The sequence below is a fragment of the Myiozetetes cayanensis genome, unplaced genomic scaffold, assembly GCF_022539395.1.
Source record: "Myiozetetes cayanensis isolate MyiCay16 unplaced genomic scaffold, myiCay2020 scf2-11, whole genome shotgun sequence".
Taxonomy (NCBI): Eukaryota; Metazoa; Chordata; class Aves; order Passeriformes; family Tyrannidae; genus Myiozetetes; species Myiozetetes cayanensis.
In genome coordinates, this window is record NW_026087411.1 from 6,001,903 (window position 1) to 6,146,081 (window position 144,179).

General features: G+C 43.9%; 2 protein-coding genes across 4 annotated transcripts; one reads left to right on the top strand and one right to left on the bottom strand.

Annotated features, from left to right (window-relative positions):
- The first annotated feature begins 11,486 nt into the window (after positions 1-11,486).
- ACTR2 (actin related protein 2) lies at positions 11,487-35,782 on the top strand. 3 transcript variants are annotated; one of them, XM_050315060.1, is made up of 10 exons: positions 11,495-11,657; positions 18,307-18,417; positions 21,308-21,322; positions 23,358-23,573; positions 27,156-27,228; positions 29,097-29,233; positions 30,013-30,162; positions 30,853-30,998; positions 31,363-31,495; positions 32,681-35,782. In XM_050315060.1, the coding sequence occupies exons 1-10, from the start codon at positions 11,610-11,612 to the stop codon at positions 32,849-32,851; spliced, it is 1,200 nt and encodes a 399-aa protein (XP_050171017.1). In that variant the 5' UTR covers positions 11,495-11,609; the 3' UTR covers positions 32,852-35,782. The 3 variants fall into 3 exon arrangements, with proteins under 3 accessions (XP_050171018.1, XP_050171017.1, XP_050171019.1); XM_050315061.1 differs by lacking the exon at positions 21,308-21,322 and having other exon boundaries at positions 11,487-11,657; XM_050315062.1 differs by lacking the exon at positions 11,495-11,657 and having other exon boundaries at positions 21,305-21,322.
- Positions 35,783-56,929: 21,147 nt separating this feature from the next.
- SPRED2 (sprouty related EVH1 domain containing 2) lies at positions 56,930-117,481 on the bottom strand. The gene is made up of 6 exons (XM_050315137.1): positions 117,319-117,481; positions 84,063-84,240; positions 82,512-82,680; positions 79,712-79,776; positions 60,885-61,034; positions 56,930-60,447 (listed from the first exon to the last, which is right to left on the bottom strand). Exons 1-6 carry the CDS (start codon positions 117,363-117,365, stop codon positions 59,797-59,799), a joined length of 1,260 nt encoding a protein of 419 aa, XP_050171094.1. The 5' UTR covers positions 117,366-117,481; the 3' UTR covers positions 56,930-59,796.
- Between the last annotated feature and the right edge of the window lie 26,698 nt (positions 117,482-144,179).

A 144,179-nucleotide genomic window follows, 5' to 3' on the forward strand; every position in this document is an offset into this window, starting at 1 on the left:
CTTCCTCAGATTTAAAAAGAACTTATCCCTGGATAAGAGCTGTGCTGCTGGACAACACTTCCTAGGATCTAGCCTACATATAGTTCTTGTAGAAGCTTTATTACTTTCTAGATGCACAAGTTACAGTTTGTTTAACTGAAATATTATTTTGTTACAAGCCCTACTGAATGGTGCATTCTTTCACTGAGGCAAAGAAGTCTTTTTATCACACCTATCTATACGGATTCTTCCACCCTAGTTCTCTCAACAGTTATTTTGTATTTGGTGGAAAAACGTTTGCACTTGCATAAGCACCTAGATAAAGCACTTTGTTTTGTGCAGTCAAGATGTATATTTTTTTACATGCAATGACATAATCTACATGAAACCAACCTTTCTTTCTCAATAAGTCTGACACAAGGTGTACACTGTGTATAGTCTTTCTATAGAATACATTTTTAGCTGGTGCTAATAAACACGAGGTAGTTTATTTAAACTTATGCCTGGAGCTAAATGAAGTTTTCGGAGGCAGAGGGGACAAGTGCACAGCTGTTTATTCCGAACAGTACTTCTGATAGTTTTCCTCTTTCACTTTCCATTTAAGTGTTGTTTTTTTTTTTTTCCCTAGGCCACTACCAGATATTTCAGCTACAGGTTCTCAAATAGTCAAAGAAAGATTATTTTTCAAGTCAACCAAAGCATTAGCAAAACAATAGAGTTCTGACCTACTGAGGTGAAGATCAAAGATGAAGATGTTGATATCAGCTACAGAAAATTGCTCTGGTTCACAAAATGTACCTATTAAACTTGATCTACATGTTCAGGTAGGTTGCTCTGTGCATCTGTTACTGGATTTTGTTTTCTCATTCATCCCCACTGCAGCTCCCATCTAGAAAAATGTACATAATTTTGGAATGACTAAGCAAAATTAATCATATCAGTAACACTGGTGTAAGAAATAGCTTTAAAAAAGTCATCCACATGCAGATTTAGACCGAGACTTGAAAATTCTAACTCTGCATATTTTCACCTAATAAATAACCAAGTTTCAAATAAATGCCAACAAACCCACCACAGGAGTACAACGTTGTAAATCTATAGCTCAGCTCTCTATGGAACAGGTCTGCAACATGAAAGCAGGTTTTAATGCTGCTCCCATTTACCCTTTCTTTGCCCCAGTCTGAGGTGATCTTGCCAGTGCTGTAAATCACGAAATCTGAAAGAAGTGCTTTCTCCAACTGTTCTGATTTCCTCAGGAAAAAAAGGCCTTTCTCATCATATTTAGTGTATGAGTGCCTATTCTGCTGTCTTCACTTCCTCTTCCAGTAACTTTTGAATCCAGCGTCTGATTTTCAACTGAATTTGGAAGTGAATCACAGGTTTCAAGACACAAAATTTTCCCAGATTTAGTGGAAGCAGTCAACCAACTGGGAAGAAGAGGAGATCCAGATGGTGCCTCCAGCCATGAAAAAGGATATAGCAAAAGCCCCATTCTTACCAGACATCTGACTATCCATAGAGGACAGGGACCATACAGGCCAGGGGAAAAAACTTGCCAGAGGCACAAATCCATTGGAAACCAGGCTTCACCGATTCCATTGCTCATGGACTTTTTGCTCATTTCTCTTAGGCTTTCCTACCACACACAGGGCTAGGGTTCCCTAAATATCTTCTCATGCCATTCACAGTCCAAGCTGTATTTCCAGTACATTTTCTTCTTAAAATCTCCAGTGTATATTTAATGAGGACTTTTTTCCACGCTCAGAATAGATCTCCTTAGTGCCCCAAACCACTACGCAGTTCTTCAAACACCGTTTCCATCTCTCCACAATTTTTCTCAGCATAAGAAACAATTTTCACTTGTGGCCTTATTTAAAATGGGATTCTGCTCACTGGCATTAGTCTGCAAAAGCACATGAGTCAGTCTTTTTCTTTCTGTTTGTTGAGCTTAGATATTCAAGCCCCCAGCTGGTATTCATTTACCTTTTGTGTAGGCAGAAGTCTTGCCCGTGATGCCACATGCTTGTGAATTGTCAGAAGGCCTTCAGGCTATGTGGAGGTGATTCCTGCTACGTTTAGCAGTGGCAGTGGACAGGATTAAGTGCTGCAGAAGTTCCTCACCACTCTTCAGATGTGCTAAACAGAAGAGTTTATGGGAGAACTGCTAGCTCAGGTGAGGCAAAGTCAGCTGCCACATCTCAGATCAGGATTTTAAACTGCTTAGGGTAATGCACCTAATTGTGGTTGATATGAATTAGGGAGCACTCATAAAAACTTCTCGGTGACAGGTCAGTTTGTAGGAGCGAGAAGGACCCATGTGGCTGTGGAAGGAACATCTCCTTCCTCTGCACATCTGGATCTGAAACAAAACATCTGTCCATGCCCTGACAAGCCTGACAAGGCTGCAGCTACTGTTGTCACAAGAAAACCAACAATCGGAAACAGAGTCTTTAAGATTCCAAAAATGTATTTTTAAAAAATGGAAACCCATATTTTCCCAGTAATTGTAAGGCCCAAGTTTATTGCACTTCTTTGTAGAGCAAAATACTTTTTGGCACATTCTCGAATCCCATGAGAAGGAGTGAAAATTGAACTAATGCACAGGACAACTGTTGAGACTCAGCCTTCAGTCTAAAAGAACTGAACATTACTGATCATCTGTATGAAGCAAGTTTTGCACATTCTTCCACAGTTTCAGTGGCCTTACTTAAAAAACACACACACACATGCAAAAAGTGAATTGCTCATCTGGACTCTGAATAAATTTAAAATGTTTTGATATTTTGATATTTGAAACTTAGCATGTATCTTCTAAATTAGCAAATGCCTTGATAGTAGAAGGTAGTAGTAGGCTTTCTTTCCTCCCCTCAGTCATCCATTTTCATAAAATTGCTAGGAAGCTGAAGGACTGGAGTCCTCTGTCTCTCTTCCACATGAAGTGAAATGGCCAGTGGGGTTCCATGTTATTAGTGCTGAATGTTGGAATAGGCTGAGTATGATCACACAAGCCTTGTTTCTTTAGGGGGTTGGGCTCAAAGAATCACCCCCCAGACATTTTTTGCACTAAAAAGGCATCTATGAACTCCCTGATCTCCACAGAACAAAGGAAGTGAAGAAACAAAGCAAGTAGGCAATAATGTTAACTGAGGAATAAATTTCTCTTTGGTAGTCAGAAGAGAAGGATGAAGAAATTTAATCACCACACCCTGCTGGTTATTAAAGGACTGTGTGGAAGCCACAGCTGAGAGACTGCTTATGCAAACTTAGGGAAATGTTTGCTTAATAACAAGATTAAACAGAAGGTTCCCTGACAATGTCTGCTGTGTCTGACAGGATGGGACTGTTACAGAGCACCTGACCTTGCATTCAGATCCATCCAGGTAGACTGTTGTGTCTGCGTGGAGCAGAGAGAGTTGTGCATGCACAGGTTAACTGGAGCATTCAAACCACAGGGAAAAAAAAAAAAAAAAAAGAAGAAGAAAATTCTACTTTTTGCCTACAGACTGAGACAAAAAACAAACTCAGAAAATTAGTTCTGTTATGGACTGAGACTTTGAATGCATGCATCCTTTCCAGGCAGAGCAGAGTTGCAACTTGTTCTATTTGAAGGATTAGCAAACTTTTAAAGGAAGACTTTTCATGTGCATCCGAATGGAAAAAAAAAAGGTAAATTGAGATTTGGCCCAAAATACATATTTTTAAAACGTGGAGCTATAGGGAAAACCAGTCAATAGATATACAAAATTTACAATAACATTTACAAGTAAAATTCCCACTATGAATACCCAGCAGAAATGAACAACGCTGCAGAACTCTCTTGGTTACATTTTTTATCACTGAATGGTTCACGCTCTTCAAAAAGATTAGAAGTGGGAGGTTGCATGGAGCTACTCTGATTCATTTAATCTTTTTTTGTCTTCTTCCAACTAAGCATTTTCACAGGGGAAAAACAATGATGCCATCAAGTTCCCCTCTCTGCTGAGACTGTGTAGTTGCAAAGTTTTGTGCTGATTTTGTTGATTAGAAAATTGCAATTGCTGATATTATTAATAAAAGTAGGTTATCTTGCCACTACTTTGTGGTAGTTCATGAAGGAGGTGGAAGTACCTCATGACTTGCTGGAGACCACAGTCAGGGGATGAAGGATCACCCAACTTTCCAGGATACCAAAAAGGAGACCGGAACTAGGCACACCTCTTATTTGAACAAAACAATTCCATATTTCATTAGGAGTTATTCTTGTTTGCAACACGACTTTCCTAGTTAGAAGAAACAAACCCAGGTGAGAATGAGACAGATTAAATTCTGGCTCTGCAATTTGCTCCAGCCTGTCCTCCTACAAATATTGATCCAAATATAAAAAAAAAAAATCTAAGAAAACTCACGCAATTCCACATTAAAATTATCAAATAACTTCATTTTTAATTGTCAGGCAGAAAGGACAAATCTAGTTGTTGCCATCTTCGATATGCTTGTTGTTGTGATGTTTAAGAAAAAGGGCTGAGATCCTGAGTTATTTGTGCCCAGCTCTGACTCCATTTGGAGCTGAGCTTAACTAAGCAGAGGCAGCAGTGAGTTACTACTCAAGACTGCCACCTCCTGTCTTAAATCCCCACTCACTGTTTCCTCAAAAATAATCAGAAAAGAATATTTACATAAATTACAGAAAGTAGAGCAACGGTGAAATGTGTTGTATCCATCTTACGAGCAGCTATTGATTTCCATGGATATCCAAAGCTATTAGACCTAATGAAAATAATAATAATAAGGTTATTTCCTTCTCAAGCAGCACTGTGCTGTGTCTCACTGTTCTGTGTCTCAGCAGACAGGCCTATCCATCTTGTTATGCACATTAATCAATTGCCAGACAAAAATACATTACTGGCATCTGAAATGTGCCATTGCATTTATAAACTGTTGATTAAAGGGAGAAAGATTAAAGGGAGAAAGTGTACATTTTTTTCCCCCCAACGATTAATATTAACTTAAAGTACAAGTGGCATCAAAACTGCCAAAATTGAGAAATTAGGGCCAGTCTTATACTTTGCACACTTCAGATGTCTGACAGTTCTTTGCTTTTAACAAATTAGGCAACAACCTCACAGTCTTTTATTCACATCTGAGACTTTCCCTTCATCAGCCTGGCTACTGGAATCCAAGTAAATGCACATTCCTCTATTACTATCGAGTCTGAGATATCAATATCTCCCTTGTCAGGAAGCATAAAAATTCTCACACAAAAGTTTTGGCTGCATCCAATGTTCACCTGCAATTTACAAAAAAAAACCCCAAAACACCTGTATTTCCTTTACTTTACTTCTTGTTTGTCTTATTCAATTTGAAATTCAGGGCAAATAATCTCTGCAAAATTGCTAATTGAAAGTTTGTGATACTTTTCAGTGTATCAAGGGAAGAGAGGTTTTCCTTGCTTTAAGGTAGTGTTGCAGCCACCTGTTTATTTCCCCATTTTCATTCTCAATCTTAGTAATTTTTTGGACTTTGTTAAAAACACAAGGCTTTAAAAACACCCAGTCTTAGGAAAAAAAAGGTGGAAGGTGCAATTCAAATTCCCAGCAATATCAGATATTGATAATTTGTATACCTTCTGGAAAAGCTACTTAATGAAAGACTTAATTCAGAATTGTCTCTTATTTAATCAAACCTCCCTGGCCTTCAAAGTATTATACTGAGCTCTCCAAGCACCTCAGGAGCCTGAGCAGGAAAGCTCAGGGAGGAGAGCATCAGAAACCCTGCAGAACAGCAGCACAGTGGCTTTCCTGCATCCCACAGACCAGGAAATCAACAAAAAGATGTTTTCATCTTCTGCAGTATTTTTCAGCACCTATACACCTATACAGTCATGTAAAATATTTGTTAAAAACTGAATGTGAAAGTGCAGAAAACAGATAAAGAATGGTAAAAAAAAAAAAAAAATTAAATCCATTAAGCAATTTGTTAAAAGTAACACTCACTTGGATGGGGTTCAACCTCACTGCAGGAAAGAATGAATTTATTTGAAACCCCTTTCTTTGAAAATGTTGAGGTGCAAATTGACTTCAGCTACCAGAATTCAGCCAATTACACCAAAACACTATTTTGCATATGCTGTGGATGAGTTTTGAAAACTGCATTTATTTTTTTTAACAACTCAGTATTCAAGCTCACAGTATTAAAAAATCAGGGTTGTGTTTAATGCACAGGACTGGACATCAGAAGGTTTAGATTCCAATCTTGGCCCTGTCTCAGACTTCCCCTATGAGATCATCACTTACAATTTATCTTTTCAGAATTGGCATCTAATTTTGGACAACCCAGCTTTGCCTGCCAGACTTTAATATCTGGAACCCAATTTTGCAGAAAATGGTTTCATTCACTTCAGCTCGTATAAAAGGAGCTCAAAAATCTCTGGAAATCAGGTTCCTGAATCCCTGAAATTCCATTGGTTGCCATTTATATCTCTGCAAAGTGTCCTCAAAATGTTACCGGTGACGTAAGTGGAGAATTCAGATTTATTAATACTTTGCATCCCCTGCACACGCCTAAACAACTGCAAAATATTCAGGGCAGTGGAGAGCAAGGTCCAGACAGAGAGCATCCAGAAGCTTGCCATGAGCCCAGTGTCCATCTGCATATTTCAGTGCTTCCACTGAGGTTGTCAGGAATTCAGCTGTTTCAAGTAAGAAGCCACAGCTGTAAAGGCAGATTTTTCTTTGCCACAAAAGTATTTGTGGCCCCAAACTTCCAGTGAAATCCACACAAGTACATGGCCTGCAGGGATCTGGGCCTTTGTGACAAAGCATCATCACAGCTACAGTGGTCAAAAATTCACGGTGATTTGCAGTGTGTGAACTCTAGAAGATAACTTTGTTTGAAGTTGTGTTTTAAAAGTTTCGGATGGCAGATGGGACACATGCTAGGGACACTGCACGGAACGGAACTCCTGTTGAATTTAAGGCACAAAGTGACCTTTACAATGTGTTCTTATGCTTATCTGGAAATGAGTCAACAAAAATAAAAGTTCCTACTGTCCAACCCTGTGCCTCTAAAAAGGAAAAACATGTTAGTGAAAAATACCCGACAATAGAAACCTGTCCTCATAATACTTTAATTAAACAGCCAAATATCTCACTCAAGAACACTCGTGGAAGCTACACAGGATCATACCATCTGTGTGAAGATGTTTTGCAATTATGCCAGTACTTCCAGCTCAGATGACTCAGAATGGGTGGTGTTTATAGGGAGGAGAATCCAGACCTTTTTGTCCTTCACAGAAATCCAGGCCTGCTGAGCACTCTTGTTAGTTTAACAACCGAGTTGTCTTTTCCTACCAGGGAAATTAATCCTGCATAGGCTCTCACCACCACACTGCCTCTGGCACCTGAGCAAGGTTGGTTTTGATAACCAGGAAAGTTAGACAACCAGGATTTGCTGAAGGTCAGAGTCCCTTAATGCTAACGAGGTAGTCAGACAATGTTGGGAGTGTATCTGTTGAGGGCTTATTTGCCCTTTAAACCATGATTTATTCAGAAGTACTCAGACTTCCTAAATGTTTACCCACAGTTTCATAAATCCAGAAAATGATACCCGGTGCTTAGTCAGGGGACAATTTCCATGAATATTTCTAGTCTGCTATTTTTGGTAAAGCAATGACATAATTCTGAGACAAAGGTAAAATGCCTCAATAAGAAGCAAAACAGATCATGGGAGAGAAAAAAATTAATGCCCATTCTTAGATAGATGTCTTTCTCCTGCCCTGCCAGTACACCATGGTAACCAGCCTCATCAGCACAGGAACTGGCCTTAGTTTCTCCAGCCAGCACAGAGTTTGTAGGTGCAAATCCCATACCCCTACACTGAGAGGGAGGGCTCTGTGGGAAGTGGAAGTGGGACTGAGGAACACACTGTTTGCTTTGCTTTGTGTGAGATATCATCAGTTCCTTCCAGACCCTCCTTTCTCTGCCATACTGAGCAGAGCTGAGGGACAGCTGTCCCAATAAGTCATTTTCCCTTTCTGTTCTGAGTATTTCCTGCCTCTGTTTGTATGGGTTCCCTATGCCTGTGCTTTAGGATAAGCACAGAGCACTTAACTGGCAAGTTCATTAAAGTCTATTAAACTCAGTTTAAGCTAGGGGTAGTGCCTTATCTGATAAGCTTCAGCACTCTGCTTAGTCATCATACTTTTATTACCTTCTATCACAAAGTCTTGCTCACTCACAAAAGTCCCAGCAAGTTGCCACACCCTCTCCTGGTGCACAGGAAAATGTGGGTAGTTCTCTCCACGGCTTTTACAAGGAGCAGCAGCAAGCAGACACTAGCTTTTTGGAAAACAAATCTATTTACACAATATTATGCACAGGTTACTTTTCATCTCCCTGCAAAACCCCCAAGTTATGAAGTATATAAACAAAATTACTCTGAAGATAGGAAATGTTTTTTTTCTCTTCTTTGCTTATTTCTTTACAGCCTTCTAAGCAAGCTGCACTAACTGGAACATACACAGAATGGAATATGTGCAGTATATACAGAAAAAAGATAATCCATATGTATATGGTACCCATCAATTCATTGATTGTTAAGCTTTTCCTCCTCTTTGCATCATATGACTGACCTACGAGAGAAATACCAATTCCTGTGTACTTTGGGTGTAGTTAAACTAAATCTCATTCTGTGCTACCCTGCTCACAGCAAATGAAGTTGACAAGTACAGATCATGCCAAAACTTCCTTTCCTGGTTCTGAAAAGGTTGTTACCATGCTCTGCAACTTTCTTCCTACAGACACTCCTTTGTTTTTTCTTTAGAACAAGAAGTAATATCTCAGTTCAACTTAACGAGTAAACTAAGTTTTAAAACAGATGTCTGTTCAAACCACACTGTATTTCCTCTCCTGCGTTGTACATGACCTTTAGCAAAATCCAAAAATCTTTTAAGGCTGTCCAACAGCTAATAGAACAGTTGGCAGCAAGAGGAGTGATGAATTTATTGAATATACCATGTCGTATGTAAATTCTGGTACTTCTGGTGCAGAACTTGCATCCCTTTGATATGTAATCTTATAGGCTGTGCTGTGAGCAGCAAATTAACCATATTTATATTTGACAGACCTCAATATCACTATTTCTCGAGCGACTTTAATTGCACTGCTATTTCTGTTGGCAGTTCTCAAAATAACCTTTCGTCATACAGCGTTTTCTTTAACTAATACTGTAAATCCCTGTTAGGAAAATGCTCGTGTGATAAAAGCTACAAAACGTTATTTAAAAGTTACATGTTATAAAAATTAAAATCTTAAACATATATAAGGATCTAGTGAGTATCTAACCTCAGAAAAGTTAGTGAAGTCAGTTTGCTCTTTTTTACTTCAGGTCTGCCAAATGGAAATGTAGTTTGCCTCAGAGCAGAGTAAATTTTGCCATCACTGCACATAAGGAGGCATAGCTGAATCATTCTGTCTGACAAACCAACAGATGATTTCAACCCAAAATGAAGCATTTCACATTCAGAGACTGCAGATGCTTAATTCACAAGAATTAGTATGATGTGCCACGGTACCACATTGGAACTAAGCTTATTGGAACTAAGATATAGGTGGGCTCAGTGCTGTGTCCAGAATTACCCAGCAAGCCCAACAGCAGAGCAGCAAACAGGGTGTAGTTTCCCTGACCGAGCCCTCTGTGCTGGGTTCAACAAGCCAAGTGATTTCAGATATACAGATTAACTGATTTTTCTGGATAGAGAGCAGGCTTTTAAGGCAATTGCTTCACACATCTGCCTTCAACCAGCAACGTAAACCCTTTGGTTGTACAAATATCAAAACATCGTTCCCTGAAAAGTTGATTAAAATATGAATCACATCTATATTAGAAAGCAATCCATACTCAGGTAAAGCTGCTGCAGAGTGACCAGGATGTCCTTCCATCACATCTGCATGACACTGGATTAGTCTGTGTTTGTTTCCACAGCCTCTTTGTCCTACTAGGTAGTGCCCTGTTGTAGCCTTATTCTCAATATCTGGAAGTGATTAAAGCAAAAACAAATGTCAAATATTATGCTATAGTCCGGTATTTTAAAAATTTCTGATTGTTCCCATTGTTCTGTAAAATTAAAGGTAGAAAAAAACCCAATATAACCATATGCATATATAATAATATACGTCTATACATATGTAACTCTCATAACTATGCAAAAAACCCTGTGCTTACATTATTTCTGTAACAGGCTGCTGTTGGTAGTGGGCTGATATAGCTCATGGCACAGGAGAAAGTTAGTGCCATGGTCTAGTTGACAAGGTGGTGCTTGGTCACAGCTTGGACTCAGTGATCTTGGAGGTCTTTTCCAACATAATTGATTGTGTAATTCTGTGTGGAAAAGAGTGGTGGTGGTGGTGATTTGTTTCTGACTTCTTGTGGAAGTCAGTGGAATTTTGGGCAACACGTGAAACAAATACTGGGCTGCTGAGGAGGAGCCGGGAGATCACACTTAACCTCTCCTTCATTCTGGGCCCATCACACAAACACAAACTGGTTTGCCAGACCTGGGTAAAACCTGGGAGGAGTAAAAGCTCTTCCGGGATGTTGATCTGTGAAAACAACACAATATTCATTACAAGTAGTTCTTTTGGCAGCTGCCCCGTTTCCCTCAGAGCGGGCAGACAGACCCCTGCGTGGAGGGGATGGCGTGAGGGGCGAGGGCGGGCAGCCCCTCAGAGTGGGTCTGTCCCTGCGTGGGCATAGGTAGGAGACAAAAACAAACAGCCCATCTGGTGAATTGGGGTGACTGAGGTCACAGAATCACAGAATCAACTAGGTTGGAAAAGACCTCCGAGATCATCGAGTCCAACCTTTAACCCAACAGCACCTTGTCTGCTAGACCATGGCACTGAGTGCCATGTCCAGTCTCTGATCAAAGACCTCCAGGGATGGTGAACCCAACACCTCCCTGGGCAGCCCATTCCAATGTCTGGCCACTCTCTCTGCAAAGAATTTCTTCCTAATGTCTAACCTAAACCTCCTCTGGTGTAGCTTAAGACTGGTCCCCCTTGTCCTGTTGCTGGTTGCCTGGGAGAACAGACTGACTTCCCCGCTGGCTACAGCCTCCTGTCAGGGGCTTGTAGAGAGTGATGAGGTCTCCCCTGAGCCTCTTTTTTTCCAGGCTGAACAAGCCCCAGCTCCCTCAGCCGCTCCTCACAGGACTTGTCGCCCTTCCTTGGACACGCTCCAGCACCTCCATATCCTTCCTAAACTGAGCGGCCCAGAACTGGACACAGCACTCGAGGCGCGGCCTAACCGGTGCCGAGTTACAGGGGCAAAGAAGCCCTTCCCCGGCCCCGGTCTCTGTCCAGCCCTGTTCCCGACACGGAGCGAGTGACTCGGTGTGCCCCGCGGGCTCTGTGTCTGGGCGGGGGCGGCTTTGCCGCCATGGCAACGGCCCGGCCGGGGCGGGGCGGGGCGGGGCGGGCGGCGCGCGCTGACGGCTTCCGGCGTGCGCGCGCGCGTCGTGCGGCGCGCGCGCGGGGGCCCGGCGGAGGTCGGGGCGGGGCCGCTGCCGGTGTCGCTGTCGCGATCGGTGTCGCTGTCGCGGGCGGTGTCGCGATCGGTGCCGGTGCGGAGCCCCCGCGGGCGGCGTCGCGGCGATGGACACGCTGGGCAGGAAGGTGGTGGTGTGCGACAACGGCACCGGGGTGAGTCTCTCTCTCTGTCTGTCTCTCTCTGTCTCGCTCGCTCTCCCGGGACCCGCCCTGCGGCCCGGCCGGAGGGGGAAGGGGGAAAAGCCGGGAGACTCCCCCGCCTCCCCCGCTCCCGGAGCCGGCCCGGCTTCCTGCCGGCACCGCCCCGCCCGGCCGTGCCGCAGCCGCCATCCCGGGCCCGGGAATGAATGGGCGGGGGGAGCGCCGGGCCCGGCCCCGCCGATCCCGTGATCCCAGCGCAGCGGGGACCACCGGGCGGGATGCGGGGCCGGGGCTGCCCTGCCCGCCCGCGGACCCTCGGCCTCCCGCCCTGCTGCCCTCCGTGTCCTGCTTTCCCTCTGCGTGACCCGAGCGAGGCTCTGTAGCCACGCCGGTTTAGCCAAAAATACCGATTTTTCAAAAATTTCTGAATGAGCACATTATGCGTCGGGCGACCAGGTTGTGTCCTCGGTGCGCAGGATTATTAGTTCGGGGAGATGTTTTGGTGGGGTTGTTGGGGTTTTTTTGTGGGTTTTTGTTTGTTTGTTTTTTCTTTTTTTTTTTTTTAGCATCTTTTCATTAATACCTTTCTGATCCGCAACGTAACCTCAAAATTTGTCATTTATTTTTAAAATGCCTTTCTGATCCACAACGTACTCTCAAAACTGGCATTTTTTTTTTTAAATTTCCCCATCTTTTTCACCTTTTCCTGCCTCCTCGAGCCTGCAGGCACCCAGTGGAAATCTATCCTTTTGTCAGGCTGCGAGGCACCTCGACAGGAAGTGAAAAAGATACCATTTTAGAAAAAAAAAAAAAGAAATAAGATGCTGTTTCCCCATGGTAATTTTTTTTTTTTTTTTTAGCAATCTAGGGCTTCCCCTCGTAAAGCAATATCATTTTTATTATGGGGAGTTAACATAACTGGTGGTACATTGAAGATCTTTTGAATGTCAAAAAAAGAGGAAGTTTTATTTTATATAGATACTTGGAGTAAAAAAGAATTTTTTTTTCTTTTATAAGCCTAGGAAGAGAACAGCTGAGACAAAGGATGCTGCTGTTAGACATTCAGCATCCTGAATTAGAGGGTTTTCCAATTAGCATCTGGAATTATTAGAATGGTTCAGGAAGAGGAACATCATATTTGACAGGTCTGAGGTTTGACAGTTTTGATGTTTTTTTTTCGTTTTTCCTCCTATAGCAAAAATTATCGTTATTAAGGCTGGGGTTTAGGACATTTGGCACTTTTTACACTATCATTTAGGAAAAGGAAAGGAAAAAAATATAACATTTAGCACTTTTTTCTTACAACGGGATACAGAAGCTGCTTTGCTTGTTTGTTGTTGTTTGTGGGGTTTTTTTAATAATAATATCTTTATTATTTAATATCTCTATTATCAGGCCCAAAACAGAAAAAAAAAAAAGAAATAAGATGCTGTTTCCCCATGGTAATTTTTTTTTTTTTTTTTAGCAATCTAGGGCTTCCCCTCGTAAAGCAATATCATTTTTATTATGGGGAGTTAACATAACTGGTGGTACATGAAGATCTTTTGAATGTCAAAAAAAGAGGAAGTTTTATTTTATATAGATACTTGGAGTAAAAAAGAATTTTTTTTTCTTTTATAAGCCTAGGAAGAGAACAGCTGAGACAAAGGATGCTGCTGTTAGACATTCAGCATCCTGAATTAGAGGGTTTTCCAATTAGCATCTGGAATTATTAGAATGGTTCAGGAAGAGGAACATCATATTTGACAGGTCTGAGGTTTGACAGTTTTGATGTTTTTTTTTCGTTTTTCCTCCTATAGCAAAAATTATCGTTATTAAGGCTGGGGTTTAGGACATTTGGCACTTTTTACACTATCATTTAGGAAAAGGAAAGGAAAAAAATATAACATTTAGCACTTTTTTCTTACAACGGGATACAGAAGCTGCTTTGCTTGTTTGTTGTTGTTTGTGGGGTTTTTTTAATAATAATATCTTTATTATTTAATATCTCTATTGTCAGGCCCAAAACAGAAAAAAAAAAAAGAAAGAGAGCTTCATCCTTCACTACGGTCCTTTATATGGCAGTAACCACTGAGTTGTGAAATGTTTGGTGTATTGGTAGTGACAGCAGTGTTGTGCCTTGGCTGGTCTCAGGTGTGGGACGTGGATAAAGGCTTTTGTCCTTATCAAATTTCCCAAGCTGGGTGTGCAACACAGATTTCTTTACAACATTACATATCTCTTTGCGTGCTTTTGATTCCAGGGACATCTTGGATTGATGCTTTTTTTTTCCCCCTTTCTGTGAGTTGTACCAGCAGGAGATGAAAAAACTCAGTGGAAGGCAGTGGAAGGTGCCTTTATGGTGCGAGAGGAAGGGCCTGTGTCACTCGTGCTTGGCCTCTGAGCAGAACAGCGTGTGTCTGGAAGTACCCTGGCCACAGAGCTCCTTGGGTGGGAGGGCAGAGTGTCGAGAAACAATGGTTAAATCAGTAAAACTCAAAATATTTAGATTGTGTTGGGGTAATTGAACTAATATTGCAGTAACAAAGCTGGAAGAAAATTCCATTCGGTGAATCTTTTGAGGCTCAGCTGCATTTGAAGACTATCAAGTAGCTCTATGCTGTCAGCCAATATTTTGATGATAATATTTTTCCTGTATGACAAGACATGTTTTATGTCAGAGTGATTTCTGATATGTCATACTTAAAACCGTGATTGAAATTAAATCTCCTGCCAGGCATCAGAAATATTAGATAAAAAAAGGGAGAATATCCTTGGAAAAATCAGATGTGAGTTTTAACTTTAGACTTGTCTTTGAAATCTACTCATCTTGGTAGGCTGCACAAGGACTTTTAGTGTGTCAGGCTGCAGCCAGTCTTTGAGGAAGAGGTGACTAGAAGGAAGTTCTTGCAACATGTAGTGTAGGAGGGAGGGAGGCGATGGCACCTCAAAGGTCTAAACCATTAAAGGTGGATGTTCTTATTGTTACAGGACAAATGGTAAGTTACTTAGTGGCCTGTAAAATTGCTGTAGCTCTATTTAGGGTTTTTGTTTGGGAGTTGCATCAGTGGAAAGAATCAAACACTGAGATCTGATAAGAATATTAGCATTCATTTTAAATCTTGCCACGTGACCTGTTCGTGAGCTTCCTCATTCTTCTGGTTTGAAAGAATACTTATACATGCGAGTTCTTGGTGTTTGATGACTCAGTAGGAAGTGAAAGAGTCAGTGTAAACCACCGTGAAATGGAGAAGAAACTATATATGGTAAAAGCTCTTACATACATGGCCTTGCACACGGGCAGGCTAGGTAGCTGTTCTTAAAACGTTCTGAACGTGTGTGCAAAAAATAAACGGTGACGAAGTCCCTGCAGAAATGGGTAAATTCATCAAGTGTTCGTGTTACTGTTCGAAACATGAGCGTTGTGCTGATAATTGTCGTGAGAGGTGGGCACAGTAAGACCTGGAAGAGAAACAAGTACACTGTACTTAAACTGGAGAGTTTCAAATTGAGAGCAGCAGGAACAGTGAGTGTTTCATGCTGGGCACTAGAAAAGAGAAGCTGATTCTGTTCCAGGTTACTGCAGTTCATAACGTTCACTTGAAGATTTTGGAGGATTTCCAGTAATGGACAGGAGGAGGGAGAAGTATCTTATGTTTCTTGTACCCCTTCAAAATATCAAAAACTGTCCAGCATCTATTATTATACAGAGCTGTGTTTTTAAGGTGCATTTACCTACTGGTAGTTTTAATGAGTCTGACTCTTCAGCCAGTGTTGGATCATCACAAACCTACTGAACCACCTGAATATTCAGGATTATGTCGGGGAGAGTACTACAGCAGGGATGCTCCCATTGATGGGCAAGCTGATATACAAGGCTCACTTGCTCTCATGTTCACCAAATTTTTATGTAGACTGGAGAGGGCAATTTCAAATTTGAAGAGGAGTTAAAATTGTATCTGTGTACAGCTAAATCTGTAGAACGTTGTAAAATGTAATTTTTACGGCTCTCTGTTCTGGTCTGAGAGAGGTGGGGAATGGACTTGGGAGTGTCCAAGCTTAATCTCACTCACTGCAGTTCCCACAGATTAAACCTGGGTTTGAATGTGTTTTAGCCTGGTTGGAGAAATGGCGATCTGTTTTTAAAACCTGGGATTTGTTCACTACCAACATAGTTAATTTCCCAGGAAGGTATGTCAAGGTTTTAATGCAGAAAAGGTCTGGAAGTTACTATTGAGATCAAATAGTAAGAATAGTGTTTTTGTAGGTCAGCAGTTTCTAGGTCAACGTAGTTGTTTGTGATTTTGAGAGGTATTTTTAAGGTTGGCCGAGGGGCACTTGCTGATTTTTGTGCAGTAGCTTTTTTGGCTGCATATCTCAGTGGTTGCTTGATGAACCTGGGGATTCCAGCAGGGTTTAAAAGTGTGGGTAGTGAAGCTTTTTGAGGGGTGCTCCAGGAGCTTGAGGTGTAAAGATTTATTTAGATGTTATTTGTCCTGTTGCTTCTGTTGACCAACATGGTTGGTGATGACTGGTAGGGAAGTTGCTTCATGCTGGGGTTGGGGCAGAAAAGGAGGAAAAGCTGTAGGCAAATACATGGGTGCAAAGATGGGTGTGGGGTACATGGATGGTGCTTATGGGTTGTACTTGGAACAATTCAGGAAACCCCAAGCTGGAGGAGGGGATTGTATGGGATATTTCATAGAACTTTCTTCTTGCTTGACCAGGCCCTGCACAGTGGAATTTATAACAAGCATTCCTCCATATTGTAAAAGCAACAAAAATTGTGTGCTTGCCCTTTGTGCAGCAATTTGCTAAGCCTGAAAGGGAGCTTTTTTTTTTTTTTAAATTTGGACACCATTATTTGGGCTCAGCTCAGCCCTTCAAAATGTCTCATATGTTTCCTCGAGTTTAAAACTTCTGGTAAAGTCTTCTGGTGCATTCAGGTAGTGTGATCCAGAAATGCTTGAGGCTGTTCTTTGCTTTCCGATAGCAGCACTGCATTCTTGAATACACAGATAAGATCTATATAACTCCTAGGTACTTCTGGCTTTAACACAAGCAAAAGAATTGATAAGTGCTTGCCTTTTCGGTTTTAAGCAGAATGGGTGAAATGGGCTGTGTACACAGTTGTCATTCTTCAGGTATTCCAGACAGCTCTGTCCTCGGAGACAGCAAGCACTGAATGAGTGAAAGAGATCAGGGTCACAGAAAAGCAAAAAAAAAAAAAAAATCCTTTCTCCCTCTGTTACCCCAAATTTTATTAAAATATCTCTTGGCTCTTTCTGTAACTGGCTTGATAAATTTCTTTCCAAAACAGGTGCTCTTTTTTACTGCAGTAAGGTGAATAATTACAAGCAACAGCAAGTGACTTTTCATGTTCCCGTTAGTGTAATGACAGAATTCCTCTCACTGCAATTAGCTGTACTCTTTGCTGGGATAATTGTTCCGGTGGCAGCCTTCAGACCTTGCTCCAGAAAACCTGGTGAATGCTTTGAAAAATGCTAGCAGATGGCTTTTAATACAACCTCAAGTGGCTAATTTAAGTTTTGGGACGGGGTCCCAAGGAGGCTGTGAATTGCCTCTCCTTGGAGGCTTCCAGCACCCAACTGGTCCAAGCCCTGAGCAACCTGCTCTGAGATCAGGGGTGTCTGGTTTGAGCACAGGGCTGGACCAGACAGCTCCCAAGGTTCCTTCTGGCCCGAGTGATCCCGTGGTGCTGGGATACCACGGCTACACCTCAGTGGTTGAGTAATTCCGCAGGTGAAAACGTGTTTTGTTCTGGCGTGTTAATACAGTGCAAGATGCAAAGTGTGTGTATGATACACGCATGTGGGATAACTGAAGAACACAACTCGCTGATCCCTGTGAACTAAAATTGTAACTTTTTGCTGACACAATTAAAGTTCATGATTAACAACTGAGCTTCCTCTAGTGGCTGTATTTTTTTTTTTTTTTTTTAATGTTCAGTAAGTTGTCGTTTTCTTAGTGTATATACTATCTCGGGGCCCGGTGAAATAAAGCTTCCTTTTGTATATATTTGGGTAAAAAACACTTTCAGAGGATCCTGTTTGGTGTGAACTACCATCATCTGAGGTTTTGGTTGTGCTGTTGGTTTTAGAAGTGCACCCTGAAAATTATGGAACTTTGAGAAATCTACCTGAGTTAGTCCACATAGACTTATCTGCTAGTTCACAGTTCAGCACTTTTTATAAGAGCATAAAACTTGACTTCACAAGGTTTTGGGTTCTTTTTCATTGTGTAATTCATTATGCTACTGTGTGCTTTAATTGGAGAGGTGATTTAATTAGGTCTCCTTGGGTTCTCATAAGGTGATCTGTTATAAAATTACGGATTTCAGGTGGCTGGAGGACGTTTTTACGGAGTGGCCAAATCCAAATTCAGACACCAGACTCTTTTACACCTCACAATGTACTTAGTTGTTTTAATACCCTTTCTTAAAAATCTGGCAGTCTTGATTCAGAAAACATTCTGGAAAATATTCTAATATTTTAATGCATCATTTGAAATGTGTAAAATTGATTTGAAAGTATAAATCCAATTGGTTTTCAGTGGGACACATGCTCTTGAATTTGGACTTCTAGTTTTTTATCCCAAACCAGCTTTCTATTGGTAAACAAAAGCAATGCATATTCTAATAAAATATTCTCTTCCTTTTCAGTTTGTGAAATGTGGCTATGCAGGCTCAAATTTTCCAGAGCACATTTTTCCAGCTTTGGTTGGAAGACCCATTATAAGATCAACTGCTAAAGTAGGAAACATTGAAATCAAGGTAAATTTTTTTGATTATTATTTCCTTCTGATAGATGAAGATACATAGGCAGCTTTTGTTTGGAAATGCTTTCTCCTTAACTCCCCTTTATGCTGTTTCAGTATTTCTTGATTCATTTCTGTGCTGGATTTTAGCCTGTCACAAACTACAAGGTTATGAAGAGGGTAATCTAAAGCACTGGAGGCCTTCAGATAGTACACCTGAGGAGGCAGCAGGTAGGGCTCAAGTGGTTCTGGGCAAAAAGGGGCTTCAAATGCCAATATGTAAATGATGTCAAGATTAGAAGGCAGAATTTGGACAGAAGGGATTGTCGCCAAGCTGTCCTGTGGGATTCTGAGACAGTGTTGAAGAACTGCTGGAGCTTCCAGGTCTTTCTATATGGTTTTCTTTCTACTCACAGTTGATCATCTGTGATCTTGTATGAGATGTTTAACCTTGGCTGTGTTTGCATTTCATTGTTTCTATTGTTTTTGTTTTCCTTTTGCTGTTGATGGACGTGGGTATTCCACACCAGTTGGAGAGGCTCTGTCCAGGCTGCTTTGTCTTGGGACATTATTCCAAGACACGGAGGGAAAACCATTGTTTGAGAATCTTTTTCTGATGTCCAGGCAGCTGTCATTTCTCACTTATTTTATAATTACAGAGTAATGCTTCAAATGTTAATAGCTGCTTCTGCAATACAGGCTTCAGTAAATGTCTCAGCCCTGCTGTGGTCACATCCTCCCTTCTTGCTTTTAGCCACACAATTCTCACCTTGTGCTGGCCATGCTGCTTGTGCAGGCATGTGGTGAGCCACTTTAGTGAGCTGATCCAGCTGAAAAAGAGGGATTTCTTTGTCAGGTAAAGTTTTGAATGCCTTACCATACAGCTGTGCAAACTCCAGTTGGAGAGTGAGGGAGAAGCAGGAGGCAATGCAGAATTCTAGAAGTCCTCACTTAGGCCAGTGAAGGTCAAGTAGGACCACATATACCACAGGCTTTCAATTTTGCTTTGCTTATTGCTTCTGAGCAGCAGCTTGGGAAGGGGAAAAGAAAAACTTGGCCCAGTCTTGTTCTTTATTTTCAGAACCTTGTAGTCGACAAGGAGAACTTGAGTTATCTGACTTCTGCTGCTGCCTCTAAAATAGTTGTAGTATCAGCAGAAGGCCACACAAGGAAGTCAAGAGGTTGAAAGACATCAAACCTTCCCAAAATGCATTCCTAGGGTTTTGTTGGGTTTTTTTTTGTGTTGCTAATATTGCAATACTGCTTTACTTTGTATCAGCCAGGACAATATGGTTGAGAGGACGGAGATCTTTCCCTTTCACAATAGAGAGAAATTTTTTGTAAGGAGAGGGAAAACATCTTCCTTTCTCTTGCAAGACTTGGGGACAGGTGGTTCTTGGGGTATCTACTTGAACTTAATGTGAGGAGCCTCCTTAAAGGAGATCCTGGTAAAGTTTTATGAAAGTTATGCAGTGATTTACGAGTCTGAAGTCCAGAAAAAATTTTCTTGCATGAAATCTCGCTGTTGAAGTTGTGTTTTCTTCTGAGCTGGTCTGATGCAGCCTGTCCTGCCAGTTTTGATATCCTCTGATTACCTGATAACTTGGTTTAATATCGTTACAGATAACAGTGTTAAATTGAAAGGATAGGAGGTAGAGGTGGGTAATTACTGTGAGATCAGTGCAAAAGAACCGGTAAACTATAATTTCACACGCACTGCTGGTCTTCTGCTTGAGCGTGGATCACGTGGGTGCACTGTAGGGTAGTACAAACTGTGTCTAGATTCTTCCTACGAGTTTTGTAGCATCTGCCTATAACAGCTTGTCACCTTTCTTAAGGAAGCAGTGTGTCAAGAGAAGAAATCCCTGCCACAGCTACTTTGGGTATCCCAGTAGGATAATACAGTAGGAAGACTTGTTAAGCGTGAGTGATGTTTTTCTTTGTGAGATTCCTAAAAGCAGATTTCCTAAAAGAAATACATTTTAGCAGATGAGCTCCATGCCAAAATTTAATTCTGGGCATTCACTGTGAGTTCTTACAGGATAAGTTTGAAACCGAGTAAAGGAAGCTGGCAAGAGTTTAACTTTTCAGAACTATTCAGGAAAGCTGTCATTCCTGAGAAATTCGGAAACTCTGTGAAAAGAGCCTGGAAGCTGATCAAAACAGTGATTATCATCCATCGAGTTACCAGTTTCAAGTTGCTCTGCCCATATTTTCTGTATGGATTTTCCTTTTGGCTAGAAGCAGGGATATAGCTTTTCTCCTACTCAGAGTCCCCAGTTCAGGACATAAATACAAGAGTTCAGTTATTAGTGGGATTATTTTGCTTAAAATTGCAGCCTTAAAACTCTGAACCCAGAAGAATAGATGCTGCTCTTAGCTTTTACTGACTTACTAGTCTTTGCAGCAGGTTTGGGGGTACTAGTAGGTCACTACTGATAGGTAGTTTTCAGTTCTTGGATATTTTAAATGAAATTTTTAAAACAAAATATAAATTTAGGATTTGTCAGAGCTAGTTATGGTCAATTGCCTTGTGCAGAGTCTCGTCTGCTTCAGGTAAACACCTTGCCCAGGATAAAGCTCCTTTGTTACAGAATATTTATACACAGAATCCTATTTATGAGAGATAGGCAGATATACTGATCCTGTTTGCAGCCTAGGATGCATAAACATGACATGCCACTGACATGTAGCAGTAGCTTCCTTTAAAGAGACAATTTAATTTGATACCCTGAGAATGTTAGTTTGGCCCTAACTAAACTAACTCAGATCATTTCCTGCTGTACATGCATCTCTTTTCAGCCTAATTCTACTGTGTACTTAAAGTAATTTGAGAATTTCATTTAGGCCTTTTCTGACTTTCTTGCTTCTACCTTTTCTTCACCTTTCTTGACCTGTTGAAGTAGAATAACAAAATGATGGTAAGTGAGGTGCCCCTGTGCTTTTTGTTTGCCATTTTTGCTTGATGAGACCTAGTAGCTGTTATGTTATTTTTTAATGCTGTTCATTGTTTTGTCTTGTCTTACATTTTACATTTGAATACATACTTATTTTGGACATTCTTCATTGCTTTGGTTTACTGGCAAAACTAATTAATGAGAATATTGTATGTATTGCTTCTAAGTGCTACATAACCTGTAGTTTTGCAAGATGCAAGAATAACACTGGAAGATCAACATGAACTCAGCAACTTTAACGGTAGAAAGTGCTCAATTTAACATTAAGAACCGAGAGTTTGAAGAACTATTCAGATTTCAGTTAGACAAACATTCCTGAGTAACCAAGTGGTGGAAATATTGGATGTCACGATACTGATTCCTCTCTGCAAACTCAGTTGTGTCGTCCTCCTTCCTCTTCACCTGCCAAGTGTGCCTGTTTGTTAGTGTGTTAGCACTAATGTTCTCAAGAGAGAACAATTGTTCTGCCCTTTATCTTTGTTTCAAACAGAGGACGTGAAAGTTTCGTGCAACTTTCACATTGCACCTTTGAATAGCAGCTTTTCCTGGGCTGTGTCCTGTCTGGCAGCAGAGAGCCTCAGAGAACAATGCACAAAAAGGCTTCCAGGTCTTCTGACTGGTGGAGTTTCTGTCGTCTTAAATTCTCACGAGTAGTGTGTGGCTGTGTGGTGGAGTTCCAATAGTACGGTTTCAACAGAGTCCCTTTGGTTCAAAACATGGGAGTCCTGACTTTTGTGTTCTGTGCAGTCAAGAGCTAAGTGTGATCTACTGTGCAAGGAGAACAAACAAAACACCTCGTCAGTGAGAGGGGGTGGAAGAAGAATGGTTTGACTTAAACTAAACTTGGTTTTATATAGTAACTATTTAGGTTACTGTTAAGGGCACTGTAAACCAGACACCAGATTTTTTCGCTGTGCATCTTTTTTTCCCCCTGGCATTGAGTAGTAGGTCGAGTAATCCTCAATTCCAAGTTTGCTGTGCCACAGCAACTGCAAACTGCAGGGGCATATATTTGGATGAAGCAGCTGGCCTTTTTTTTTTTTTTTTTTTTTTTCCCAATTAATATTAGTATGGACACAGGGCTGTTGGTATCTAGAATTATGTCCTTATAGGCTAAGTACAAGTGAGTCAGTCCAGGCTTCTTTATCCCAGACAAGTGTGGGATATAATAGGGAGCAAAGATAAGATGTTATTGTACATACTTCCTCTGGGAAATACGTGGGAAAGGAGAAGATGTGATGCTACTAATTTGAATGTGCAGTGTTTGCATAACTAACTTTAATAAACAGATTGCTTAATCAGTGTGAAATGACTATACAAACTGCATTAGCTGGTTGTGTTTGTGCAAGAATGCATTACTTGGGTTCTTGGCTTGGGACTTTTGGCAAGGAACAGACGAGGTTCTATTTTATATTTAGATGTGTCTCTTCGCACCCTACTGACACAGGCAATATGTAAACCATTGTTTCTTTTGATGTCTGGTGTGGAACTTACAATCTCTTATTTGCTTTTGCTACTGTTCGGTATGCTTATTCACCACTCATTATTCCTTTTTTGGTATTGTGCACAGAAATTTGCAACATGCATGGAAAAATACTCTGCCAATCCCACCTACTATCCTTGTGTGCTGTTTCGCATCTCAGCTCTCAGAAATTAGTATTTGATAAAATAATTTCGGAGGTGTCAGTGGAGAAACATCTGTACCTACAGAGGTGTTCGTAGTCTCTAACAGGGTTTATTGGTTTGTTTAAGGTTAATTGAAATTGAATTAATTGAAATAATAATATTTATTTTGGAAAAGGTTTGGGATGGGTAACAGCCAAATTTAAATACTACATGAAATATATTCTACTTCTCTCCTAAGTACCTGAAAATGGTTCAAAAATGTGGGCGCTGTTTAAGAGCACAGCTGGACACAGGCTGAAGCAGTTCACTGAGGAGTCTGGTGTTCAGGAAACTTTGCGAGCACTGACGTGTCTCTGTATTGAAATTTTCGCAGGATCTCATGGTTGGTGATGAAGCCAGTGAACTGCGATCGATGCTGGAGGTGAATTACCCGATGGAGAATGGCATAGTTCGAAACTGGGATGACATGAAGCACCTTTGGGATTACACGTTTGGACCAGAAAAACTTAATATTGACACAAAAAATTGTAAAATCCTACTCACAGAACCTCCCATGAATCCAACTAAAAACAGGGAGAAGATTGTGGAGGTATGTCATGTCTAGTAGAAGCTGATACAGACTGTCCTTGAAATACTGCTGAGAGGTTTCTTGTTCCATCAACACACAGTGACTGTCTGAGGCAAAGCAGTTCTGTTTTCTAACCAGAACTCATCCTCAGCCATAGTCATGAATGCTACTGAGCTTAAATTCAAACAGGCTGATCTCATTCCAAAGCTCTAGCAGGCTTCTTGTCTCAAGCCATACCAGCATTAAAACACAGAATTGGGAATGCACATCTGTCCACACATATCCAAGATTCGTTGATTACGAGCTGTTGGATGAATGTTAATTACTTTAAATGACTTGGACTTCTGTAAGCCAGTAATGCTGCAGAGGAGATGGGAGCTGGATGATGCTCACCAGATGGAGCGGTGTTGTTGGAGGTGGCTGAGACAAAGGTGTGATGACAACCCGTGCACTAATCTTTAATTAGTGCTAGGGATTATCAATGAAAGCCTTCTAAGAAGGAAAGCCTGGTTCTTGGATCCTTGATCTCAGAGGGCTGCCCTGGGTGATCTAAGCTCCACCTGAGCCTTGTGTTCATGTAGGTTGTCAAATGTTGTTTAGCTCCAGTACTATGTGGCAAAGATTCAGTTTTGAAGACCAAAAATGTTTGATGAGAACAAAAAGTTTAGTTTCCCGTTTTGTTTGGTTTTTGTTTTCTTTTTTTCCTCTCAAGCATCACAGGTATTTTCAATTAATACAAGTAGTCAGTGTAACTAAAATGTAATTAAAAAAAATTGCTGTTAGAATAACTGATAGGATGGGAAAAATGGATTCCAAGCCTGTAACCCTATCCATTTATCAGAACTTTGAATATCAAAGCTTGTATATGTATTTTTCCCCCCAAATACATTGCTTATTCTAATAACAGTTTACCTGTATTGTTACCTGCTGACCTCTCCCTTAAAATCCTTTTGTTGTCACAGGTACAATAGGGCTTTTTTTTTTTTCTTTCAACATGGCAGTGAATATATTTATGCTAATCCTTTCTTTCAGTGACTTGGGAGCAAATGAATTCTAGCAAAGTTTAAACTTAAGTGAAAAAAGTCAAACCATGCAATCTAAATTCAGCATTTTTTAGCAACTGTGGACTTCAGGGACCTGTCACCCAAGTATTGTGTAGTGCAACACTGGTAATACCATGTACTGCACATCAGTCAGCTGTGGTGTGATAGGCATAGCAGATTATTCTGGGTGGCCTCCACGTAGCAGGAATGGCTGCATTTCCTGCCCAGGCTTCTTTGCTTTTCAGCTGTCTACAATAGTGTTCTTGTTTCTGTTTTCCTGCCGAACACAAAAGGGCTGGATTTTAGTTATTCTGGTACCAAGCGATTTTAAGCCATACATTGAAAACAGTATGGCCTCTGAACTCTGATAAAATATTTGCATTGCTCCATCTGCTATTTTTACACCACTCCAGAGATTGTAGATGCTTAATCGTGAACTAGAGGATTAGTGAGAACTAGGATCCGTTTCTGTAAATTTAAATTTGAGTTACACAGAAGCTCACTGTTTCTATTAATATTTGTAATGGAACACAATGTTATGAGGACTTGCAATATTTATTTTAACCACAATGTATTTATACTCCTTCCGTTTTTGACATGGCCTCCTCCCTGCCAGGGAGGGTGGCCCAGTATGAAGCAGAGGACTGAATGAAGATATTTCCTAAAGCCTGCAGTAAATATAATAATGTCTGTGCAATTTGTGATACAGTGCAGTAGCATTCTGAAAGGAAAGCTTAGTCATCTGGACCATATCAAGAGGATAGATAATTACATATGCTGTCCTTCACTCTCTTCCCAGTAATTCTCGTTCCTTACCTCATCTCTTCATCAAACTCAGCTGCAGGGTAAGGCAGCAGGTGTTCACATGGCAGCTATATTGTAAAAAACATATTTAAAAAGTGCCTTTTCTTTCACAGCATGTGCAGGACACTGGTTGCTCCTCAGCTTAACTGAGTGTTTGCTGTTTGTCTGTCTCTCTGCTGCGTTCTCATTCTGTAACGCCCTCAGAAGCAGCCAGACTGCAATGGCATATCAAGTAGCTGTAGAGATACTCGAGCACAGTCACTTCTCCTAATCCCAGACTAGAATTCCTTACCATTCTTCCCAATTTTTAATTCTTCCTTTCTAGTTAGAAGATCACTTTGTAGGCAATCCAAAATATGCCGTCAAGGGAGGAAGAGTCTTTTCATAGAACATCCTGCTCAGTGTTTACATCTTAACATATATGTCCCGTGTGAAGGCATTTTTAGTGTCAAATATGTCTTGAAGGAAAGAATAACAACCCCCAAAAGGCCTGCATACAGGTTATAAAAGGGTTTTACAGTGACTTCTGGGGTTTTGGCACAACCTGTGAAGGCAGTAACTAATGCCATTTGAGTATTCATTTTGTTGTATGAAGTTGATAATTTAGGTTTTCCTTATATTATTTTTTCATTCAATAAGCAGTCACGTTGTTTGAGAGTCTCATCTGTTTGGAACAGTGTTGGTTTTAGACAATGACTACTCGTATGGAATCTCTTTGAGCTGCTGCCCTTTCAGCTGTTCCCTTTCTGTTCCTTTTCACATTATTCTAACAGAGGAGGTTCCTTAAATAGCTCAGAATTCTAAAATTGTCAGGCATCAGCTTTTTTTCTCCAACAATATTTGGATATCTTTTACTTGAGCTGTGGGAGTACTTAGGATTTAATCAGTTTCTAATCCTAGAAGTTGCAGAAGGGCTCAGGAGGCTGCAGAGTAGCAAAAGCAAAACTTCTGTATGTGTTGAAATAATCAGAGTTCATCCGTTTTTCCTGGTAAAGCATTTTGAGGGGAAAATTACTGTACAGTATGATTTGTTTACTTGGCCTTTTTTGTGTTTATAAAGAAGACAAGATCCTATAAACCCTACATCCTTTAATCTTGGCCTGATTCTTCACTGAAACTAGTTTAGTGGTTAGGGGAACCTCGTGTGCAAGACAAGCAGTTACTTCTCATGTCTCAGTATGAGTTCTGCAAACCTGCAGTTTTCTGTCTGTGGTGGAGTTTGCACTAATTTTAGAAGTTTGTCAGTGGTTGTGCTTTAAAGAAAGGAAAAAGGTGGCCCAGATGCACAGGAGTCTGGTTTTACTCAACAGAGTCTGCAGTTGTACAAAGTCTATAAGGCTTGATATGCAGAATAATAAAACCCTGAACTTCGCTTTAGAGGATACACCTTTAACAAACATTTTGTTCCCAAGTCACACTTCAGTAATGAAGTGCTTGTCTGGTCTGCAAGTACTGCCTCCCACTCATTAAGCACTTTGCAAAAGGGCTCAGTAAAGCTGCACAAGTCAGTGTGTGGGTTTTCTTGTGAGTATTTGCTCCTTGTAAGGGTTTTTTTGGTAAGCATTCTGCTAAACGGACGTGGAATATTTCATCTGGCTTATCTGGTGTGAACGGGTGAGGTATGGAACTGAATGTACTACTGTGTTTTTGATTAGTAAAAATACAAAATTCTAGAAGTACAGTTTTCAAACACCTATGAAATTTCTTCTAGTGTTTGGCCTGCTTTTGGGAGCTAATTTTTGCCTTCATCTTACAGGTCATGTTTGAGACGTACCAGTTTTCTGGGGTATACGTAGCCATCCAGGCTGTTCTTACTCTGTATGCTCAAGGTAGGCAAAAATAACCTAAAATCTCTTTAGTTTATAAATGTGTTGCTGAGGCAAAGTACTAATATGGCATCACTGGGTCTTGGGCTTAATTCAACACTGTTCTCTGAGTAAGCTCAGCTCTAACTGACAGGCTTGCTTTTTGTTTTGGGGAATTATTGACAGGTATCACTGTCAGTGTTATTTTCATGGATTACAAGCATGTGGGGACATGCTTGTAAATGCAAAATCCCAGATTATCAAAACTGTTACTGTGTCAGGGTGTAATTGTTTTGCCTTTGGCGCCAAGTCTTAATGACTGACTTTTGATTTTCTGATAGTGGGTGAATTTCAAGATGATGATCATATGACTCTTGCAATATTTTCAGGGGGAAAAATAAGTAGGAAGTTGAGTCTTCTGCTGTGGATAAAGTAGGTTAAAAGATCCTCACCCTGAGCAGAAAATTACGGATTGACTGAATCCAGTGGAAATTCTGCCACTGACTGCAGCCCATGTAGGATTTTAAGGAGTGACTCAAGCACATCAGTTCTAATACAGTGACTCCTTGCATCTGTTTATTAGTGGCTTGGTGTATTTAGGACAGGACATAAATATCCTTGTCCCTTAAACACATCATTGCAGTTTCTATGTCCAGGAGCCAAAGTGAGGGGGTACTGGAAAGGTGGTTCTGTTATGCAAGTCATTAAAATGAGTTGAACCAAACCCACTTTTGCACACCTGAATATTAATTTTGTTTGCTGCAATCTGTGCTATTACATTTTTTCCCCTTGCTTTTTGCTTTTTCTTTGGTTTGCTTCCTTTAAGTATTTAATTGACTAACATCTACAGTCTTAAAATCTGCTGTAATTGTACATGTACGTTACTGTGTGGTGCTCAATTATTTTGTGAATAACAAAGTGGTGTTACAACTTAGAGCAGCCTGCAGTGTTTCTACATACCATCACCTAAAACAAAGTTGAAGACCTTCTAAGGTGTAACAATCAAGGGGTCCATAAGTAAAACATTTGCTTTTGAAAATTAAAAAAGCCCTTTAAAACATCCTACTTATTTATATTACATTAAAGGTTAAAGCTGTGGCTAAAATTACATAGAGGTGTGCCTCAGTGCATTTTTAAAGTCTCCCCTTAAAATATGCTTGCTTTAGGCAGCTTGTGAAAAACTATAAAACCATTTTCTGATCAACTTTCACCATTGATTTGTGCCTCTTAACTACTGAAACTTCTGTTTCTACATGCTTATGATATCTCAGTTAGAAGTTAATGGTTTTGTGATAAACTTTTTTCATGAGATTTGACTTTTTTTGGTCCATGAAAGTGGATCTGATTCAACCTAATGCTACTTCTGTGTGGAAAAAATGAGGCATGTGCTGTGTAGTCCAAATATCCTTTACCTTATGAAATCACTACTTTGTTTTTTTTTGAATACCAGTCAAAATCAACAAGTCCTCAGAGTTGTTACAAGATAAACTCGTGGCCTGAATATCTCTAGGTTTCTTCATGTTTGAGAAATTAATACAAGGTTGCACATACACAGCTGAATCTGTGGAGGAATTTGTGCCCCAAGAAGCATTTAATGAGCATAGATATTCTCTTTAATTAGAGTGCAATTTAAGATGTCAAAACACCAGGTAAAACTGCAAACGGTAGAGTTCTAAGCATCTAGGTAAAAGTAGAGGTAATACTTAAAAAAAAATAATATGAAAGCATTTGTTACCATAAAAACATTACGTTTAAAATCCAGTGATGACTGAGGGAACAGAGGTTGTGTTAAGATTACAATGAAAAAATCTTAAACTCGCTACTATTCTGCTCTATTTATGAAAGTCCTAATAAAAGCTGTGCGTCTTTTTTTTTCCTCCCCATTCTTTTAGGTTTGTTGACTGGTGTTGTTGTGGACTCTGGAGATGGTGTAACCCACATTTGCCCAGTTTATGAAGGTTTCTCCCTCCCTCATCTCACGAGACGGTTAGATATCGCTGGGAGGGATATCACCAGGTACCTCATTAAGGTAAGCTGGGAAGACTTCTTAAAGCTTGAGGCTGGTACCTGTGGTACTTTGGTTCAGGTTAAAATCCCTTGATGGCAAGAAACCAATATACAGTTTCCCTTCATTATTCATATGTTAATTTAGATTAAGAACTGTCTCTGTATTGCTTCAGTCTATTCTTATGTTTCCTCATGTAAATCACACCTGATGTTATTGATGTTATTCAGAGACATCCCATTTTCTTAGTGGCAGTCTTGTAGAAAGGGAATTTATTCCTTATTTGGGAAGGAAAACCTCCAAAGTTGGCTTTCTCAACACATAAAATGAAAGCTAAATTGTATTCTCTCAGTTCTACTCATTTATTTTCAGATAGACTTTCTTACAGTGTGGAAAATAGTGTAGTGATTCTTCCCTGATTATTAAATAAGACACCATGTTTGAAAGACAGTTTGTTTGTTTGGGTGCTTTAAGTATAAGCAACATTCTGGAATGACAAATCTTATGGTTAAACTGGAGTACTGGAGTGTTCTGGAGTGAAGTCCTAAAGATAGGAATTATTTTGGTTATCTTTAACTTGTCTTCGTGATGGTTATGCTGAAAGTTGTAATGACGAAAAGAATTTCCCCCTTGGGGGTCACGCTGCTGCTATTCCGCTTTTCTGGTCATGACGGATATACTGGGATGGATTTGTCTCAGTACTGAATTTGTAGTTAAAAAAGGGGAGATGAGCTTTTAAAGATACCTGTTTAAATGTACTCCTCTGCTGAGAGATCTGGACTAACCTGCTGTGTCCCCTCCAGCTCCTCCTGCTGCGAGGTTACGCTTTCAACCATTCTGCCGACTTTGAGACCGTTCGCATGATCAAGGAAAAGCTCTGTTATGTGGGGTACAACATTGAACAGGAGCAGAAACTGGCACTAGAGACCACAGTATTAGTTGAATCCTACACGGTAAGTGCCTTGGAGACGGTTTTTCTCCTAGGTTTAAATTCATTTAGCTTTGATTCCTTTGCAGTTTTTCTTGGCAGTGGCTCGTTTCCCAGCCATAGGAATCTGTTAGAATCAGATTACTTCGTTCTGGGAAAAGCTTCTAAAAGCTGTTTTTTCAGATTTTCCATAAGACTTTCCACTCATTTTTGCCATTGTAGATCCTTGAAATTTGAATATTACAGTGCAGGAACTTGTAGAGAAAGTGGCCTTACTCCAGCATATCAAATCCTTACAGCTTCATCCATATAGCAGTGAGACATATGAGACTGATACCTGCTGTCAGGAGTGGTAAACTTGCTCCTGGTGGAAACTTCCTGTGATCACACATGGGAGAAAGTAACTTGCAGAAAAGCATAACTCTTGCTATAAGATCATCTTTTAAATTGATAATGGGAGTTGGTATTGTAAGGAAATGTTTGGTATGGATGTGTCTGGTCCCTGATGTCTCAGAGTGAGTTGCAGTGATTAAAGAATTTGCGTATTCTTTCAGTAGTATTGAATGACTTCTTGCAGTGCTGACAAGTATCAACAATTTCCTGTTTTAAAACATTAGGGAGCAATGTAGGTCATTTCCTCTTGGTTTTTTTTTTTTTTTTTTGAGTATTCAAGTGGCTAAAAGTAGTCTTCTCAATGGTGTTTTTACTTCCCTAGCTCCCAGATGGCAGGATTATCAAAGTCGGTGGAGAACGGTTCGAGGCACCGGAGGCTCTTTTCCAGCCTCACTTAATAAACGTAGAAGGGGTTGGTGTGGCTGAGTTGCTGTTTAACACCATCCAGGCCGCTGACATTGATACCAGGTAAGAGCACAGTGTTTAAAATCCTCTGTCGAGGTGCAGGGGTGATGTGAGAACTGCATTCAGAGTAACATCTTTTGCTTTAGACACCAATGCGTGTTGCTAGGGGGAGGGTGTATGCTGGGAGAGGGGCTCAGGCTGAGGTCTTGGAGCTCAGCAGGTTGTCTGGAAACTATTTTGGTGTGAATGAGCAGATAAAAATCTTGAAAGCACAGTGTTTTTTTACTGCTGCTTTCTGGTAAAGCGTGAGCAAGTCTGTCTTTGTGCAGTGACCGTTTTTTAGACTTGTATTCACTCCCCTGTCCGTGCAGGTACCTACCCCTCACACAGAGTACAACACTAGAAAGACTCTTTCTCTTTGGGTCAGGTCTGAATTCTACAAGCACATCGTGCTGTCTGGAGGGTCCACCATGTACCCCGGGCTGCCTTCGCGGCTGGAGCGGGAACTGAAGCAGCTCTACCTGGAACGGGTTCTGAAAGGAGATGTGGAAAAACTCTCGGTGGGTATCGAGTGGCTGCTTCATTTGGAGGGGACACGGAGTCTTATCCTGAGTCCCCACTAGAGGGAACCAAGTAGTCAGAAATGACAGAGGCTGCGGGTGGCCCTCTGTGTGACTTGCAAAATCGCTGCCTCTCAGTTCTTCACACCCCTGCGTTTCCTTTGCAATAGTCACCTTTTAGTCCATGCTAAAAGCAAGGAATTCCTGAAGTCCTGGGTTAGTTTGAATGTAAAAGGGAGTAGGACACAACTTGTAACGTAGGTTAAGCAAAGCTGAGGAGGGTTTTTTGTGCCTTAAAGTCATTATTGGGAAAAATAATAATTTTTTTTTAATCTGTGAAAGTTCTAATTCATACTACAAATGAAATGCTCAAAAGTGAGAGGCTGGAGTTCCAGTGGAATAGGTTTTCCTTTTTCATTGGTTACTGTGATAAGGAGGCAGCAGCCACACACACATTACAGATGTAGTGCTGTCTGCTTTTCAGTGAGGAGATATTTGCAGAGAAAACTCCTTTGAGCGGAGTTTCCAGTGTTGAACTACATTGAACTTCCCTGGTTCTTAATACAGTGTCCTCTAAAGATCTTTTGTGGCAATATGGAATGACTCAATTGTACAGAATGTTTTACAACTGAGACAATATTGCACACGAATGACTGTACTCATTATTGCTCTTAGAGTTAGAGCTTTAGCACTGAAGAATTTTAGGGAACATTAATTTGTTAAGCTGGTCTGGGTTGTGTAAATTTAAAATCTGTTTCATCTACCCTTTTAAAACTGGGTATAATTTTAAAATATGTTGTGATTTGATGATCTGGTAACTTCTGATAATTTTAGCCACTGAAGCTTATGAAGTATTTCACTCTTTACTGTGTTCATGAAATGCAAAAATTGGGTCTTTAATTTTATATTCTGACTCCTGGACTTCTTGTGAATATACTGAAAGTAGAGTTTTGGAGGAGGTGTCAATAGCTGTCTCTAATTTCCCGTGCAAAGGAGTTATTTTAGTGGGGTTGCACAAGCTGGAAGCTCACACGGGGCGCCCTGTGCTAACGTCTCAGTTCTTTGGCCGCATTTTTCTCACTGAGACAGTTTCCACTTCTTTGTTCTGGTGGAAAGCCCAGTTTTATTTTTGAAAGGCTTTTGTGTTTCAGGGATCCCAGTAACAGTTTCTTTCCTTTCTCTTAGAAATTTAAGATCCGAATCGAGGATCCACCCCGTCGGAAGCACATGGTGTTCCTGGGGGGCGCGGTTCTAGCAGACATCATGAAGGACAAAGACAACTTCTGGATGACCCGACAAGAATACCAGGAAAAGGGAGTGCGTGTGCTGGAGAAGCTTGGTGTGACTGTTCGATAGATCCCAAAGCTTGTTCCCATCACATGTCTAAAGCTTTTTTTTTTTTTCTCCTTTCATTGCCAATCTCTGAACTCACTCAGCTCCATGCTATGGAAGGGCCTGTCTGTGGCCTTTTGACCCAAACGTCAGGTTTTGTTCTGGTTTCTTGGGGTAGCTTTTGTTAAATGTTTCTTAATGTGGCTAAATTTGACTATTAAATTTGACCACTTCCCTGCAAACAAAACGGAGCAAGAGCAGCCTGTCTACTTCATTGTTCCTTCCCGGTAGGCAATTGGGTAATTCCGGTAGGCTTTTTCTTCTGGGTTTATTGCTGTAGTCCTGCTAGCTTTTGTCTCTAGTTCACGAGGGGTTGTGTGCCTTTTCTAGCATAAGAAAACCTTTAAACAAGAGTTTTTGCTATTGGATCATTGTGGTGATTATCTTTGCATCTTTATGCCTCTCTCTACATCAAGTTTTTTTTTTTTTTTTTCCTTTTCCTGCTGATTAGGAGTTCTGATTAAACATTGCTAGAAACTAGCTGAAGTAGCTGGAATGGCTTTAACACACCGTTTCCATGTAACGTGGTTCCATATGCACTGCTGCCTAAACTGGCTTCTGAGGGGGTTAATCCTTAAAGGTGGTGGTGGTGGGGCTTCCAGACTGTATTTCTCTAAGTGGGAATGTACAGTTGCCACAAGTGGAGACAACACCTGATGTTCTGGCAAATGTACATTTGTGGCCTTAGGTGTCTTTTTTTTTTTTTTTTTCCTGGAGAGAGGAGACAGGCTTGAGCTGTGTCGCTTTTTTTGTTAAGGGACAGCTGGGAGGGGTCAGCCTGTCCAAAAATGCCTCTTTTTATAACTAAATTTTGGTACCATGTTGTCTCAGCATAGGGAGCAAGAATGTTAAATTAGCTATTCTGTAATTGTTGAGAAACTTAGATGTGCTGAGACAGGAGCCTCTAAACTTACTGAAGTGATTTAATACTTTCAGAAACGCTTGTGAAAACTGTAACTATAGATATTAAAACCCCCAGAACTAAGTTTTAAAAAAGTCTGATGTTTTTAAGTGCTTGTATGTACATCAGAAGCACTTCCATTAAACTTTACAAGTATATTAACCTAGTGCCAAGTAGTTACTGCAAATGAATATTTCAATGACCAGTGTTTATTGCAGCAAGCAGATATTTATAAACAACCAGTGGCAGTAGGTTATAAAGAATGACTTATATTTCTTCCAGTTAAAAATAACATTGGAATATGAGATGTTGTTGGTTGGTAAATAGCCACAATTCATTCTATCCCGTCTTGATTTTTGATACTTAACGTGGGATGGGGAAGGAAGTGAAAACCAGTGATGAAAATGCTGTTTTCCAGAAAGTACATTAAAGCTGAGCTGTTCTAAAAAAATAGAAGTTGTCACTAGTAATTATCAGCCACCTTCTCTGAGTATAGTTGCCTGTATTTTTTTTTTTCCTACTAGCAGACTGGTAACTATCTTTGCAATAAAATCTGCCTTACAGTAAGCATAGCAAAAACTGCCAGTTAGACTCAGTTCTACTTTGCTTTCCGTGGAAATAATACATTACTTCTTACTGGTTTTCGAAGCCTACCACAACATTTAAGCATAAGGAAGTTAAGATCTGCTTTTGACTTCCAAACCTTGGAATGTACAAGAGATGCTTTCATACACTTGCCATTTGTCTACATCTTTACATTAATAATTGACCCCAGGAACACAGAAATGTTAAACTCCCTCGGATTCTTAAAATCTGCTTTCTTTCTAAATCGAGCAGACAGCTTCCTTTGGCTGAGCGAGCCAAAGGGGCACAAACCATGTCTGCATTTCTTTAATAACAAGACAGTCACTATAAGTATTGCTAGTAATGACCATTTAATTATAGGTGGGTGGGGTTTTTTGCAGCTATATTTACTCTTAACTTGAACAATATGAATTTACAGGCATGCCGGTCGTGCCTCAGTGCATGCACTTAAGCAGTTACTAGATTTTTGGGGACATGAATGTAAGGGGTACTCTGAATTCCTGTAGTCTTCTAAACATTTAATACACAAGACTTAAAAAATGCTGTGGGCTTGCTTTAGAGCTATGATTTCTCAAGTGACTGTCTCTGGGCTTTTCAGACAGTGTTGGGAATCATGGAAATAAACCAAAGAATGACTTAAAAAACTTTTTTTGAGTGACAATCTGTCATGTGGTTTTTCAAATCTAGACCTTGACCCTGCAACCCCTTTTCTAAACCATCTTCTCCCCTGTCCATTGGATTCGGTTGGGTATGTGCATGTTTGAGTAGAGGTTTTGGAATCTGGCCCTTTCACTAGAGAACTTCCCAGCACCATGAGTAATAAATGTCAGTTGATTGTGTAGAATCTCGGGTTTCCATGGAAACCATGTATATATTAAAAAAAAAAAAAAAAGAAAAAGAGGGCAACTAGCATTTTAAATTAACAGTTATCACGGATTCAGAGGAACACATATGTAATCCAAGTACTGAGTGGGGTGTTCCAGTTGTGCTCAGTGTGGTTCTCCATGTGTGTGTTTGCACACACAAGAGTGTGTGTATGTGTGTGTTCTCTCAGCTGACAGCTTCAATATTGCTATGAAATCAATCTGGTTTTAAATTTTTTTTTTTTGAAGACCAAATAACTTGAATTGTATTTGCAAAATGCTTCAGCTCCTATAAAATTAGAATAGAAGATGCCGCATCAGTTGTAAGTTTTTTGGGAACATCCTATTTTTAATGTTAAGCTGCTTCAAACCCTCCCCTCCCCCAGTGTTCTAGGATGTTAACCAATGTAACACAAATGGCTTTTTATACAGTTCTGAATAATGTTAACACACAACACTGGTTGAGACCGTGAATGGAAATAAACATCTATTTAAATTGACAGGTCTTTTCAATACAAAAAATAAAATCAGATTTTTTTCAAAGTAGATTATGTTTGCTTTGTTTCCTTTGGGAAATCACAGTTCTGTCAGTTTTTCTCTAACTTAACTTCCATCACAAAACTACCCTGAGCAGCTTTAGCTGAGAAAATCTGACATGACAACACATTCTCTTCTGATTGCTGTCGTACTCTGTTCTCTAGCCAATACCCCACTCTCTTCATCCTAGTTTCTTTAAAAAGACAATAAAATCTTTATCCTTGGACAGGAATCTTTTTCCAGTTCAACCTCAGTACTGCAAAATGGGAAGAGCCCTTGTATTGGCCTCAGAATCCTTGGCTAAGCTCAGAAGCCACACAACGATGCCCTGTTCAGGAAAAGTCTCTCTCATTTTGACTTTGTGTGCTGCTTCACCTGCATCCCTTATTTTAACTGATAGAAAAACTGTGCACGGGGTTAAACAGTTGCATTGAAAGGAGCTCAATCAGCCTCCTCCCCTCACCCCCAGCTTCCTGTGTGTGCTGTGCTGGAGGTTTGCTCCCCAGGCATCCTGTCCTTGGTAGGATAATGGCTTTGGATTTCTTAGAGGGACCCAGTACGTACAGTTTGGCTCTGGGTACATCTGTCTCAGTGGCTTGGTCAAACACTTGTCATCTTAGGGACAAATACAGGTAGCTGGGATTTTAATAGGACAAAAAAAAAAAAGGCCTCCCAAAACCCAAGGCTCTGTTCCATCACTCTGCATTCTGGGGAAAAAATGAATACATCTGCTCTACCTCTGCTCAGTACTAATTCATGTTCCCTGCTCCTCCCCTTTGGCTTGTTTTTCCTGACATGGCTTTTGTGTGGAGAGGACTAAATACAACTCAGTTTACATTTGCCAGTCATCTTTTTCAATAGAGAATTCCTCCCCGCAGGCACTTCAGCTATTTTCCACAAACTAGTGTCATTAGCTGTTTCAATGCAGTGAAAAATCAAGGTTTGCCTTTTTTTGTTGTTGTTTGGGGTGTTTTTGGTTGGTTAGTTTTTTTGTTGGTGGTGTTTGTTTTTTTAAATCCAAATACATCTCTTCCTACATTCTAGTTACAGGGGAAATGGTGTTAGAGAAAATGGATTTGAACCTTTTCAGGAAGTATTTAACTAAAATTTTGCTTTATTTTAGCCCTTGCCATGTGGTGCTTGTTCCTCTCTAAAAAATTGGTTTGTTGTTTGTTGTTTGTTTGGTGGTCACAAAGTCACTGTCACTTTGCCATTATAGGCCTCAAGAAAAAAGATCTTCCATTCAGACTAGGCTGCTAATTTTGCCTCTTACCTTCATTACAACATTAAGATCAGCTTTAGTAACATCCTCCCTGTAAATTGCTTACCTTTCTCTAACCTGGTGCTGCAGCCCCTTGACCCAACCAACAACTGCACAAAACAATGCTACAGTGCACATCTGCTCATTGCCCAAAACAACTGGAGAAGAGATTTTTGCCTGCCTTGTGCCTCAGGCAGAGTTCTGGTGCTTCTGGAAAAAGAAAGAGAAGCTCAGAGAGGAAAGGAAGCATGGGACTTAGTTTTTCAATTGTGGTGTTTTGTTTTTTTTTTTTTTCCCCTTTGAAAGCATATTACGAGTTTCAACAGAGACGTGGGATGATAGCAAGGGCCATCTTACAGCCACTGAACTCAGGTTCCTTCCCATACCTTTTTTTTAATTATTATTTAAAAAAAAAAAAATCACTGTTCCCCAAAGCCTAGGACTAGTAATTAAATTGTAGCTGCAGGAATAATGACAGATATGGGCCCCTTGCCTATACCTTTTCATCTCTGCACCCATCTCCCATCTGGTTTTTGTTTGCCCTAAAGCTCAAGTGGTTTCAAGATCCTCTTCTTGCTGCGTGTTCTCACCATGTGCCCAATTTTAAATCTCTCCAGGTATTTTAACGAATGAATTAATTGCCAGTTGTTGACCTCAACACGAGTAGATCCTGTAAGTCCTGACTCTCATCAGGCGCTTTTCTTAGCACAGCGGCGCTTCTGGGGGCTACAAATTGAAACCTCTGCGTCGTCCAGCAGCTTTCTGTTCTAAACCACGCTGTGAAACCCTGATTTTGGCTTTCCCTGCCAAAGCAGGAAAAGCAAAGGGTGGCATTAAGGACATGAAAGGCAGTATTTCGGGAAGCGCCCAACCACATAATCTCCTTGGAATATTTTAGGGGTTTCCTGTTGTAGTGGGTATCAGCACTACTTCCAACTGCTGTGGGGCAAGTCCAGTAAGAGCAGGTGGGATTTACATTGGCACCTGTAATGCTGGTAGCTCTGTCCCCTCAAAGTCTTCTTGTGAAGAGGGTGCTAGTGCTTCTCATGGTGTTACTGGGTAATAACCTGGAACACGAGCCTTTGACACGTGGTCAGTGCCGGAATCCACGTAGTGCCACGTGAGAACAAAGTGCTCTAATGATGATTGCTCATTATCTAATTATACAAGAACTTACAGCCCCAGAGGGTGAAAACTAATTAGATGGTTATCCGCTCTTAAAACGGCAACAAAGAGATGAGGAAAATTCATTCTTTTGGCTCTTGTTCCAGTACTGTCAGCAAAGTCACGTGTTCCTTGAAAGGTGAACGAGGCAGTCCAGGATGGATTAAGCTCTCCCCATCCTGCTGCAAAGATTGAGTCAGGGAGCTTGCTTTAAGGGGAGTCGTCTGCTTACTCAAAAGCAACTCGAAGGAGAATTCACTGGCCCAGGTTATCCAGCAAGGCAGCCCATGGTGGCCTTCAGAGCCGTATGGGTCACCTTTTACACTTGCTTGTGCAGAAATTTAAAGATAAAGTATCTGGAGCGCTCGGTCCCTTGGTGTGGATGCAGGGTGCTGGGGACAGGCCTTGGTTTTACCCCGTGTTGAGACATGTAGTTCCACCTAGGAAAAGAGCTGCGTGCCAAAAAAAAAAAGCAGCAGTGTTTTTCTCTGCGATTCAAGACCCTGCAGCTTTTGTTGCAGCAGTAGTGGACCTCTGTAAAACCCCTTATCCTGAGTGCTGAGTCCACCAATGATCAGCACCTCAGGCTCTAATTTAACTTTGCAAGAAGTACCAGACAGCTTCTACCCCATCTCGAGCCACATGGCTTCCTTCGGAGCCCTCACTCCTGCCTCTCAGCATTCATCTGTTATCACTGCCCTGGTAAAAACACTGAGCCCTCTGCTGCTTAAACCAGGGCCCCCCCAAATACTGGGGATGTGCCAGCCTTTCAGAGCAAACACACAGAGCAAACAGACCTGCTGTTCTTGGGGTGCTGATGTGAGACGAAGGCAGGCAGCACGGCGTGGCTCAGCAGGACCACGCACTTCCAGCTCCTATCGCAGCGGTGCTCCAGCAAGCAACAGGTGCTGAGCTGCTGTGGGATTTGGGAGCGAAGCCTTCCCTCCTCCTGTCCTGCCTGTGTAACCCAATCCTGTAGGCATTCTCAAAACACAGTCTGTAGGCTGTAAAACACACCTGGCACGGTTATGGTGCTCTCTGGTAGCTCGCAGCTCACACCTGGGACAGCGTGGCAGACCGTGATTTAGAGCTGCTGGCTTTGGAGCGGGCTGCAAAGCCCAGATATCTACCCTGCCAGAAAAGCCCCCCTCAAACATAACCACCAAAAAAAAGAGAAGCAGGATTTCTGCCCTTTTCAGAGCCAGGGACTAATGATTTTAATCAGAAAAGGCTTAATTAGGATTAGGAATGAAATTTCAAGCGAGTGCAGCGACACCCAGGCAGTTTCTGGGGAGCAGCTGATGTGCTCTTGTCCACATTCTTGCAGTTACAGGGGTGTGTACACTTTTGAGTTGTCATTGATTGCAGAGCTGTTAGCTGGATCTCTTCTATATCCATGCTGGCCTTTTCCCTACTTTCCCAAAAAACCCCAGTGCAAGTTTCTGCTATTAAAGAGGGGAGGGGGGCCTACTAACTTGGGAGGTAGGTTGGTCCATTGTAAATCAGAATGCTTGGTATTTCTGGAGTTTTTCCTAAGGAGTGGAGTGGGTCAGAAGGAAGTGACTCCTTATTTTTTTAATTACCCATCCCCCCTGACATTGTAACACAGTTGTTGCTTTCAAGAATATGCATGGTCTGTTTTCTTCAGACTATTGGCTCATCTGGTAAAATAATTAGCTGTTAGGCAGACAGAGGGAAAGGATCACATCTGCACAGGACAGGAAGACTGGGACAGTAGAAAGGGGAAAAAAAATTCCCTGCTTGAATCACAGCTGCCCACCATGCATAGTAGGAGAGCTTGCCAAGAATATTCAAATTGATTTAGGAAGAAAAGCTGAGGAAACTGTTTAACCCCAGCCTGCTTGGATCCGTGACAGTATCTCCATGGGCTGCTCCGCTCCCACTTTGGGCCGAAAGAAAGGTTTTCAAGCTGTGTGTTTCCCCAACCAGCCTTCCTGCATCCCCCTTCCTCTTTTGTAACAGGAACACAAAATATTGCTGGCCATGAGGCTGTGAGCAGCTTTCCACATCAAAAAAAAAACCAAAAAAACCCAAAACAACAACAAAGGTGGGCACACTTATTTTGTATTGATGGGATTAAGCCGTAATTGGATGTGATGCGATCAAAACCAACAGCCAGGCAAGTTATTCGTGACTAATTTCGGGCAACGGGAACCTTTTTGCTGCCTGCTGTTACGCTCTGAATTAGGCCCCTTCTCCACAGAAGTGGTCAGCGTGTGCATCATCTGCAAACAACCTTTTCAAGTGTTCGAGGCCAAAATCACTTGCTCAAGAGTTTCCGAGCACACACATCCGTTGCGGATCATTTGCAAGCACTTGGGAGGGTTTTGCATCAAGAAATGAGCAGCAATACTTTGGACAAGTGAGTCATACAGCAAATCCCTTTCCCTACTCAAATAAATCTAAATCTGTAAGGATACGCTCATTTAAGGATTAAAAATTAGGGCATTTGGAGTATTTGGTCTCGGAATCTGTTGTCTCTGGGACCATCTTTTGCTGCAGGAATCCCAGGCTCAGTCCCAGCAATATCTTCAGGATAAATCCACAGGGGAAAAAAAAAAAAAAAAAAGGATAAATGCAGAACCGAAGAGAATCGTATCCAAATCAAATAAAAGTGCTATAATGCAGGTGTTTCAATACTTGATTTCAGGTGCTGGTCCCACCTAAGCTGTGGGTGGGCTTTCCTTGCCAGCTGCAGCAGCCAACTCCAGCGTTAAGCCCCTCCAAACCTCTGCTCAGCTGCAACCTCCCCTGTAACGGGAGGCCTTTGGCACATAAGCTTTTTTCCAGTTAGAACACAAGTTCCCTCGGTACCTAAAAGTCTGCTGCGAGGCGAGTGCAGATCTGTTGAGACCCTGACAGCACTGAGCAGCTATGTGCTGTGTCCATGCCTAAACCACAACAGGCCCTACCAGCAAAAGCGTTCTCTATCAAGCTCGCCTGCGGAGCCAGGCTGGAAGATGTGTGCACAAGATGTTTTTGGATCGGGTCGCTCACAGAAACAGCTGTGGGAGGAAATGGGGCCAGTAGTCAGACCACATTTACCATTAATATTCATTTATGCACGAATACTAACACAATCATGGACGACTTCTAAAGGAATGAGCCTCAATACCTCCAGGAAGAGACAGCTCTGTGCTCTGGACAAATGATTTAGAGGCCACTGAAAGGAAACCCAAACCCTCTTCCTCTGTTCCATGAGAAGGGCCTCTCTTGCAGGCAGTTCCTGCCTGTGCATCCTGGTGAGGAGGAGACATCTCCTTTTCACACGGGATAAAGCACCTGGCTGGCTTTGAGGGCCCACAGCAGCATCCTCAGCCCCTCCAATTTGCCAGGGTTTGGCAGCTCCTTGCCCGCAGGTGAGCAACTCCCAGGGATCCACTGCACACCATCCCTTGGGCACCAGAATGAAAAGGGTACCTGAGGGCCCCTAGAACTGGCAGCTCCCCCAGCTACAGGAAAGGCACATCCTTGCACAGATTCAAATCCCCAACTGCTCTGGAACTCCTGCAGGAGAGGAATGATCCTCCCCTCCTGCAGCACCAGAGCACTAAGCAGGTATTGGATATAAATGTGCATTGCAGAAGGCTCAGACACAGAAGTAACTCAGGATATCCCTGTGCTTATGTGGATATATTTGAAGGGACATGTTTAGTTATAAAAGGAGCAAAGAGGTGTAAACCAGAATGACATAATTTTAATTTTGAACGTGGCTAATTGGAAGCCCCAAAATCACATCCCCAAAGCAGACAGGATTAAGATGCAAGGCAGCATCTCAAAGAATGATGGGTATCTAGTGCCCCAAACTTGCATCACCTCATGGCAAGGCAGAAAGAGAACAAGGAAAATACAACTCAAGCAAGGAAAACCAAACAGAATGGGAAAGAAACAAAGAGAGGGAAGAGGGACAATGGAGATGACCAGGGAAGGAGGGAGGGATGGCAATGAGAGGGATACCACTGGCTTACTAACCCTAGTCACACAATTAAGACCATGTTTGCAGGTGACCATGCATTCAAGCAGAGCCCAGGGATGCACTACAGAGGACATGGTCTGTCACCCCTTGTTTTGTGTGAGGTGCCAACAGTCAATGTGCAAATGTGTGGCACTTCCCACAAGGTTTAGAGTGCAATGGATGCTCATCCCTCACCAGACTCCTTTTGAAGTCAATGAAATCAGCCCTGGATGGGATAAGGGAGGTGTTGAGCAGTGCTTGAGGGGTCCAAGGAAAATTTTTGCTTGTTCCAGCATTGCATTTTTAGTTAAAAGTACTTGATGCATCAGTGATTACTCCCTGTTGGAACCAGCTATGCCACAGGGAGCACAGTAAAGATGGAACTCTGGGTTTTTCTCAAGGACACAGCTCCATTTTGAGGGACAAAGCCTAGAAAAGCGCACAAGAGGGAGGAGACACAGAAACCTTCCTCCCCAAGGTTTGCTCAAGTTCCCTGCTCATGCAGAGAAGTTATGAAAGGACAGGGAGTGTAAATCCACTAACACCAGGAATGCATTTTCTTTCAAACCAAGTTCCTCTGTGAATCACTGTGAAGGAGAAAACACACAAGAACCAAGTCCAAAACCTTTGCCATTGCCTCATATAGACAGTTAAGCGTCACCTTACATGGATGGTCCATCTGACTTTCAATATCTGCAAGCACAAGACGATGCCTGCCAGCTTCAAGGGAGATATTCATGTGCACAATGGGCAGGACGAAGCTTTAAAACCACTAGTAGTTACACTTTTACTGCCAGAAGCAACATTTTAATCTAAGTATTGGCTCCTGACAGAGGCTGTATTCTGAGGCACTCCAACATCTTTGCTCCATCTGAGTAATTGCAAATGCCTGTCTTTAATCTATTTTCAAGAATTGTTGGCTTTGGGTTTTTGATTTTTTTTTTTTTTTTTTAAGTACAAAAGAAAACGTTTCTGTGTGTACATTCATGGCAACAGAGCTACACCGAGACATAAACTAGTGGAAGGTCCATATGCTGAGAGAATATCATATGTAATGAGAACTGCTGCATTTTTGTAAAATGTAACGGGACAGACACGCAGCAGCTGTGGGTTACTCAAGAAGCAGCTAATTTAGCAAGCTGAATTCAAGGATATTTCCCAGATCTCCCAAACAATGAATAGCAGTGTTGTTTAAGATTACCATTATGCCTTACATCCTCCTTTGACTGGAAGCAGGGGGAGGAAGCCTCTATCTGTGCTTCTGGGCCAGAAGTACACGATTAGTGCCTAGCTATCATAGGAAGTCCCAGGGGAGCAAGGGGGTCTGGACTTGAAGGAAGGAAGGAAATTGTGTAGGATAAACAAAAAAGAGCCTCAGGAAAGCGGTTGAGATGGGCAAGACTTGGTGACAAATAGAAAAGAGAAATAAAGAAGGAAATGTTGAAGGGATTGACTTTGAGTTCTAACTAGCACTAAACTTCAAAACAAAGACACCATCTTCCAAAATAGCATAAGAAATTTAGCAGGTTTGTATTTTCTATATATTTAGGTTTGCTCTAAGGCAAGGTATTAATCAAATTATTTTCAAATATGCAAATAGAATTTTTAAGATTTGATTACCCTTAGATTTTACTTTTCCAGGGATTTTACTCACCCTCCCCCTATAAAATAAAAGAAGATACAGACAACCTGGACATAGCAGATGCAACCACTGCTCCATTTCAGTGTTGACTGAGGAGACGAGGCTGGCATGCTCTGTTCTCCTAAGGTGGCTGGTTTGCCAAGTGCCCAGTTTGATGCAACCAATCCCAAGAGCCACAGACCCATTGCAAGGTCATTGTGGCTGCCCTGGCCCATAGCACAGCCCACCAGACCCAGCTGCCCTCAATTCTCACTGCAGCTGGAGCCAAGTGCCTCATATTGAAAATGGAGATACAGCAGGGGAACCACTCCAGGTTGTGCTAATTCATGTATTAAAATAAGTTATATACACTGCTTAAAAAGAAAAGAAAAAAAGAAAAAGAGGAAAAACTTCAAACTCTGGCTCCTTACAAAATCTTTATTTTTTTTGTTGGGAAGGTCTCTGCAGTGCCCATGCCAATGGCAGTTTGCAGCCACCCTTCTGCAGCTGGGAGACAGAGAGGGAGGATAGGGACTGGCTAATCTGGAATAAGTTGTTGTGGGTTCTACGAATACAAACAAAAGTGACCAGGCCCTCAGCAAACTAAGAGGTTTCCTGTGTGAATAGACTTTGTAAAGGATTTTCAGTAACTTGGTAGTAGTAAACTGAAAAGGACATTGTTGCATTAAGACATATTGCATTTATCTGTTTCCTGGATCATGATATTAGAATTTCCTCTTGCTGTACTGTTGAGATAACCAAAACCTCTGCCTCTCTATAAAACAAAAATGCTTGATTTCCACACAAATGGAATGAGCTTACACAAGAGAAGTACGAGGAAAATCCACCTCTCATGGCCAAGCTCATCTCTCTGCTCCACTAGTGGAAATCAGGACTAAATGCCTAAAGCTCCAAAACTTCATGTGCACTCCTGGGGGTAGAGCAGAGCAGAGCAGAGCAGAGCAGAGGCTCATGCTTTACTGATGGAGTCATTCCCACAAGCCCAGCTTTAGGAATTCATTATAGCAACAGGCTCAAGACAAACCTTTTGCTTAGTTACACAAAGAAGGGATTGCTCCTTCTGTTGAAATCAATGTTAAAGCCACTGAGTGGCTTATGTAATGCAGCATTGGGCCTCCAAAGTGTTTTGTGGCAGAGGAGCACATCTGGAGTCAGGAAAAGGCTATCTCGGGCCAAGGCCTTTGTCCTTTGCCATTTATGAACTGCACATGCAGGTCTGGGTGTAATTCTGCTCCCAGAGCAGCTGAAGTGAGATAACAGAGCTAAAAGTTCGGGAACTACCTGAAATAAGCACATTTTAAAATAGACATTTTTTCCTTCCCGAAACATTTTGAGCTGACCCTTTATATTTAGTGATAAACAAACCCCACTCTGCCCTCGTCTCAGAACGCAGTTCCCAGAGCAGCTCATTCCTTTGCGCAGGGACAAAAGCCCAGCCCACCAGCAAGAGGAGCCGGAGTTTATTCAGGAGTCCATAGGAAACAGCTGTTGCTTTCAACCCAGCCTCTCCTTTATCTCCTTTATTGTTTATTCATGTCTCAGCTCATACTCGCCACTGTGAGCAGGTCAGGACTCTGCACTCCGAAAAGCTCCTCAGAAGCTGATGGAACTCAGCCCAGTGCCAGTAGGATGGAGGAGCTGGGTTTTATATTATTCAATTCCCAGGTGGTGACAGAGGTAAATTCCTGACTTCATTAGCTAATAGTGCAGACAAGAGCCAGGCCTTTGCCCCGGGTTTCTGCAGAGGGGGGCAAACATTCAGTGAGTTGCATGAAAGAAACCAAATGCAACAAGCCAAAAACGGAGCGTGCCTTTGGATATTTCCCCCCTTCTTCTCTGAGTTTGTTGACAATTCCTTTGTACTGCAGAGGACGTTTACTCCCCCTCTCTTCTGTAATGATGTAGTGAGTAGGATTATGCTCACAAACCTGCAAATGTTTATCTGCAAAGACTGTGCTGTGGTGTAACGGCATGCACAAGTGGTCCAGAGCCAAAGCAGACCAGGGGTATTTCTACAGAGAAGCAAGGAAAAGGCACAGAGCAGTGATCCCAATACATTTGCTGGAAATTTGCTACCAGGCAAGGGGAAAGACGGCAGCAATGAGCCCAGTGTGAAGAACAGGAAAATAGAAAGAAGGCAAGGCTCCCACGTCCTCCTCCTAACTGCCTTCATTTGTCTCTGTTTCCCAGTCAAAACGTGGGTGTAATTGTTCAGGCATAGCATGAAGCTTGAAAGACTCACAGTGGATCCGGCATAGCGGGAGGACAGCATGATGTCAGCACGAAGCGAGTTGTCCTCCTCAGCAGCGAAAGAACCAGCGAGCTAGAAATCCAGGGATGTCGGGACTTTAGTCCAAACCAGAAAGAGCACTTGAGCTCACCAGATTGGCAGGAGACAGAGGCCTCCCCTTGCAGGAAAGCTTCCCTGAGCTGCAAACCACCTAGAGCTGCACGCATCACCCACACCCTACAAAGCTCCGCAAAAACCAAAGCAGCGTCCCCTCGGGGAGGGAAGCAACATGAGTTTGCCACGAGGAAGGAAGGGGAGAGGAGAGGTGAATGCCTGCTCGTGAGCAGACCTCTTTTCATTCAACAGCAGATGACAGTGTCACTTCTTTTCACAAAGAGCTATTTAACATAAGGAAGCGTAATGAATAGAGAACAGCAGATAAGGCATAAATTATACAGCCAGCTAAAGAATATGGCTCCTACTCCACTTTAAAAGGCAGGCCAGATGTCTTCAGATACTGTCGGCTGTTAGTTGGTGTCGCAAAGCCCTTTCAAGCTCAGCTAACTCGAGTCACAATGTGCGCTTGATTTGCTTGGCTGAGCGGGGAACTTCCCGGGCTCTGAGCAGGATCTACGCGCAGCTGAAAATACGGTGGGAATGAGTCAGTTCCTTGGAGCTTGCGTGGGAGGCAAAGACAGAACTGTGGGTGGCTTCAAAGTGTTAAACAGCCTTTTAAATTCAGGCCCAGTTTCTCAGAGGAATAAGGAAACAGAGCTATTCACCCAGGCTGGATTTAGTTCCATGTCTTGGGTCAGCCTCGAGAAAATTGCTCTCTGACAGTAACAGACACTTCCTGGTCCACTTGCTCCCGAGTGCTTCAGCTTTGGACGTAATTCTGCAGAGTTTAACAGCAACCCAGTTAGTCCCTCACCCACAGCAAGCAGCAGCAGCTGGCCCTTCTCTGCTAACATCTGGAGGCTGCCTCCAAGGCAAGGCAGAGCCTCACTGGCTTTGGGTCAGGCCATCTCACTTCTCTGCATCCCACTCTTTTTGCTTGAGCTGCCTGGGATAATAACTCTGCCAACACAGGCACCTCAGGTACCCCATCCCTGTGATGACAGAGAGATGCTTCAACCTTTCCAGCTCTGTATGGGCAGGGAGTTTCCCCATCCCCCAGTCTATCATTCCACCTCTGGTGCCAAGAACTTTGGGATGTGGTCCTACCCACAACCGGTTTGCACATATAGGGGAAAGGGGATGCTGTGGGTTAAATTACCTGGTGCATTGGAAATTCAGGCCTCATCCAGTTACCTCCTGCCAACTGTTTGCCATTCAGCCTGGTTCTCCTATAGTGCAACTGGAGTCTGGTCAGCTCCAAAGAGGATTTATTGCTTTTACTGGATCAGGCTCACCCTTCCATTTAAGTGGATTAATGTGGGTTAGCTCTAACTTAGCTCCACACAGAATTAGCCAAGTTAACAGAAAGTTCCCTACTACTGGCAACGTCGCTGTTTTTATCCTGTCACAATGAATTTTTAATGGTCTTTCTGTGCAAGAGCAGCTTTGCAAAAATCTTAGACTCCTGCTTTCCAACTTAGATGATTTGGCATGTGAAGAATGCAATGAATATTTAAACCTGTAGTTTGGCATAGCCTCCGCAGGGCAGCCAGAAACCCTAGTCCTGGTCTTTTGGGGACTGGCCGGCAGCGACGCAAAACCCTAAGCCTGGAGGAACAGCACGGGGAGCTTGTGAGGTTACATCAATCTTCAGCGCTCAACCAAAATCGCCCTAACCCCGTCATTCTTTAGATTCTTTTAATTAACCTCAGGACTCATATGGAGGAGCTGCATGCGGGTGGAGCTGTGGGTTATTTGATAGATGATTCAGATCACTCTGCCGGCCGTATTTTATGCACGTGAGGATAACTGTTGAAGGCTGCTGTTTACCACTGGAACCAGGGTCCCCATCCCAGCAGACCATGTGCAACCATGTGGTAACAATCTCTGCCTGGAAGAGCTCACAATCAAACCAGATTAGGCAAAAGGGTCAAAAACGGAAGGGACCCCTCTTCTGCCCTCATTGTACAGATGGGTTCACTAAGGGCTCACACACACATTCAAGCAGCCACCAATTAAGAGTTTACTGTAACCCCTTTGTACACAATTTAGCCCACAGCAAAATCAAGGCAAATCGACTTGGCTTTATTGGCTGTAAAAGGGCACCCGCTTCAGGAGCCACCACCAGAAATCCTCCATCATCCACTCGAACACACAAGGACAGACGCTGGAATCCAGCCAAGACAATGTGGCTTTCATCTTTTACATGAAAGGGGGGCTCCCTTTGACATTCTGAGGCCCACGTTTTTAAGAGCTGTTATGCAAACTTCAGCTCACATGAGCTCGAACAATACGGAGGCGCACAGTCCTGAAACTTCCAAAGTAAGCAACGTTCTTCCCGTACGCTCTGCAAAGATGGATGTGGGAACAGCGCCATTGACCGAACAACTCCAACAGGTATCAGTTTGAACCCGCCAGCCTTCAAGGGTGGCAGTGTAAATGAATTTCTGGTCTCAGTGTCCCCTGAGCTAGGGTTTTTGGAGAGGTATTAGCCTGGAAAGATGCACATCTCTTCAGAAATCGCTGTTTCTCTCTACCTCAGTGTGGCTTTCTGGAAATCCCAGATCTAAATGTTGGCAGGTCTGTGCAATTTAACTTGTGAAGCCATCATACCTCCTGTAGCCGGTGGGCTTCCTCACAAGTGATTATATTTAGGAGGCTCCACAAGCTGGTATGTCATTATCTCTGTGTGTTAATTGATTAAGTCTGGCCTACATACAGTCAGCTGGACCATTCCCTTTTGGGTTGTTATTATTATTAGCAAGACCCAGACATTTTAAGCCTTTTGGAGCCCAGGAATCTCTCTCATCATGCAGGCAGAAGCCTGCAGAAATCTCTTGGTGTCAACTGACTTTCCAGTTACAATAATTTAATTTCATAGATGGAAAGATATTTATATTGATACACAAGAAAGTGATTAAAAAAAGGTGAAAGCAGACTTCAATCTGACAACAACAATAAAGCAAATCCTCCACCTACAGCTCTTCAAAGATGCAGCCAACAGTCTCAGCTGAATTAACAAATTGTGAAGCAGACCCTTTAGCAGCTAAAGTCAGACTGAAAAACACCAGGGCATTACTTAACACATTTCTTTGCCCTGATTGGGAAAACATGTCACTTCCCTCCTAGATATCACTGGTATATGTTAAAACAAGTATTCCACAAGCGATGAAATAAACAGGGCTTGGTTTCCAGAGGATGTGTCTGAGCATGACTGGCTGCTTAAGCGAGAGGCATGGTGTGAAAGCAAAGCTGCTCTGGTGGGGTGGCTGCTCAGTGTCCAGCAGGGCATGACTGCCAGCTGAGTTTACCCACAGGTAAGGCATTCATCACAAGGTTTTTCCCACACTTTTCCCAGTGTTTAATCAGGGATGAGCTCAGCAAGAGGATTAATAGCTCTCTGTTTTACCCAGCTGCCTATTTTTACGAGGCCTGTAGGGAACCAATGTCTTTGAGACCTCAGTTTGGTTTTCCCTGGACATGTGGCGCAAGAACCATTACTGGAGAAGATCATTACACGCAGAAGATTAATGGTGCAAATACAAGTCTGTCAGAAACCAAGCCAAAGATGAATTTGTCTTTTTATTCCAAGCTGTGATTAAATTCAATGAGGCGCAGAGCCTTAGGATCCACATCTTAGAAAACCCCATACCTACTATTTTCAGTGATCTGTGGCCCGATTTCCAGAGATGCTGCTCATCTCTAATTCATGTTGAAGCAATTAAAAAAATCACTAAACAATCAGATTAGAAGTCTCAAATTAGGATCCAAATATCAACCAGTGAGTTTCTGCATCAGAACCCCAAAGTTTCTATGATTTGGATGAACTGCTCACCTGGCCAGGCCTTGTTTTAAACAAAGCAGATCTTTCACTTGTGCTTCTTGTGACTAAGACTGAAAAAATGACTCTTAAATTGACTGTGATGGCAACTTAGGCTGCAGAATTTTCTTGTATTTCATTATAGGGTATGGGAAAATGCATAGAAGACCTTTGCAAAAAGAAATAAAATACACAGGAGCATTCTGGTATTGTTCTGTGTATTAGTTCAGGCTCTCAGAAAAATAGCTGCCACTAATTATTGTCTTAACTCTATATTTTAGGGTTGATTATACTTCACTGAAGCCAGTGGGAAGTTTGCCATTGACCTCAGTGGGGCCAGTGTTTTACATCAACCAAGCTTACGGGTTTTCAGGAGAAAAATAAGACATTCAACACCTCTCAGAGCAAAGCCCATTGTACTTATGAGCCTAAATACCAACTTTACACCTTCCTCTCAGATACCCAGTCCATCCCAGTTTACATTCCCAGCCAGAGCACAGCTTCTTTGGAAAGTATCTGAGTTCCAGAAAACAAGTATTACAAATCCAGCTCAGTGTCAGCAATCTGACAGATAAAAAACTCAGTAAGTTTGCTGTCTTTTCACTACCTGCCTCACACCCTCAACCTGTTTTGGGTCTTTTGATCCACAGGAGGCTTCAGACAAACTGTACAACGGCAAGGACACGACGTCATCCCAACAATAAGAAAATTACCGTTAAAGGATTCATAGAAGGGTATTAAAAACTCTTGCCAGGAGAGAGATTTGGAGGAGGAGACACTGGCATTTGCGAAGTGGCTGCTATAGGGCCACAGCTCCTGAACACTGTCACATCTGCAGGGCTATCTGTATGAAAAAATGGCTGGAAAACCCCCTCAAACTATCAATTCAGCACTGGAAAAACCACCAGAGAAAATGGTAGAAGGGTTGTTATGGTACCTTAGAGAAATCAAATACATTTCAAATAAAAAATTGTTAGGTTTAATGAATAAACTCTCATCACTGTTATGTTCAATTGGATTTTTTTTTTTAAGAGGCACATAAACTTTCCTGCTTGAGGAGATAAATCAGTGACAAATTGTCTGATGTTGGGAAGAAATTTCCTCTGCTAGCAGATGATTCCAATACAGAGTTTCTTGTATTCTCTCCCTTTGAAGTATCTGGTACAGGCTGTGGTTAGAGACAGGATATCAGCCTGACGAACCCCAAAGACATTTTCTTGTAGCTCAAAGTTCAGATGGTCACAAACAGCAGTTGTTCTGGTTAGGAAAAAAGCATCACGCATTTGCTCTGAGTTCAAAAGCTCTCTGCTCAGCACCTGGATTTGCTGCTCTTCGTGCCACATCTTTACAACCACTTCCTTCAGGAACTGGCCATAAAACGTGCTCTGATGGTGACAGCTCTTAAAATGTTATGTATGTGAGTGGGTTTGAAAATGCAGCCCTTTCAGAGGTGCTTCTTTGTTTCAGGACCTTTCTGTCATGAATGTTAGTACACAGGCACCCTTTCAACTTTTTTTTTTTTTTTTTTTAAATTTTCCGTTGGAATTTTGACCCATTATCAGAAAGGATTGCTTGAAACCCTGTCAAAAATGAGTGAGAGGTGGCTGAGGGAATCTCCCTGCCAATTTGTCACTTTTTCAGTCAAAACTGCTTACTCCTCCTAAATACAATTTTTTTTTTTTTTTTTCCAAGCTGGTTTGGGAAGGTCTAAGGAAATGAAATGTCCTGGTAATTTGGCACAGGAAAAAAAGAGGGGACAAGCTAAGTCACTAAGTTTAAAACTGGGGATCCTAGGGTCCCAAAAGGCCTTCCTCAGCTGTCAGCAAGACACTGTCACTCCTTTGCAGAACCAGAAAGTGGTTCCCATTTCAAACAGCCCTTTAAAGACAGAATCAGGGAGCTGGAGCACTGTGTAGGATAAAAACTCCCTTTTTATGGACTTGGACATTGTACCCAGTGTGCCTGAGGAGAATGGGGGAGGCAGAATCAAAGAATCATAGAATATCCTGAGTTAGAAGGGACCCACAAGGATCACTGAGTCCAACTCCTGCACAGGACACCCCAAGAATCACACCATGTGCCTGAGAGCACTGGATGCTGGCATCCAAGTCCTGCAGATCCCAGGAGACAAGTCCTGGCTTCACTTTGGTGTATGGGATTTTTGCCACTGACTAAAGTGGAGTCTGGATTTTACCTCAGGGAACTGGAGAACAGTCTCCAGTCATCTCCTACTTGTTGCTGGAAGCAGTCTGTCAAAATCTAGGGAAGCACAAACACAGCAAACAGCATTGCACTGGTGATGGCTGATGGAGTTTTCAAATTAAAAGTATGTGATATTTCTCTGCCGCATTGCAGCCCTTTAAATCTCCCTGCAAAGAACAAGGGTAAGTGTAAGAACTTTGCTCACCCTACAGACTAATCCAGGCCTGTAGCACTTCTGGCCACATGTGGAAGTACAACTGTGCCTCAGCCCCGTGGCAGAAACTGTACTTAAAACTGTGGACCTGGCATCACTGCAAAGGCTGCCTTGCCCTGGCCAAATGGTTTGCCACAAACCCCTCCGTTTCAGACAGATGAATGAATGCACAGGCTTTCCTGCTTGCCAAAATGCCCATGGTTTCCCCACAGCCCAGTCACTGGGCCCAGAGAAACAGCGTCACTGACCATCCAGCACATGACCCTCAAGCCACAGCAAAGCAGAAAACTCCTCTGAGCAGAATGTCTCTCTCTGCTTCATCCTACAGCTATTTTGCTTTCTACTTCGGAAGCCTTCTCATTTCTGTGGCTGGCTCAACCACTTAATAGGGTTCTGGGGTTTTCCTCAAGATGAGGATGTTCACTGAGAACTATTCACTAAGTGAACAGAGAAATCCTGCAGCAATCCCCAAGACGTGGGGTCACTGCACAGAAAACCCTATTCATTGTTGCCAAGCCACCAGGGGCAGGCAGCCACACAGCTGGAGATTTTAACCTGTTTGTTTAGTTATTTAAAGGGCAACTGTCACTTGGGTTTTTAGCTCATGTTGGTAATTTCAGATTTCTGCTCCAAAAGGATGTGCACACACACGTGCATCAGTATGTGTTTATGTGTATATACATTTCCATTTCGGCAGCCTGAGCCTCAGTGCTGGTCTGAGCACTCCTCTTGGAGGCACAGATCATCTGCCCTTCCTTACAGAAATACATGGAAACTGCTAGAGGTACTTTAGCTTCAACATCAGGGCCCCCATAGCCATACATCACTGTGACACTGGGAGCTTCATTTTAGGTATCCCTCAAAAAAAAAAAAAAAAAAGGACTGTATTTCTACTTATGTTTTGTATCTAGGATGAACCATGTATCTTGCATCTACACTCAGTCCTAGCTTCTGTCTTTTTTTTTTTTTTTTTAGCTGCTCAGAGTTTTCTGAAATAAATAATAAATTTATTTGGATTTGAATTTTGCAATGTTCAGACTCCTGCACAAAACCAGCTTCTTTTGGCTGCCCACCCCAAAACGCTCTCTGCTTTAAGTTGTGGCCAGCACTTTTGCAAAATGTGGTTGAAAGCTATACTTTGTAACCTGGCTTTTATCATTGTTCTCAGGAAGCTGTAAAGAGTAAGCACTTTTAAAGTGAAATCACTTGAGTTCAGTAGTGCTGGAATTGGGCTTTTAAGATAGGAAATGACTCTCCAGGGCACAAGGAAGTTAATGCTTCAAATTTTGGAAGTGTCTGAGCTTTTAGTTTCTGAATCAGGTTGGAGGAAAATAGAATCTGCATACTGGAAATCTCAGATTTGAAGATAGGATGCATTTGGGAATGTAACAGACTTGATATTTCAATACTCACTGTATTGACAAGTTCCATACCCATGTTTTCTCCTGAGATTGAAATGTCATATCAAGAGCTCTATCAGTTGATAAGAAAACACTGGCACAGCACTGAACTGGAGAAACTAGGAGTGTGAAAATCAGCATAGTGCTGGTTCAAAGCAATAAGCCTCACAGTAATCCTGTCAGTTGGCTTAAAACAGATGTTGGCCAATTCCGCAGCTCACTGTGACATAACCTCAGAAAATGCAAAAAAAAGGCATGCCAGTTCGTATGACATTTTCTATATAATTAATAATAACTAAGTAGTCTAGATAAGAATTAAGTTTAAGGCTGCGTGTGACCTGGCAATGTCTTAGCCATCCCAAAGTGTGCATTAATTCCAGCTCCCCCGTGCAACAATACTTGCTCCTACCATCAGCGACTCCTTAGGTGATTACAGGGATTATATTAACCCTGGAAATGACTTTGTACTCTCCCTGCCACCTTCGAGCATGGAGCTGTGACTGCTCATGAAGACAGACGGGATGAGCTACAGTCCTCACCAACCTTTCTCTTTACAACCACCCGGAGTGCTGCCGTGAGATCCCGTCTCACACGACCTCAGGCAGCAGTGCTGGAATCAAGCAGAAGCCAAACCAAAGGCTGTCAATTCTTCCTAAATGAATTTACAAGTGGGGAATGGGGGAATGAGATGAATGGCATGGCATGGTTGTGCATGAGTGCAGGGAAGCAACTAAAAATATTTGTGGGGATCTAAGTATACCACCCCAAAAATACACACATACTTTCCACCATTTAAATATCTTGTCTCTGGGTGGAAGCTGAACATTTTTCTATTTATTTCCACATATGCCACCAAGATTCTAAGGAATTTAATTGCCTAATTCAAAATGTTAAGAAAATACCAGTAGGCTGAACATCCTGGAAAAGGGTAAGGTGTTAGGAGGATGTTAACTCACCTAGCATGGTGTGCTGAAGACAGGAAAGAATCTCCTTGTTGCTCTCAAAGAAAAAGGCTGCATTTCTTTTGTACAAGAAGCCAAGTTCTGTCTGTGGTAAGCACTGAGAACATATGCAATAATACCTCTTGCTTCCAGGCATCCTAAGAGCTACTTCCAATTTGCATTTCCAAGTGGAATTAGCAAGAAAGGAGATTTACACACCCCTGGCTGGTTGTTTGGTTTGTGCTCCATGCGGTGAAGCTCCTGCTGAAGCCCAAATTTCCCAATTAATATTCAGAATGATAGGACAAATGACCTTTGGATCAAGAAGGTGGTTAACTTGTACTCAGGATACTCCAGGCCAGACTGTGCCACAAAATCCCCCTATGACTTTATGCAAGTCATTCAAACTCTTGGACTTACTTGTTTTCACAACAGGGTTAAGTCCATTTTGCCTACTTAAATTATAAGTTCTCCAAGCAGAGTGAGAAAAGCTTAATTACTGAGTGATTAAAGCAGGTGAGGTGAACTCTCCTCGTGCAAACATTCTGCCCCTAAAAGCAACAGTGGGCAGCTACACTCCTGAGAGTATTCTAAAAGGCAATATGTATTATGTTTACTAGTGATCTTTTAAAAATAATTTTAAAATAGATCTTTTTAACCATAAAATATTCAATCTTGTTTCATATGGTTGCAAGCTTACAATATCTGTGTCCTTTACAAAACTCAGTCTCTGTGACTCCAATCTTACCTGTCCCAGATGATCAGGAGTATTTAGGTTGCAGAAGGTTGGTTGCCATTCATGCTGCCTCGGATCTTGGTGGCACTTCGATTTTCCACAGGTCCGGGGTCCAAACGTACTGTTTTCTGGTTCAGTTTAGAAATCCCCAGGCATGAGCAACACCTTTGATTCACATCAGAAAGCAACAGGACATTGCAGGCTGTAAGAAACGTGGCATAGCTGGGCATTTTGTGGGGCAAGCTGAATCCAAGTGGCCAGGGAACAGGGTTGGAGTCCTCCTGGCATAACTAGTCAAGAGAGCATGGACTGTGAGCAACAGGCTGTTGGAGTCACTCTGCAGCTTTGCTGTGGATGGAGCCAAACATCAACACAGACAATGATTTTGTGTGCAGCAAGTCCTGAACACAGCATCTGACCCGCAGTGTCTGTGCTCGTCATGACAACTGCAAGCCTTTTAAAAATATATATATAACATGCGTACGGTTGTATAATAACCCTACACAGAAATATTTGTTTATATGAGCACACGACGTTTCTAGGAATATGCAAATACAAATATAAACCAACAAGAAGTGTGCTCTTTGCCTCCCCTCCGACACTGCTCCAGGCAGCTCTTTGCTGTTCAGCAGCTAAACGAGCAGCAGCAGCACAGAAAAAGGAGCAACAGCTTGGCTGTGTTACCACTTACCTATGGAAAAATAAACCTGAGCTCGGCAGATGTGGTTGGTGGTGGCCTGCTCAAGTCCTGTTGGAAATAATTATAAAAATTTGGATATACTCTCCAGTTTCCCCCCCGTTACCTCAGTTGATTGGAGGCAGCCCGGTGTCCATCTGAACTGGGAATTTTTCTCCTGATGTCTCCCACACCAAGTCTCTCTGAGCAGGGATGGCAGTGCCAGGCACCTCGGGAATCCCTCCTTTCCAGCCGCTGCAAACCCGCTCGGCGCGCCCTCAGGAACCGAGGCGGCCCTCGCTCAGCAGCCACGTCTGTCACCCTTCTCTGCCCTCCCCTCCTCCTTGGAGCCACTCTGCTGGGGTGAAACAAAACGAAATAAAACCAGCTCCACGGCATTTTCACCTCAGCCCCAGGCAGTGTGTGGGACGAGGCCCCGGGAAGAAGAGCAGGGAGAGCAGGAGGGAACCCCGGCTGCTGCCAGCGCCTACTGGGTGTGGTGCCACCAGGCCACGTCCTCCCACTGAACGTGTGAAACACCCGAAAACCACCCAAAAACCACTCGGAAAAACACCTGTCCTCGCCCTCCCCACTGTGTCTCCGCAAAAACAGCTCGTGCTCAAGGCTAGTAGCCCTTACCACCCAAAAATGTGAAATAAAGCAATATTTTTCCTCAGAAACCCGGAGGTAGCTCCAGAGACTCCCCCATTCCATTTTCCCCTCCTTTCCCGGGCATCTGAATAACAATAAACGGCATCATTTTGACAATAAACGGCATCATTTTGATATGATGTATTTATATTTACATGGTACATTTTAAAGCAATAGCTACACTGATCATACATATTAGAAACAATAAAAAAAGAAGTTAAGAACTAAAATGTACATCATACACTTGTATATATATTTTTTTTTTACACAGAGGTAAAAAGGCTTATAAAAATCAATACAACAGGGTTTTAACTTTTAGTATATAGATACATAATGATGAGGCTTCAGGCACTTTAATTTGTTAATGTGAGCAATAGCTTGGAAAAAAAAAAAAACAAACAAAAAACCAAAACCTTTCCACAACAGGAAAAAAAAATCGGTTAATGTTTTTGTTACCACAGATACAAAAATAAAATCTGAATAATTTCTCTCAAATGATTGATGTCAGTATTGCAAAGCTGACTGGGAGAACGCTACACACTGTTCAGCAGCAGTGTGGAAATTAAGGAGAAATATTTACAAAAAACCACCCATTTCTATCCTTGTGCCCTTACACCACTGCCATCACAAACCAAATAACGCACGCAGCAAAATCTACAAGTATTACAAAAACTCAAGAGAAGAGGGAGGAAGGGGGAGGGGGAGAAAAATAAAATAAAAAAAAGAGGGACTTTTTTTTTAAACTTTTATTTTCAGACATACGGAAAGGCTTGGAGTATGTCTACTTTATTTAAATAAATAGGGGCACTTCAAGACCGGACAAAAAACTGTAAGATCTTTTTGTAGTGTTGTGCTTTATAGAGAGAAGATCTTACAGATGTTTGTTTACATGAAACAACTTTTGAGAACAGAAATAAAAGGAAAAGGTTGTTTCATTAATTATTTTTTTACGAGGCTGGCTTGATGTTTACTAGACACCATTGAGAGATTTGTCAACTGCTATTAGGCACAAAATATTTATATTTCATTCAGCAAACCCAGACACATCACCCAGAGTGTAACACTCCATCCCTTTTCCACTATCATTCAGTTTTTTTCTCCAACTGAAAAAAAAAAATCCCCAGTAACTGCTATGAATTAAACCTACCCAACTCTATAGTGTATAATAAGCACATTGCATACTTAATTCATGGTTGACTAGAAAGCTGTGATTAACTCTCAGAGGAACCGTTGGGACATTCCACCAAGAAAGAATGGCAAGCGTTCCTTTTACATTTATTTGGCAAATTAATTATTAAAAAAAAAAATTCCTCTCTTTTAAGACTGATGTCAATGTGCAATAGAGGGAGGGAAAGGACATGCGCCCACTGGCAATTTACTGCAGAAAGAAATTATGGCAGGAACAGCAGTGCCAGCTTTGACAAGCCAATCCCTAGCTGCCTCAAAGTATTCGGATTGTACTATGCTAGTTAGAGCTCACTGCGCTAAATCAGGTTTTTTTTTATTTTTTAATAAAAATTATTTGGCTATTCCTTGTAATATATTAGAAAAATACTCTTTTTCCAAGCTAATTACAAGCCTTGTACACAAGACAACATGACATTTAGAAAAAAAAAAAAAAATTAAAAAAAAAAATTAAAGTAATATTATCCTGCTGTATGCACCTTATGCATCCACTTGATTAAACCTGGGTGGTGAACTGGGGAGGGGGAAAGCCAGGCAGACACTTTGGTCTGGCTCCTGCAAAGACTCACATGTTTCATCCTACATACAGACTCGCAGAGACGCCGGCTGTGTGCGCAGTACGCTGAGAACGTGTAAGTGTCTGGAGGATTGGGACCACAGGTCACAAACTGGAAGTGGTAGTTAAGATCCTGGCTCTGGATTTTTAAATACCTGTTTAGATTGCTAAATGTTGTTTCTACAGTGGACGCACATGTTCTCATGCTCATGTATACAGAAAACAAACAAACACGATTTTCCATATAATCCACCACGTAATGCAGCATTTCCCCAGAATTGCCCTAATAGTGCTTTTGACATTGCATTGTTAGTAATTCTTTGCATATCAACAATTTTTCCTCATCTGGAACCTTAGTGTTTTATTCACAGATCATTACATTGCTGGCTAATGAAGAAGTTCCCTTTCTTTTTGGGCAGAGCTCTGAAAACACAGTTTTATTTTTCCAATGTTATTTAGGGAAAAAAGAAAACACTAAAATTTTAAGTTTCCCTTTCAAGTAGTGGTCTGAAATGATTACAGGTAAGGAGGACTACCAGATTCTCAATGGTTATGTGACTATGGTAACTGAGCCTTGCTTTCTGCTCACAGAGCTTTGCGAACAGAGAAATAATTTAAGATGTTTGCTGAAGGAAATGACGATGGACTCTAGAAGAGGAACTGCAGCTCAGATGGCTATTTTAGCTTTGGAAAACAGAACAAAAAACCCAAAGAAAACCAGTGACAGAAATACTGTGTTGTGGTACAAGTTTGTTACTAGCACACCTTCTATACACACACAATAACTTGACGGCAAGTTAAAATACCTTCCGAGTGAGATTCCATCCACGACACCGCCCCATTTCTAGAAATGCCAAAGCTTGCTAACACGCTGATGGTACCGCACAAGCGGAGGCAAGACAGACACAACCTGGAGATGTTCTACAATCCACCACCATTTAAAGCAGTTCTTCTCTCAAACTCATTTTAAATGAAAAAAAAAAAAAATATAAACATGTACAAGACAAGTCTGTTTTGATTACAGATTATTAATACAAAAGTCTATGCTGTAGGTTAGTTAGTTAGAACAGTTGATGAGCAAATCAATGCAGTGTGTGAGCCCCAGATGACCCCAGTGTAAAGTGATCCAAACTGGTGGTTCCCGGATGCTGTCGGGCACAGTGGCTGCATCAAAATGAGTGATCTCAATGCTCCAAAACCAACGTGTTCCTTGAACTACAGGAGAAACGTAACACTTCGAACGCATCTGTAGTCATCCAGCAGCTTTGTGTTTTCCACCACAGCACCTGCACATGACCCCACAGTGGTAACAAGCCCGAAGCGGCAAGTAACAGCACATACATGGAGCAATGAAAGACAAGGCGATAAGGGCCATCCACCGGAGGCAAAACATTTCATCACTGGTGTCGCACGAGCAAGGATCCGTATAGTCTCCTTCTGGGTCGGACATACAGTGATAGAGCATAGTGTCTGCGCACCACATACAGCTCACTCGATGGATGCAAGTCTTGACGCGGTCTGGAGCATCCTGGCACTGACCCCGTTTGTTCTCCTCGTGGTTGAACATGTCCCTGCAGTACACGCACCGCGACCTCTCACCGTCTTCCTTCCGCCTGGGCTTGAATTTGACAGGTTGAGTCTTTATCACAGCACCCTTGATGTCTTCACCCAGGTCAAAGTCCGAGTTGTCTACGTAAGGATAAGTGTATTCGTGTTTCGAGGCCTCGCTTTTGGCAAAACGTACGTAGGAGTCCATGTCATCAGGATCAAAGTTCTTTCCTCGTGCTGGGGCATGGCGATAGTCCTCATATCCAGTCATCCAGATCTTTTCCCGAGGATTGATGCGCACTATCTCCTCATCATCGTCCGGAAAGTTGACGTGCCGATAGGACCGTGGTACTGACTGTGGAAGTAGGAATGGAGAGGAAGAGAGAGAAAAGATAAATAAGCTCACTTAGTTACTGCAACCGCTGTCTCCTTGCTTCGTGAAGAACCAGTATTTAAAAATTTTGTCTTTCCTTTTTTGTACGCCCCCTTCACTGTGATCCACCACGAGAGTTTCAGCCTTTGGCTCAGGACTGAGTACAACTGCCACAGTCCTACAGTGGCCTGTGGGCACCTGGTACAGCGTCACACATCAAACCACGGTGTAATCCTCCTCTCCCCCGCCTTGTTTTTAATAACTGGAAGCCATTTAAAGTTAACTGAGAGGGAAACAGGGAGAGTGGAAGCGGGGGCGTGTCTTTCAGGGAAGTGGGGGAAAACCAAACACCAGAACACCAGTCTTAGCTCTGGTAGAGACACAGACCTTGAGGTAGGAAAACTGGGAAGAAACCTTACTTGTTCTAGATGGTAGTGGTCAGAGCTGTAATGGTCGTGAAGGTGTCCACGAGTGCAAATTCTTCGATGTTCGCAGGACGCAGGAGAAGCCAGAGTTCGCACAGGCTGTTCCCTTTTCTGAGAGGAGTTGGAGGAGCTATCTGTAGCATTCTGTTTTAAATGGAAAGGGAAGGGGTGGGGGGGAAATGGTCACACATTCAGCTGTTACCACACATGGTATTAGGAGATGTTTTGCCACTCACTGACTTTGTGCACACCTGCAATATTGGCAACACCTGATGGCTGGAGGCTTCATAAAGTTTCACCTAAAATACTTGAAAGAGGCAGATCTGTTGCCAGGCCATAAAAGCTGTCGCCACACACACGGAAAAATAATATGCCATAGCCTGCCCGTGACATATTCACCAACACCGCTTGTATTTGCTTGGCATGTTATTTGTTATCTTGGGCATGGCAGGACGATGAGTCGTCACTAGAAGCTCCCTCTGAGGAGGAAAGTTAAACTCCATCAAATGATGCAATCGTGTTAAGTCCTGCGGGCTCAGACAGAGCATCTACCCAGGCTACAAAAACACTGGCAATTTTGTTAACCTTTACACGTTCTCCAAACACTCACCAAACTCCAGTTCATCACAGGCTATTTCAAAAAAATCAGCTTTCCTTTAAAAAGTTCAGGGTTTACTTTCCCTCTCGTTTTGTCACTAATCTCTAAGGTGCAATGAACATCACTTGAGTTCTTATACATTTCCTGGCTCATGGTGAGCACTTTCTTTAGGTTAACTAGTTACATCATTATGCAACAATGATCATGAAAGGGTGAAATATCACACAGTAACATGCTGTTGCCAATACCTGCAGCTTCTTAACATATGTATTTTTCCTCCTGCAGAAATACACAGTGGGGTAACAGGTTTAGCCATCATCTCTCCACAGCCCTTCCTAGGTTAGTACAGTTGCCGTACGATATCCAGAAATTCAGGATTTTGTCTGTGAATTCTATTTATAGCTTTTGGGCTTTTTCATATTACCATGAATATCAATGGACAGCTGTTAAATGCACCAGCAAACTGGAAGCAAGAAAAAAAAGAGCCTCTACGCACAACGATCAGAACAGCTGTAGCGTGGAACGTGCCTAAAAACATTGCTGCTTTGAAATAAGAAAGATCTCCACCCCACCCCCCTCCTTCCCTAACAAGATGTGCTGCAGCTACGAGTCCAAGACAAAAGTTTCCATTTGCCACCACGGTTAGCCAGAGACACAACCTTGAGAGCAGAGAATTGTATCAGTAGTAGAAGACTGGTTTTACCTGAAAAACCTTCTCTCCTTGTCAAGAATGCCCTTTCTAAACACTGTTTTCTAATGAATCGTACTAGACACATCTCTTACTCCAAGAATACAAGCACCCTCATCGCGGGTATTTGTTAAATAAAACAACGCTCTGCAAGACTCCGTCCAAAGATGAGAACACCCTGAAGTGTCACAACACAAAAATATATGTTGGTTCTCTTTAACCTAAAAAGCACTGAACTCCCAACTTTGTTGAAAGCAAATACACAGATGTTTGCAGTGTGATGTAAAGCCAGCCGGGGTTATCTGAGAGGTACAACAAGCAGGATGAGTTTTGAATGGCTGACCCACCCACTAGGAACAGACTTTCAATGCATGTGTTTGCTTTGGTTGTTTTTTTGCCTTTTTTTTTAAACAAGTATATAGAAGCAGATCAACTCTTAATACAGTTAACACCTCTAAAATGGAACTGCACCAATGTTCAGGCTCTTCTAAAAAAGTGGTGTTATCAGCCCAGTCTTCATAACTTATCATACAAAAGCACTTCAAATCTGGGGTTTAAACCCTTCAAAGCCAAGTCTTGTGCCTGTAACTTCAGATCCTACAGTAAGCAGCACATTTGGGGGACATTTCAAAAGAAAACAAGCAGCTTTTACAAATACTTCATGGTAAAATTAAGCTTACAACCTGTTTGAAAAATCTGAGGAGAGCTAGGATTTAGTTACAACCACCATGTTGGTACTCATAAAAGTACCTTTTTTCTTCAGAGCCACTCCATAGTCTGGGCACCCTCAGCTTGGTCTCAAGCTTTGACTGACATGAACCAAAAAGGAGGTAGGCCTTAAAACCATGCCCTGGGAGCCAGTAGAATCCTTCACCTTCACTGGATCCATGACTGAGCCCGGCTGGGACAAGCCTTTTGCGGATTCGCTCTGAAAACATCGTGGGTGCTCACGGGTGGAACAACGAAGCCTGGGAAAATTACCCAACTGGAGGCGGTTGCACATACTGTCCTGCAACTCCCTCGCTGTCCTACATGAAAATAAAAATCCCACCCAAACTGGATATAACTCCTAGATAATCTCAGCAGGGCAGCTGGGAGCTATAACCAGCCCTCCGAGCAGCGCTATTTTGCTGCCTCCCGGGGAAGGCAGCATTTCTGCAACAGGCAACTGGAAAAGAGGTTGTAGTGATTTTTATCTTGCCCGATCCGTATCTACCTTTGCTTTCCTCCACACCTTCTCCTCCTTTAGACCCGTCAGGGCAACCGGGCCTCTCCTCCACATGTGTTGACACGGCTACAAAACCTGTTTGCAGCACACCACAGAGGCTGAGGCTCTGCTCTCCGCTTTCACCTTATTAAAAATTGCTGCATTTCCACATTCAATCTCCTCAGACTAGAGGGGCAGTTTGCCAACGCAAATACTTACTCTTAAAGAGCCCAGAAAGGGGAAATCAAGATATCCAAGACCAGGGCTCTGCTCACTGGTCCATAACAAAGTTCATGCTGACTCCTGGTTGGTGACGCTAAAGGCAGCAGCTGGCTGACAAATGCAGGGTTACCTTGCTGACCATCAGCTAGGATAAGCACTGTTGCTTTCCAACAAGGTCCTTTGTGGAAAACTTCAAACTTCATAGGAGAAGAGAGGTCTTGACTCATATGAATGGTTTGACGATGGAGGAAAAAGGAAAAAAGGTAGAAAATACCCGCCTCCCAAGCAGAAGGTCACCACTGAGCCCCACAGGCTCCTCACCTGTGCTGGTGAGAACACTCATCCATGACCTGAGAGAGGTGAACATGACAACACAGTTTTCTAATGAAACTTAAGTTATTCAAAATGAAAGCTGACCCTGAAAACTTGCTTAAGAATCTCATAACGCTGAGAGACTGGATGTTAAAAAAAAAAACAAACCTGAAGTGCAATGTGACATAGACACCTTGACATTTGCAATGATGCACTCTGAGCCAGTTGTTGCTGCTGAGGAAAGAGGTTTGGGATTAAAACAGGCAGCTCTGTGACAGATTAAAAAAAAAAAAAAAAAAAAAAGCCACAATCACCAAGGCATTGTATTTGTCTGCTGTGCTTCCCCAATCTGTCTGCAGTCCTGGTTCCCTTCCACCCTGTGTCAATAGAGGGTATTTCCACCATGGCAAGCTGACAGAACCATGGCCAGGATAAGAGAGGACATGGGATGGCTTCTCAGGAACAGTTAACTAAATATCCTGGGTCCCTCCAGCCTGGGAAAGAGATCATGGAAGACAAGATGGGAAGAGATGGGACTGTGAGTCCCATGGAAATGTGAGCAGGAAGAGATTATTCTTCTGGTATCCTTCAGAAGGGAAGATTCTGAGGCATTCACTGGAACTGGCTCAGATAAGGTTCAGGCAGAAGGAGGTACCTCTGATGGTGCCCACAGTTAAAATGTGGTTCAAGAAGCCATAGGGAAACGCTCAGAAGAAAATAAGTATCCAAGGATCAGAGACATGATGATGCCTCAGGGCCTTCAAAAGTGTTCTCTCAGTACCACTCCACTGGGACCAAACCTGGACTGGGTGACCAGAGAAAAGTCAGTCATGTTCTCAAAGAAAAGGCACACTCATCTTCAGCCAAGTGCCACTACGCACAAATGATAGCAAGATTTTGTTAGTGAGGGAAGCAGTGAACAATTCCTGTCCCTCGTGACAAGACTGAGCCTTGGCTGGGATTTTCTACCATCAGTGTAGCAGGGAAAGTTTTGGGGAGGATGGTCAACAGTGGAGACATGAGAGGATTGCTGCAGGTCATCCAAATACAACACACTCGCCTACAGGAATACATCTAGAAAGGACACGTTGTCCGGAGCCCAGCTACTTCACTGATGGAAAACCAGGCCCCAAACCATCGAGCCACTGGCCGGTCAGAGAAACACTGTCTTCTGAAACCTGTTGAAACCAACCCAGCTCCAGCATTTGGTTTTCAGGGGAAGCTACTGAAAACATGCCCAGTAGCCACATAAGAGAAATGAACCCAAAACTGAAATTGGAACAGGGAGTCTGATAAGAAACTCTGTTTCAACATGCCCTCAAATGCTTAATTATGAGACATTTGTGCTGCACGTACCAGAGCTTTGTGATTGCTACGGCGGCCCCAAAGTCTTGTGGTTTCACTGCCTGGATAACAAAATCATTAATCATGACCATAAGAGTCATTTTATAAAACCTGTGCAACACATTTCCTGTTGCAAGGGAGTTGCACGTATCTGAGGGAGCACACGTACCATATGTGTGCTATGGTTGCTGTAAGAAACAACACCGGGCTTCTACAGGCAAAGGATGGCACTGTGGTAATTTATAAAAAGGAAAAACTGTGTCCTTGTTTTCCCCTCAGACTTCTAGAAGTGACTCATTAAATTAAAAAGCCCTAGTCATTAGTAAAGAAGATTATGTTAATCATTTACTGCAGTTTACTTCTCGTTGAAATGGATTTGTTACACAAGAAGGCTAATCAGATACCCAAGTAATAGGCATAGATAAGCATCTATCAGAAAACTATGAGAAAAATAAGCCTTCCCTTGCTCCTGAGCTGGACTGATCACCTTGCCTCTAATGGCTTCATAGAATAGGTTCACCCCACGTGATGCAATACCCAAGGGTGACCACGAAAAAGAAGAAAGATTCCTCTCAGAATTATGAAGCAATACAATCTGTGGCAGCTTGTCAGAAATCAGTTGCCAAAGGGAAGTTATGGACCTCTGTCCCTTAAAGCTTCCAGAAGTACTCTCAGCCAGCTAAAGGATTCACAAGTTTGCTGTCAAAAACAACTGTGGGTGAAGCAAGACAAGATGGGGGTCTTTTATTCTCTCTAGGATTTTAATGGTTACATGAGGCAGGAGGGCAACAGAAGTATCACTATGTTGAACAATTAGTTTTGCATGTAATAGTTCTAAAGGAATCAAAACCCCATGCCAGCTCTGCCTTTGCAAAGCCCAAGGCCACTGCAAGCCAACCTGATCTCTACTGCCACACTCCACGTGGCTCATCTCCCCCTGCTGTGCAAGCCCACCCACCACATCCCACGGATCCAAGGGGGATTGCTGACATGCAGCATGGAAATGCAAAACTTGATGGGGCTCAAGGTCTCATCTTTAGCAAGGCACCAGCCTGCCTGCAACAGCCAAAGCTCCTTACAGCAGCTTCTGGGTTCACTTTGGGAAGCCTGGACATGTTAAAGAAGAGCCCATGGCCACATGGTCATCTGAGAAGGCATCCCCACCATTCCCAGGACAAGGAAACCAGCTCTGCACCAATTCATGCCTTGAGTATGATGAGCCTGGAAAAATGACAGCCAGCAAGCTGCACCCTCCTGTGTCACAGCCCGACCACCTCCAGCTGAGACTCCCGCAATGAGCTCCCCAAAGGCAGCCGAGCCCTTGGAGTGCTCTGCCCAGCTGCATTCCCTTGGGAGCACAAGCCAGAACTTCTTCACTTGACCTGTTCCATTCATTGGCACATGGGGGGGCACAGCTGTGCTATCAATACAGAAAGGAAAAACGATAAAGCCGGCGAAACGGCGCAGCAAGGGAGTGATACCGAGCTCAGCGCCGGCCTGGGGCTTATCTGCAGAGCCTCCGCTGTTTAGGAACTTCACAAAGAGGAAGTCTGAGAGTTATTTCGGATGCATGGCAAAGAGACTTCCACCTTTCCAAAGAAATTAAGATAAAATATAGTCTCCCAGAACTCCCTCAGCTTAATCTTGCCAGACCAGAACAAATGCTTCCTTTCCCCTCCAGCTTTTTTTAAAGCCTAAAGAGATACAGCACTTCTGAGTTTCACAGAGTGGAACAGCACAAATCCTAATTTTTTGTCTCAAAACATCTTCTTTCTACTCAAGAAATTTAGAAAAGGGAACAGCTGACGTTTTCCATCCACCTCTGACTATGCCCTGTATATTCATGACAGCCTGTTTCAAGGGAAGTTTAGATTATCCAAGTATTAAGAAAAAGGTTCAGCATGAAAAATCTTTTAAGATTTGAGTGTCCTGTCTCCTGAGCACAAGTTTTTAATTTGTCATGGCAAGATAAAGCCAAGGAAGAAAATGTTTTTGTCAAATTTCTGCTTGTTTACTATCACTGAAGACAGAAATTGTATTGTAGAAAATTGCTTCTGTACATTTTTGAAACATTTTGCCACTCTCATCCACTGAGGATGGCTGGAGCTGAATGTAGTTCTATTCCTTAGCAAAGAGTCTGAAGGAAAAGCTTCATGTGAGATCATATTCCAGTACAGTTTGAAGACAAATTGGCTGTACACAACCATTACAATAAGCATGGATTCAGACTTTTTTAATGCCAGAACAGGACTAGAATTTCTTAAACGTTTGGACTGTAGTCATCCCTTTCACAAATACCCAACATAAAGTGCAGAAAGCTAACTGGTTTTTTTTATTTTTTATTTTAAGTTTTTGTGGTTACAGCTTTTAGTGCCAGAAAGATGCTGGTGGCTGTGCTGGCTGAAGTCAGCAAAACTCAGGGAACATTTACAAGAATTTGGTGCACAAGATCATCTCCATTAAACTCCTGCTAAACCCGATTCTGGCAACACTGGCCAGTTCTGCATGGACCACAGATGTGGCTTAACAGCTCACTCTGAGGAGTAAAAAGAATATATGAGAATCAGACACAGTTAAACGATACGGCAAACTCAGATGTGGTGAGGGAGAAACCTCAGCGAGATCTTCCTGTTTCACTACTTGCCACATACAAGGCATCAGACATCTCTGCAAAATCAGGCATTTGAACAAAGGGAAACGTCTGCAGAAGTTAGAGGAGGACTGAACTAAGACAGTACTGCCCATTTCACTCGAACTCAGCCCAGAACCAGAGGCTGTGAGTGGGTCCACACAACATTTCCTTCCCTTGCCCTTACTGCACGACTAGAGCATCATTTCAATGGAAGGAAAAGTCTTTTACATCAGGTACTTATAAGGGAAAACCAGAACGTTGTAAGGGGAAAAACCCCCAAACCACAAGCCCCAGCGACTAGGGCTGCTCCCCCAGGCAGCACAGCAATCCCACAGTACAGTGGTGGGAGCAGGGTGGCTCTGTACCCATGAGGCACTCGTGTTCTCATCAATCTGGAAAGTCCTTACCAGGCCTCCCACGTTTCCTTCCTCATTCCTGTAACTCCTCCATGCTGCGGCCTGATTGGATTTCACCATGCTGAGACAAGCTACACTGCTTTTTACCTAAACCTGGGAACTGTTTAAACTTAATTAATGGCCAGTCTTCGCGAGCGAAGATCCGGGGAAGGTTTTTACACCTTCCAGCCTGCGCATTGGATTTTTTAGGTGAGACACAGTGTGCGCGGAACTGAGCCCACCCTTTAATCCTAAGGTTCATCTGCCGGGGCCAAGCGAGCTTGGACGGTGGCAGCGAGGTCCTTAGGACGTAGGTGGGTTGCCTTTAAGGGCTAACGAGCCCCACCTGCCCGGGAGTGGCCCTGACCGGGAATCGAACCCGGGTCTCCGCGGTGATAGCGCGGCGCCTTTACCACTAGACCACCAGGGGCTCCTGTTTAAACTAACCAACTGCTTAAAACCATCTAGGGGTAGAGGCAGGCTTTTCCTTCTCGCAAAAAGGCTCTGTTAATCTGTTTACGCCTTGGAAGTGACATCTTGGTGCAGACTACAGCACTGCTGGGATGATCAGCGTCCAATATTTGCATTTGTAAAGCTCCACGAAGATTAGCAAAGCCTCCCTCCTCTAAAAAGTAGTATTAGCCATGTTACCACATATCCTCTCCTAAGGCCATGAGAATGGCCACCAAGGTCTCTACTGCTGTGGGGAGGTGATGGTCACTGCTTCTCCCTCCCACGAGTCCCATCACCTGCTCTGTGGGCATAAGTGGGTGCAGGCCCACAGAAATCCAGCCCAAAATCATTTCTGCATCAGCTCCCTGACCTCAGCTGACCATCCGTGCGGTGGCACAGGAGGGTCTCCAGGTGACACAGAGGGCAGAGGCAGGGGAAGCTGGAGGGAGAGCTCCTAATTTTCAGGTGCTAACAGAGAACGCAGCACACCCAACGCTGCCAAAAAGCCTTCTGCAAGATGGGTAAGGATGCCAGGAAACAAAGGAGGAAAGGTCAGAGGTGGGGGTGTTAAACACAGGACACAGACAGGGGATGGCAGGAGCCTGAGCTGCTGCTGAGCCCAGCTGGGAACAGGTGGCTCCACAGAACCCACCTCTCAATCTCAGCTCTTCTACACAGAAACTTTCAAGGAGGGGGGGAAGGAAATAATATTGGGGGGAGAAAAATATGCTAATGAAAATTAAATTAGCCAAGCTAAAAGAACTGATGCACCTAATCCATCATGAATGTCTTTGCTATGTAAAAATTCCACACTGCAGCCTCTAAATTCAGCAGTGCTGCTCCTGTATAATAACACCAGCTTACAAACAGAGGGGAAAAAACTCAGTTAAATGCAAACTTCCCACAGCAGACTGATATGATATTTTAGGAAGTCAGTTAGGGGTCATTTATTCACACAGTTATGAGCATCGACGTTATTTTAGCTGGTATTTATCACCAAAATAGAATCCAACAGCTGATGCAAACTTTTAAAATACCCCCTTCACATGCACTGCAAATATGTCAGGCTCTGCTTAAAAATGTAATGGTACTTATTTACTTCTGCCTTTCCTTCTCCTTTTGCAGACAGAGCCAGAGACAGATGAACTGCTTCCTATAATCACTTCTGATTTAATTTTCATAAAATATTTACGAGGTACAGGGCAAGCAGACCCTTGGCAAAACACATTAGGCAGGTGAGGGAAGGAAACAGGGCTATTTAGTTCTTGATAATGCATTTCTGTACTGGGCAAAGGTCCATTTTGAGTTCCCCAGACTCTTGTATTTTGTTGCACATCTTCAGTTACTACCAAACACATACCTGGGACAGAGGGGACACCAACCTGCAGTATTTTGTCAGTCACAAGGTTGTGAGTTTTTTTGTGGTGTGGGTTTTTTTTCTCCTTTCTTTAAAGGGGTGGAAGGGGAAGCCTGCCAATTTTAAGGAAAATCTTGAAGCCTCATGCAAAAGCACTTTTCATTGTTAAGCTTTACCAGAGTCCTCCTTTTCCTTTCCAAATTGTACAAAGAAAAGAAACTGCAAACAAATGAAAAAAAAAAAACAAAACCAAAACCCAAACATTTGAAAGGATGCAAACAAATTCCAGTCATATGAGCAAAATTCAGGTGCACACTCCAGGAAGTCTCAACTCTGTGCTTTGTTTAGTGGTGTTTTTCTTTTTCTTTTGTTGTTTATTTTGGTTTTGGTTTTTTTTTTGTTTGTTTCTTTTCTACCTGTTACTTGAGACAACAGATTCAAATCAGATTTACCAGCATTTAAACAGCACGTGGAAATTACAGGAAGAGAAGAGCAATACAGTCATCTGCTCCACTCGAGTTCCAGCTCGGCTCCCTCCATATCACTGCCAAGATGGATGCTCCAGTTCAGCAACCCCCCCTAAATTAGGCAGAGACTGGGGTCAAGCACAGCTTTGCCCACTTGCTCCAGACCTGCATCCCTCTGGTCCCACTGGGTTATGTGCCAGGCAGCCATTCCCTAATCCCTTCTGCTGCAGAACAGGAAGTTGTCCGTCATCGCTCTGTCCCCCGGCCAAGGCTGTCTCTTTCCAACAGTGTGTATTTACACCCTGTGCAGGGTCCACTCTGCCTGTCACCTTCAGAGCCAGTGCCTGGGGCCAGGAAAGACATCCCAAATCCAGCTGGTGCCTCCTCCTCTGAGTGCCCTGGGACAAAGAGTTTTGTTCCAGCACAGCAGCCAGCGAGATTGTAGCTTACAATTACAGCTGTCTGCTGAAAGCCACTTCCTCAGGTTGAATATTAAAATAATGGAAAAGGCCATTTTCTGTCTTTCTGTCAAGCACCCCAAAGCTGAAAGAAAGGATTGTACACTTCAAAGGCTGACTGCATAGCCCAGATCAAAGAAGGAATCTAATGGAAAACTATAGTCATACCAACCATGAATTTCCAAGGTAAAAGCCACATTTGGCCGCAACACACCCACACTGACACCACCTCAGTTATTCTGTTGTCCCTCCTCCTTGTCTCGATCGAAGGATGAATTTCACAGTAGCAACACGAAGGAGGAAAATGCCTTAAATCCTAAACCAGACTCAGATACAAGTGCAAGAACCATCTTACTTGTACCACCGTGTCTTGCAGAGGTCGATGTATCCATCGCCAGGGGGTACCTGATGAATTTCAGGTGCCACGATGAATATCAGTGGGGTGGAAGAGGTTTTTTGCCACCCGCTCAGTCCCTTGACTCTGTTACAGTTTCCCTTGAGCCAGCACTTCTGCTTTTCCAGCCCTACAGCGAGCTGGCTCCAGGAGCCAAACCACCGGAAAAGTATTCGCTTTCTTTTATAGGGCTGGTTTTTGGTTCGCTTCCCCAGGGCTGGCTCAGCACTGGGTCAGCCCTGCTAGGAGAAGGGGGAAGGGAGGAGCCCCCTCTCTGCTCTGCTGATGCTAAAGATGCACCAGTCAAGTCGCATCCCTCGGCTGTGGTTTCACGTAGGTGCTAAAATATCTCCTGCCACCCCAAATCCTGCTCCCCCACACATCAGCTCCACTCTTGGCATGGCTGTGCTGCAAAAGCAAGGTGGGGGAACTGAGCTGGCTGGAAAATAACTTGCTTTTCACAGGCGTCTTGACTCAAATCAGGTCCCCCTTACATAATGCTGAAGAAATGCCCTGGGAACCATGGCTGAACGAAAGCAAAAGTAAAAAACAAAACAAAACAAAACAAAAAAAACAACCAAAAAATCCTTTCTCCCTCTGTTTTACTGTATGTTTAGAAATGGCAATTTCATCTTGGCTGTATTTTGTTTTTGACACATTTGTGCCTTAAGCACACAAATACACTAAAGCATTTAGCTCCAGATGAATTAAAAGGGAACACGCTCATAAACAGCTTCACACTTTAACTCATCACATAGTTTAAGTGCATCACTACACAGCCAATTTATTTTTTCAGGAGACGAACATGCAGCTGGTTGATTGCAAGTGTGAAATGGTGCTACAACACACTCTGATCACAAACTCACCAGCTAGAAATTACAAACGGAGAGAGGCACCAGTCAAGTCACCTTTGGATGAGGAAATCTTACAGGCAGGTTTGCTGGTGACCCTTCTCATCCTAAAGAACTCATATTGCAAGAAAACAAGGGTTTCAGTAACCTGAAGATTACTTAAATATTTGAGTGCAAGTTTGGTTATACGTAATAAAAAAAATTAATAAAGTATAAACCACACTTAAATATGCCATTGTATCATCATCTAAATACAGGGAAAGGCCAAACAAGGTGTTAGAAAGAGAAGGAAGGAAGGAAGAAAAAAGAAAAGAAGGATAGATATCCTCTGAACTGCTGGGGCAAACTGAACAAAACACCTAACTGGTGTACAAATTACAACATGAGCTCTGGCAAGATGCAGATATAAGGAAACTTCCACCACAGTAGAAGATCAAATTTCCATTTCCTGCAGGATATATCCCAATCCCAGTGCACAACCAACTGTGTTTGCATGTGGGAATGGTACAGAGCCAGAAAACACACTACAAACATGGACTTGAGAGGAAATATTGTGACAAGAGAAATTGCTTATCCTCAGCAAGGTAGCTCAACACATCCCAGTTGCTGCTATAATTAGCTACATAAAAATTACACCACAGCAAGACCTAGAATATCTGATAGCATTACAGGTATTTTCTGCTTAATATTTTGTTCTTCTAAATTCACTTAGAGTGAAACAGTGTCAAAGTGACCGAAGTTCAATGCATTTGGGAATTGTGCTGAACTGCCTATTCCTGATCTGCAGCAAGAAAAGCACGCTTTGCCTATCAGAGAGTGACACAAAAGCAAAAATAATAACATGGTAAATACAATACAGCAATACATAAATTGTGCAAGACTCCTGCTCCCCCTCCTTTCTTTTAAAGGAAGCAAATAAAGCTTCAAGTTTACCCCATGAATCTCTCTCCTACCAGCTCCCCTGAGCTCTTCACTACACTTACATCTCATGAATCTGTTATATACACAAGAATAAGTGGATTTTATGTTCTGTGTACCTCCAACATCACAGTAATTTTCGTATTTCCTTCTGTCCAGACAACAGGCTATGAGTAAGCAAGGACAATCTCTAGGCTGAAGCAGATAGTAATTGCCCCCAAAGTTTTGAAGGACTTTAGTAAAAGAGCAGCTGCCAGATGATACCTCTGTTTCAGTGACAATAGTATTAAATTATCAGTGAGTAAACCTTGCTTGTATTGGTAAAAGGAGAAAGAAAAAAAAAAAAGGGTTAATTTCCAGCATCATTTGAAAGAAACGGGAGGTCCTGAACGAAAGGGAGAAACACAACACTAGAAAATAAACCTGACAGCCAGAGAAAAAACTTTCCACTTGACCTTCCCTACTGAAAAATCTCTTTGAGCATCAGTATCTATTGCCATTGAGTGATGCGAATTTGTGTGGGCAAAGTTAACCTGAAGGCATAAAAAAAAAACCAAAACAAAAACCAACAACAAAGGAAGGGATAAAAAGCAGCTAGCCTTACAACAGCTGGGTATTCAGGACCTTTTCACTGTTTTAATGGCATCTCTCCTGCCTTCTGACCCCCAGCATACAAGCAGGAAGAATTCCACTGAAAAGCCGATACACCCTGGGATTAATGGGATGAAATAAAAAAAAACCAATTAAACTACAGATAAACCAATGACTTCAGCCTCTGAGACTACCTTGTTAGTCAGCCTGCTGGAATAGATCAAGACAGAGCTCCGAGCGCTGAAGTGCGAGGAGTGAAAGCCGCGTTCAGACACGACGAGCGCTCGCTGAGCTGGTGCTGCACTGACTGCTCGAGTGGTGGGCAGGGATGCCCAAAGCACTGCGAGAGACTCAGCTATAAAAGAGTATAAAAGAGTTCACTGGTCAAAGCCAGCTATGACTTCTTTTCCTTTTTTTTATTTATTTTTTTTTTTTAATTTTTTTGAGGGAGGGGTTTGAGCTTGCTGGTTTCTGTGTGTTAACTTCTCTCTCCTTAGCAAGTACTTTTTTTTTTTCCTTTTCTTTTTCCTTTTAAAAGCTGAATTAGAATAGCTGTGGTTTACAATGTGAGCCCAAAATCCAGACATCAGAGGATGTGGCTAGCAGCAATGAACCCTCTGGCTGTCCAGGCACAGCACAGCTGGCTGCTGGGCAGGAAGAAGAACAGAAGTGAGGCCATCGAGTCCTGTCACTGTGACAATCCCCTCTTTGCTCTGCTAAGCCTCACAGAGCAAACAAGGTGGATTTGCTGAAGGTGACAACTCCATCATCCCCACAGAGAGCTCTGTTCCTCCAAAAAGCATTTTTCCTGCCTGCTGCTCCAGCACAGCCTCAAGAAAAAGGAAATTGCAGGCTCCTCAATCCCTGAGCACAACTTCTGACAGAGACACATCAGTGCTTCTCTAGTCTCGGCAACATCTTTTTCCATAGAGGGGTGGGATGAGATGCTCCAGCATCCCCACAAAACTTACAAATATATTCCAAAGTATTTGGACTGGGTTTCTGCATGTCTACTTTACAGAAAGCAAGCTAGAGTGGTTCTTTAAAAGAACCATCTGAATGTGAAACGTCCAAGCCAGCAAGAAAAAACTACATTTAGTGTTTATCTAATCTAACTAACATAAATCTTACAAATTTTAATAGTGAGGCTGTAACACGCTTGAGGCCCACATGGGACATGAAAGTAGACAAAAGGTTTCATTAGGAAAGCAGAAGAGATGCAAGGACTATAATGGCAATATCTGCCCCAATGTGCACCACTCTGGTGAGGAATCGGTGATTGTGCCTCTCTCTAAAATGACACCACCCAAGCCACAAAACAAACTTTCTAACTCACACATCCCCAAGCACAGGAGTCCACGTTCAAAAGGCACAAGGGGCACAGGATCACTCCAAACACACAATTTGGTGGCAAAGAGACGAGTCTGAAGACTTCTGCTGGAAGTCCAAGAAAAAAACAGTGGCAGCAAGATCTGTCTGCACCACCTCAGTGAAGCAGGAGAATGTTTTCCCTGTCTTGTAGTTGGGGAACCAAGGTAAGCAAGCTTTTAGCCAGGAGTCAACAAGGGAAGCAATGGATCAAGTGTAGGCGCCTCGAAACACAACTCTGTGGCTCAGCTATGGGCCTCTACATCATGCCTGCTCTACCTCCAAAATTCTGCAGGTCTCACTTTGAACAAAAACTAGGCTTTTAGAAACATTATTACTGATCACATGAAACAGCTGTGATTGCACTGTGCACGTCAAACTTAGTAAGGCTGAGTTGTGCTGTTTTCTCCCTTACACTCCCCCTAACCCAGAAGAGAACGCAGTCATTTTTTTAGAGTCACAAACCAGAACAAACAGAGGAGCTGCTGCTCCTCCTGCCAGTGGGTGTCTTTTCTTTAGCACTAAAGCAGGCACAAGGCTGCAGATTTATCTGAAAAACACATGAGTGGTGTTTCAGCTGAACTGGTCATAAGGTTTCAGAACAAACACCTCTGCTTTTTCAGATGGGATGCTAAAAGAGACCATTTCAGGCACTCTGAAGACTCTGAAAGACATTGACCTTTTTTCCTTGGACTCAATTCACATTTTTCACTTCGTGGTCATGTGGGATTATTATCTGTAATTGAAAGTAAAAGCTTAGATTAAGGAAAAAAATTTATACAAGAACTCAATTAGATGACAAATTCCGTGGCTGAGGAACTATAGAATATATTCAGCCTGCATGAAATGTTACTTCTGAAATGAATGTTAATTAAAGAAGGCTGAAGATGCAGGCTGGATGGATGAAGACAAACAGAACAATCTCAGCCTGCTGCAATGACAGCGTTTTCCCCAATGGAGACAGAACGGATGGCCAGTCTTTCTCGGATTGCATCTCTTGAGAGGACGATTTATAATGTACAAGACAGGAAAAATTTATTTGCTAACATATGGAAAACATTTATGGGCTCTTCTGAGGATCTGAAATTAAAGGAACACAACTACATATTGTTAAGACTTCTAAATGGAGATTTCATTTAAGAAATAAGCATTTTTCAACTCAAAGTCAGTGGCATTTACTTCTATATCCTTTTGTTTTCTTTCTGCCCTGTCAGGTATGAGCTTCAGAGCTGAAGGGTCTGCTGTAGGTCTAAGCCACAGGAAAAGCATTAGCTGGCAAAGTCCTGTTTTTAAAGATGCTTCAGAAAGATGGATGGGGAGCATACACTATAGGGATAGGGCAGGGTACCGCTGCCCAAGTTATCATCTTGGCACTGCAAGTTACAGTGATGGGAGGAGATAAGGCTCCTGACAACAAGCAAATGTTCACGCTGCCACAGCTGTAGATAATTCACCCTCTCAGAAACAAAAAAAATAAATCCACCTTCTGGTACAAGAAAATGATTTTCCACTAAGCCAAACAAGAGCATAGCCTGAAGGGGACCTCTACCTCTAGGGCAAAACTTCTCTTTCTCATGGGAGTACCTTGCTGGATGCCTGGAAGGGCTGCACGGTGAATAAACGAAGTGGATGATGCACAAGTTGCACACACAATAATATGCACACCCCACGGAGCGGTATTGGAGCTCACAGGATCAGGGACATTATAAAAGCCAAGTGATTGACATTAGGAAGTCAGTCAGCATCCAACAGCCACGTCGGAGTCACAGCTTGTATGTAACGAGGGTGGTTGTTTTAAAACCGGTCGGTGCAAACATCGGCGCGCGATGAAGTCAGGGTGGCCGGTCACAAAGCAGCCTAGGAAAACGTGAAGTTTTGGGCTGCTGTGCTTGAACAGACTGAAACATCTTCAAGGAGAGCAGGACCTCGGGCCAAATACTTGAGGCAGCAGTGCAGCAGCAACGGCTGGGATTTTCAGAGACGGGTAAATGACTGATTAAATGACTCAATCATGCAGATGCTTTTGAAAATTCTGCCGCACGCAGTTAAGTTTATTCATGCATGAGTGGGAGAGGGGGAGGACTGTGAAGATTTTAATAACTACCTTAGGAAATAAAAAAGAACAAATGTACTTTCTCTTTAAAACAGAGAAGAGGGGGAAAAAAAACACCCCACAGCCAAAAAATCCACTGCTGTGGCTGGGGAAGAGTTTACAGAAAGTTGTAGAGAAGTTTTGCATGGAAGGATGACCAAAGGGACTATGATACACTAGTCAAAAATAAGTGCAAAGAAAGAATGAAACAGAAGGGTAAAAATAAAACATTTCACAGCCCTATCAATTTCTTCCAGTTTTAAATGGCTCCATGCTTCAGTATGTTATTTCTGGCTTATGCAGACTTCATATTCCACCATAACCTACCAGATAAATAGGAGTTGAGAGCTTTGAAGAACTTAAGGACTGCAGGAAAAGGAAAGACTTCATCTCAGGAAAACAAAGAAGTAATATTAGGGAAGAAGACGCCCCTAAAGCCTTTATTTTTGGAGTGTGAGAACACACCTGCCCTGATGCAACAGCGTGACCAACAGCAGCATGAGAGGAACCACCACCAGAGAAGTCCCTCTTGCTCTCTGGAGATCACAAAACCATGCAGAGAGTGCTGCCATGCAGGGCACAACTCATCCCGCGGATCCCAAAAAAATGCTGACTGCCGCTGAGGTTTCCCTGCTTGCTAATGCTATCGAGGATCTTCTTGCTCCTTCTCCATCAGGAATCCTACCCATAAATATCTGCATGGCAGGGAGTTACCTGTCACCTCCCAGGGGTCAAGACGGTGGGAAAAAACTCTCGCAGTTTTGGCTCTTCACTTTGATGGCAGGAGTTTGAGTGGTTTTGATGCAGCTGGAGCACCATTCATCCAACTTTTCCAATGCAAAACAACACCTACTTAAAAGGCAGTAAGTTCTTTCTCCTGGTAAAAAGCATCCTACGAGTTTAATAATCAACGCTCAACCACAAGATTGAGTGTGTGGAGAAATTCAGGAGTGCTCCCAGGTCTCTAAACATCAGCCAGTGGGATTGTAGTAAAAAATATCCTTTCTTATTTCCACAGGCTACTTTCCACTGCTTAAACACTCAGTATTCCCATGTGTAATCCAGTGAGAGCTGGCACACACCCACTCGAGGCACATTTTGACAGTTATCCCCTTTCTGATGATCACAGAAGAGCCACACACACACACATCAAGAGCCACTGTCCATCCCCAGCAGAGCACAGCTCGTCCAGCGAATTTGGGAGCAAAACAGCACATTATCGGTAAACGGCTCTGGCTCCACCAGTGCCTCCCCCTGGTCTGTCCCATCCCAGGGCCTATAAATCACTTCTGGCAGGTAGTTGGGAAGCAGCTGCTAATGATAGTTTTGCTGCAGAGTGCAGGAAGTCACCTTTTAACCCTGCCTGCTGTTGTTTGTCTCCCTGAGCCGTGACGAAAGGACAGATGCGGACAACGTGCCAGCCGCCGGGAGGATCCAGTCAAAACGCGGCAGGGAACCTGACCTGGTCCCCCACTCGGTGCAACACCACCCTCAAAAACACCTTTTGGCTTCGGGTGCTTCCTGGTACTGGTTTTCAAACAGCTTGATGCTGGTACTCATTTTTTTCCTCATTCACCTTAATGAACCAGGAAAGTATCACAAAGACAATTTTTGAGTTTGCTGTTGCTGCACCAAGGATGTCCCACCTTCCACCCTCCTGGAACTCAGGCCCCACAAGGACGATGACATTTATAATATACTAATGCACATATAGGTGTGCGTGTGGGGTTGCAATCTAAGGTGAGCAAATAAATTCAGTAAGACAAAGTATACACTGAGCAACTCATTTTCAGCTTGTGGAATAGCCTTGACCAGATCCAGAATTTCACCTGATAGGTTTTTTTTATTTTTTAACTTTCCTTTTAAAGTGCGCGAGTGTAGCCACTTCTGTTTCAGCAAAGCTCCAAAATACATTTTAGACAGTACCACAAATTAACTGCCAACAACTCACTCCTACTTAAGGCACTGCTGGTTAGGTAGATGGCACATTACTGCACCTTCCTCCACCGAAAAAAACCCACTTGTTTGAACTTCCTACATTTTAAGTACAGGTGAAACACCTTTAAAGTTGGCTTCTGTAACAGCTGTGATTCAAAATCTTATTGCCATCAGCATGTACCTGAGTAGCAGCCACCTCTTTGAGTTTGTAGGAAGCTCCTCAAGGACAGAGAGAAGTATTAAGTGGTGTGTGTGCACCACTCAGACTAAACCATAGGAAACCTGAGGGTGATTATTTCTTCACTTCTAGCCCCTGACATCATCTGCTCTGACATGCTTTTCACGTGGCAGTGGGAGGCCAACAGAAACCCAACATTCTGTAGAGGATATACTTCCATCAAACAAAACACACCCAATGGCCAAACACGACGGTGGCTGAAAGCCAACCCCGAGGCATAAAAACAAAAAACCCTTTCAAACTTGACCATGTAAACCTGAGCATGAAAAGAGAACGACCTCGGGTGACAGGTACTTACAGTGAAGACATCATCATCGCCGACCTCGGCCTCGTTGTGAAGGGTGGACGAGGAAGTCGTAGATCCTAGGAAAAAAAACAAAACAACTTTTTAAACACGTGGTATTTCCATGCAATTTGTTTTGTTTTGTTTTTTTTTAAATTGGGCTGGTAAACGTTCGGATTCTCACAAGTTTGTGTGTTATAGATAAAAGAAAGAGTGGCTAAAACTAAGGAAAAAAAACATGTTCTGGTAGCTGGGTTTGGAAAGGTAAATTAATCTGAAAGTGTCATGAAAAGCAACTGTGTGGCTGGCAATGCTAATTAACAATGTTAAAAATAGCAGTTACCAATTCCAATTACAGAAGACTTTAATTTCTGTAGAATGGTAAAGCTATGCACTAATCAGTGCTTGAGGCTATATCCACAGCTGTCAAGAAACCATATATGAGTTATTCTTCATGTATTCCCTAAATCTGGGGGCAAAATAACCTTTTGTTTACAAAAAATAAACCTGATTTTGACAATGAAGAGTTGGACTGAGTTTTTTTCTCCTTCCAAACCTGGAAGTTGTTATCTGTTCTAAAGGTCTTCTCTGTTATCAGATGCTTCTCAGAAGATCACCCTGCCCCACGTAAGCGAAGTGTTTGAAAGGAGCTGATATTTGTAAAACCATAGACAAGAGCAAAATATTGGGGTGCCATTTTCACTAGGTACATGGCAATCTTCTGGAAAAGTAAGAAAGCACAATAAAAACACCCTTCTTCCAATGACTTTCCTCACCCAGTGGGTGTTCCCCTCCGGAGCCGCTTGAGAGCCCAGTCAGCACCCACGTCCCAGAAGGGCATCACAGAGGGTGGCACACACCATTGTTGGACTTGACAGTAAATTTATGCTGTAGATAAAAGGGGGTGACTCCTCTCCTTATACCAGACCAGGATCCCAGCTGCCCTTCCTGGCTGGCCCTCCACGAGGCCTCCAAGGAAGGTGGGTGCAGCAAGATGGCCTTGGGGGAAAAACATCCAAGTCAAAGGTCTATTTTTCTGCTGTAAGCCCACTGTTAGACTGAATTACAGCCACATCACATCTCTGACCAAAATAGTCGAACGGTTTGTACCGCCTTCATTCTGGAAATTTGTTAAAATAACGCACTTTATATAATGCTATCAGCACCAGCCTCGGCTGCTCTCAGTTGCATCATCATGAAGATGTGCAGAGCTAAGTGCGAAAGCCCACTTAAAACACTGAGTAATGTGGAAACATTTGTGCCATTTGCTACATTAGCTTTAAAATTAAAACACTCCAATGCTCCATGGAGCTGCACAGGATTGCTGTACTTGTGCACCAAACTTCTGATGCTACAGGTAACGAACTGCAGGCTAAATATTAACAATAAAGCAGTGACTTCGTGAAGTTTCGAATGCACAGTCAGTTGTGCTTCATATTACCTGCTAAATTTGATCAAGTATGTGAACAAAAAATGAATGACAAATGAAGTCTGCTGCCCGACGCCGTGTGTGCATGAGCCAGTTATTGTTGTTCATTCAGAAAGCCTTATTTGGAAGTTAAGGAGGAACACATTCATGAGGATCAGCCTGTACTGTTAATGGGATAAATATAGATTTGCTGATTTTGAAGTATCCGAGATGCAGTAGAACTTGATTTTAAATACCTCCACTGTAAAATGGATCAAAAAGAGCAAAACAGGAGTTGCCAAGTATCGGCATCTCCAAAATGCTACTCAATCCAGCTATCATCTCCTTGAAACTTTGCACAATCCCATGACACTTACATAAAACGTCACTTTTACAACTCAAAATGCTTCACAGTTTTAGCAAGAAGAAGAAAGTAGAAAGTCTGGCTGTAGCTTCTTCATGTTGACAATATAGAAAAAAGTAACTAAGTAACTATGAGAACATCATTCCTCTAACTGAAGAGGTATTTGCCAGCAAGGAGCCCTGGACCATTAATTCTCTCCCAGCATCTACCATTTTAATTTTAAAGCAAGGACAGGGTATCCAGAACATTAGGCTGTCTTATGGATCTGGTGTCCTAAAAAATAATACACATCTGGACATGTATTTGAGCAAGTATCCTCAAAAAATGATACCATCTGTACATATAAATATCCCCATCACACAGGATGAGAAGGCAAAAGGCTTTGGACCACTAAGCCCCTACATAAAAAGCATGGTTAAAAAAAAAAAAAAAAAAAAGGAAAAAACCCCCATGAAGAATCAAATGTCATTAAAATAAAGTACAATTGAATTACAGCTGTATTATGATTGCCTGAATGCAACGAAATGGGAAAAGGAAAAATTTATGACAACTTCAAAGTACGGGCAATTCAAACGCATTTTTTACAGAATTAAAAAAACAACACCCCAAAACACAACAAAGTCTTCAAGAACTACCATTCAACTAAGAGGATGCAGACAAAACTAATTACTGCAAAATAAAACCAAAAACAAACCAAAGTTTTATTCAACTCCAGGCAAGAATTCATCCTATGATTTAACAAAGACTTCAATAAGACGAGATTTGACTGCACATAAAGAAGCCTGGGCTGCTTGAGTTGCCATCACTAGTGTGAAACCCAAGCCTATCAAAGAAAGCAGTAACAACAAACTTGATGATAATTAAGGGTGAGAAGTGTGGACAGACAAGATTGAAAAATACTTGGACTGAGACACTTTATCTCCTTAAGGGAAGAGAAAACTCGGTTCTTAAAAGCTGATTTTAAATCCATCCCTCTTCCCAGCTCCCTGACTCCAACTCCTTCCCCACTCTTCCGAGGCTGGAAGTGTCCACCTCCATGCTACCTTCAATGAGGTCCTCGATGGCTTTCCTCACTCCTCTGTCGAAGGCTCGAGCGTCGGCGGGGCTTTGAAAAGTGAGCCCGAACTTTCTGTTGTCAACTTTCCAGTGGTGGAAGGTGGGGTTTGCCTTCGTGTACACCAGGTCCTTCTTCACAAAGCACTCCAGCACCACCTGGGAGGGCGTGAGCCCCAAAAGAGGAGCAGAGTCACTTTTCCCACCCAAGGACGCAGCCGGCACCGTCTCAGGCCGGACCCAAAAGCAAGCCAAGTCATGCCTCGTGCAGGGGAACATCCTTCCCTACCGAACGATGACTAACGAACACCAGACTCTGTAATTGTTCCCATAACCACTGCACATTCATCTTTTGCTTGTGCCTTGAGTAGGCGCTCATTCCATGGCCCAGGAGCCTATTTTAGACTCAGGTCCAGCATGGCACAGGTTAAGCTAGTGGGGGTTCAGGTGGAGGGAGAACCTCTTCCCTCCATAATTCTGCTCAGCAGAAATTTTATCCACCACCAGCCGTAGATTTAGGAGGAGCTGCAACACTCCCCTCACCATTTTTAAGTTGTTCAGCCCCAGCCAGACACTCATCTCAAGCTTTGCTGTGCCAAAAACCATTTCTAGGGTGATGCTCTGGGAGAACAGGAATGGCTTGCCATGTCTTACTCCATTCCCCAAAACCCTAAGCATGGGTCCCAAATAACATCAAAAAAGCATCCTAAGCAATACAGAATTGCAAAAGACAAACTATAACTGAAACAGCTTTAAAAAAACAGTTTTTTTGAAAGCAAGATCATTTCTGACTCAAATAATGGAGTTTTGGAGCCTGTGCAGGGAGTGCTATTTTTAAGCTAGCCCATATCTTCACAGGAGTGTATTTCAGAAGAATCAAACATATAAAAACGAGATAACAAACTGTAACATCTAAAACTGCCCCTGGAAATCAGGAAAAGGCTTTATTAATTTGATTTGTGCAGGGATAGAAGAGAGCTCCTTTTTAGATAAACAGCTACCAGGAGAAACCGAGTGTGTCAATTCATAAGAGACAACTTGTCTTCATATTCTCACTCAGCTTGTTCAAACCTTGAACGGCACGCAGCATAAATAATTCATGGCCCTTTTTAAAAGGCTTGCGCTGCATTACTCAGTGCAATGTGACTGGCTTCATGGGTTCTTTACACTTCAATTCACTTCTCACTTACCCCCGCTAGGTCTTAAAAAAAAAAAGGGAAAAATAAAAATAAAAAACCCACCAAAACAACACAGGCCCTCTTTCATTCAAAGGGGATCTTTGCACACGGATGTCAAAAATTTACCTGCTCCTTCCAGGTGGCAGCTCGCCAGCCTAAATAGCAAAAGGTGGCAATTCTAGATGAGGATGGGCTTGTTTTGTCCAATCTGGTATTATTTGCACATGGTTGTTTTTACGTTTAAAAAAAAAAAAAACCAAAACCAAACAAACCACACCAAAACTTGCATAAGAATACAATAGCAATAGATTTGGGATAATTCTCATTATAAGAACAGACAAAAGTTGAATTAGGGTCTATTACCAGTTTGTCTTTCTGCCTTTCACCATGGATTAGAAATCCACTTCTTCCATTGCCCTCCGGGTACGTGACCTTGCAGACGCCAACTCTACTGAGACCGCCTCCTTCTTGCGGCAACCATCCCCCACTGGAGTCATCTCGGGTCATAACCACGGCTTTGACTCGCACAATATAGCTGTCACTGCAATGGTAACAAAACAAAAACAGAACCTTTGTCAGCATCACACAGTCTCATCGCAGTGTTTTTCTCGAGGGTGGCATTCAGACGGCGCTGGGCTGACCCCAGCAGAGAGTTCCGGCCCAGGATGGAAGCCCACCTCTGTGACGGATGGCCTGGACCACTCCAGCCACCACAGGAAAGAGACCCATCAAACAGCAAGGAAAGAACCCACTGGGTTTCCAGATATCAACACACAGATCGAACAAGCCGTGGTTCCTCACGCTCTTTCCCTCATGCAGCTGGGGACAGGGACCAAGAGAGTGGGGTGAGGTGAGCAAGGCAGCACCCCAAGGCCACCTTCTACAGGGTATGCATTGGGGCATCAGGTCTACAAAGTGCTGGAAGGACACGTGGAGCTCAAATAACCCATGAACAAAGTGTTTCAAGTTTTCTGTGATCAAATTCTTGAAGTGGGTTTTCGAAGATGACACTCAAATTCCTTCGCATCTGGGACAGCCTCAGGAATCATCTCAGCTCAGGTCATCAGGACCACACCATGTTCCAAATACAGCTTCACCAGCATTTCAAGAAGCTTTGAAAGGCGTAGTGTCAAAACCTCACAAGAAACTATTCTGGAAGCACGTAAGATTTGGGGATAATCCAGATGCCAACCGCAAGAGCTCAAAAGAGCCCCGACAGCGGGTGGCTCTGCTCCCCCAAGCATCCTGCTGCACCCCAGAGCAGCCACTCCATCATCTCTTGGGGACATCACCAGGGTCACTCAGAAGCAGAAAAGCCACCACAGAACGCAAGCAAAAGAAAAAGAAAGCACCTTGCACAGAATACGCAACAGACGTCACGCTAAAACAGACTGTCCCCAGCACAGAACTGTGCTGGGAAATACCCAAATTAGCTTTCAGTCCTTGGTGCTGCCACTGAATCAGAGCAACCCACCACATGTCAGGCACGGATTAACACAGTGATGTTCACGGCAGGACTGGCAGCTGTGACACCCTCGCCAGGAGGTCACCACAGTGTGGCTGGATGTCCACCAGGCACAGCCACGGCACTGTTGGCTGCAGAGCTGCCGAGGCACCCACTGGCGCCCACAGAAGTGCTGCAGGGCACTCAAACCTGAGAACAGCAAAAAAAAAAAGGACGCGCAAGGAAAACTGCCCAGGGATTGTCCATCTCCATCCAGGCCACCAGGTGAGTTCACCAGGAGGAGGAAGATCAACTCGCTCCAAGAGAGGCTCTAAGACGCAGGCCTTCAAAATGACAGGTATCATCCTTTAGGGAAAGAAACTCCTCGCTGTGGGAAGCTCTGTATCCAGACATTTTCCCAGGATCCTGTATAACATGACAACAGAACCGGTATCCTGTACAACATTACAAGTAGCATTAGCTTTCTTCATCCTGCACCAGGTGGAGCTGCCTCTTGTTTTCAGACATCGTTTCTGCAACGCTTTGGTAATTCAGGTGCTAGTACTTAAAAGTCCAAGCCTCCCTTTCTCTAACACGACCAGACCTAACATCTAAGCAAGCAGCCTCAAGGATCCTACCTGAAGGCAGTTTTGAGGACAAACCAAGGGAAGCAGCGAGCATCTTCTGGGACCAGCTCATCCCTTCTGCAGCCAGACAGATCTCGCCAGGCTCACGCTGCAATTTTCCCTTCACCGCCTTTATTTTATGGATACGCCAACTTTCTCCCTGCACCTACACAATGAGGGCAGTGCACAGACGCTTAAAGTTCATCCCCTGTTGCTCAGAGGACTTTGCACTGGCTGATATAAAGCTTTTCAGCACACTCAGATACATGGCCCATGGGCTACCACAGCTGACACACACAAGGCATTCACAGAAACTACGTTTCTAAGCATATTTTTGCTATTACGTGTCCTTAAAGCAGCATCCTGGTACAGGAAACAAGGCAAGTGTGTCTATAAATAGATCCAGTTACCTCTTTATTTTTTAATGAAAACCCAGTTCTAGATTTTACAATAGCGACTTTAATCTTTGACTTCCTGATACTCAGAATTAAGCAAAATACCTCAGCTAATTTCCTACTGTGCAAAACCCGAGCTGCTTCCACGCAAGACAGTTTTTGTTTTCTTTTCTGTACCTTTCCATATGGTCTTAAAAGATTAGCAATTAGCAGATGAAGAAAAAAAGCAAGCTAACTATACATTTCCATATAGTTTTACTGTTCCCCAAGGATCCTTTCTAGACTTATTTTTAGCTCTCCTCTGAAGTCGGAGCCGCTCAATACGACCTTCTCTCCCATCCTCCCGCAAAAGTCATCCACACACAAACTGCTGCTTCTACTTCCACACTTGAAAATTGCCACTGGCATTACAGCTTCCTGCAGGATTTAGCATTCACTTTTATGGCAGCAGCTGGGGCCTTGGGCTGTCCCAAAAGTAATGTCTGCCTTCAGTTACTCTGCTGCAAAAACAGTCCACTTAAAGGAAAATTAACCAAGTAGCAGCTACTCAGTACTTTGTGATTCCTACCCATTATTTGTGTTTCCATCAGCTCTCAGTGAATTCCTTAAGCTTGTAGTTATGTTTGAATACTAATGGATGCCTACACATTAAATTTAGGTGCCCTGACTACTACCCCTGCCCATCATAATGATGACCTGGTAAAGCACAAAGCCATATGGTTTTCATCTTCATATCTGCACTGACACCGTGACCTGTAGCTCTTACAAACTCTGCCACCCCATGCCAAGAGGATGCCACATAAACTGCATTCTTCCCATCCTGAAGAGCTACCTCCTTAAATATATCAAGCCAGAAAACCAGAATTCCCCTACCATGGCAAGATGCCCTCTGTTCTCCTATTAGAGCCTTGTCCAGCAGAAGGGTTCACCTTTGGCAGGGCAAGCAGAGCTCTGGCTCCGTTAACGTAATCCCTTGGCACGCTTTCCTGCAGGATCAAAAGTCATCAGTGACGCTGGGCTCCCTGCAGAGCCCCGTCCCCACTCCCACTGTGCTCCAGCCACAGGCACATGCTTCCCAGAGTGCAACCTATGCCAAGGGACTCAGGGAAAAAGGAAAAGACAGAAGGAAAGGAGGTGGTTAAGGGTTCTTAGGGCTTGACATCTTGGTTTAATCACTGGATTAGGACTCAGAAGCGGCACGCTGAATTTTCAAGGCTATGCACAGCTTCCTTCAGTCTTCTATGTCTAAATCTTGCCTGCTGCTTCCATCCACAAGCCTAGAATAGGCAATGCTTCTTTCCCTCATGCCAGTGTTGATAAATACTTGGGAGGTACTCAAATATTTCAGGTCCATATAAGGACCTCGCTTCCTTAGTGTAAAAGCTGTTTATTTTCTTTGCTATTTAATTTTACGCGACTGCATCAAGGCTCTCGCTGGTTCCAGGCATTCAAAATCCCGAGGAGCAAAGCAGCAATCTGCAAATCCCATGTGCACGTCCCTGCTGAAACCCTGATGCACTGAGGCAGTGAAACACCTGCATTTTTGTCACGGCACCTGCAATTTGACTCTTTCAGGAGAAACAGTTAATGAGGCACGTGAAAATATTTCGTCTGTTACAAGTAATGAGATACCAACAGCTAAAAACGAAACAGTTGAAGAAAAACCCCACAGTAGCCTTAGTTGCCCTTGTTTTATTGGCTTCTTAAAACTTTTAAGACTACTCTAATTGTCAGGTTTATGGCCTATGTGTTACGCGTTTCATGCAAGCTATTCTTAATTATGCTCTTAAATGGAATACTTTGCTATCTTAACCCTACAGATTTGTCTTCAACAGCCTTAAAAGCTTGGGAAGAAAGTATCTGAAGGGATTACCCAGCTGCATGGCAGCCGGCCAGCATGTTCCAGGGCTGCTCCAGGTTGTCTGCCTGCCCCACCCTGAGTAAAAAAAACACAACACAGAATGAACTTGGGGAGTAAAGGTAGTGCTGAAAAGCATGTTCTGTTTTCACTGGAAGGAAAAGAAAATCCTTTAAAAATTACAGCTTGTGGGTGTGCATATACATATAAAAGTATTAAAAAATGTGTGTGTGTGTGTAATTGCTATTCTGGAGGACACTGAGCGTTTTCCTAAACAAGAAATGACTGAAGGATTACCTCTGCCATCACTGAACGCCAGTTCTACCTACAGCCCAACTCACAAAGAATTTGTGTGTCTAAGTGGTGACATTTAGGGCTGACAGAAGCGCTTTCCCCCAGCATGTACAAATGTGGCTGACACCATCCAAGCCCTCTCCGACACGAGCCACATCACTTCCAGCAATGCCAACGGGGGACAAAGCCCTGACCTGCCCTGTATGCTCAGTGTGGGCTTATGGTTGCAATCCTGCACTAAACACCAAATAATTCACTTGCTTGTTAAGGCTTTAATCTTGCCAGTGTCTTTGTCAAAGGAGGGTCAAAGTAGACAGCTCCCTTCCACCAGCTGCTCTTCTTCTCCACTTTGCTTCCAACGCAGCAACTGCAAATACCACGAGAGATGTCTAAAAATCCCAAGGGGAAAAAAAAAAGTAGTCCAACCCACCACATTTACCATTCTTTTTTGAGTCACTCTTAGCATCTAAATCTAAAACACTTCCCAGACACGTTCCATAATTCCATAATGTTTTTTTCCTCTACTCAAGCTACTTGACCAAAATATAAGCCTATAAACTTCCTTGCTAATGTAGCCATAAGGCACTTATGTATTTTCCTCCCTTCCCAACTCTGCAGCCTACAAGGCCAGGAGAGATTCAGGTCTTAGACAGAAAAGTAATTGCATCCAGTGGGTTTCAAAATTATGGACTGCTGTCTTTTAACAAATGCATCGGCATTCCCAGATCCCAGGCTTCAGGGAAGAGCCAAAAGGACAGCAGGAGGCTGCTAATTCAACAGCAGCCGAGGTCAAGCTGTTCAGCTGAACTGGGCACATGAAACACAACTCAAACTATTTGGATCCATGCAAACATAGCTTTACGATTACTGGGGCATAACCTGTTTTTGGCTGAGCTGGATGTATTTCACAGTGCCAGGTATTTTCCCTGCCCAAGCAGCTCCAGCAGCTGGAGTTAAAGCCATCCTATTCTGCTCAGATGATGGCTGCAAATTATATTGTGAGCATTCCTCTTTGCAGTTCATCCCACAGCCAGAAAGCAGTGACATTTTGGTGGAAGACATGAAAAACTGCTATTTTTGGAGTCACCCTTTCCTGATTTGATGTTTGGTTTGTGAACCTTCTAGCAAGGGTGAAATATCTGAAGATTACAACCAGCATTTTCTCCTTCAAAACCTAAGTTACCAATCTGTTGGGAGGAAAACTTCTGAGCGCATGCAGCTACAGCAAATTAAAGTTGATATTTCCATACTAGTTGGATTTACAGCAGGTTTGAAGCTCTTTCAGTAAGTTTCACCATGAAAAAAGAGCCATCTGTGCCTCTCTAGTCAGATCAAAGGTTAGAATGCAGCCTGAAGAAAACCATGGAAAACCTCCCAAAAGTTTTCCTTGCCCTCACCTCTGCACCACACCAGGAACACAGAACCACTCTATCTGTAACCCAACTCCAGTATCACAAATTTGCAACCTGTATTTTTCTGTCTTTCAAATCTAATACCATCAGAATAAAAAGGCATCTGGAAAATTTTAGTTTCCACACAGTCAGAGTAAATGCAAGACAGGTCAGTCTCCACATTCCTTGCTCCAGAGATGCTGGTCTAGAGCAGCCCCAAAGAGGGGTCAGGTCCTCCACAGCCAGGGCTCAGCAAGCCTGGGTTTGCTTCGAGCACCGCAGCGCATCCAAAAATCCTCCACAGGAAAAATTAACAGCGGTTTTGTTTGGGGTTTTTTTTTTTTAACCCCCGAAGAAAAAGGACTTCTCAAAAAACCAAGACACCTGCAACAACCCAGCCGCCCGCCTCCACATCTCCCTTAAATACCGAGGCAGAGAGGAACAAAGGAAGCCTTTCACCAAAACGTGTGTTCAACATTTAAGGCTGATTTTATTGAGTTTACGAGAAACAGCTCTATTCTAACCAGCTCAAATGGGATTTCATAATCCCCTAATTATTTCAGATGCTTCCAGGAAGTACATGAAAACTCATTTTTCAAATGCATACATATATATGTGTAAATACATACAATGTAGTCCTGCATGGACTAAATCCATTTTTCGGCCTCTCCTGCGCCAGACTTGCCTGGTGATCCCCACAAAGTGCTGCACACAGGGGCAAAACCTCAAACAAACTGGCAAGCAGCCTTTAGGGAAAAAAGCTGGCTTGCAAGAATGCTCATGGGCAAGCAAAGATCCATTGATGCAGCTCAAGTGCATGGAATTTAAGTGGTCTCCCAGAAATCAGCTTATTATGCAAACAATATTGAATTTAAAAGAAAGCCTAATGGTATCAGGGCAGGTTAATTTATGACTTGTGTCTGTACAGAAGCATCTATGTAACATACTGTTGAAATTGTGTTAGAGCTATCTAAGTCCACAGCAAATCTTGCCACAAAAAGACCCAAAAAGTTCTGTGTTGTTTTTTTTTTTTTTTAAAGACAGATGTGACATCAGTGGGACACACACACACTGACAACAGAACTTTAAATGAAATCTTATTTCATTTAAATGAAAATTTTAACGAAATTTTAATGAAAACAGAACCATTTAATGAAATCTGTTAACAAAAAAAATTCTTTGAATTTGTTGAATGAGTCAATTTTGCAATAAATGGTTACAGCTGCATATGGTGGCATGCCTTGAAAAGTTATAAGGGACAGCAAAACAAAAAAAAGTCTGTTCAATAACACAATACATTTGAATAATTTAGCCTGTAGCTCATGCAGTACTGGCAAGAGTTGCATGCTCAAGTCCTCCTATTTTTGTGCAAGAGTATGAAATATTAACAGATTACAAGGAAGCTAATTAGTACTATCATTTAGTGTAATGAGAACGGAAGTTGTTGTTGCATGACAGATGGTATTTGTTTTATATCACGTGTAAGATAAGCAAAAATCACATGAAAGTTTAGCCAGCCAAACAGGTAGATCCATAAGATCTGCATCCTGAATTGATTCCCGCCTCCACCTCAAAAAAAAGCCACAGCCAAGTTCTACCCTAATTTTCTTCCTAATGTATACTGACCTTAAACACTGCTAGTGCTCTCCTATGTTACCTAACAAGCAGAGTAAAAGTGCATTCCATAAAAATAATTATGAATCTACACCAACATCCACACAGTGTTTCTGAAAACTCATAGTTTACAAAGGAAAGAAAAAAATCCAGCATTGCTCACCCAAAGCAATTGACTTTCCCCCCACTATCCTCCATTTTGATCAGTGGAGACGACTTTATTTATCCCTCTGTAAACATCCTCCATGACAAGTATGTTACAACTACAAAGGGTAGACAACATTTTGCAAATATAAAAAAAAAATAAAATTCTGTGACTCAATTCCAGCCGAATCTGTATCAGAGGAGGGGTGAGGGAGTAAGCAGGATAACTGTGGTCTAAAGCTAAAGGGTTTTTATCTTCTGCCAGATAAATAAACTTTAAAAAAAAGAAAATACATTCTTAGCTACATCAAAACCGGCATGCACATTGATTTTGCCTTCCACCTCTCTTTAAATCTCCTACTTTGTCAAGTGTCCATAGAGAGGGACATCAAGGGAAGTAGCTTCCCAGGGAGCATCTATTTTCCTCTCAGTATCTAAGAGAGGGCGCATGCTAAACCATTACTTCTGAAAAAAAAAAAAAAGAAAAAGATATGTAACCAAAAATGAAAGGCAGTGTTTCACAGAAGAAACCTTACATATTCACTGATAAATCATGTGCTGATTTAGACAACATTCAGAAGGGCTGTGGGGGCAGATGGGGGAAGGCGGAGGAAAAAAATCCCCAAGAGAAAAAAAAGCACTGAACTATATCCAGGTAGAGCACACACTTACCTGCTGGGGGATGCCATTTCCTCTACATTTTACACCCTCTTTGCTCCGTTTTACCATCATTGCCACTGCCAGCCTCCCATGGCACTGGCTACCCCACGTCCCAGCGTCCCAGCTGGCTGCTGCCGGGCGAGGAAGCGGCTTCCCCCCATTCGTGATTCAGTCTCCTTGAGGGATGTGCTGCATTGTACCGGGTGAGTCATCCCAGAGGTATTCTGCACATTACAGCCCCAGCCGGGCCATTACTCATTCGCAATATCCTCCCTGCTCGGAGAGCACAAGCGCACGCATCGACCAAAGATCCTCGCTTCCCCACCCCGGTTATAGGCTGGAAAAAAAATAAAATGATTATGATACAACCCCCATAAACCCGTAACGGGGGCGTTCAGCAGCAGCTGACGGGGCAAATGTGCTGCCCAGAGGTTGCACCGGCCCAGCAGGCGCGGCACCCCCTCGCCCAGGACTACAAACAGGTCCAAAGTTGAACGCAGGTGCCATATCTGTCAGCACTTTAATTCCCCCAAAGCTGCTAACGCAGCGCTGGGACCAAGGGTCCAAACACCTCAACAGGCCTAGAGGAAGTGCTCAGCCTCCCAAGGTGTCTGTACCCATGGCAAGTTTTAATGGGATTTTAAATATTTCCAGCCTGCAACAAGTTGGTATTTCTAAGCATCACCCTATAGATCCTGGTGTACCATACCTTTGCAGGCAGCCCACGCTACTGAAGTGCCAACACACCAACATCTTGAGACATGAGTTTCACTTTGGACAGCTGGTCTCAAAGTGCTGCCTTGCTCCTCAAAAACTTTCCTAACTTTCCTAACTGCTGGAACTCCTCAGAGCTCAGCTAATGTGTTGTGTATGTCCCCCCCCCCAAGTTATATGATCATCCCTAAACACCCTCTCATTAGAGCAGAAATGTTGCTCAAGAGCTGCTTCGGCACCAATGACAAGAATAAAAATTGTGACACTGGGACTCTGAAAGCAGCTTCTAAAAATACTTGTCCAGTTTCTGAACTAATCTATGCTGATGATTAGGCAGAAGCGGAGAAGAAAGCTAACTTAAGTGTTTCCAGGCTCAGCTGCTTCTGCTTTCCTTAAATCCAATCTGTTTTACTCCTCATTTGGAGCAGAAATTACTTTTCCCCCAAGATGGAGAAGGGTGAGTGCCTGAAAACACCCTTTAGGAAAGATGCATTCCCACTTCGGAGACGTAATAACCTAAACCCACACATGCTCTTGAAAACTTCAGCCTTGGACCACAGAAATGCTGAGCTTGAGACCAACAAGGCTTGAACCCAGCTTCAGTGCATAGACACTGGGCTGCACAGAGGATGCTGACACCTGAGGGGGCTGGACTAGACAGCCTTTAAAGGTCCCTTCCATTCCAAACTATTTTATGATTCTATGACATTCAGAGTCACCAGCATTTATTCACTGCTCCTCTCCAGCACCCAGCGAGCACAGGTGCAGGTGCAGCTACAGGCACCTATCTGCAGCTTGGCTGGATTTTGCCATGACAGTAGAATCAAGCTACACTCCAAAGCCATGCTGAAGGCAACAGGCAGCATGTTAAGTTTGTTATAGTGGTATCAAGTGACAGCTGCATTTACTGTATTTCAACATAGAACATAAAAGGGTCTTTAATTGAATGGGCAAAGAGTACTGTGTTGGTAGTGGTGCATTTTCAGCCGATGGGTAGCTCTTTAGTCAGAGTACCATGCTATGCAAGCAATTAAGAAGATGTGTTTTGGGTTTTTTTTAAAGTTTTAATTGCACATCCCCAGTCCACTTCTAATCCTATCCAGTTTTACTAAAATTTGCTGCCTCACATTCCTCTTCAGGCTCTGCAGCAGCCCTGCTTCTACCATCCAATGCTTGAAGCAGCAGCCATCAGCTCTGTTCTCGGCTGTCTCCAGCAGGAACTCAGCACACAAGTCCAAGGCAACATCAGCCAGAAAAAAATGAAAAAAAGCTGCCTGGCACTTTTTGCTGCAAGTCCAGTTTCTAAAGCTTTTCTCCCAAGGGACAGAAGATGAAATTAACCTCCCTGTGTTAAGACAAAACTATCTCTGAATACGCTGTGTTGTAATCATGTTTTTGAAACAATAATCTTGAGTGGTTACATCTCCCCAAAGCTTCCCCGTTTTCTCGCCTTTCTACTGCTCCTTAGACCATCCTTCCACTGGTCCTCCTAGAAACTCAAGGCTCAGCACACAGAGAGACTCAGGACCATCAGAAGGTTTTCATGGAGAAGCAGCGTAACAAACACGATTCCAACATTACACATTACATGGAAAAGCCATCACACTGTACCAGGGAACACGGTCTCACAGCTGCCACGGGGCAGCTCTCAGCTCACAGGGCTGGGTTGATCCATGACCTGGGTATTCTCTGCAAAGCTGCCTGTTTGCTGGTCTGCCCAGGGTCAGGAGAAACACTCCGCATGTGAAAATGCAAGACAGAGAAAAGCTCTCTGCTACAAATGTTACAGCGTGCTCAATCCACAGCAATGCAAATAAAGCCCTCAGCCCCCGTCTACACTGAGAAGCTGTTGCATCGGTCAAGAAGAAGAACCCCCACTTCATTCAGGTGGCTTCAAGCCCTGCTCTCAAGGGTTTTCTCCGAAAGGAAGTAGGTAGCAAGTCACCGGATCAGCATCAACCGAATCACTGGTTGGGTTCTGATGTTCTTTAACCTTTGCACATGTTCTTTAACCTTAAGTCTAAGGTAGCAAACCTCAGTTCCAGTGTTGGCAATGCTGCTGCACTTTTTCCTTTAATTATTATAATAATCATAATAATAATCATTGTTTTCCCCTTCAAATACTAGCACGTCCAGTAGATTGCACACCCATCCCTACTAGCTCAGTGCTACAGTGAAATACCCTCTAAAGCTTTCCTGCGATTCCTACCTTGGACTGGCGAGGGGCTGTGCCAACACACAAACATTTCCCCCATTTCCCAGCGAGGTGCACGCTGCTACGGGGTTTTGCTATTAGAAATCCAAAGCAAACACTGCAGCTGGAGAGCCAACAAGGTGGTGGATCTGCCTTTTGCTGCCCGCCTGCCAACTGCAAGCACGGTTCAAAGAGCTGAGACTGTGGCTGGAGTGAGAGGAGCCCGTTTTCACTGAGGCTGCTGGATTACTTACGGTGAGGAGAAAGAAATCCAGCCACCTTGTTAATGCCAGTCACACTAATGGGCTGACCTTCTGCAGCACAACATTAACACGGTGCATGGGACCAAGCCTGACAGCTTGTGATCCTGGTAAAAGGATGTTTCAGCACATAATTCAGCACATAAGCAGTGTTAAGGCTTCTGAGTACCTGCAGCACCAAGTCTGTATGGGGGACACAAACTTGTCATGCCTCATCATCTAGGAACACCAGGCAACCTATCTCAGGTGTAGCATTCGAGATTATCTACAGAATATTGCCTATACATTGCTTACTGTACCTTGTGAGAGGTGAAGAAGATGGCTTTTCTCCATTTTTAACTAAAATACCACAATAAAACAAAACAACCACCAAATCCCCTCCCCCCAACAAACCCAAACAAAAGATTTTACAGACATGGTCAGTGTAGCTTTATGCCCAGCACTTCAGAGACACCCACTGCACTCATGCTGTCCTTGTTGCCCACAAAGCTGTCTTGAATACAGCGTTCATTAAGAATTGTGTTGCAGGGAAGAGCAGGAAGTATGGCAAAAATAGGAGAAAGGGCACAAAAGTAGATCCTCAGGAAGGACTCAAACACTTTATGATGTGCTTGAGGCTGCTGAACACTCTGGGAGCACCAAAATGCTCCTCCCTACGTATCATTATCCATGTTTTCTCTATTTTCCACGTCACTCTCACGGATGAATGGACCTTTGTACATATGGATGACACCAAAAAAATGACCCCAGCATAGATGGTATTTCCAGCCAGGACACAGAGAGGCTCCGGGTGGAGGCCATATGGATTTAATTTTCCTGCACAGAGATCAAAGGAGAGCGCTCAGAGCGTCTTACTCGACTCCAAATAAACATCCATGACCAGAAAAGAGGTTACACAAATGACATGCATTGAGCTCCTCTGTGCCGGAAAAGCCTCATGTGCTTTTCTTCTAATTAAACCCTTCCTCCATGGCTCCTAATTGATACCTGGACAAACAGCTGTAATACACTCCAGGAAATCTAACCCTGTACTTTGCTTTACTTGTGTGACATGGACTCAATCATCGCAGGGCACACTGCAAACTTTCATTTTCCTGATAGAAAACTGATTAAAAAAACTGAGATAACAAGGCCTTCCTACTCCCCTTTTTTGCACTTTAATACTTAGCTCAAAGTCGAAGTACTTTATGTGGGAATCTTTTAACCACTGCATCTTTGCTTTCTCCTTTTCTTTTTTACCATGCAAGTATTCTCAGACTAATTATGCACATCCTAGACAACATAGATCCAGTTTCTTGTCTTCTCCAGTTTCTTCCTTCTAGATTGCCAATCATCTTTACTGCTCTTTGAGGGCTGGTTATTTCATTTGCAAAGCTCCCATGCCAGGACTCCATACTCCGTGCCAGAAGCACCTGCAAAAGCAGACGAAGAAGAAAGGACCACGATACAATAACCTTTATCCACCTACATTTCTAAATTCACTGAAAACTCCCACAGAACCATGCTGACCAGTTCCAAGCTCGTACTCCTCTCAATCTGATGCTGACTGCACCTCCTGTCAGCCAGCTCCCTGTTTTGCTGGGGCCTGACTTGAGCTAACCAGCTTAAATTTCCAGGATCACTCTGCTTCTCCTGTCAGTGTTAGTAAAACACTATCTTGCTCTTAAAATGTACCTTGTCCAGCTCTTTCCAGTGCTCTTGGGAACGATCTGCTACTTTTTGGACTTAAAGGATGATGGTTAACGCTTATGATTCTACTTTCATTTTTAGTAGTGTGGGAATTACTGCTCATATATGAGAGTGATCCTCTCAGTCTGCTTCCGTCAGAGCACAGAAAACAACACCAGGCAGGCTTCCCCTCCTGTATGGAGCACTGCAAGCTTCACCATGCCTGCCCTGGATCAGGACATTCAGCATTAACTACTTTTTACAAGGGCATGCAGTGATAGGACAAGAGGGAGTGGGTTTAAAGATGAATGAGGGCAGGTTTAGATTAGACATTAGGAATAAATTCTTACTCAAGAGAGTGGTGAGGCACTGGCACACGTTGCTAAGAGAAGATGTGGATGCCACAATACGTGGAAGTGTCCAAGGTCATGCTGGATGGGACTTCGAGCAACCTGGTTTAGTAGAAAGTGTCCCTGCCCATGGGAGGGGCTTTGGAACTAGGTTAAGCTTTAAGGTTCCTTGCAACCCAAACCATTCTATGGTTCTACGATTCTATTTCCTAGTTCTGTGATTTTATTAAGTCCTCTAGCAGGCAGCACCAATACCTTTGGTTTCCTCTGGCCAACTGTGTGCTTCTCCTAACCTCTACTTTGTTCTCCCTGCAGCCACAGCCTTCCTGTTTACATCTCCGCCGTCGCTTCCCTTGGAAAGCTGGAGGGCTTTGGGGAAAAAAAAAAGGAAAAAAAAAAAGGACAAACAAACAAGCACTTCCTCAAGATGCTGGTAGTTGCGTGCCTGCGCCTCTCTCCTCCTACCACCGTCCTCTGCCCGGTCACAACAGTGTCACATGCATTTAACAGCTCGGATTTCCTGCGATCTAAATGCTAAAAGATGCGGTGGTGCAAAGTGCCTGCCGGTTGTATCACTGGCAAGAGGCATTTCGCTTGCAGAGAAGTCAGTCCAGGGGGATCACCTGGGGGTCATCCCGTATTCTCATTCTGGCAGGTGAGGATGAGTTATTCAACACGCTGCACGTTCGTGTTCTCACACCAATTCCTTCCAAAAAGGTTCAGTATAGCGACAGCTGGAGTCCTCTGGCACCTGAAGGAGGCTGAAGCCTTCCAGGGTCTTTCCTTGTAGCACCAAAGATGGTGAAGGAGCTCCTCATCCTGTACCCTGATGGGTTTTTGGTGCACTCAGTATCAGCTGGGAGCTGCCATCTCAAATCTCCTGGAATACCATAACATCAGTGCCCCACACAAGGCCAAAAAAAATGCTAAGCGAGAGCTTATGCAAGTCTACTAATTTATTGAGCCACAATATTGTTTAAAAAGATCAAAAAAATGAATACTGAAGAAAAGTAACATTATCTCCTTGTGGAAGATCTGTGAGAAGAAAGCATTTACCTTTTCTCTTTGTGCAAAGCCCCATCTATACCATACATTGCACAATTCCAACAAATTATTACAGTAGTATCTACAAGGGAAGAAGAAGATACACCCTGATTTTTTTTCCCTAACTTTCCACTGGTTTTTTTTTGTCTCAAGCTCTGTTACAACCACTCCACGCATGTTCAGCACATGATAATGAAACCACAAGTGTTTATCTCAATCCAAAATGGCTTCCTTTTTTTTTCTTCTCCCCTTAAACTCAGATTTAACTACGGTTTTAATTCCTATTTACCAAGGTCACAAAATTGACAGGAGATGCACGCTTACCCTTTGATGCCCCATTATACAAACTTGGTTTTCTTTTTCCTCAAGGCAGTTTGATCCAGTTCTAAGTTTGACTTCCTTGCTTAGGATTTGCCTGCCTCTGCCACTACGTTCACTAATATCTTGCAGAAAGAGAAATTATAGCAAGGAAGAGCCTTGGTCTTGAGATGGGTCTCTGCTGCATTCATGCAGAGGGAGGGCAGCTCCTCACCCAGCACTCCACTGTGATGTTTTGGCTCCCAGACAAGACGGTAGTGAAAGACTGACATGTCAAGACTGCCCTGCAAGGCCTTCTTTTGCACTAGAAATTAATGCTCAGAGAAAAGAGTGATGGCTTTGCAGCTTTTCGGCCTCCTAAGGGAGAGACATATGCACGCACTGCCCAAAAGCAAGATGAATACAAGCTCTGCTAAACAGTTCTCACCATGATGGGAAATCACAAGTTGACAAGATGTCTAAACAAACCCCCTCATCCAAGACTCTCTGAGGCAGATCAAGTGGTATCTCCAATATTAATCTGCAAGGTGGGGCAAGGACCTGCAAGATGCTCCTTCATCCAGGGATGCCTTTTTATTAATGTTAGCACCACGAGGAGGCTGGTGCCCAAACTGTGCTTTCCTCCACTGCAGGGACAGCCCTGGGAGCTACCAGGCCAAGGTTGTGAAGATGCTCTGGGATATCAACGCAATCCAGTGCATCCCACCACGGAAATCCAAGGCAGTGCCAGAACAAGCAGTGAGTTACAGGCCCAGCTCCGACGGATTCAGTGACGGAGTCGGATGATGACAGCTCCATTCGAAATAGAGAGCTGAGGGGGAAAGCCGGTTACTCATCCAAATCCAGTGCTCTCCCTTGGAAATGCATGTATGATGCATACCATCAGTTCTGAGATGGGAGAAATCTTCTCCCGTCTTCACCCTGTCCAGATGTGCCTTGGCTGTAACGAGTCCATGGAGGATTTGGGAGTTCGGTCCTCATCCAACACACGTTTTAGGAGAAATACATTTACATGCGCACATTTAACGCATATATTTAAAAACTGTGCTGAGATAAGCTAACAGTAACCAAAGTTAGTAGTGTAGTGGCTGAAAAGATTGCCTCCATCCCATTGTGACAACGCAACACAAGAGCTGGGCGTAGAAAATGGGCACTTCTTTGTTGACTAACACTCAACCTTGCTAACAAATTAGGTGGAAATCTGTGGTCTCAAGAGAAAGCCCAGATGCAGCGGCATCCCCCTTCCAGGAGTCCAGCTCACACTTGGACAGGAGACCTCCAGATGCACTCAAAACCAAGTAAATGAAGTCTAGCTGAAACAATGCTTCGCCAAAACCAACACAAAGACAGTGACCTCTGCAATTCGGTGCTACTTGCAGATGTCCTAAAGGATGCCATCAACTATGTCATAAAAAAGGTACTTTAACCCTTGGTAGTGATTCATCAAGATATTTTTTCTAGCAAAAAAAGTCTTATTAGTGAGGGGAGGGTTTCCTATTATTTGCAGGAAAATTCAGAAGAGAACAAGTAGATACTAATTTGTTAAAAAGACAGATAAACATGTACAGGAAATACTTCTATGAAGGTCCTGATCCTCTAAAGATTAACAATCTACAGTACTGGAGACAAAACCATGACACTGAGGAAATAACGAACTATAAAAACAGGAAGAAGTGGAAGTTTATTTTTTTTATGTTATTTTGAGGGAATATTTGTTTTTCTGAAGCTTAAGATACCAGCAAAAGCCTCCATCTGCAGGTCACACTATTCTCTATACAAAAGCAGCTGCACAGAGTTTCCTCACCCAGGTCCCCAGAGCTGTTGGATGGAGAAGCCATCCTGCACATTACAGACCCTAATCAGCATTGTTATTCAGTTTTCACCTCATCTAAAGTCATTACAAGTTGTTGCATGGACGGTGTTCTGTCCGTGACGCCAATAAATCGAGTTATTTTGCTGTTGCATTTCTCCCCCACAGCCAGAGGACTGGGTGCTCCCTCCAGATATGTATTTTGGTATATTTGCTCTAATAATATTAAGGTAGTCCTTGTTGGAAATGAAGGGTTTTGCCACTCATGTCTTATACCTAAGTTATTTCCAGTGAGTCAGGCTGAGGCACAGCACTGCCTAGGGGTCTCCTGCTGTTAAAGGAGGCGGGGAGTGTAGGAGACAGGATCTTTTTGAAGCATCTTCTCCACCTTTTCCCTGCAACAGCCTAAAAGAAATTTAGATAATTCCCACTGAAGCCAATGCTACACACATGTACTGAGTGCCAACCTAAAAGCAGAATGAAGCTCACATCTGCCTGCAGAATTCCCAGAGCACGAAAAGCCAACAATGCAGAAAATAAGTTTAACTTAACCCGAAAGAAAGGCTTAAGTATTTATTCTCCTAATACGTCCTCTTCATTTCACTCTTTAGTACCATTTATAGTTGAATTATTTTTGTCCACTGAAAGTGATCCCTTTGAACTAGGGCATTTGTAGTTTGGGGAATATAATTAAATTTCCATGTTAGTTAGCGGATGTTAGTTAACTATCAGGGGGGAAATGATCTACATTAAAAAAAGACAAGTACAATCAGCTTTCCACTTGGATTTGACCTCTACCACAACTGGAACGAAGATGTAGATGCTATTTGTATGTTTACTTCATGGAACATTTGTACAAATATATAAGTATCTATATATCAGATCAAATATTAAGCATTTACTTTTTGTTTGACACAGAATATACCAAGCCACATGTCTTCTGGTTTTGTATCAAGCAGAACCATGACATTATGGTCAATAGTGAGTACCTGCCTTCTGCCAATTCATATTCCCTTTCCACGGGATACTTTCCATTAAAATCCTTTAATGAGCTGCTGCACATTCAACAGACCACCTGCTGCCTTTGCTATCTTTTGGTTTTGTCTCTCGTGTGTCCTAATGTACCAGGGTTTTATGAGACCAAATGTTCTACACCACCTTGGAGCTCCTCGTGTTAACTACTGGTATTGGTAATTAAACATCGCACGTCAGTTACAAGGAGAAATTGGAATAATAATAATAATAACACAGAGACAGAGCCCTTGAGCACCAGCTTCTAGGAAATCACTATCGAGACTGTTAAAGTTTATGCCTCTCTTGCCAATTAAGCATTTGAGGTGGAACTGTATACAGTGCTCACCAAGGCTCCCTAAGCTTTGCACTCTGAAATGCCACACAGAAATGTCATTTCAACTTTGAAATGACACCCAGATGATCTGGCTTCACCTCTTCTTTGCTCTAGACGAAGACGAAGGAATGAGCTGCCGAAAATACCTGGGCAGTACTTCCACAAAAATACCAAACTTTGACTCCTGCCATTCAGGTAGATCATCAGGTGAGAGCCAATCCCCAAGAGATAACATCTCTCATCTGCCAATACCCAAGAGATACTTTCACAAGTCACAGACTGGGTCTTCAAGTCCCTGTCTTCAAAGCACATAAAAATAGCATGAAGTAAGACAAAAGCAAACTAAAATGCTGGCTGCCTTGTCCAAAGCAGGCTTTCAAGCTTTGGCAGCCCTGGTGACAGAACACATGGGGCCCAGGACGGTTGTAAGGCAGCTAAGGCTGAAAGTATCGGACATTTCTTCTTCTGGGACATCTCATGGTTTCTTGGCTTTGCACAGCCCTGGCTGGGGTGTTTTTTGCCTTATCCAGTAAATCCACCAGTGCTGGAGGTCCATGGGTACTTGCACGCCAATGACACCAAAAATAAAAAAATAATAATAAAGTCAAGCAGCTTCAAAAATCTTGATGGCACTTACACACTGTGGACTCTCCTGCCAACCAAGGTAGCAAGGGGAAGGTTGGGTTCTGGTGCCAGGGACCCCAGATGCCCATCACGCCTATAATGACCAGGTGTTGCCGGGATGGAGGATGGTACAGGGACTATTTCAAAAATCCCACTACTGGACAGCGCTTGGGACTTCCCTGTGACCCTCTACCAAGCACTGCAAGTTCGATGTGGCTCCTCACTTGCTTTCCTGAAACCCTGCTGAGAAATGGGCAGGGATGGCTCTGCTGAGCACAGCGGTGCTCACACCATTTCCAAAAAGCTGGTTTTATTAACTTCAACCTGCTAACAGCTGGCAAGGCAATAACCTGCATCCACGGGCTGCTGAAAGTGCTCCATATCCCACTGAGATTTGTAGGGATAAAATTAAGTTTTTCCTTTGATAGGGAGTAATTCTTGCTCGGTGCCACAGTGCTTGTTCGGGCAGGCTTTCTATTCACCTGGGGCAAGCACGCTCTTCATGCTTAATTAGATCGCATCCCAGGCTAAAACACTTAATAGTTAATTGAAACTTTGTGCCAAACTATGGTCTGCTCATGTGCATGTCTCTCATGCCTCGTGTAGTGGAAGTCCAAGGGTGGGAGTGCATTGTGGGGCGGGGACAAGGTTTAATTTGAGCCAAAAGGAATAACACGTTCAGCACAGTGCCGAGGTAAAGAAACGAAAATAAAATGAAAATCCACTCTGCCACAGTCCTGCTCCATGACACAAGCAGACTAACACATGCACGATCCATAATGCAGAGGAGAGCTAAATGCCAAAAAGTGTTGACAAAACTAGAGGCACAACCATGGACAACATAAGCCAAGTCTGCTGTGCTACACAAGCCTGCACAAGCCTTGGAGCTACCAAAGCCTTGGAGCTACCAACAAGGCACTCTTGACAAAACTAAGGCCATCCTGCAGATGGAAGTTGCCACACACAGAAGCAAGTATCTTTCTGAAGCACAGAAGAGGTTAGTGTATTTAACATTTTAATTAGATCATGAATGACGAAGCTACAGTGTCACAAAAGAAACTTGCTGCATTTAAAACGTTCCAAAATAAAAAGAATAGAAGGACTGGGTTCTAGCCTTTTAGGTATTTCCTTCCCCGTATTTATGGTCTTTATAAGTTTATAAAGGCCATATTTAAGTTTTCAGAATAAGTTAAACATCAAACAGCAAGAACATGTACAAGATGTGAACAAGCCCAATCCTTTCAACTTTTCTTTATTCAATTAAGTGAAGAAACTCATTCATGTTCCCTGCAACGCAGCACCTTCTGACGAGCCACACTTTCCCCTCTCTCCAGTTGCACATTTTCTCTGGGTTTTAAAAATTTACCTTTGCTGTCAAAGGAGTTTCTAAATCCCCTTTAAGAATGACGCAGCAAGAGATGCCTGAAACAGGTGCTCAACCAAGGATGATTCCACTGAAGCCATGCAAGGAAAAACCCTACTCTGCCATGTCATCAACTTAGGGAGCTGTAAGGACATCTCTGGCAATCTACACATAGGACTTTTCCTGGACCTTATATAATACATCCTTGGGAAAAAGATCATAAACTTTTCAAGTGTTCTGCTGTCCAGAATTTGAAGCTGAACATCAAATCAGCAAAACACCCTAGTGGGTTACTTCCTTTCATTGATGAAGACTTATAGCTTTCAACTGTCTCGAAATGCACGACATAACAGGAAAATTCACCTCTGAATTAAAAAAGAACCAAAACCAAACCAAACCAAACCGAAACCCCCGCAAACTTTTCCGCATTTTCTGTAGTTGTTGCAAGAGATCTTGGGCAGAGCTTTAGGCACCAGAGAGTTTTCTCCTAACACAACACCACTTCTGTGAAACACAGCACGGCTCCCTGCATTGTTTGCTCTGCACTGTGGACTTCCACGCTGCACGTCCCTCCTTGCCAACCGCAGCCATCCGTCATGCTTCACTTGCCTCTCCCTGGCTATTTACTTAAGGCTGGGTACAGCCAGGAATTCCTTCGTGTAACAAAGTGTACAAACGTGCTTTTATGCGGGGCATTTTGACACTGGAGAGTGCTCTCTCAAGGAGTTTCCCTTTTCTGCCATGAGGAGTCGGTTTTACTCAGAAGCTCAGGGACCTGCAGAAGTTTCTCCCTGACAAAAGTCATATGCAGAAGCAGAGGAAAGGGGCTGAACGTTTATTTCATCCACCTAAGGAAACGAGGAGCTTAAAAGAGTGGTTGGGTATTTTTGATAGCCTTCTTTAATTAAAGAACTTGCAAAAACCCCAAGTACCCCTCTCTCTTGCACCATTCTGTAAACAGGGGTTCAGTGTGACCTTCTGCTCCCCACCACTTCATGGAAGAAAGCAGAGTTGCCTTTCCTTTGGAAACACCACAGCAACTCAGTACTGCCAAAGAAATGCACAGAACTGGTAGTGGTGTTGTACCTCTGGAGTCACCTGAAGATGCACTGCTATTGTGCATCTGGATGACATCACGCAAGCAAGGCGATGAGGATGAACTCAAGGCATTGCAGGTTTGAATTAGCAGTTGAGGTAGAAGCCAACTGCCACACTGCTGGGCATCTGCACCCTGCAGAATCCAAAAAGGAAGACGTGTCAAGGCTTAACAGGCAAAGAAAAAAGCCAGGTGCTCTGTGTCTGGTAAGGAATGCACCTCTGAATGATGAGTCAAGGAAGACTCATCACATCTGATACTGGAAGGCACCATCTGCAGACAGGAAGAAGATTCACTTCTCCTGGTCTGAGAAAAATACAGTCACCACCTTCCTGTGCCCCCTGTTGCAAGGGGTGACCCAACTGGCCCCCATTCACATCACAGTAGTTAATAAAACCATAAACTGGATTGAACCAGTACAAAAAATGTGGTTTTTCTGCTGACCTATAACCAATTAAGATAAATTTCTCTGCCATCCTATCCTTGCCTTCTCTCCCCACTGCTCTCACTACATGCAGAGATGTTTACTTCAACATACACTGCAGAAAAAAAAAAAAATCTAGTGCTAGGCACACTCAAAAGTAATGTTGGTAGCTATTTACCAAGCATTTTTTAATGCATGCTAAGATTTGGACTGTCCCTTTCATAAAAAGACTAAAGGATGTGAAGGATCTGTCTTTGACGCTCAGTTCTCAGCTGAAGGCCAGTTAATGCTGACCATCTGAAGAGACAAACTCTTCCAGGCACAGGCATGTTCCCTACAACCACCAGCAGCAGCTTTCAGCTAGATCCCTGGAAGTCCAATAATGAGCCCTTTATAGCATTAATCACAACAAACAGCATATGTTATATATTGTCTCCAACTGCTCCTCAGACGACTGGTCAGAGACAACAGATCCAGACGCCTCTCCCCAAGCAGCTGGGTTTTCCCACCCTTGCTTACAGGGCAGGGGTTGCTTTAATACTGGACAAAGGCAGCACTCCGCTGCTTTAGATATCCATACCACGAGTAGGTATAGCCAGGGCTCACTGCCTGTGATCCAAGGCAAATGATCAAGGTCCAACCAGGGATGCTCATTTTCAGTCCCACCTCTAACACTTATACCTCAAGAAATCAGAGCACCCCTTTCCTTAAAACATATACAGGCAAGTCCTACTTGCAGTTGAGTATTTATTTTCAGGAAGGTACCAGACTCATGTAGAACCACAACCCAGTAAACAGTCTTAGGAAAAATTATTCTTCCCATTCCTGCAGCAGAAGAGGGAAACAGTCTAGTATTGAAATTTAAGTGCTGAAACAGAGGACATATTTTCCCCTGTATCATCATACCCCAAAATCAACATAGAAACATTAGATACACCTGTAATCCAAAGAGAACTGATTCAGAAAAGCACCTTGTGATTTTATTGCTTTAATCACTGCAGAACGTGGAGAGCATCTGGCCAACAGAGGCAAACCCAAAGCACTAAGTGCTCTCCTGCTCACTGCTATTCCCCTTTGGTTTTCTTCTAAGTCAGCACGGAGAAAGCAAATTAGGCTTCCAACTCTCAGCTCCTACAATCGCATGGCACCGACTCCAGAAGTTTATATATTTTCTTTTTAAAACATGAATGGGAAAGTGTACACAAACACCCTTCTTTCCCCATCCCTTCCTTCCCATAAGGAGGGCTGTTTGTTTTTTTATTTGACCTTATGAAAGGTTGGGGAAGCTATTCCACCAATACTCTGATAAAGGTAGCCCACGCTTCCTTAGAGATACAGCAAAGGGAAGGAGGAAAAAAAAAAAACCCAACCACCAAAACACCCCCACCAGCAACAAAGCTGCTAGATGTATTTTTTCATGACTTTTGTACAGAACAGCGAATTTTATCAACAAATTAACCCAGTTTACAGTTCACTTAGAGCCTTCCTGAACAAGAAAATATAGAGTACATGAATGCAGAGGCACTGAGGACTATAGAATCTCAGTGGTCCACAGCCAAACCCTCGTATTCAAGATAAAAACACCTCAGATGGGGGTTTTTTGTTGCTTAGAGGGCTTTGGAATGAAGGGGGTGGTGGTGGTTGATTTTTTGCATGCCCTGGAAATTTATTTCAGGAATCTTGTTTAAAGGCGTGCATGCAGAACCAAACTAAATGAATGGTTGGTGGCAGACTTTGTTAAGCCATAATTTTTTTCATTCACAGGCTGTGATTTTAAAGGGCTCCTCGACCGCTCGCTGGGGGAGGATCAGTACAACTGAGGTCAACAGAACACCAACCACTATCTCCACACCCACAAACTGGGAGACCCTGGCTAGATCTTGGCCTCTGGGCACATGAGCATTTTTGGGACCTAATAATAAATCTTGGAGACAAGCAAGAAGATTTTTACTGTTCAAGCACAGGAGAGGGGTTGGGTAAAAACATCACTGCACACATATTTTAACATTATCCAGCCCGACATCATGCAAAGATGGCAAATGCAATCCCAGGACCAACAAACTCTTTTGGAGTTCAATCCAAGTCATCAAAATAAGTGTATTTCTGGCTCCCATTTATGTGCTGTCTCTTAATCATTTCTGCACATACCACATACTTAAAATCCTAACTTTTAAGTGGGGGAAGATCATCCTCCTCCACGCAGGCATCAAGTCGAACAGATAAAATCCTCCACCTTCCTCCTGACCCTGCCCATCCACACAACTCTGCATTTGGAAGGATTTTAACCAAAAATGGTCACTTATCCAGACAGACTGACCTGGGAAGGTTTAGGACTTCTGAGGAAGGGCAAGACTTTAATGACTAACAAACAAACCTGATGAACAGCTCAAAAAACAAACAAAAAAAAAGGGCTGACATTTATCATATAACTTGTTTTAGGAACCACTGTAAAAAGGCACATCACTGACCTGATAAGATCTTCAAAACCAGTGGTGTTTATGTATACATAGGCACAAGGGGAAATGGTTTATTTGGGCTTTAAGGTTCTTCCTGCAGGATGCAGTGTTTATAAAGGGTATTTCTAGAACTTCCTCATTGCATTTGTGAGACCGTGCTCTCCGTAAGCCTCCAGCTCATCTCTGCACCAGCCTGCCCCTCTCCTATCACTCCTCCTTTAATTATTTTATTTTATTTATTGTTTTTCACCAACCCAGTCAACTCTCTGTATTTCACTTCCTTCAGACAACAAGCAGAAGCTCATCTCCAGCACTGCTTAATAACCTTCCAGCCATTCAACACACTCTCATGAAGTATTACTATACCAAAATGCCAAATACTTTCACAGCAAAAAAAAAAAGTAATTTTTTTCTCTTAAGCACCTCTAGTGGTTCAATTGTACTGCATCATTTTACTTCTTGCTTTTAAACAGAGAAAGTAAGCTCTTCATTAAGTTCTTCCTCTAATTCAGCTAAACACCAGGTGCCTTTTTAAAAATATGAGGTCACTTAAACAATGCAGGTATAACAATTACTATTTTATAAAGTTCTGTACAATTTCCTAACCTTTTCATCTTCACAGCCACCAAACTGCACACATCCAGTAACAACATGTAAAGCAATGATGGGCTGCAACCAGCTTAACACCTCCCATGCCAAGTTTCAGTCAAGGATGAATTATGTTGGCAGCACTATAAATTTCCAGCGATAAAGTTTTCGCTGTAATTTCACTAGTATTTAAAAAAAAAAAGAAAAGGCAGCATACTGCTGAAGTATCAGTGTAATTTATATGCACACACTTTAAATACATGGAGCATAACAAGCTCCTGAAATACAGAGATTTCCACTGAGGTCTAGCAGGGGTGTCTATCCTGGCTCTCCCTCACCACCAAGGCAAGCAGGGGTTTTAATAAAAGTTTAAAAATTAAAGAAAAATAATAATAAAAAAATTAACGCTAAGGAATCAGGCACCTCGGGTTTTACAAAATGTGATCACATAAGGTAGCAGCATTGCTGAAATTGTGGAGAAGATGGTAGAAGGTAGGTCTAGCTCCCACTTTCAGCAACGTGCTCTCCCATGCAGCTCTTCAATAGCCAACCTGGCAGCAGAGGAGGGTGAATTTCTCTAGTCGGCATGATCAGCACCCACTGCACGGGGCATTTAAGGCCAAATTGGGCATTCATCACCCCACTGAGCCACTGGACATCTGATCTCACACCCTCATCTGCACAGTACAGACAAATCAGGGAGAAATGCAAAGACCCAAGTGTTACAGCAATCACTCAAATAAATCGAACCAAAGTAAGTAACTGCACAAAAAACTAAGCTACACACTTGAAAAACTACAAGCCTGCTTTAAATTAGCTCAGGTGATACTTTCAGATCTCTACATAACTTTTAAGAACCAGACAGTTTGTAAATAATCACAGCCCCAGAGCCAGATCCCTGCAGCAGCGGCTGAACGCACTCGCCAGCTCTGCTGATGCCTTCCAGCAGCTCTTTATGGCATCCCTTGGATTACTGCAAGACGAAAGAAGGAGCTCTCCAGTATTAACACCTGGATACTTTTTCTCTTCTCAGTCCTCAAGGTTTTACAAAGGTCCCACGGACAACTGTCCCAGTGGGACCTTCCTGGCATTCCAGCCCACAATGCCGCTCGCTTCCAAGGCACGATCCCAGCAATTCACCCGCCCCTTGCCTCGTTTTGTCCCAGCTTGAGGCAAAGCACACGCTTCCCTATATGCTGCAACTTGAAGCATTAGTTAGTAACCTTCTATCAGCTCGGGGGCATACCTTTCCACTCATAAAACCAGGTAAACAGCCAGCATGCCTTCCAAGCACTTGGAAACCCAGGCGGGAGTGTTTGGACATGTCAGTGGAAGAAATGCAGCGAGCGGAGGTGAGCTGAGCTCTCTGCCTTCAGCCTGGGGGGTGAACATGATGGGTATGTTTTTGGGCAGCATCCCACTCACCATGGGGACCTGCTCAAGGTGCTACAGATGAGGAGTCGCTACAGTGGCAGAAAAATGAGCGCTGCCAATACCTGAAGGGAGGAACACGCCACCTATAAACAGATATACACAAGGCTATGTGTATGTCAGCTCAAGTCCCTGCCCCCAGAAAATGCTTTCCACCACCAGCATCTGAATTAAGAAGTAAATAAAAAGTATAAATGGTCCAGAAGACTCAAACAGGAAAGAAAAAAAACCACAACATGCAGATATGCTTCAGCTCAGATGCTAATTGCTGCTAGTGGCATCAACTAATCCTAAGCATGGACTTAACTCCTATAAAACCACATCATTTAAGAAATCTTGTCTTTCCGCAGGTGAGGGAAGGACCAGGAAGGAGCTGGTAGGCGAAATAGTGGTGCTGCAACAGGCTCCGGTGTTTAGGGAAGGAGCTTTGCGATTTCCCGCAGCGTTTTGAAACTCTGCTGTGCAAATGCCTTCAGATACTGCAATAGAAACTAATCTTGCTCCCAACTACTCAACGAACAGGCAAGTAATGCTCAACATTTTAATGTACAGCACAGGGGGAGAAGCTGCCCGGTCCACAGACCCACTTTTAACCAGCAAGAAAAGAAGTAATGGGACTATCCAAACAGGATGTATGTATAATGCAGTTAAAAACCTCCCAACCTAAGTGTTTCCAGATCTCCCTGGGACTCGAGTGCATGTGCAGAACATGCTCCTGTCCTTGCACAGCAGCGCAGGTCCTTACAAGCAGAGAGATGTGTTTCCCATACGCGGGATCAAAAGGCGCTATCAGGTTTTACAACACATCTCCCAGCGCCATCAGCGCCAGTCTGGCAGAGAGCAGCAGCAGAGGTGGAACAGCCACCAACTCAACTTTCCTATTAAAAAAAGGTGGGGGGAAGTGGTTGCTCTCAACAAGACACACACACGCTTTTTGTTCTTAGGAAGAGATGTACGCAGGTAACAAGTTCTAATGTTACTTTTAAAAGCCCATTTGATACACACCCAAATAAAAAACATCTATTTATTGTTTAGGCAGTTCACTGAAGACACTTCTGGCTTGCCTTTGACCTAATTTCTGTAGTACCTGGGACACAAAGAACTAGCTAGCAAGGAATAAGTTCCATCATCACGTCAGTCTTCAGGTCATGAAAAGCTTCTCTCCTTGCCAGGCACCGCTGTCAAAGTCCAAACATTTTGGGCAACTCTGGAATCCCACTGTTTTTGAACACACCACAGATGGGGAAATCAACTTATGTTGTTAGAAAGCCCTGTAACCCCTCCTCCCAACTCTTGCCAGTAAGAAGTTTCCTTCCTAGCTGGAATAGCCATCAGCAATACTCAGCTGATAGACTCAAGATCTCTCCTCCGATTACAGCACACGTAGGAGTTGAGAACAAAGGAGGGGGGTGGGGGGGGAGTAGAAACATAACAAAAACCCAAAACATAGTCCTTGAAGTGAGTTGCAAGCAGAGAAAGTCAAAGAATAAAGGTATTTAAAGAGCCTAAGAACAAGCAGGCTGGAGACCAAAACAGTAATTTGGGTTAAATCTCACTTAAAACTACTGCAACAGGTAGAACCTGCCGGTTGTTGGCAGAACGTCTCCAACAGCCTTGAAAGCAGACTTTGTAATCCTGCTTTTGATAAAACACACCTTATTTTAAGGTGAAGCATCTACTGCATGGGGCAGACAGTATTTCACTCCAATGGCTACATATGGGGCATGTTACTGTGATCACCTTCTCTTGATGTGAAGAGAAAACACTGCCAGGAGGGTCTGGCTGCAGCAAGAGAAGTCCTGCTTCCAGACAAGAGCAAGGAATTGAAATAAAATATGCAAGAGGCAAAAAACACCCCCCAAGAGCTTAGGGAATAGAAATGGAGACAGAAAATGAAATGCAGCAAAGACACACTCTGGACTTTAGGATGATGTCCACCTGCCCACCCAATGATTCTTTGGTATTCAGCTGGAGTAGACAAACAAGGTAGGGAACACTGCTGTATTTTTGGGTACCAACACTGATGGTCACACATATATGACAACCCCCCACCCCCCAAAACCAGCTGTGCCAGTGGGCAGAAGTGCAGTATTTGGGCACTACTTTGCTGTTCTTGCTACCTTAGCAGGGCCTGTCCTTCATCCTGACTCCATCCTTCCAGCCAGCACGCACAGTCCACCGAGTAGAGGGGGCCAAGAAGATGGTTTGCCTTGTGAGGAACTAAAGCATGAGAAAATACCTGGGCAAACCCAACCTTTGCTCTGAAAAGCTGATGCAAAACGAAAGGTGAGGATTAGATGCAGAGGGAAGGCATCAATAAGGCAGACAGCTGCATTTCTCTGCAGCTTGAGAGGGTCAGGTTTTCAGTACTGAGCAAGCACCAAAAAAATAAATGATTAAAGGAAATTTGACAAGGAAAGGGGGTGGACGTGGGTAGAGAAACGGGAAGGAAGGAAAGCTCACAAGATCTTGGCAGAAAACCAATAGGTAAGAAAAGAAACAAAAAAAAAAAAAAAGAAAGCATTAGAAACCATCAGCTGAGTTTATCCATGGCTAAGGTACAAAGAAATGGTCAGTGCAAGCAAGGCTGGGAGATGCTGTCCTGCTCTGCTTGCTGCCAGGCTTGGAGCAGACCTCTCTTTCCAGTGCTGGGGTTTATGCAAACACAGCTTCTCGCTTGCTTTTGGTAGCCCACAGAAATGGGGACTGCTGCGGCTTGCATCTGCTGTCAATCAACTCTGCAGTCTATTTGTGCCTTTTTTTAGTCAACTGACCTTTTTCAGTTTTCTTCTTTTTAAATTTCTGCACTGCTTTAGAAGTGTAGGTCCTCCAAAAATCAAACGCTCCACAATGCAAACAGGGCATATATCAAAAACACTCTCCAGAGCTGTACTTTTAGTTTCACTGATCTCCGTGCCCTCTCCACCCCTGCACAGCTCTTGCAAGAAAGATCACCTTCTGCTGCTAAAAAAAAAGGGTGGGGAAAAAAAGAAAAACAAAAACCTCACATTTTTCAATGAATTTGTTTTAGGAAGTAGTTCCTATGGTCATTCTGCTGGAGGGCAGAAAATTGAATTTATCGATTCCTCAAGCATGCCAGTGTGTAGGAAGGAAACAGGAGGGCTTGAAACAAATAGCTGTGTCTCATTCCTGAGCTCCTATTTTCCAGCCTGGTCCAGGAAGAAGGAGGACAACTACCATCATCTCCCTGCAATTTGGTGGCCGACAGGAAACGATTTTGTGGTTTAAATCCAGCTAACAGCAAACCAAGCCCATGTTGAGAGTGAGCCTTGCCACACAACTTACTTTTGTTTGCAGCCTCGGGATTTAATTAACAGGCAGATAAAACCTACCTTTTAACCCACGCTCCAGGGTGTGCCCTGGCGAGATAAAAAACAGGCTGCAAAAACAGGTCAAAGAGGATCCCATTGCTGGTGCGGCATCTGTGCTGTGCTCCAACACTATCCCACCACCAGCATCCCAAAGCACTTCTGGATGAGGGGAGTTGCACTGAAAAAAACCTCACTTTTTGGCCCAAAGCTGGGTTGTTTAGGTTTCTCCTCCTCAATGCAGAATCGGGGTTATCCAAGGGCTGCCCAGGGCCACAGTGTGGACTAATAATGTGCTGAGAAATTCAAAATCCATCTCCCTCCTGCTTGTGGCAACCCTCTTCCCCCAGGTTTCCCTTCCAGTTGTCCGACAAAATACCCTCTCCATGTATCTTCCACCTACAATTTCTTTTTAAAGCATTTCCAAGACAGAAGGAGAAAGAGTAGAAAGGGTAAATCCCTTCTTCCCTCCCCCCTACCCCCCCAGCTTTTTTCATCCAACAGAGCTATTATTCCCTAATAAACAGCAACTTCTCCCAGTGACTGAACAAAGCAGCTACTTACATGTCATATCTTAAACAGGCATGTTTTCAGGCCAAGAAATAAACAGTTACATTTTGGCAATCCTTCATTTCCTGTCCTATTTGCGAGCAATAATGTCATGACACGCAGCGCGTCCCATGCCTTCCTCCCTGGCTGAAACTTGCAGCAAAATAATTTGGCTGAATGAGCTGCCTTTGATACCTACAGAAAAATCACCAGGCAAAAACACAGCGAAAATGAAGGGGGGGTGGGAAGGAAATAAATTGTTTTCAGCATAAAGGGCAAGCTGCAATATTGATAGACTCAGTATTCAGACAAGCATCTCTGGTCTCTGCTCAGCGGTGGAGGGAAGCGGGGTTTGGGGACCAGCGAAAGAACAAATGAGACTTAAGTTTAATTTTCTTTCCCTAGACTGGGAAAAACGCATCGGTGTGATCTCACGCCACATTCTGCTGTCCCGGACAACACCACAGCAGCCCTATACATATCCCACTTAACCCAGTTCGTTAAAAGCCTCCGGGGGACCAGTCCCACTTGCAAACACTTGGCAGGCGCGCTCCGAGCCCGCTGGAATAAATCAAGCGCGCGTTCCGAGGAGCGGGGACGCTCCGGGGACACGGGCTCGGGCAGGGCATCGCGGCTCCATCCCAGGCAGCGAGAGGCTGCGGACCAACACTTCCTCGTTCTCTGACCTTTTCCATTTAATTACTTCCTGTGACTTTCTTGGAACCATGCATCGGAACGAGCAGGCGGCAGCCTCCGGCCATAACCGAGTCACTATAAGGGTTCGGCCCCATCCTCCTACGGAAAGACATCGGCAGCCCAGCCGGGAGCTGGTGGTTTTGGAGAGGGTCACCGCTTGCAGTGGGCAGCTGCCCAGCGCCTGGATACAGAGGCAGCGCTCCCCGAAGTTCTCCCACCGTTGCAGCTTCGTGCCTCCAATTTATTACCAGGCGTCCCCACTTTCCCCCCCACCCTGCACTGTGTGCGGGGGGGAAAGGAGGGAAGCAGAAATTAAGGCTGAGATGCAGAACGAGGCGCTCGCTTTGCAATGACGAACTGACCTCTAACTATCGATCTGAAATGGTGCAGTCGTGAAGGGACCGATGAGTTTACAGCAGCATCCTAAGCCCTATTTTTTTTCTCTCCTCGGTTTTATAAATTGTCTCAAACCTCAAAATCTTGTCTAGCTGTTCTCAAGAAATTGTATTTAAAAAAAAAAAAAAAGGTAACAGAATGGGGGAGACCCCCTTATTATTTACTTTAAGAGGGTTATTTTAAAAGGCGTCCTGACAGTGGTCTTTTTTTTTTTTTTGTAATCTGGCTGTTAACATTTGCTCGCAGTGCACTCCGTGAAACAAGAATAGCTATGCAAATTAAAGCCAGATATCTAGGGCAAATAGCACGCTATACTACCATTGTTCTGACAGCTTGAGAAAACTTATCAGGAGAGCCTGTCCTTATTTCTTTTAACACCATATATATTGGAGAAAAAAAAAAAATCAAATCACTTCACCCACCACTGAAATGAAAAAACAACCCATGAGTCACCGGCTTCAGCGACGCTATCAATCAATGCAAGGCTGGAAGTGAGGAGCTTAGAGAGGAAACCATGGCTTACCTAAAACACCTCGCTGTGCCCTGCAAGGCAAAGGCCTGGACTAAACTCCGACAAGCCCAACCACGGCCTGCAAAAGAGCCACTCGGGGTAAGGACCATGAGGCATCATTTATCCTGAAAGCCACCACATCCAGACCCCAATAAAAAGGCTATTGGTGGCCTGGGAATGGGTTGGGTACCAGCTCCCCATGGCCACCAGCAATCCCCATCTCCCAGCGACTGAAGCACAACGTTGTTGGGTTGATTGGTGACCCCACAAGAGGTGGTGTGACCCGAGAGCTTCCCTCCCCAGCCCAGGGAGGGACACACACGAAACCCATCAGCTGAAGCCTCCATCAGCATGGCAGCACAGTGGCACGTGGAAGAAGAATTCACTCCAAAACAAACTGCAGCCTACAATTAAGGGAAGAAAACCCCAACCAACCATCAGAGCCAAGTGCTCGGTGTTTTACACCAACACTCACCTCCACACCAAGCCCTGCAGGAAAACACATCTGGAGCAGTATCTTGCCACAAGATGAAGGCTGGCTGAGTGTTACAATTTTGTCTACTGAACTGGGTTAGTTTTGGCTCTGTGTTCTCAAACCCAGAGACAGGGACCCCCTTCCCCTCCTCTTGTCCAATTTGCAAAATTAAACAACGAAAAAAATAAAGCCCAAACGTAGAACTGGCAGATTTTTATTGGAAATGAGTTGGCCACATTTTTCCAGCCTGTTAGGTCATGACAATCCATGCAAGAGAAATTCGACTTTTTCTTATTCATTGCAAGAACCTTACCAACTTCAAAATAACCACAATTTCAGAAGCTACATATAAACACGTATTTATAGTCTCTTCATTAAGAACTGCCAAAATAACAATCCCTCTCAGCACGTTGCAGGCAGAAGCCATTTCCTTCGCCACTCATGTTTCCCAGCAAATCGCCCTAAAATAAGTTAACCGGGACGAAGGTGCAAGTGTGGCACATGCCACCAATTATGATATTTTCTCAGGCTCCAAACGAGCCAAAAAGTTGCACAATTTTGACGCTGCTTTATAAGCCCTGCGAGGAGTCATTTTAAAGCACGGTACATCCTATGGCGCTTGGCACCAACCCAGTCCTGCACGCCAGTGAGTCATTCCTCTTGACTGTCAAAACCCCGAAGGAGATAGCCAGGAACAGCCCTTGGGCCAGCGCGGCGTGAAAAAGCCCTTCCTGCCTTCCCCCCGCAATAGCCTTGGGTTTTATTTTTGGGGAAGAAAACATTAAAAAAAAAAAAAAAAAGGAAAAGGGCACCGTCAGGCATTTTGAAAGCCTCGGCGCGGCCTCTCGTGGGGGGGTTTAGTGGTGGTGGTAGGGGGGGGTTTATCCGCGGGGAGGCGGCGGGAGCGGGGATGGGTACCCGCATCCCGCCGGGGGTGCGGCGGGGCGGGGGGTGCCGGTGAATGGGGAGGCCGCCGGTGACCGGGTTTATGAATGCGGCGTCATGTGACGGCGGCGGCGGCCGCCCTCCTATTCACAAAACGGCGGCGGCCGGGGCGGGGACCCGCGACGTCGTGTGTCCCCCCCCACGCTCCCCGCCTCAAGCTCCGCGTCCCAGAAACCCCCGTTCTTCAACACCCACAGACCCGGGGGCCGCAGGGCAGGGGCGCTCAGCGCTCCCCCCCTTTCCTCCCTTCCCCGCCGCTTCCGCCGCCCCCGCCCGGGCGCCCCGAGCCCCTGGGCCGGGGCGGGGAGCGGCGGCGCAGGGCCCCCTCCCGCGGTGCCCCGGAGCCCGCGCCGCCCTCCCGGGGTTTTTATGAATGAAGGGCCGTATGCAAATGAGGCACGGCCCGGGGAGACGCGAAATGGCGGATGCGCGGGCGGGCGGCGCGCACACGTACGCGCGTGCCCGCCGTCCCTCTGTCCGCCCGCTCCCGGTCCGTCTGTCCGAGGGGGGGGGTGAGCGACCCCCGGCACCGCTTCCCGCCGGGGCAGCAAGGTGCCCTCCCGGCCAGAGCCCCCTCCGCCCGCCCGCCCGCGGCCCCGCTCACTCGTCAGGGTAGGCTTCCTCGGTCATCTTCTCCCCGTCTAGGCTCATCCCTCGCCGCGGGCGGCCGGGCTGCGCCTCCGCATCTTCCCCGGCGCTTCACATGGCGAGGGAGGCCGCGCCGCGGCGGGCCGGGGCTGGCGGCCGCGCCGGGCCCGACGGCGCGGGAGCGCGGGCGGCTGCGGGGAGGAGGAGGAGGAGGAGGAGGGAGGAGAAGGGAAGGGAAGGGGGCTACGGCCGCGCTCGTCGCCGGGCGGCGGCGGCCGGGGGCGGAGGAGGAGGAGGAGGCGAGGCGGCGGTCAGCGCGCCGCGGGGGCGCGGCAGGGCGCGGCGACGGCGGCGGCGGCGCGGGGTCAGGCCGGGGAGCGGCGCAGCGCCCGGGGGCAGGCGGCGGCGCCGGGCCAGCCCCATGGCCGCGCTCACGCCATGGCGGGGCGCCGCGGGGGCGGCGGAGCGGGAAGGGAGGAGGGAGGGGCAGGGGAGCCCCGGCAGGAAGCGGCGGCGGCGCTGCCGCGGCCGCCGGCGCAGCGGAGCAGGGCAGCGCCGGACCCGGGAGGAGGGCAGGAGGGAGGGAGGGGACGGAGCCGCAGCGGCGGCGGCGGTGGAAGGAGGAGACGCGGGCGGCGGTGGCGCCGCCCGGCCCAGCCCGAGCCCCCGCGGCGCAGCGCAGCGCCCGGGTGCGGTCCCGCCGCGCTCGCCCCCGCCCGCAGGCGCCGCCCCCGCGCCCGCCGCAGCCCCCGCGCCCCGCCCGCCGCCAGCGCCTCCCGCGGCCGGGCCCGGGTGGGGTGGGGTGCGATGGGGTGGGATGGGATGGGCCCGGCAGGCTGCGGGTCTGTCCGACCCTGCTCGGCTCGCCCGGTTCAGCCTCCCCCGGCCCCGCTGAGCTCTGCGCAGCCCGACCCAGCGAGTCCTGGCTAAGCGCTGCCGGGCCGCGCTCAGGATCACGGAATCGCAGAATCAGTTAGGTTGGAGAAGACCTCTGAGATCACCGAGTCCAACCTTTGGCCGAACACCGCTGTGTCTGCTAGACCATGGCACTGACTGGATGTCCAGTCTTTTCTTAAACACCTCCAGGGCGGTGACTACACCTGGTATAGCCCATTCCAATGTCTAATCACCCTTTCTGTGATGGAATTCCCCCTGATGTCCAGCGTAAACCTCCCTGGGTGCAGCTTAAGACTATGTCCTCTTGTCCTGTCACTGATTACCTGGGAGAAGAGGCTGATCCCCACCTGGCTACAACCTCCTTTCAGGTAGAGAGTGGCAAGGTCACCCCTGAGTCTCCTTTTCTCCAGACTAAGCACCCCCTGCTGCCTCAGCTACTCCTCACAGGACTTGTGCTCCATTCCCCTCACCATCTTCGTTGTCCTTCTCTGGACATCTTGGCTCACCTCAGCCTGACCTCTCCAGCCCAGCTGGGTTCAGCCCAGCCCAGTTGGTTCAGTTCAGTTTGACCCAGGGCAGCTCCTTGCCATGGCTGATGAGACCCATAGGAAGAATTTCCATACCAAAATGCTGTGTGTCCAGTGGGGAGTCTGGCAGCCAGTTGGTAAAAAGAAGAGCCCAGGGAGCCAGTGTTGGCCCCACAGCAGCACATCCTGAGGTGGTGGGGCTCCTCAGCCCATATATCTGGTTTCTCACCACCCTTGTGTTCTTCCCACCTTATCTTCCCCTCGTGAGAGCTCAAATCGATCCATGTAGCCATGTTCAGCATTGCTATGGGGTCTGTGCTGGCATGCTGGTAGCACCGTGCAACTTTTTTTGTAGGCCAGTTTAAATTTTTTTTTTTTGCTGCAATGAACAGTGCCATAACTGTAAACACTCTCCCAGCTTGCATCTATAGCTGTGCCTTGACATCTGCCCTTGGGACTTGCTTGGTCCACAGAGGAGGGGGTAACAGGAGCTGACTATTGAAAAGAAAGTTTGAGGCTGAGTTTTGGTTTTGCTTTTCTCCACCAGGTGCTCTGTGATCGGGCAACCCTGGGAGAAGAAAGGTGTCCCACCCAAGCTCATCACCTTACCCTTCCAGCTTCCATAGGCCCCTTGCGTTGAAGCATCCCTTCCCTATTGCAGGTAGGGAAAATGTGCCTTCTCTGCTCTCATTGCATAGGGATATTCAGTCTCAATGCAGCTGCACTTCCTGAGGGAGCCACTTGCTGATTTATCTTTCAAGTCTAACCTATGGGATTTAGTCTTCAAGGGGCCTTCATATTTTGGTATGGAAATTGTGTTTCTGCTCCGTTGGGTTTCAGTTTCTAAGTGCTGCTAATTTTCTTTTCAGGAACAGAAATGGACACTTGGAGAAAAATCTGTGGACTGCTAGTAATGGGATGAAGGCAAGAGCTGATGAAAGCTTTGAGGTCTTCTTTCTGGGCAGTCACCCCCAGGGAGAAGCAGCATATCCTTTGGAGGTGGTACCAGAATCCATCCACTGCTTTGGGGGCATTACAATGTTATGGTAATGCTCCTGCCACTGCCAGAGGTTTGGCCATAGCACCAGAGAATATGTGGGAGTGCAAGCCTTCTTTCCAATCTGTGGCAGCCCATGGCATACTCTTTTGGGTGGAAATGCTGCCTATCTCCCCACCCCCTTCCCACCCATTCATTCCTCAAAGCACAGTGTTGTCACCCCCTCTGCTGTGCTAATGCATCCCCTGAGTTTGAGGAGTGACACTGCTGGATCTGCTGAATGGTCCCAAATAATAATACCCCCCAATACCTCTTTATTTTGGAAAGTTATTCAAGGATCCAGCTTGCAGAATGGCATGATAAACATCTTGGCAAAGCCGAGTTCGCAGCAAAAGGAAGTGTCAGGGCAGGAGTAAACGTTTAGGGGCAAGGAAATGGCAGGAACATCTTCAGCTGCTGTCCATTAAAAGACCAGAAGTAATGACTTGACACATTTCTACCCATCCTATGTCTTTTTTTTTGGTTGTGTTTTCCAAAGGATGCTGCGATTGCACAGACCTCTAACAACCTTAAAACCTTTCATGCCAAAAATTTCCATGGTCAGCAGGAACATCAATGCACCTGAAGTGGGAAGCGTGGCATTTAGCAATCGGTTACTACAGAAGCAGAATAAGGGCAGAGTTATGGCCATGTGAAAAACCCAGGGCACAATCTTGTAATTAAAAGGACATCATAATGCCTATACCACTGAGGTATTACCACTGGGTATTAATCACTGTCTGATTAATACTTGAGAGCTTGTCTGTGTGATCTGGATGTATTTTTATGTGCTCACGTTGTGTGTGCACGTATTCACCCCAATGGTGAGAAGCAAATGTGTCTGAGGCTTGGAAGCTGAAGTTTTACTTGATCTGGCTTCTTGAGTCATTTCCTGTGGATTTGCAAGATCTCATATTTGATCTCTGCTTTCACTGTCCTACTAATTTAGAAGCTGCTGAGCGATGTGTTCTCTGAATGATTTCCCTCCCTCTTGGTATTGCTTTCATGCCGATAGATACTCAGTTTTATTTCTCTGACATTCAGGTTACCGTGCCGGTTCTTGCGAGCGGCGCGTTCGAGATGACTGACTTTTCTGAATGAAAAGGCTCCCTCTCAGAGGTGCGATTTCTGTTTGTGCCTTGTGTTGTTTGTATACAGAGCTTCTGCTCAGACACAGAATAGCGCTTCCCTGTGATGTGTTCATTACAGTACCTAGAATTAATTAGCCATTGGTGGCAGAGCTTCAAGGCAGCAGCTCCTGCATACTAACGATTTGCATGCTGTGACTGTCCTGTGTTTTGTATTCAAAAGAAACATTTATTTTGCTAAGTAATGCTTTAGCTGTTGCAGAGAATCTGGCATATGGACCTCGTTTCTGCTTGGATTGGAATGGACTTCCCTGAGTGCTGTTACACCTTTAGCTATCACTTATTTAGGTTGAGAAGCACTGGAATTTGAAGTAGCAGACTTCAGGATGGCATTTACTGCGGGCTTGCAGCGTAACCTTCTACCTTCACTCACTCTTGCTTGTAAAACCTTTGAGCTGAAATCTTCCACACTGTTGATTTAGGAACCTAAATATGAATGTTGGTACCCTGTTGACTGTGCTGAATTCAATGATTTTTCCACTGACTCACTTGGTGACTTTGAATGAGTGAGGAGTGGAAGTCAGCAGTCCTGAATCATGCCATCCTCCAGACAATTACCCCCCTCACCGATAATTCTTTCAAGCAGCAATCATATTTTAAAAGCAATGATTACATCTGTATTTTCCCCCATTATAATCACTCAGAATTTAAGAGCCACAGAAACAGTCGACAGCACTTGCAGTCAGCTTGAAATCTTTCAGTTGACACTTTTTGGGAGGTCAGAGACTGTGGAAATACTAAGGGGCTTTTTCAGCAGGAGAGGGATTTCAGCATGCCGTTTGGAGAATTGTCAGGATCATTTCAGGCACCTGCCAGGGGAAGAGGAGGTGGAGAACTCCTTGCAGTCTTCCCAGGATGTCCTTTTGGAGGGTGGTAAGATCAGAGCAGGAAAGCAGAAAGGACCCTCACTGCCAGATGAGCTGCTTTGCTCAAGAACTGACTATCCCACTGTTTTCTCTGTTTTTTATTTCTTTGTAGACCTGTGTTTTACTAGGGCTGGTGTCTGGGAAGGAATTGACCAGCACACGCAGTCAGCCATGAGTCACTTGTGTGGGACAAATCTGCTGTCATTCGTAGCTGATTTCACAAAACCATAAGCTCTCCTTCATCCTCTCCCAAAATAAAAGCAAAGTTTATCGAAATGAGGAGATTGTGAGGAAAAGGGGTCTTTTTCAAAACCCTTGCTTTCTAACTGGGCACTCTGTTGCCCTCGTAATATTCAGCAGTATGTGATTTATAGCTCCCCTAACACGATGGTTTGGTGTTTCCTTTGTGTGCATAACTTCCTTCTGATAGAAAGGGATGATAACAAACCTAAACTGTAATCTCACTGGCACATGACACATCGTCTTTGTGGTGCAGATGGCAGGAGAATGCTCTCGTCTTGAGTTCAGCACTTCAGCATTCCCACCCCCACCCCAAATTCCACCCTGGCGACAGGGTGGCATTAGCAGGTTTAGTGAGGCAGCAGTGTTGGTGGGGGCGATTCCTTCAGACACAGTGATGCAGGATGGTGTTTTTGGGAGTCCCACTGGAGCTGCGTCCCTGGCATGGACTCAGCAAGAGATGGGTGCACAGCTACTTCTTTAACTTCTTGCTGACCTTTTTGTGCTGAATGATTGGAAGGAAAAACTGCTACAAAGTCTTCCCTTACTGCTGTCGGTCCCCCAGCAGCGCTTTCCTTTTGTGCCTTCCCAACTCAGCGTGCCCTGGCCCATCAAATCAAAAAAATAATGTGCATGAACTCTGCAAGTGTCGCAGCAATCTCAGGACTACTCCTAAAGCTGGGCTACTTTTGGCATGAGGGAAGGGCTGCTCTTCTCTTGACATGCCTTTCCACCCTTGAGAGGTTTCTGCATTTTTGATACAGCTGTTTCCAAAGCCTCAAGGGAGCTGAACAAACAGATGTCAAATAATCTGGTTTTACTTCAGGGAGCACAAAAGTGGATGGATCTGGGAAAAACACTGGAGCTGTGCACACCTTTTCCTCCCCTCCTCGGGGATTATTTGAATTAGGCTTGAACCTTTAAGTGCATTTCAGAAAGTTGCCTTCTGATGGCCAAAATTAACTCGGGCGTTCCTCCCTGTCTTGCACAGCTATTGTGAGACCATCCCTTCTGAACACTCGTGTCCCCTTTATTGCAAAGCTCTTTGATCGGCCTCAGCAGGTGACACAATAAACAGTTGACTACTTACTTTAGCAAAACCAGTTTTCATGGCTTGACCTCCTTTTCTCACCCAGTGTCTTGCTGTGAGTAGAGGGTCCTATTCAGTGTCTGAGCAGTTGTAATTGCAGGATTACCCAGTCCAGGCCCAGACGTGGGAGAAACTCCCCCACAGGTATTGATCAGGAAAGGCTTCTAGAGTTAAGTTAAGCTTTTGAAATATGGAAATGAGGATGTGGCTTAGTCAGGCGTTCAGTGGCATATGGTACACAGGGGAAATGAGTTATATGCACCCTATTTGTGTCCTTCTGGACCCAGCCCTCAGCTTCAGGGCTGTTCGGTGACATGACCTATGCAGAACTTTAAAGATACTTGACAATATTTGATTTCAAAGGGTGCCAGTCCACCCTCTTCTCCAGCCAGATATTTTCCCTTGTGTCAACATCCTCATAACAACTCCAGCTAGGCAAATATAGCACATGGCTTATGAGTGTCCTGGAAGGACTCAGAGGTGGAGAGTTAGAGCTAAAGAAGGTTCATGGTTAACCCCATGCACCACTGAATAGCTTTTCCAGGGATAAATCACAGCATATGATGAAGAAGCTGGGAGGAGAGTTTAATAGTCCTACAGAGAGCACCAGCTTAGACAGCCATCCCTCAAGATATTCCCAAGGATTCTCATGGAAAATAATCCTACGCTCCTTTTATGTCCTTGTAATCACACACATATTATGCTTCCCTGCCCAATTCTAAGGAGAAAGGTAATTAGTCACTCCACACAAACCTTTTGGGACTATGCATATACTCCAGTATGGAATACAGCTCCGTCTAGAAGGGAATAAAAACGCACAACTCTGCTCTGTGTGTGGTTATTAAGAGAAGCTGCCATTTGCAGGAACTGGAGGCAAGGCCTTCCACGTGCTCTCTGCCAGCTGCATCTCCAGCAGCATTTGCTGCCAGGCTTAACAAAGCCCAGAAATGCAAGCCCAGGTTATGAGAGCTTCACACCTGCAATGCCAAAAGCAGAGGCTTGACTCCTGCTCACAAAACTCCCTTGTTTTAGATAGTAGACTCTCCAGTTTTCTTAGAGGGAGAAAAAAAAAAAAAAAAAAAGGGCTGGTTATTGCTGGGTGTGTGTTCTGACCTTAAAAGCTGAAAGTAAAAACAATCCCAGATATGGGGTGTGCTGAAGTGGCAGCTGAAGGGCTTTTTTTGTTCGTTCTACAGTTAATACCATCGTGCTAAAATTGCAAGAGGGGAGGAGTGGGGGTTAATTTAAGGCTTAGTGTGACCAAAAAGAATTACTTAGAAAACAAATGGATGACATTCTGAAAAATAAGCTTGATTTCCACAGTCAGGAGTACTTGACTTATGTTGCAGGGACTGTGAAGGAAGCCTCCTGGATCCATGGCAGGTAAACATTTGCTTTTGATTCTGTTTTTCTCTTCAAGTGTAGAAACCCCAGCATTTACACTTAAATGGATGTGCTGTAAGCTATGTTTAGGAAGAGAATTTCATCCCCTCCTGCACGTACTTTTAACAACACATGATAATTATTTGACTGCAGCTTTACAAAGTATGGCTGGAGGGATGGTTTGTAAGGGAGGAGTTACGTGGCACTGATAACTGCCTGATTCAGCCCCAGTGAAGGCAGTGGCAGCAGGATCAGGCCATCCAGAAGAGATATTTTATTTTAAATGGCAATTATGTACCTTCCATGGCTCCTGCCTCCTGATTTCACACATTGGAGAACACACGTGTATGCTGGAGCCATGAATGTCTTTGGGGTCAAATGTGTTCAATGTGGACATGAATCTCTGCATTTTATCAGCTTTTTAAAAAAAAACCCAGACAACAAACCAGGGAGACAGAGAGCTTATGAAGATGATGTTTCAGTGACTGATGCCATCGGTTTTGTCTTCATCAAACATATGACAGAGTCTGTGCTCTTCCTTTATTCTTTGCTTTCTGCTTCTTCTCTCCCACCTGATCTGTTCCTTCTGTACAACAGGAGCTATAGTCCAAAATTCATCCAGGGGTGAAAAAATTCCCCTAACCACATGGTCCAGATGCATTACCTTGCATATAACTGGTTCTCCTTGTGCCAAAGCCATTGCCACACTACCAGTATTTAATTTATTATTGCACGAAATGCTCTGGATAGCTGTGGCATTAAAAAAGCTTTTTATAAATTGGTTCCTGCTCAGCTCTGAAGAGATTTGGGTCTTTTCTTTGATTTTTCTTCTTCTAAGAAAGTGAAAGCTCTCCTATAAGACTTGATCAAAGTCCTGTGAGATGGCAGTCTGAATTTTGGCCCTTCCTCTCTTGGAGGAAGGCAAACCAGGACAAGTCACTGTCTTCTTGAAAGAAACGTGGATAACTGTCTTCTTTAAAAATCCTGTGAGGGTGGAAAGCAGAGGTTATTTTCACTTTTCTGTAGCAAGGTCAACTCTATCCCCTCTGCAGATGAACTTTACCTCCCCAAGTAACAGGATGAGCAAAGCACCTTTTGAGAAGGGTCACCAGAGCCTGTTGCCTTGTGCTTTCTGAGGAATGCTAACAGTGAAAAGGGCTTCGTGCCACTACCATACAGCAGTCACCAAAATCACAGCCAGTGGTTTATTTCATCATAAAATCTGCTACAGCAGAATCTACACACAGAGTGGAAGCTCTGCACTAAGTTACTTTGCTGCACACACCTACCCCAAAAGGGGCTTTGACCTTTTGACAATGGCACTTCATCATACAGAATTTTCTTACCCTAACTTTGCAAGTATTGAGGGGAAGAGAATCACTGAGAAACATGAGATCTTGAAAAAAAATGTAATAAATGATATATTGTGACTTCTGATATAGTTAATGCATCCATTTAATAATGTGTGGTATAAATAGTTTTAATTATGCAATCACCTGTAGGGGTGAAGAGTGTTGGTCTTCCATTACAGCAGAAGAAATCACAGCCCGAGGAGATACTCAGGTGCCAGGGAGAGGACTTGAACTCAGGAGCACTTGGGAGTCATCTAGGACAGGAAAACAATATCCATTCAAGTTTAATTCCCTGTGCTTTTTTATATGTTGCTTGGCTGTGAGTGGTGTTTAAATCCCCTGAGCCCCTCTGTTCCCCTTGTAATTTACTATCAGAAAAGAGAGAAATAAATTCTAACATGTTTGTGAGACGTAGTAGAGTTCCTTCAAACTTAAGAGAATTTTGGAGTAAACTTAAATGCTTCAAAGCCTAAATACCACACTGCTAATTATCTTCTAATAGTTTAAATCATCATGGATTAAAATGAAATGCTGCTGTGAAAAGTGCCCCATCAAACTGAACGTGGCTGTAGCTGTTTGCCTGGTGTGGCCTGAGTAAAAGTGCTCCAGTGTGCATTTCCACCTTATGAAAATTCTTTATGCCCTGATTTCCAAGTTCAAAAATAACTCTCTACAGATGAAACACATTTTTCACCCTTCAAAGAAGTGTTTGCACCTACAAATACTTCTTGCTGCCTAAACAAGAGCCCTTTCCTTTACACTTGTGCCAACATGTAACTTGGATAAAGAATTAAACTTAGATTCTTAGTTATAATGCTTCCCTCGACTTTTTTTTTTTTTTTTTTTTTAAATAATGACTGTAAGACCTGTGCCTTCTTCTTTCTGAATTTTAATCTTTCTAGTGAAGGTGTGTTTGAAGAAGGCACACCCTTCAGAAAACGTTTTGTGGTATCGTATTTGTGCCTTTAGTGTTGAGGACGAGCTTGCCTTTTCAATATTAAATGCACTTTTCAGGGTCTTACATCACAGAGGCCTAAATTAAAACACGCTTACCATAAAGGGGTGCAGCATGTGCATTCATCCTGGAAATTGCACCGTGACATGAAAGATATCCAAACACTACGTGTAATTTTGAAGATGAGCAAGGCTTGGCCTTTCAGATGTCCCACGCGAGGGAAGCACCCACATCCCGCAAAATTGTAAGCTTCTGAATCATGGATGTCGGATCATAAAGCCTCTAATTCCCAGTGGTTTGAAGATGTGTGGGACTGTGAAAATTAAGCCCAGTGCTGGATCAGGGGGTGGATGTGAGCCTGTGCAGGAACCCCTGTGACCTGGCACCCAGCGTGACCCAGGGAGCTGCAGAGCTCAGGAATGGCGTAACTCTCCCCTTCTGCCTCCCAGCTCCTCCTCCACGTGGTTTTAAGGCTCAGGGGTCAGGATCTGGTGGCTCACCATGGTGTGAAAATTTTGCTTAGTGGTTTGCAGGCCGAGAAGGGCTGGTCATGCCCTATGTAAAGAATTATTTGTTCAGCTCTAAGTGAAAATGTTCCCTCTCTGGTATGGTGGTATAGACAGGGAGTAAGACCACTGGCACCCTTATTTTTTGGATATATATACTATGATGAGACTAGCAGCTGGCCTTTAATATACCATGAAGGTATGCAGCTGTGGGTGCACCTTGCCACAGGCTGTGCACCCCTGCAGATATAGAGACCTTGTTTCTGGGTTCATATGGGATTAATGCCAGGTTCATTGTCCACATCCATGTCTCCCAGGGACCGAACAGTAGCTTGCAAGAGCCATCAGCTTCATGAGCTTGTGGGTATACAGAGGGAACTCCCAAACTCCAACCAGAGTGAGACTTCCTGCCTCTATTCGTTGTCAGTTTTTACTCATAATTGTTGCAGGGACAAATTTTGCAATCCATTCAAAGTATGGGATATTGGCCATCCCTTTCCTAGAGTGCCATTGTTGGAGAGTATCCTGGGCTAGCTTTGGAGGCTCCAGGCTCTCCTGTGTCTAGATATTGCAGTAAATGTTGTTACGCAGCCTCCTGTGGGGCTACTGGGCTCGACACAAATGTCCTAGTCAAGCTCACAGGGAAGAGGAAATATGGGAATATTTGCTACCAGAAGACACTGCCTCCCTTGTGACATTTTTGTCTGCAAAACAATGGCTTACAGAAAGTTTTGAACTGGAGGGTGTTGTTGGCTGTTTTCTTTTTCATTTTTTGATTTTTGTTTCCTGTAGGAGACTCTCTGAATTCCTTAATGTTGTCATTGAGTCCTAGGGATTTCCCTCCCTCTCCTCTTTCAGTTGTGCTCCATCTCCCAAGATGCTTGAAATGCAAAATTGCTGAGGGAAGACATTTCTGTTTAAACTGAAAGCCATGAATACAAGAGCTGCTCCTCCCAAAGGAAATATTGTTGTTCTTTTTACTTTCATGTCCTCAAATAAGTCATAATCTTTGCTCTGTACCCTGGTATTTCCACTTGGGACTTCCCAGTTTCCTGTAAATTCTGATTTACTCTCTTGCTGAGTCTGTGGAACCAGATCCTAAATCCATCTTACTGGAAAAAAAAAAACAAAAACAACAAAACAAAGAAAAGAACAATAAAACCCTAATTTAAATATTTTGCTGAAAAATGCCACACCATAGTGATTTTTGAAACAAAAGCCCTAGAAATACTTTTTTACTTTTCTAAACTAGGAAAAGAAATGCGTGGAATTGGAAAAGTCTTGTGTCGTATGCAGTGCCAGCTTCAAGAAAAGGAGAGCCTGACTTTGTCTTTTTGTGTGTATTTTTTGTGTCTTTGTTATCAATATTGTAGAGTCACTCTTGGCAAGTTTTGCCATGATGTTAAGGAGAAGGTGGCTGTTCCAGGTACTAAGGTGGCTCCTTTGGAAAGGCTGAAATCTGGCTGCTTGCCCTCAGGTGCCCATGAACTCCTCTAAAACCTCAGTCAAACCTCAGGGGCTCTGCACCCCACTTCTCTCTGACTGAGGGCAACCAGATGTCCAAGCTCTGGGTGCATTCTGAAGTCCTAACAAGAATCTTTGGGATATTGTTTTGTCCTTGTCCAGGACAAATTGTTTGTTTGTTTGTTTGTTTGCTTGCTTGCTTTTGGTTTTGGTTTTGGTTTGTGTTTTTTTGTGTTGTTGTTGTTGATTGGTTAGTTGGGTGGTTTTGGATATGGTTTTTCTGCCAGCAAGCCCTTCTTAACTTTCAGTGATCTGATGTTATTCCATGCCAAGAAGACAGGAGTCTCCCATGCAGGAGACTTGTGCCTGACCCACCTCACTACCCTCCCTGGCTCTTCCTCCCTTCACTGCTCCTTTCTCCCTTCAGAGTCATCACCCAACTAAGTCCCTTGTAACTTTGGTGCATTTATACCTTTGCTCTCCCAGGATCTTGAAGGATGAATTCCCTGTTGATCCCACCCAGAGGGATCACTCTTGTGTGTGTAGTGACTTTAGGGTGCATCATGCAGCACCTCAATCTGGGAATCCCTCTTCAAAACCCAAGCACCACGTTCCCCTCCACCACGTGAAAATGAAAGTCAGCTTGGCCACAGCGAAACCACAGAGCTGTGGCAGAGCCTCATGTGTTTGTGGAGATGGTGTAAAGCACCCAAACCTTTTGTTCAGATTTTCAAGGGTTGCAAAATACACGGACGTGTCTGTCCTTCAGCAGGACCTCCAGAAGGACAAAACGCCACTGAGATCCCCGCTATGAAAAGCTGCCCTAAGGTCGGTGACACAGGATTTCCGCAAGCTTGTGCTTATCTTATAGACAAATCTCTTGGGGAGGAAAAGTCAGACCCACACACAGGTACAGTGAGCACAGCTGTCTGTTGTGGGGCTGTATGGAGCCGCCGGAAACCCATGGAGGAAGATGCAACAAAAAAAAAGAAAGAAAACAGAAAAGAAAAGGGGAAAAAGGCGGGGTGGGGAGGGAAGAAGCTGTTTTTTCTCAAAGCTTGGCTGCCCTTGCAAGCAGAGTAACATCACAAAAGAGACACACATGTTAGGTAGGTTTAGACTATTAAATCCTTTTAGTGTTCTGTAGATGGTGAAGCAGAGGGAAAGAAATTTCACTGTGCATCAGTGTGGCGGTTAACATGATGTTTTCAGGAGAGTGCACACACGAGCAGGCACAGCAGCTTGCCATGCTGATAAAGCTTGTTTCTGCTCTGGTATAGGGGAAACTTAGCCATGGGAGCAAATCAACTTGCCAAAACCACACAGCAAGTGTGACAGAGTTACAAAGATTAAATTTGAACAGATTGCCCTTACCCTTCCTACTTCGTGCACGCTTGCAAAGATGGTGTCAGCACTGAGCATTTCAGATGCTCCTGAAATTCTGAAGTCAAGTGGCCTCGATAATATTGGTTCACTTCTTATATAGAAGTTATAGATGGAGTAAAAATGAGCCACTTGGTTGTTCAGTTTACCCCAAAAGGGGCAGAAGTTTGTTGCTCACTCCATGTTAGCACTGTATGGCAGGGAGGCACAAAGCAGAGAATATGCCCTCTGAAAGACCTGGGGAAGTAAGAGCTGCCTCAGTTCAGAGGCTGAGCTGAAAAATGGAGAGAAAAAGAACTGGATTGGGTCAATGGGTCAAACCAAAAGACATGGTAATTTTTCCTTTTTTTTTTTTTTTTTTTTTTTTTTTGGTGGAAACGAGAAAAACCCCAATGTGTTATTTTGGGTCAACCCGAATTGCATTTTGAATGTAATGTTTTGTTTTGGGGTTAGTCACCCCTCTTGTTTCTCACACTTTCTTTTATTTCAGGTCTCTTTGAGTGGAAAATGCTACTTCAAAATAGGAAATCAAAGGGTTGCATTTAAGAGGCAGTGAAATAAAATGCTGTGGCATTTTCAAAACAAACCATTTCTTTCAAGAAATGTAGATATGTATGTCTTTCCCCCATAAATTTTGGATACAGTTGAAAATGTTTGCCATGTTTCATTAATCTTGGAAGTTCCAAAATTGCATGGTTTGGGTTTGTCTTTTTTTTTCCTAGATATTTTAGGGTTTGTATTTCTCTCTTTTTTTTTTGCCTCATTCAATTCCTGCTGAAGCAATTGGCCCTACAGAAACAACAAAAGGGAGGTGCGTGACCTGAGGAATGTTGGGGCCACAAGATTTCAGGGCACAGGACAAGGCTCACAACAGCCCCTGGGTCAGAGACCAGTCTATAGCTGAAGGCAAAAGCATTACCAGTGCCCTCTTATTTCCCAGCAAAGCTACTGAAGTAGCAGCAGTGAGGAAAGAACGGAGGCCGCAGGGGATGGATGTGTGTGGCTTCATGTCGCTCAGTTTTCAATGGCTGTGCCACTGGAGGGTTGGTTTTCTAACACCCACATCACCAGCATAAGCCCTTCATCCCAGGCCTTCTCACTTTGCTGGCAGGTCTTAGAGAGGTAGATGTGTAGGGTCATGCAAAAGGTGTTTGGGTCTAGTTTTATCACTATGCACCTCATCCCCTGTGGGGATCTGCAGGGCTCTCTCCTTTGGCTGGTTTGCCCTGTTAGGTCAATGGATGTGTAGATGCACTTGGAGCTACCTCTCTGCTCCAGCTGTGGGCCTGCTTGCTCACCAGCAGGCAGGCCGGGGATGTATGGAGGAGCAAAATGCCTTGTGCTCACTCCAGATAAGAGAGGTGATGCTGATAGGCATGGGGGAAACATCCCAAGCAACTGACTGAAGCAGAAATGTGGTTTGCAGCTCAAGTGTTTGCCTGACTTGCTGGCTCTCTCAGGCAGGGGTAGATGGGAGCTGGTCCAGGGGGACTGTGCTGCTCTACCATGTCCAGTGAACAGTCAGGTTCTAGAACTTTTCTTTCCAGCTGTAACATCTACTGTGAAGGCAGTAGCCCTTTAAAACCAGACATATGGTAACTGGCAGCCTAGGTGAGAGGCCTTCCCTTCCCAACCAATAAATAACGCTGTGTGCTTTGACTAGCAGGGGACAGACATTCAAAATTCAAGCCGTTTTAAGTGAGCAAATTCTTTTCTGATTTTCCCAGAGCTGGCCAGCTGTGGCCTTCTGTGGTTGCTCCATCATGAGATGTTTTGTAATGAAGTGGTGGGGTCTCAGCAGGCTTTATTCTGTTGCTGGAACAATGGAGCATGGACTTTCTTTATATCCTGAAGGGCATCAAATAATAAGAACAAGAAAAGTTGTCCAACTGTGCTTCTTCTGGACTAGTTTTCTCTTTTAATTTTTTTCAGTCAGCCTTAGTAGACAGTACGGCTGCTTAACTCACTTGTCTTCTGAGGAGAATACTTGAAATGTAAATAGAAATCTGGTTTTAAGAAGTGGAGTGTGTCTAGTATGAAGAAGTAAGAATTAGTCCTGCTGGAATAACCTTTCTTTTGTTGGGATTATATTAGGGAGGAATTTGGTCTGCTACTTGGGCAGCTCTGTGCTCAAGCTGGCTGTTGTTTTTAACATCTAGAAATTCAGTCCTAACCTTAGTCACCTCAGGTGATTTGCACTTGAAAAGATCACACAGCCTGGTAAATTTGGGAAGGATAAATAAAGGAATAGCAACACCAAATTGCCTTCTGGCTGGTAAGGGCTGTGGTCACTCAGCTTTCTTGGCAGTGCTGGGCTATTCACTGCTTCAGTTGTAGGGGTGGAGAACTGCAGGCAAAACCCACTGGCTGGTCCCTCACCTCAGAGGAGTGCCCAGAGGTGGCTGTCATGGCTCAAGGTGTCACAGACAAGGAAGCCAAAGCATCTGTCAGGCCCCCCTGGCCTGTGGGAGATGTGCCTGTGAAGGTGCAGGCGGATGTTTGCTGCTCGCAGCCTGTCTCCGGTTGCGTGTCACATTGAGGTGAAAATGAACCCGGTAAGTGGCTTAAGGAGCAGATTTTGAAGGGAGCAGGTCAAGGGACCTGCGGGGCCTGGCAATGGGAGCGACTCGACTGGCACAGCTGCAGCTGGAGGAGGATGGGCAGCTCCACCTGTATTTCCCTGCTTGGGAAAGACTGGCTGGCAGGTAAAGCCCACTGCAGCAGCGACCTGGGAAAAAGGGAGCTCCAGATGATTCATCTGCATCTGTTGAAGCAAATCAAGTGGGCTGCATGGAGAACGACTCATCTGCTAAGCCCATCATACTTTCTCTCATATTTTTTGTTGTTTTTCTTGTTGAAACCACTACAGAGAGCAGCACATTTCCAGGAGCCTCGCTGCAGCAATGAAACTTCCCTGTGGCTTCCTGACGACTCGGGGAGGATTCGTGGCTGGGGATGCTTTACCTCTTTTGTGCCAACTCGACTGGAGCCATGTCTCAGGATGGTTTTTTGATATCCTGTACAAAGGATTGTTCCTCATTTGTAATGAAATAATATGTTTCTGCGAAGTTTAATCTGATAAAAATACAAAGAATTAGGATGGGGGACTAGGTACGTGCACAGTGGTATTTATGTATCTGTTTCTTTTGTTAATAGATAGGCCTGCCAGTCCCACAGAAACTTAAACATGCACTTAATGTTCCCAGTGGCTAATCCCATGAAAGTCTACTCCCAGCGTATAGTCAAGCACACATGCACATCTGTATAAGGCACGGACTGCTGATGTGCTGACTTAGGGCTGTTGGTTGTGAATGTTCTCATGCCTGGAGCATATCCTCAGACTCAGGGATGCCTAAATCCTTACTGTCTGGATCTGCAAGACGTTAAGAAGGACTTGGAAAAACGGAGGGCTGGAATGGAGAGGCAAGAAGTTACATTTAACGATGTGAAATAATGGTAGAAGCCAGGCACAGGATCATTAAGTAGCGTATTTGGTTATCAATTATTTACTTGAGTCTTCCTTCTGTCTTTGTGAAATGCTGACTCCTGCACCCTCCATCTGGTAATGGCACAGTTGCCACCACTTTTTCCAAAGGGACATTTTTGTTTAATATTTCAAAAGCAGGCCTGGAACGTCCACAGGTATCAGTGTCAGGCAGAGGGAGAGAAAGCTCAGAGATAGTACAGTATGTGCACATACTAAGGCAAGTGCCTTATCCCTCAGCAAAATTGGTGAATTACTATCAGTGCCACAACACTGTTCTCAATTGCTGCAACAACTTCAGGACTTTGATACAAGACCACCAGAATTTTGGTCTGCAATCTGATATAAAAAGCCAACTGTACCAGAGCAGCAAAGAGATTAAAAGCAAAACGAATAATTATTGGAAATGGAGGGGGGAAAAACACCTCCAACAAGCGAAAAATTACAGACAAGAATTTGAATTGTATGACACCTTTTATACTAAAAACTCCCAACGTATATTCCAGTATTGTTTTGAAGGTAGATCTGTTGCCCATGTGAGACTGGAGTGGCACACTGGTGTGTATGTATTGCTGTGCAATTATGGGATCTCTAGAGTACTCATGATTGTGAGTCCTTCCTTCTTACAAGGTCCCCATAGGCTTGGATACTTGGGGAGACGTGCTGGGTTTGGTTTTCAGTGTAACCTGAAGAAAAGTCAGCTTGAGGCTGCCAGATTGTGCCTGGTTTCAGATCAAACCCCTGTGAAAGCAGTGAACTGAGTAGGGTTTCCACTCAAAACCATAAATCGGTCTTGGTTTGCTTGAAACTTTGCCCAGATTTTTTTTTTTTTTTCTTTTTTTTTTTTTTTTTTTTTTTCTTTTCCAAACTTGGCCTGTGTTCTAGCTTTGTAACAAAACCTAAAACAAACATCTCTGGGTTTCGGGTTTAGTTGTGAAAGTTTAACACAGAAACCATTTTCCTCCAGGGCGAAGGGGGGGATGCTGGCCTGTGCGCTAAGGCTGAGCTTAGTTTTTTATTCTTTTGAGAATGACGGTGACAGTTTGTAATTTCTACCTTGAAAGCAGCTGGAGAAGAGGCTTTGGCTCAACATCTGATCTGAAGGACAGAGCAGAGGAGAGGGACCATCACATCCCAGCCTGGTTTTCCCATTCGCTGTTAGCAACAGGGAGTGCAGAGAAGTTCAGCTGTCTCACTGTGATGCCACTTAACTCAGACCAGAGCAGCTCAGAATCAAGGTCAGCTTTTGATAGCACGGAGGCCAAAGATAGCAGGAGGACAGATTTTTGCCTGGCACATGGTAAGATCAGCAACTGGGAACCATGCCACCACAAGAGAAGGAGCTGTCAGAAATTGCAGCTTCCAGCTCACGCTGAATTCCCATCTCACCGGGAGTGAGGCTTGTTGTGTAAGAAAGCAAGATACCATCTATTAATTGCTGGCAGCATTTTGTCTTTCTGTGAGACAGTAGTTTCCGACTCCTCTTGTGTTTCTCCCAGCAAGCTGGGCCTCACATTTTGTAAAGAAAGTCCAAGCTGGCAATGCTCCCCTTGCTCTGGTCTGCATGGCAGGGAATCCAGGACTCCAGCATTTTCCCATTAGCCTGGTGCTCCCTGCGCCACATTGTGTGGTGTGAAACAGAGATTTTTTTTAATTTTAATTTTTATTTTTTTTAGTCAAGATTACTAATGTGCACAAGGTCAAAGACTACAGGAGTCACCATTTGCCATGCGAAAAAGGTTGCTGCTGTCTCTGATGAGCACAGATACTCTGTGTGGTCCTCACAGCTTTTGACCCAGAGGCGTGAATGCCAACAACAGAGCCCTCTCTCGCTGTGCCTGGCTATAATCACAGGAAGCTCATTCATTACGCAGGTCCTGAAGATGTGGAAGTCTTGCTAATCATTTTAGATGGGAGGGGTAAATTAATCATTTCCTTTTACACTTGTTGATAGAGCAATTCATTCTGTCATGAGAAAATCTGGAAGTGGGGGGAAGTTTCAGTAAACTGTGAGTAAAACCCGAGATTTCAATCAGATGTTGTGGTCCAGCTTTGCTGCTGCTTTTCTCTTTAATCTTACTTCCCCTGTCTCCTCACAGCAGGGCCTTTTCCTGGGCTAAGCCACACTTCCCAGAGCTGTCCTTTTGAGATAACTGGGATGCTAGGTAACTTTTCAGCCAGGGAATGGACAGGGAACCTAGGGAAGCATATCTGCTGTCCTCATTCAAGGGACTAGATAAGATCCTGGGAGAAAAAAGCCTAAAGCAGCACAGCTACTGTTATCTCCAGACACTAGCAGCAAAAGCAGATTAGGGACCTCCCATGCTTTCCATGGAAAGTAGGAAAGGAGTGTCCCAAGCAGCTGGGACAAATCCTTTCTGCCTCTGCCTGTCCCTTTGGGCACTGCTGAACTCGCTGCTACAAAAGGACCCAAAATAATACTCCTTTGGCTGCTGCCCTGGGCTACCTTCATGGAATGGGGGAAGTAGTGTGCATCTCCAGCACTCTGTGTCCTTCTCCTGGCAGTGCCTGATTCTTGCAGGGATATTTTAGCCACTCCAGAGGCAGCTGCTGAAATATTGTTGAGCGTGGCATTGGAAAACGAGGAGAACCGAAGCGGGTTTTTTTCGTTTTGGTTTGTTATGGTATGGTTTTTTTTGCTACATCAGGCTTTAAGCTGTTAGTTCTAACAATAACATTCCAAATTATAGTCCAATAATACCACCATGCATTTTAGGGATATTGATGTCATGGTGGTTTTAGATGCCTGTCTGGGTCCTACAAATTTTAGTGGGATATGTACATAACGGGGCCTCACAATACTCTGTAACGCTGAGGTCTGAAACAAGGGATCATTAACAAAATGTATGTGTCAAATCCATTTAAACATCCTAAATCACCTGGATACAGTAGTTGTCACAGAAAATGAATGGTACCTTTGCATGGCTGTTGTATTTGAAGACCTTGGTGCTTATTTTGCCTGATTTCTTATCTGGCTGTTGCAATTCCCTTTTGCTAAGTACACAGGTCTCCGTGCAGGGGCTATTTGGGTGGGACTGCATGTTATTTAAATTAGGACGGGGGGGAGCAATTAGTGTTTCCTTCGATCACAGAATCACCTTTCAGTTGCACTAGTGTGAGATAAGGTTTGTTAGTTAATTGGAAGGGCTGAAACCCCAAGGCACCAGATGCCATTGCTTTTAAAGGCTACAAAAGAAGACAGAACTTTGTGCTACAGGGAGTTTTTAGGCTGCCGGGCTTGCATGAGTGTGACTGCATTTTCCATTTACAAAACAGAGCTATTTTTATTTTTATTAAGTTTGTACAGGTGTGAAATAGTCTCTTTTAGACCTTTTCTCCTCAAAGCAGCAGCGTTGCTTTATCTGTGCCGAGGCAGTGAAAATGTTACATTCTACCAACCCAGCTGTGCACCACACTAGTTTAGGGAGCTGACAAAGGGGTTTTAAATTAATCCAGCCGATTTGGGAGTGCTCTGATACAGAGCTGACCTCTAGCTTTGTGTTGATGACAGGCAGCAGCGAGTAGCACCATCAAAGGAACTTGGTACTTCAGTGTCTGTAAGCTGATGTAAGTGCTCCTTCTCACTCAGGTTGTACTGGTATGATGCCTTGGGTATTTATAGTTAAAGCTGTCATTGGGCAAAACATCACCCTGGGCTTGCAGAGACCTTGCCAAATCAGGTAGTACCAGCTGGACCGAGCTTGAAGTGAAATGATGAAATGTTGGCTACACGCAGATGCCTGTGGGTTGGGTGTTGGTAGCCCTGCTGCTTGCCAGGACCTACTGCTGGAAGGCAGTAGCCACAGCTGCTCCTTTGACAGTCAGTGGCCCAAACCTGTACTGATCGTGCCAAACTTTTTGGCTTCTGCTCTTGCTCTGGTTCCTCAGCTCTTGAGTGCAGCTTCTACTCTTCAGCTCCCGTTCTCTTCCTGGGAAACTCATGTCTTAAAGACACTTCTCTGGCAATACAACGCTTTTACCTGTGCAATTCTGGCCCCGAAGTGATTCTTTGATGCTGTAATAGTACGGATGCAACGTTCTTACTGACAAAATGATGTAGTTCAGCCTTCCCTACCTCCTCATAGCACTGCCACCCAAATCGCTGTGTTGGTAAAACAAATGGCAAACATTCAGAAGGGAGCCTGAGCTGATCTAATGGCAGATTACTGCTAGGAGAGGGAGGGGAGCATATCCCCTCTTTCTCTGTCCACCCCCTTTCTGCCCATAACTGTGATTGTCTTGCTTCCTCCTTTTTGCCAGTCTTCAGCCTGTTTGGGATCTTTTAGTTGAAAGCGCTGAACCAGGGGCTTGATAAAAATGAAATTTAATGTGAAAAAGTAAAAAACCTAAATGAAAACCTAAGTGAAAAGTAAAAAACACATTAAAAAAAAAAAAAGGAGATTTTTTGACACTGGTCAGCAGAGGGTGGAGTCCAACACATAGGATGAGACAGAATGCAGAGTGCAAATGAGATGTGCAATGAGAAAGGAAGTGGGATAAGGAAAAAAAACCAAACAAAAAAGACAGGAAGGAGGAAGAGGAGAGCAACGAGCTGTTATTTAAGCCCATCCACTGGATAGAACTTCACTTTCTTTGTGTAGCCCAAGTCTTAAGGTGAGAGACCTGTCCTCTTCCTTGCATTTTTGGTAGAAACCTTTGCCATTCTTTTGCAAATGGGTCTGGCAGCAGCAGCAGCAGCAGCAGCAGCAGCAACAGCCACAGCACCCATGAGCCTACAGGAACATGGGATAGACGTGATGAATTGGGACTCCCTGCTCTGGACACTGTTGATGATGGCTGAAGCTGTTGGCCTCAGCTCACTGAGCACTGCTGCTGGACACATTCATATACAACAACCTGGAAAGAAGCAGGGAGTTAAGCTCTGAGGCAGGGAGGAAATGAGCTGAAATGAATGTAAGAAGCACTGTTTTCAGGCTGCAAGACATGTAATGACTAACCTGAACAAAAGCTCTCTATCCCAGCAAGGTGTTAATTATATGCCTTGTCTTTCTGGATATGTGTGAACAGGGTCTCTTTGCCCACTGGGAACAATAGGTGTAATTATTATTTAGTTGGAAACAGAGGAAGCCCAGCTGACTTTAATGCACAGGATCAAATGAAGGCCAACAAAGTGTATGCACACGTGGCCTGCACTCTGTGGCTTAGTGTAACCTACAGAGTTTGCCAGTGTAATTCTAGGGTGTGGAAAGAAATCAACTCCCCCACTGCTGGCAAGGTGCTGGTGTAGACAGAGCTGTGCTGACAGATGAGTGTTTCTGACAGTTTAGCATGTCTGGGTACGTCGGTGGCGTTGCCGGAGGCTGAAATTCCCTTTGGTGGCACAGGCCGTGTCTCCACGAGGGGATTCAACCCACGCTCCTCCATGGCAGTAGTGCAGGCAAGGACAGTTTCACTTGTTGTTGTTACTGCAAGATACCTCCTAGCCCAGGACTATGTTTTTCATGTGTTAGTTTGCTGATGTTCCAGACGTATTGCAGGGTACAAGCACATGTTTGTAACAGTAGAGCTCTGTGTTTCAGGCTCTGGCTAACGAGAGCCACGGTGGAATGAAGTCTCTGAGGCTGAAGCAGGAAAGTATTTATGCCAGAAAGTGATGCAGAACTTCTCAGGTCTGCTGGAGCGGGGCAGGGGGATGCATCATGAGTATCTTGTAGAGATAGAGATACTAGAGCAACTCTCCTATCATTCATTCCACAGCTAACTAGAAGATAAGTCTCAAAAGTCACCATGAGACTGTCGAGGTAGGGCCTGATACTGCTCTGTGTCAAGCAGCATCTGTTCAGCTCTCCCAGTATAGGACATCCCCTCTGCAGATCAATCCTGTGCACAAAGCTGCCCGGCTCTGCTCCCTGACACAAACCCTGGATGCTGCTGACTGCCTCGTCAGCACGCTCTTGGTATAGTGTGTTCGTCCAGCTCGCTCATTTGCTCCTTCACTTCGGGAACCAGAGGATTTCCCCGCTCCTGGCTGAGCACACAAAGTGTGGACCATTATGTCAACATCCATGCTGGCTCTGATTTCAAGAGCTGACTGTCATCAAGCATCAGTGCCACCAGGGAACTTTCTGCTAGGTATGCTCCAGACAACTCCTTGGACTGATCTTGCTGATGACTTATGTGCAGCTGTAGAAGAACATGGAAACCTTCTCTGCCAGAATACTAGAGGAATTTCTAGGTTTAACCCTCCACGGAGTATCCTAGGCTTTCGAATGTGAATAAAAATGTGTCTTCTGGTAAATGAGATTAATTTTAGCAGGAGGGAAAATGTAAGAAAGTTAGCATTAAATTTATTCACAAGTAGGGTAAATGTTGGTTGGAAAAAAGCACAGAGACCACCCGATGGATAACGTAAACAACCACAGCTAACCAAAATCTAAGAGTGCAAGCGTAGAGCAGAGATCTTTCTGCTACCTCCTCAAAGCGCAAGGACCTGGCAAAAAGGTGCTTTAATGAAAGTTTCTTTCCTTCTGCTAAATGCATGCTTTTCCTGAAGAGGTGCCATGCATAAAGAAGAAATAATGCTAAAGGCATAATTTTGTTTTCCAAGTCAATGTTTCATTTGCCTCCTCTTAGAATATACTTTTCTTTGCTTATGATCTTGGCATGGCTGTACATATTTTCTATTCTCTTCAGGGCTGGTTTGCTTTGTTGTCATAGCAATGCCTTCTAACTCTTGCACTCACCAGTTTCTTTTCAGGTTCCTGCAGGCTGCAACCAGTCCCTCATTGTGATGATCACATCTCCAAATAGCTTTAACACCTCTTTTTTTGTCTCCTAACTATAGGCACATTCAGTAGCATGATTCCAAAGAATTCTGGCCCAAACAGGTTTACAGCTTGAAGTTAAAAAAAAAAAAAAAAAAAAGAAAAGAAAAGAGAAAAGGCAAAAACATTGTTTGTATCTGTTTGGGATTTTCATTGTTCTGCTGATGATCTAATATTTCAACATTTTTATTCATTCATCTTCTTAGTTTTTCTTGGATGTGAGCTCTAATTGCCTTGGTGGTCTGGCTTTTGGGGATGAGATGCACCAGGCTTATCACCTGGAGAGGTCCCAGTTGACTGGAAGCTGGCTAATGTTGTCCCAGTTTTCAAAAAGTGCAAGAAGGATGACCCTGGAAACTACGGGCCTGTCAGAGTCCCTTCAGTGCCTGGTAAGGTTATAGAAAAGATTATTCTGGGAGGAATTGTCGAACCTGATTTCCTTTTATGACAAGGTAACCCATCTAGGTGATTAAGGGAAAGCGGTTTATGTAATCATTTTGGATTCCAGTAAGGCTTTTGATATTGTCTCTTACAGAATCCTTCTGGACAAAATGTCCAGCATGCAACTGGATAAACTCAGCATGTGGTGGGCGAGCAACTGGCTCATGGTTTGGACACAAAGGGTCATAGTGAATGGGGTAACGTCAGACTGGCGACCTATCACTAGTGGGGTTCCTACAGGGCTCCATCTTGGGCCCTGTGCTCTTCAACATCTTCATAAATGACTTGGATATAGGACTCAAAGGGATACTAAGTAAGTGTGCAGATGATAAAAAATCGGGCTGAGCTATTGAATATCTTCAAGGCCTGAAGTTGTGTCAGGGGAGGTTTAGGTTAGATATTAGAAGAAGGTTCTTCGGAGTGTAGCTGGGCACTGAAATGGGCTCCCCGGAGAAGTGGTCACTGTACCAGGCCTGACAGAGTTCGAGAAGCATTTGAAAATTCTTTCAGGCACACGGTGTGATTTTTGGGGCTGACCTGTCCAGGGCAAGGAGTTGGACTTTGATGATCCTTGTCGGCCCCTTCCAACTCAGGATATTCTGTGATTCTGTCATCAGTGTGGCTTTAGGACCGCTTTTTTCTAGCTTGTGATCACAATGGCAATGTGAGGCTGGGATCAAACCAGCTCAATGTGAGGCTAGGATCAAGCCAGCTCAAACAAAATTGTCCTCTTTTCCTGTGCAGCTCAACACCTTTCTTTACACAGAGCTCCACTTTTGAACACTGTACCTCTCCTTGTGTCCAGCTCCACCTTGAGTGGTTGATGGGGCAGAGCTCTTCATCTGTTCACTGTTAAGCCAAGCAAGAAAGAGTTGAAGGTACAAGAGTGAGGGAGGCTAGATGAATTTTTTAATATAAATCAGATTATCTCAGCCTTGGGATATTGCTGGACATGGGCAAATTGGGATGGGGTAAGAACTCAATCTTTGTGCCCTTTGCTGTGGGCTTCTAAGACAAGAGGGCATGGGCTGAAGCTCTGCCAGGGGAGGTTTAGGTTGGATATTAGAAAGAAGTTCTTTACAGAAAGAGTGATCAGGCATTGGAATGGCCTGCCCAGAGAGGTGGTGGATTCATCGTCCCTGGAGGTTTTTAAGATGAGGCTGGATGTGGCACTGAGTGCCATGATCTAGTAATCACAGTGGGGTTGGATCAAGGGTTGGACTTGATGATCTTGGAGGTCTCTTCCAACCCAGTTAATTCTATGATTCTATGATTCTATGATGATTCTCTGTCCTTGAACAAGTCAGTCCCTCCATCGTGCACATCAGCACATCCAGGGCAAAAGGCCACCACTTTCTGCCTCAGGTGGGAGGCTAAAATCTTTCCAAGCACATCTAGGCTTAGGTGTCCCCATGGAAGGGAGAGCACAGACTTTCCTTGTAATTTCTGCTGTTTATGAGAGATGACAGTAGGGAGAACTGTGGGTTTGAGGGTACTCAGATAAGGTAGGGATGCTACTCTGAGCAATGTACCTAGATATAAGTGTGACCTCCTTTGCACTACACCTCCACAGCGTGTTCTGCAGCTGCTGGTTTTTAATGTGTATGGGAAATGCATTCAACAGGATGGGATGATCTCACCATCTTCCACCGCACAGCTCTCCCTCGTTTTCTTGATGCAAGCTGTGTATCTGCAAGGACACATGAGGCTTCCAAAGCAGTGAGCCAAAGGAGCCATAGCCTAAACGCTCACCCCCAAATATTCCCTTGAGACAGATTATTACAGGCTTGCATTCCACCCTTACCACACAAAATACAAATCACATAACAGAGATGGTTCCTGCTCCAAAGAGCTTTGTTCATCACACAGTGGCTGTATGAGGTTGCTGGCTTATATTTTGTTGCTGTTGGAATTAGTTTCAATATGAATCAATACCATTTTTTTTTGCGCAGTAGGCGCAGACTCTCCACCATTGAAACCAATTTTAAAGGAACTTGCTCTTTAATGAAACTCCTCTTGGGTTTCAGTTCCAAAGAGACTATCAGGCAGGTTTTTTGCTGTCTTGTAAACATTACATTCAGTTTGGATTGTTGTTGTTGTTGTTGTTTTTTAAATCAAAGACATTAGTTGTTTTTTTTTTTTCCTTTTTCCCCAAAGTAGGAATATTTAACTTTGAATCCTCCAACAGCTTTGGAATGCAGCCTCCACACAGACTTTAATAGCAAAACCCACTTCTTCTGACTCAGGGACCATTTGATGAAATGTCTAGAGAACCAAAAAGCAGCAACAAAAAAAGCTTTACACAGATGCTTGCCTGTGACTAACAGAACGTCCACCCAAAGTGGGGAGAGTATAAGTACGTTTGTCATATGTGGGTGTATTTTTCCCATACATTCATTTTTAAAGCTATGCAGTAGAGCACTATAAAATTATAGTTTTACAAATAAGCATTATTTGACCGTCACTGGGCTGAGCTGATGACTCACTCTGTGACCTCCATGCAAGTCATTTGATTTTCTTGTTCCTCAGTAAAACTATCTGGGAGACAGGCTGGGGAAAAAAAAAATAAAAAACCAGACAAACCCAGAAGGCATTCCTGACAATATGTTCCCTACCTAAGCTTTGTGTGTTGACTGGAAACACAACATTTGAAATAAGAGCTTTACAGCTGTTGGCTTGGTGTCTGGGCCCAGCCCTGTAGGAATTGTGGGTGGCCAATGTCTCTGAAAAGCATGCTCTAAATATGGCTTGTGGTGTCTGACCTATTCTAAAACATTAGCAGTAGAAGACTTGCAGGCAGCTGCCAATATCATTACTGTGTCCCACCAATCTCATTATAGTGTCCCATTGTCATTGTGGTGTGAGTCTTTCCAGTCTCCAGAAGCACTGGGAAACATTACCCTGACAATACAGAGCTTACAGGCTTCAGTGTGTCTCTTGACATGGTTTACCTCCTGATACTAAGGTTCTCTTTGACCTGAAAGCAACATGTTTGCATGGAAACATCTTTTCTAAACACTTTTTAAAAGATGAAAATAGTCCCATTATGTCTAGAAAGCAGCACAGCTGTATAGTGTTTCCAGGGCCCAAACTATTAATTCATCCAACCCATGCAGTATTACCAGTATTTTGAATGCTTCCTTGGTGTTCAAAACTTGTGGGGCAAATCTCAAAGAATTACCAGGTTGATCTGGTTTAAAGCCCCAGTGTTTGCTGGCCAAATCTGGGTGCCTTTTCTGGATTTTCTTTAGAGCACATCTATGTCAGGTTTTTGAAGCCTTCTTTGCAGAGGATAGCAA

Bases quoted from the DNA above. Each gene is read 5' to 3' on its own strand.
- ACTR2 (XM_050315060.1), top strand. From the start codon at position 11,610: ATGGACACGCTGGGCAGGAAGGTGGTGGTGTGCGACAACGGCACCGGG. The intron at 11,658-18,306 runs GTGAGTCTCTCT...CTTCCTTTTCAG, and splicing joins TGTGCGACAACGGCACCGGG to TTTGTGAAATGTGGCTATGC. The intron at 30,999-31,362 runs GTAAGAGCACAG...TCTTTGGGTCAG, and splicing joins GCCGCTGACATTGATACCAG to GTCTGAATTCTACAAGCACA.
- SPRED2 (XM_050315137.1), bottom strand. From the start codon at position 117,365: ATGAGCCTAGACGGGGAGAAGATGACCGAGGAAGCCTACCCTGACGA. The intron at 82,681-84,062 runs GTAATAGACCCT...ACGCCCTCCCAG, and splicing joins AAAGGCAGAAAGACAAACTG to GTGGTGCTGGAGTGCTTTGT. The intron at 79,777-82,511 runs GTAGCATGGAGG...TTTTTTTCCTAG, and splicing joins CATCGAGGACCTCATTGAAG to GATCTACGACTTCCTCGTCC.